The 139,524-nt window shown below is 44.9% G+C and overlaps 8 protein-coding genes and 2 non-coding genes across 17 annotated transcripts in view; 3 read left to right on the top strand and 7 right to left on the bottom strand.

Moving 5' to 3' along the window:
- Positions 1 to 26,099, top strand: part of LPCAT3 (lysophosphatidylcholine acyltransferase 3) — a 31,361-nt gene extending 5,262 nt beyond the window's left edge. Inside the window, exons 2-13 of the mRNA XM_036761248.1 lie at positions 20,163 to 20,270; positions 21,110 to 21,216; positions 21,666 to 21,759; positions 21,961 to 21,998; positions 22,413 to 22,591; positions 23,309 to 23,417; positions 24,150 to 24,236; positions 24,331 to 24,497; positions 25,000 to 25,147; positions 25,230 to 25,388; positions 25,515 to 25,643; positions 25,738 to 26,099. Of these exons, the coding sequence (XP_036617143.1) occupies positions 20,163 to 20,270; positions 21,110 to 21,216; positions 21,666 to 21,759; positions 21,961 to 21,998; positions 22,413 to 22,591; positions 23,309 to 23,417; positions 24,150 to 24,236; positions 24,331 to 24,497; positions 25,000 to 25,147; positions 25,230 to 25,388; positions 25,515 to 25,631 (1,313 nt within the window). The 3' untranslated portion in view covers positions 25,632 to 25,643; positions 25,738 to 26,099. The remainder of the gene's footprint in view (positions 1 to 20,162; positions 20,271 to 21,109; positions 21,217 to 21,665; positions 21,760 to 21,960; positions 21,999 to 22,412; positions 22,592 to 23,308; positions 23,418 to 24,149; positions 24,237 to 24,330; positions 24,498 to 24,999; positions 25,148 to 25,229; positions 25,389 to 25,514; positions 25,644 to 25,737) is intronic.
- Positions 26,100 to 26,276: 177 nt separating this feature from the next.
- Positions 26,277 to 32,515, bottom strand: EMG1 (EMG1 N1-specific pseudouridine methyltransferase). The gene is made up of 6 exons (XM_036761250.1): positions 32,163 to 32,515; positions 27,765 to 27,866; positions 27,539 to 27,680; positions 27,111 to 27,169; positions 26,867 to 27,016; positions 26,277 to 26,573 (listed from the first exon to the last, which is right to left on the bottom strand). The coding sequence occupies exons 1-6, from the start codon at positions 32,328 to 32,330 to the stop codon at positions 26,460 to 26,462; spliced, it is 735 nt and encodes a 244-aa protein (XP_036617145.1). The 5' UTR covers positions 32,331 to 32,515; the 3' UTR covers positions 26,277 to 26,459.
- A 68-nt stretch (positions 32,516 to 32,583) lies between these two features.
- PHB2 (prohibitin 2) lies at positions 32,584 to 38,780 on the top strand. Its single transcript, XM_036761249.1, has 10 exons — positions 32,584 to 32,899; positions 33,235 to 33,319; positions 33,756 to 33,835; positions 36,017 to 36,201; positions 36,662 to 36,791; positions 36,891 to 36,994; positions 37,442 to 37,519; positions 37,609 to 37,685; positions 38,170 to 38,175; positions 38,426 to 38,780. The coding sequence occupies exons 1-10, from the start codon at positions 32,773 to 32,775 to the stop codon at positions 38,451 to 38,453; spliced, it is 900 nt and encodes a 299-aa protein (XP_036617144.1). The 5' UTR covers positions 32,584 to 32,772; the 3' UTR covers positions 38,454 to 38,780.
- LOC118852504 lies at positions 37,070 to 37,361 on the top strand. Its single transcript, XR_005010576.1, has one exon. It is a non-coding gene; the product is annotated as a small nucleolar RNA U89 (small nucleolar RNA).
- A 13,979-nt stretch (positions 38,781 to 52,759) lies between the features above and the next one.
- Positions 52,760 to 79,192, bottom strand: PTPN6 (protein tyrosine phosphatase non-receptor type 6). 2 transcript variants are annotated; one of them, XM_036761358.1, is made up of 16 exons: positions 79,101 to 79,192; positions 70,367 to 70,489; positions 69,924 to 70,118; positions 67,224 to 67,413; positions 66,716 to 66,832; positions 66,462 to 66,575; positions 63,096 to 63,192; positions 62,705 to 62,784; positions 62,147 to 62,296; positions 60,566 to 60,697; positions 60,240 to 60,394; positions 55,018 to 55,085; positions 54,608 to 54,759; positions 54,416 to 54,510; positions 53,299 to 53,431; positions 52,760 to 53,015 (listed from the first exon to the last, which is right to left on the bottom strand). In XM_036761358.1, the coding sequence occupies exons 1-15, from the start codon at positions 79,112 to 79,114 to the stop codon at positions 53,317 to 53,319; spliced, it is 1,797 nt and encodes a 598-aa protein (XP_036617253.1). In that variant the 5' UTR covers positions 79,115 to 79,192; the 3' UTR covers positions 52,760 to 53,015; positions 53,299 to 53,316. The 2 variants fall into 2 exon arrangements, with proteins under 2 accessions (XP_036617253.1, XP_036617254.1); XM_036761359.1 differs by lacking the exon at positions 79,101 to 79,192 and adding an exon at positions 70,663 to 70,825.
- A 1,274-nt stretch (positions 79,193 to 80,466) lies between these two features.
- On the bottom strand, positions 80,467 to 82,702 carry C5H12orf57 (chromosome 5 C12orf57 homolog). The gene is made up of 3 exons (XM_036758712.1): positions 82,309 to 82,702; positions 81,807 to 81,983; positions 80,467 to 80,726 (listed from the first exon to the last, which is right to left on the bottom strand). The coding sequence occupies exons 1-3, from the start codon at positions 82,358 to 82,360 to the stop codon at positions 80,575 to 80,577; spliced, it is 381 nt and encodes a 126-aa protein (XP_036614607.1). The 5' UTR covers positions 82,361 to 82,702; the 3' UTR covers positions 80,467 to 80,574.
- On the bottom strand, positions 82,627 to 82,688 carry LOC118852472. Its single transcript, XR_005010549.1, has one exon. It is a non-coding gene; the product is annotated as a U7 small nuclear RNA (small nuclear RNA).
- A 925-nt stretch (positions 82,703 to 83,627) lies between the features above and the next one.
- ATN1 (atrophin 1) lies at positions 83,628 to 96,937 on the bottom strand. Of its 4 annotated transcripts, none has more exons than XM_036761730.1 (10): positions 96,834 to 96,937; positions 92,223 to 92,432; positions 91,944 to 92,081; positions 91,678 to 91,794; positions 88,163 to 90,174; positions 87,800 to 88,022; positions 86,360 to 87,056; positions 85,001 to 85,144; positions 84,646 to 84,826; positions 83,628 to 84,185 (listed from the first exon to the last, which is right to left on the bottom strand). In XM_036761730.1, exons 2-10 carry the CDS (start codon positions 92,247 to 92,249, stop codon positions 84,152 to 84,154), a joined length of 3,573 nt encoding a protein of 1,190 aa, XP_036617625.1. In that variant the 5' UTR covers positions 92,250 to 92,432; positions 96,834 to 96,937; the 3' UTR covers positions 83,628 to 84,151. The 4 variants fall into 4 exon arrangements, with proteins under 4 accessions (XP_036617625.1, XP_036617627.1, XP_036617626.1 ...); XM_036761732.1 differs by having other exon boundaries at positions 88,163 to 90,171; XM_036761731.1 differs by having other exon boundaries at positions 91,678 to 91,791.
- A 4,053-nt stretch (positions 96,938 to 100,990) lies between these two features.
- On the bottom strand, positions 100,991 to 111,924 carry ENO2 (enolase 2). Of its 2 annotated transcripts, none has more exons than XM_036758409.1 (12): positions 111,585 to 111,924; positions 110,188 to 110,287; positions 109,439 to 109,534; positions 109,161 to 109,219; positions 108,768 to 108,837; positions 106,194 to 106,327; positions 105,747 to 105,969; positions 104,753 to 104,950; positions 103,475 to 103,676; positions 103,068 to 103,176; positions 102,590 to 102,648; positions 100,991 to 102,040 (listed from the first exon to the last, which is right to left on the bottom strand). In XM_036758409.1, exons 2-12 carry the CDS (start codon positions 110,270 to 110,272, stop codon positions 101,971 to 101,973), a joined length of 1,305 nt encoding a protein of 434 aa, XP_036614304.1. In that variant the 5' UTR covers positions 110,273 to 110,287; positions 111,585 to 111,924; the 3' UTR covers positions 100,991 to 101,970. The 2 variants fall into 2 exon arrangements, with proteins under 2 accessions (XP_036614304.1, XP_036614302.1); XM_036758407.1 differs by having other exon boundaries at positions 110,188 to 110,284; positions 111,585 to 111,816.
- Positions 111,925 to 112,098: 174 nt separating this feature from the next.
- Positions 112,099 to 120,265, bottom strand: LRRC23 (leucine rich repeat containing 23). 3 transcript variants are annotated; one of them, XM_036761881.1, is made up of 8 exons: positions 120,126 to 120,265; positions 119,379 to 119,545; positions 119,178 to 119,287; positions 117,597 to 117,850; positions 117,091 to 117,221; positions 116,278 to 116,414; positions 114,018 to 114,288; positions 112,099 to 112,561 (listed from the first exon to the last, which is right to left on the bottom strand). In XM_036761881.1, exons 2-8 carry the CDS (start codon positions 119,496 to 119,498, stop codon positions 112,541 to 112,543), a joined length of 1,044 nt encoding a protein of 347 aa, XP_036617776.1. In that variant the 5' UTR covers positions 119,499 to 119,545; positions 120,126 to 120,265; the 3' UTR covers positions 112,099 to 112,540. The 3 variants fall into 3 exon arrangements, with proteins under 3 accessions (XP_036617776.1, XP_036617775.1, XP_036617777.1); XM_036761880.1 differs by having other exon boundaries at positions 112,104 to 112,561; positions 119,966 to 120,233; XM_036761882.1 differs by lacking the exon at positions 120,126 to 120,265 and having other exon boundaries at positions 112,110 to 112,561; positions 119,379 to 119,816.
- Positions 120,266 to 139,524: the final 19,259 nt, after the last annotated feature.

Here is a 139,524-nt window from a genome sequence, read left to right as displayed (position 1 = left end):
TAAATACTTTCTAGAATGTTCCCCCTTAATCTTCCTGTTATTTTGTTGTTATGGAATTAGCATGTGGACACCTCCCAGCTTCTGAATCAGAGCTCTGGCCAAAATGTAGCAGATGGTCACCTGGCTTAGCACAGTAGTCCTCCTCTGGCACTCTTCTCGGCCTGGAGCTGTGGTTTGGCACAGATAACATATCAGAGACTGCAGTCAGAGCTTCCTGAATTCACAACACACAAATTAGTGAACTTAAAGATCAAAGAAAGTCCTCTTGTGTCCAGCAACTACTTGTGATTTTCTTTGGACTGGGATCATGTCAGGCTCCTTAGGAATCATGATCCATACGGTACTTGGTTCACTCCACTCCCCAATTACTACTCTCTCTCTTTGTGGCCCCCAAAAATCCTAGCCTTCCAATTCTTCAACCTCTAAATCCCATGACCTATGTCTCCTTTCTACCTCTGCCAAATATAGAAGAGGAAATACCTTTAGGCCAACCTGGTCTGTTTCCAAGTTCTTGACTTCTCACTCTTTCCACAGAAATTTCAGTTTCTCAATTTTCCATACCTCATTAGTAATTCCCTCCTAAACCTTCATTTTTCACCACCTTCCTGCCCTAACTTCGCTTTCTTTCCTTCAAATTCTGGACCCTAGAGCTAATCAGTTTTATGCCATATTGGCCTCCACCCTTTATCTTTCTGCTATTCAAGCCCTGCTAATCTTCAACCGTAGGTGACACCCTAGGTTACCACCCTATCCTCCCAGCCTTCTCCAAACTACTTAATGCTACTAGGGAAGTATTTAATTCTTGAGGACTAGGTGCACTACAAATTAATGTTTTTAATATTTGCTTTCTCCACTGTATTTCAGGCTCTCTATCACCTTTAGTCTAGACACCTACAATAGCTGCCAGATGCCAGGCTCTCCCCTTTGGGAATTATACCCACCATAGTATCCTCCTTCATAACAAAAGCAACAGTTAAGCAAAAATGACCATGAGTGTGATTTGACATTCTACTCCTTCATCAGACATTCTACTTTAATGGCCTTTCACCTGTTTTCTGAAAGGAAGGTGAATGTTTCAACCTCAGTCATCTGATCAACAAATATTCATCATTGTATTTGACTTGAATTCTTTTTGGAGTGGGTTTTTTTTTTTTAGTGTTACCTTCACTTACTTTATTATAGTTATCATGTATTCTTTGGTTCTTTGGGTTCTGCTTTTTTTTATTGCTCATTGGTTAAATTTTTCATATTCTTCATTTCTGATGGTACAATAATCGATCTTGCTAATACACCATCATTTGTTCAGACATTCCTGGAATTCATGCTTCACACAGCTAACCAAAATAATCTTCCTAAAACTCAGCTGTGACCACATTACCTCCCTGCTTGCCCCAGACAAAACACTTAACTTCTTAATTTGTTATAAAAGGCCCAACAATCTGCCTCTAGTTTAAACTCGCAGCTTCATTTCACATTATTCCTCTTTATACATCCTGTGCTCCAGCCAAAACGGACAGTCTCCTTGCTACCCCAACCTTGGTAATGCTTGCAGGCCTTCCCCCACATCTTGAATGTATGCCGTCCCTCCTGACTTTCGAAGCACTTATCTTTATTCTGGGCTCACCACACATCCTTCACTCCCTTCTTGTGTATTTTTTAGCATACTTTTTCTGGATCTCCTTTACTACTTTCCATTACTTTATCTTGTTTTGTTATACTTAATCTATCTCTGGGGTCTCATGTACACAATCCCCACCTTCCAGAGGTCTTTTCAACTGCTTTTGCACAATTTTTTATTGACTTCTGCCACCTTAGCTGAGTTGCCAGGGACTGTGTGTCCCTCCCTGAAAGGTTTTTGTACTGCTCAGCCCTCACTAGGTCTCTGGACTGTCCCCTTGCTCATTACCCCAGTACCATTGAGTACTAAGAGTACTGGCCTTTACCTTCTAGGCCAGGGGTGGGGAACCTTCAGCCTCAAGGCTATGTGTGGCCCTCTAGGTCCTCAAGTGTGGCCCTTTGACTAAATCCAAACTAGGGCCACAGGTTCCCCACCCCTGGTCTAGGTAAATGCCATGAAATCCCAAAGACCCTGACCTTGACCCAGTGTTGCCTCTGGAGTATGTGTCTCCAGGTTCCTTTTCTGTTTTTTTCTGCCCTTTCTCCAAATGTTTCCTCAGCAGCTGCCCTTGTTGCTGCTTCATGAACTTGCATGAGCCTCCAGCTCCTCTGCCTGGAACCAGCAGGAACACTGGCTGCTCCACTGCCTGCTTTTTCTCCCTCAGTACTAATTCCATTGGAGGGGTTGATCAGTGGCCTCAAAAGTCTAGCCAGCCACCTTCCTGGCACATGAGACCTAGTAGATCCAAGGAAATACCACATGGGGCAGCATGATATAATGGAAGGAACATGAACTTGGAATCAGAAGAATCCATTTAGTGGCCATGGGATATGAGCCCCTTCCTCCAGATTCTTTACCTGTGTTTTCTTCGTGGTTCCCCACTTCCCCTAAAAAAAAAAAGCTTGCATCTATTTTGTGTATTGAACATTTCCCTCAAACGGAATGTAAACTCCTTGAGGGCTGGATCTGTTTTGATTTTACCAGTTTATCTCTAGCACTAGCAGTTCCTAGTACATAACTGGCACTTAATAAGTGCATATTGATTGATTATATTTTTTACTTATCTCTCTCCCCTGCTCCTCTCTTCACTATCACCACACCCTCCCAGCCCCCATCTTCCTCGTAAGTTCCATAAGAGCAAAGACTATAAATTTATTTTATCTTTGTATCCCAAACATCTTGCACATGGTCAGTGCTTAATAAATTAGGGGTTTGTTATATGGTACCCAAAGGTTTTTTAGAGCAATAAAAAAAAATTGGTAGGCCCCCTGACCGTAGTTAAACATTAAACAAATGGGATTTCTGGACTTGTTATATAGCAGGCATCTAAAGTGGGTTCTGTTGCTGGCCTGCTAACTTCTACATTTCTTAATCTTTCCTCAACATTCACAGCCACAAGTTTCTTCAGTCTCTGAAGCTTCCTGTTTAAGCATTGTTTTTCCAGCCACTCCTTTCTCTCTTTACCCTGCATGTTTATACTCTGCACAGTAACAGAACTTGAAAAATCTTAGTCATTTCATTGAACAGCCCTATACCAAAAAAAAAAAAAAAATCCCTTCAAAATAAATCAGAAAGTGGGTTGGAAAAATTGCTCATCTCCTTGACTGATAGAAAGTTTCCCTCTAATGCTTCTTTGTGACTTGGAGGGGAGTCCGATTTCTCAAAGGCTTTGTCACCATGGGATAAGCTCTAGCAGGTCCTACCTTATTGGAAAGACTATGATTATGGCGCTGTCTGCTTCCTGAGGCCAGCATGGCAAGTACAGAGAGGCTTATCAGTAGGTAATGATTTCTGTGACCGTAATGAAACAGTGAAAAATACAGAATGGCCCATGATCCTATGCTTCCTTTTGGTTTTGCAGTGATACCGGCAGAGTGGAAGAAAGGGGGTCAGAGAGTACCAAGAGACAAGGAGTTCTTAGACAATGTATAAAAATTAGCCTGGCTCTTAGTACTCTATATGTGAATTCCTTAAGCAGTGAACAGGTGGTTATACTACTGGAGCAACTGGGTCATATCAGTCTTGAAATTTTTGCTATAAATGAAACCACACCATAGGAAAAATTTAGCTAAGTGGAAGTCTAATATAGCTGTTTCTTTATAGAAGTAAATAAAACAATTAACAGAGTTGGTTTTATTGTGCCTCTAAATGTAATAGATTCCTATTTTGTCTGTGCATCCAGTCCCTTCCCCACTCCAGTTCATCCTCCACACATTTGTGAAATATTATTTTCCTCAATGGCAGCTCTGATCTCTCCTCCCCATCCCACACAACTCAGCATGTTCCAGGGGCTCTCAATTGCCTTAAGGATCCCATAGGAACGCCCGTTTGGCAATTTAAATCTCTTCACTACTGGTCCCTTCCAGATAGTGGAAGGTGGGGGTGTCAGTATCCTAATGGATAAAGCTCTAATTTTCATGTACACCATATATAGGGAAGTGGTACTAACAGTTTATGACCATTTTGGTTCCAGATTTCTTGCATAATCAACTGTCAACTCAGAAACCCCAGAGGCAGTATGGTGTATGGAGCTAGGGTAAGAGGACCCAGGCTCAAATCCCACCTCTGCCAATTACCTGCATGAGATTGGGCACATTGCTCAACCCCTCTAGTCCTTATATTCCTTATCTGTAAAATAAAGGGCTCAAACTAGAAGGCCTTGATTATCCTTTTCAGCTCTAAATTTATGCTCCTGTGACTTGGGCATAACACTGTTGTATTCACATCCTGTAAATGGAAGGCATAGCTGGGAGCACACTCTGTGGCACAAGATGCAGAAAAATCTGAAACAAGGGTGTTTGAATTCCGGGGTAAACAACAGATATTTTGGGGGCCCTGGACTAAAGAATGTTAGAATGTTTATTTTTATTAATACTGTTGTATTTTTGTCATATTCATTTCTTATTCTGTCTCTTCACTTCCACCCATCCAGTGATCTCATAATAAAGATTTTTAAAAAGAGATGGAAGGTATTGATCAGTTTTTAAAAAAAAAATTATTTTTCATTTTCAACATTCACTTCCACAAGATTTTGAGTTTTAAATTTTCTCCCCCACTGCCCACAAGACAATGTACAATCTGATATAGGCTGTACATATACATTCATATTAAACTAATTTTCATGTTGTAAAGAAGAATTAGAACCAATCGGAGGAACCATGAGAAAGAATATTGGCTATTTTTCAATTGTGAAGTGACTTGTATTCTTATAAATTTGAATCAGTTCTCGATATATTTTAGAAGTGAAGCCTTTATCAGAGACATTGGCTGTAAAAATTGTTTCCCAACTTTCTGCTTTCCCTTCTAATATTGGTTGCATTGGCTTTGTTAATGCAAAAACTTTTCAATTTAACGTCATCAAAATCATCCATTTTGCATTTCATAATGTTCTTTATCTCTTGTTTGGTCATAAATTCTTCCCTTCTCCATAAATCTGACAGGTGAACTATTCTTTGCTCTCCTAGTCAGCTTATAGTATCAGCCTTTATATCTAAATCGTGTACCCATTTGGAGTTTATCTTAGTATGTGGTGTAAGATGTCTAGTTTCTATGTCTGTGTCTATGTCTAGTTTCTGCCATACTCTTTTCCAGTTTTCCCAGCAGTTTTTATCAAGTATTGATCAGTTTTGCTGATTTTTTTTCTTTCTTCCTCCTTTTCTTCGTTCTTTAAAAAAAAATCTCTTGTATGGGATGGTTCTCTGAGGGGCAGAGGAAGAGATAGACGAGAAAATTTAGACAATGTAGATATAAAAGCTGTTAATAAATTTTTCTAAAAAAAAATGGGGTGGGGGGGGAAGCGCTTCAGCAGAACTAACCAACATATCACAAGTTTGATAATCCGTGCAGCGGTCTACTTCTGGTCTCTGCAATGAAAGGAAGGAGGATTGAGCCATCTTTTTTTTTTTTTTTTAATCTAGTCTAGACCATTGCGTCTCTGGAGATAAGAGAAGAATTTTCAGAGCTAACGTTTATCTGGTTCTTTCAGGTTTACAGTATCTCAGCCAGCGTTTTGTGTGTGTGTGTGTGTGTGTGTGTGTGTGTGTGTGTGTGTGTGTGTGTGTGTGAATTTAGCATAGGAACAGACTCGTGGAGTTTTTGACCCAGGAGGGAGTTTGGGGTTGGTTTGTGTTCGTTTGTTTGCTTTTTTTTTTTTAAACATGTCAGTACCAAGTCATCCCATTCTCCACAGTCTACATTTATATCGATCAACAATTACGTATTGAACTCATAGCACAAGGTTTTGTGCTTTGCTTTGATCTTGTGGAATATTGAAAAGCTTGCAGTCTACTTTCAAAGCTAAGATACACATTTGAAAAATAACAGTATTGTAATAAGTTAGCAAGTTAGACCAATTAGTGATTTAGGAGTTCAGTCAGTAAGCATTGATTGAGTGCTTGCTGTGTCCAGGCTACTGTTCTAGAATAGTACCTTGGTGATACAAACACAAAAATGACATCAGTTTTGGGTGGTATGGCCAATGGAGGCTTCCCAGAAGAATTGGAGGTAAGATTTGGATAAACAGATGTGAGGGCAAGACAGTGCAAGGGAAGAAACCAATTCTGCAAACTCTTAAGTGCCTACTAGACATCCATCCAGATGTCCTATTGGTATCTCCAGGTCAACATGTCTAAAATAGAACTTGTTTTCTTCCACCCTAAATTCGTCCCCCTCCCCTTCAAATATTCCCTATTTCTGTTGAGAATACCACCATCCTTCCAGTCAATCAGGTTCACAACTTAAGTTGTCCTAATGATTTCCTCTCCATCATAGCCCCTCCACTAATATCCAGTCAGTTGCCAAATCTTAGCAATTCTACCTCCACAATGTCTCTAATATACAGATATTAGCCCCCTTTCTCTCCACTCATAGCCACCACCCTAAATTACCTCCATCATTTCTCGGCTGGACTATTGCAGTAGTTTTTTCAGTCTCCTTGCTTCCAGTCTTTTTTGAACCCCACACAACTGCCAAATTAATATTCTTAAGAAATAGATCTGACCACGTCACTCCCTTGTTCAAAAACCTTGTGCTCCTCTACTCTGTCCACGATAGGGGTGTTTAGCCTAGGGTCCATGGATTTCAGGCAGATCTGTGAACATGGATTGGAATAAATTACCTCATTATTTCAATATAATTCATTTCTTTTGTAATCCTATGTGTTTTTATGCATTTAAAAACATTATTCTGGGGGCAGCTAGGTGGCGCAGTGAGTAGAGCCCTGATCCTGGAGTCAGGAGGACCTGAGTTCAAATATGACCTCAGACACTTGACACACTTACTAGCTTAGCTGTGTGACCTTGGGCAAGTCACTTAACCATAATTGCTCTGCCTTCCCCCCTCCAAAAAAAAAATACCAAACCCATTCTGAGAAGAGAGAAAACATTCTTCTTTTGTATCACTCCAAGTTGTTTTCAAGAACACAGCTCTCACCAGACTTTGTGCCCATGACACCAGAAAAAGGCAAGAGCCTAAGTTGTGAAATAAAATGCAAACTCAGCCTGGCATTTTAAAAAAATTAGTTTTGTTGATGCCTTTTGTTTTTTACATTGCGGTAATTTCTATACCACATATCAGGGTTGTCCAACCTTAGGTTCTCATTGAAACAATAGACAGTATAGTTTGATTTGCCATTTTAGTGAGAGCTCTGCGGTAGCTCAGCTTCATTTACTAAAGCATTTATGTAAATTTCTATGCTTGTAGGTGGGCCGCATTCTGGACAGCCCTGCCATATATATGTATCCGTGCTCTGAAAAGCAGAACCATAAACCAAAAACAAGCGATCCATTGAGTAGTCCTACCAGGGAAGGCCACATCCTGCCTTCGCAGCTCCCACCTCTCGGGCAACAGAAGAGTAGTAGCTCCCATCATTTATTCTGTTTTTCAGTGATTCAGAGTTTGGCTTTCTTGTAGTGTCCTTTTTATTTCCATCATTGTGATTACTGCATACATTCTTGTGGTTCTACTTATTAACTCTATATCAGTTCATATAAATCTCATGTTTTGCTGAACTCCTTGTACTTAATATTAGTAGATTATAATCTACTACCCTTATACGATCATAGATCAAGTGCTGGAAGTTATCTCAGAACCATCTAGTCCATCATTTTACAGATAAGGAGAATGAAGTCCAGCGTGGTTGAGATTTGTGTGAGGTCTCCCAGGCAGCACACATTAGAAATAGTATTCAAACCCAGATCTGTTGTCCTTTTCCCACTGGTAGCAGACTGCCTCCACTGCTCAATCATTCCCCACTAAATGGGCATCTACTTGTTTCCAGTTCTTTGCTACCTCAAAAAAAAAAAGTGCTACTACGAATATTTAGACATCTATGGGGCCTTTTTAGCTTTGACGTCCTCGAATTATCTGGATTAAATGGTATGAACAGTTCAGTCCCTTCTTGTACCATTCCAGATTGGTCTTCAGAATGGTCAGACCATTTCATAGCTTTGTGATAGTGGATTAGTGTTCCTGTCTTCTATCACTGTCACTCCAACATTGACTTTTTGGGTTTTTTCTCATCTCTGTCAGTTTCCTGGGCATGAGCCAAAACCCCAAAGTTGTTTTAATATGCCGTTCTTTTATTTATAGTGATCTGGCATATTTTCATACAGTAGTTGATAGTTTGCTATTCTTTAGAAAACCATTCATATCCCTTAATCTATATTTATATTAATTTTGTTTAGGCAAAGTTTTAAATTCATATATACATATATATACATTAACTTATTTGTATATATAAATTTACATAAAATGCCAGGCTGAGTTTTTTGATAATGAAACATTTTGCCATTTTGCCTGCTTTCTTTTACACAATGGCTTTGTTTATCATTTCCGTACATTCCAGTTTTAGTAAATATGCTCTGCAAGAAAGCCCTCAGCCTAGCATTTTAAATCCTCCAAGCTTTGACTCCTGCCTATATTTTCAGACTTATTTCCCATTGGGATGATAAGAGCTAACATTCATATCCCTTTCAGGTTTGTAACGTGCTCTCATCTTAGTTCTTAGCCTTACAGTAATACTGAGAGGTAGATACTAAAGATAGGTATTGTTATCTTCATTTTACAGATAAAAGAAATTGAGGCTCTTAGAGATTAAGTGATTTGCTTGTGATCATACTGCTAGTAGTTGTGTAGCAGGATTGGGGCTCAGGATTTCTGGACTCCACGTCTAGCCCTCTCCTGTGCTACACTGCCTCTCAAATCGTAGGATTTTTGAGTTAGAGTCTTGCAGATCATTTATACCAAGCCTCTCATTTTGCAGCTTCCTCCATGTCAACCAGATACTGTCATGAGTAACCACAGAAGCTTAAGACAGATTACATAGGGTCTCACTGAAGACATTTTGAGGAAAGTAATTAGAGAAGTTTGACTTAAGACAAGGTTTGTGTATTCACTCATTTGACGATGCTCCTACTGTGTGCATTTCAGAACACTGTGATACATAAGCACTGGGGAAGATACCAAGTTCAGAAGGACAGTCACTGTGTGAGTCTTAGTAGCATTCCCCCCTTTCCTTCCACTCTGTCCCTGTCAGTAGAGAAAAAGAAAGGCTCCATTGCATAGGACTAAGACCATTTTGTACTTTTTATTGTTTCGTGGGATACTGTAACCAAAAATTCATTACCTAGTGACAAGCTTACTAATGTTGAGCCTCTCCATGCTGAGTGAAGCTGGTCCTTGGAAATAAGACAGTGATTGAGACAGCACTTGGAAGCCTTTTCAACATGAAAAAACCTGTCCTAGCAGAAAGAAGGATGACCACTTGTTGAGTATGATGCAGCTGGAATTGTTCAATGAGTCTGGGTTGGACTAGATGGTCTCAAAGGTTCCTTCCAACCCTATGAGGTTAATAGGAAAGATTTAAGTAATAAACCATTGGGGTCAAGACTAGGTATGGAAGCTAGAGGGAGAGATGGGTTGAGGAAAAGGCCCAAGGAACCAAAAGTTAAAATAGAGATGAAGAGTAGCTTTAATGAGTGGGAGAGGTGGAAGGCTAGGGAGGTCAGAGTGTAAAATTTAAAAGTTTCAGCTCTTAGATGTGGGACCTCAGCACTCTTCTAGTTCAACACTTAGCTAAGAACTCCCCTTTACAACACACCAAACAAATGGTCAACCAGCCTTGGATTGAGGAGGAACCCACAACTTCCTAAGACAACCCATTCACTTGGGGATATTTTGACTGTTAGCAAGTTTTTTCTTTACAGCAAGCTTAAAATTTCTTCACACTGTTCTTAGTTCTGTTCTCAGAGGTCAAGCAGAATAACTCTAGTCCTTTTTTCAAAATGGTAGCCCTTCACATATTTAAAATACCTACTTTTTCTAAGGCTTCTCATCCCTAGGTCACACATCTCCATTTTCTTTTTTACTATTAACTCCAATATTGAGCCTACTCTCCACTTAATCCTCTAGAAGTTCTTCAGATGTTTGACAGTACTTAGCTCATCTTGGACTTGGGAAGCTGATTTTTTTTTCGTAACTTGTATGTAGGAATTTAAATTTATTACTGTTGAATTTAATCTTACTAAATTCAATCCAGTACTCCAGCTGAAAATCTTTTTTTTTTTGCATCCTCAATCTGACATCCAGTATTTTAGCCATCCTTTTAATTTTGTGTCATCAGCAAATATGATAAGTATGCTCTTTATCCAGATAATTTATAAAAATGTTGAATAGCAAAGTGCCAAGAACAGATGCCTATGGCACTCCACATTAAGGACCAGACTCTTTTGGTCCGGACTCCAGCTCTTCAACCAGTTCTAAATCTTATCTAATTGTACTGTCATCTAATCCGCATCTCTCTGTCTTTTGTACAAAGAGATTTTGTATCAAATGTATTGCTAAAATCTAGGGCACACATATACCACATTCTTATGACCTACCAGTTTAGAACACTGTCAGAAAAGGCAATAAGCTATCTTTCATAGATTTTTAGTCACTGTCCCTTTAAATAATATGTTTTAGAATTTTTTCAGGAATTGAAGTTGTCAGATTCATTAGCTTACAGCTTACAGACCCAGTCTTCGCTTTGTTTTGAAAATCTGATTAGGTCCTACCAGGTTAGGTAATGGAGGAGTGAGTGAGGCTTGTTCTGTAGGGGATGCACTATTAAGATAGCTGTGGTAATAGCATGCAGGTGAGATTGAAGGGGAAGTAAATAAGTTTTAATTCATGAAAGATATATGGGGGAAACAGTTCCCATAAGTCTTCATAAATGGCTTCTGAGCTGGCCCACCTGTGTCTTTTTGGGTTGATTATATTTTTTTCTGTGTGGGTTTTCCATTTATTTTTCTTTTAAGTAGTTTATACAGCTGACAGTGTCCTTGGGAAAGAAGAATGTCTAGAATGTTGAGGGAATCTTTTCTGTTTTCTTTTTTGCTGACTTAAGGGGGTTAGGGGGGTGGGGAGAATGGCAGAAACCCACTATACAGTTCTCTTTTATTTAAGTACTAAGAAATGCTAAAGGTGCTAGTATTCCTAATAATGTTGGCTAGAATCTTTTTAGAAAGGACCAGCTAGGTGATCAACAAACTTGTTGAATTGAGCCTATGTGCAAAGTCCTAAAAGAGATAAATTATTAAAGGGTATGAAAATGAATGAGAAGAGAAGAGCTTACCATCTGGACAGGGATATAAAATGAATGCCCAGTCAGAAATTGCAATACAGAGTTGAGTGTGACTGAATAAAAAAAGAAGGAAAAAAAGCACAGCATACACTAAAAATTCTAAGGAAGGAGGGACCACTTACTAGATAATTGGCTTCTTCCTCTGCTGAGCACAAAAGAATCCTGTCCACAGCATAGAGTTGTTGGATTTGGTAGTTCTCCAAAAATGAGATTTGTTTTCCTTCCACCTCTCCCCCCAAATGAATTTTTAAAAGAAAGAAAGAAAACCTTTGTAATAGATAAGTAAAACAAATTCTTGTGTTGCCCATGTCCAAAAAATATCTATCTCCATCTACAACCTACAGCTCTCTCTTAGGAGGTAGGGAATATGCCTCATCTTCAGCCTTGGAAGCATGGCTGGTCATTTCGCTAATCAGTTTCTAGGTCTTTTGGAGTTGTTTTTGTTGTGCTTACTTCATTCTACCTCATTTCATAGAGGTCTTCCTAGTTTTCTCTGAAACCACCCACTTCGCTATTCCAAATGGTGTACTATATTCCATTATGTTCATATAGGGGAAGAGAAGGGAATACCCATTTATTGGGGAATGGCTGAACAAGTTATGATGTGTGAAAGTGATGGAATGCTAGTGCTGTAAATCATTGAAGGGAATAGTTTCACAGGAACCTGGGAAGACTGACATGACCTGATGAAAAGTGAAGTGAACAGAATCAGGAGAACAGCTTATATAATAACGACTATAATGTAAAGGCAAACAACTTTAAAAGATTTAGAAACTTTGATCAGCATAATGAACCAACCCCAATTCCAGAGGATTCCTGATGAAACGTGGACCCAGTGCAAATTGAGGAATGTATGTTTTGGTTTGGTTTGGTTTGCCATGGTTAATGCAGGAATTTGTTTTGTTTAACTATATGCATCTGTAATGGATTTTTTAATTTCCTTTCTTGGTGGGGGAAGAAAGGGGAAGTGGAAGGGAGAAAATTCAGAACTAAAAACAAAATTGAATTTAAAATAATTATTTGGAGTAGTCTTTCATATGGTGTTAATAGTTTGCAGTTCTTTTGAGGAACTGCTTATTCATATCCATTTACCCTTTAGAACAATTAATATCCTATAATAATTTCATGTCTTCAGATCCTTAAGTGGATCCATTGGTCATTTTCTTTTGTCTGGAAGAGCAACATCCCTTTTCACACCACTTGGGTAATCTGGGAGTCATGAACTACAAGCCCTCCTTCCAGTAAAATTGAGTATCATCAGGTCTTATACAATGTAACATCATACAAGTCTTCTAGGCTTTACCATTTGCTCTGAAGCTTAAGGAAGCCCAAGGAAATTCAGGTTTTTTGTTTCTGCTGTTGGGGGGAGTTTTCTCATGGTATTTCTGCCTTTTCTTTTAAGCCTTTTTTTTATTATATTGCATTTCTACTTTTCATATTTGAAATGTGGCTTTTTCTAAAAATAATTTTCTTTTGAAGGTTTCTGATAGTTTTGCTTCTTTTTGGCTTTTTTGTTGCTGTTTTTGAGAGGTCTATTGAAAAGCGAGGCTTGCTGGCAGCCTCTTATTCCTCCATCTCTACAGAAGTCTCCTACTGCTGTTATCTACATTCATTGTGGTTTTATGCTTGTTTGTCTTGTGCAGTGAAATAGAGGTGCTCCAAAAAGAATGACAGATATGAAGAATTCTTGTGTGAGAAAAGTGAGAGGGCTTATATGAAGTGATAACAGCATGAAGAAAATCTATCCAAAAGAACAACAAACATAATTACTACAGCAGTTTAAGTAAAGAAATGTTAAGAGGCAACAAACTCATATCCAATACAGCAGGCAGTGTGAATAGCAGAGTATCACAGGAAAAGTGCCTATCCTTTTCCATTAATGATAGTGAACCTACAAAAATAAAAAGTGATAATTCTGCTGTTAGGTGGTTTTACTGTTTTGGGGCATTGTACTTTGTGGAGGAGTTTGGCTGTTGAGACGCCTCTGTCAAAATAGTGTGTCAATTTGGAAAAAAAGAAAACAGAGTGAAGAAGAATAGAGCTTAAGTGGTACACTATACCAGCTATTCAGCCAGAGGCCATGATAATGACTTTATTTTTTTTTAAATTAATGATAAATTTTGCTTAGACTACTCATAAAAATCCCCAGCATACTTAAAACTTAATCATTTTTCATAAGATTTGTATATGCCTTACAAGTTAGAAAAATTGGACAGTATTAGTAGTTGAATTTTATATCCATTTAAAGTTGCCTTTTATATATTTGTTCTGTTTAGTTCTCTCTGCATTACTTCATCAATCAGTAAAAAATGTTTATGTACTTACTATGTGCCAGGCATAAAAGTTTCCCTTCATTTCTTTGACTTGTTAATAACTTTATTCCTTATGTAGCAGTAATTAATTTATATACCATAATCCAAACCATTGCCCAGTATTTTGGCACACAGATTCCAATTTTTTGCTGTTACAATTGGGTGTGTCATTAATTCTCCCTGAGGAGGGTATAACCCAGTAATAGGATTGCTAGGTCAAGGGTTTGAATAGTTTCATAATTCTTACAGCAGAGTTCCTAATCATTTTCCAGAGTGTTTGGAGTAGTTCACAGATCCACCAGTAGTGAATATAGTAGTGTGCTGGTTTTCCTGAGTGATGAATTTTCCCATTTTTGACATTTTGATGGCTGAGGTGATACCTCAAAGTTGTTTTAACTTGTGTTTGTTTGTTAGCAAATTTGAGCACTTTTAAAGACAGTTGTTGATAGTATGTGTCATATTTACCCTTTGCTTTTTCATCACCCCTCCCATAGAGTAGTTGGCCTGGAAGAACAACATCCCTGAGAGTCATGAACTACAAGCCCTCCTTATGGAGTATCATCAGGTCTTACACTCTACCCTGTTACTAACATCTTAAAAGTCCTCTAGGTTTTACCCTTTGCTCTGAAGCTTTGCTTTCCAGAGCCCTGGGAATTCTATTATCGTATAATCTGCTGAGTACCATTATAGATTTTTGGACCCTTGCCTCTGCCTCATTTAGGACTTCCAAATCTTTCCATCGACTGTGCAACTGACCTTTTTTATATGGGTTGTCTCCCCCATTAGTTTGTGAGCTCCTTCAGATTCTCATTTTTTTCTATTTATATCCCCAGCACTTAATAGCATAGAGGTTGATGAGAACTTAATAAATGCTTTTTACTTCATTTACTAATTTTGAGAGTAATCTTTTGTTCATATCTTTTGACCTCTTGATGAGGAATGGCTCTTAATATTATAGATATGTATCAATTCATATCAGCTTTTAAATATCATATTTTTATTTTAGTTTCATGTACTATATATGGTTTCTAATTTTTGCTGCATTTTTTTTTGCATAAAAGCTTTTTCAAAACTATTTGATCCTTTATAATCTATATATTGTAGCTGGTTACAAACTCATCCCGTGTCAAAAACTATTTGATTTTTATAATCTCTGTGTTGTAGCTGGTTACAAACTCAACCCCTATCCGGAGATAACCTCTAACTTTTTTAACAGTAGAACATTTTTTTTATTTAGTGTAATTATTCATTTGGAATTTATTGTGGGACATGGTGTAAATTTCTGGTCTAGAACTATTTGCCACCAGACTGCTAGCCAATTTTTCTTCTTGAATCAAGTGTTCTTTCTCTAGTACTTTGTGTTCTTGAATTTATGAAAAACTAGATTATTACACTAGTTTTCCATTCCATTTCATTTCTGATTCTTGCTTACCAAAATCTATTCCAGTGATCAGCTTTTCTAATTTTTTTAACCATGTAGCTTTGGTAATTACTGTTTATGATATAATTTGCGATTTAAATATGTCAACTCCATTTCATTCCTACTTTTTCCACTTTTTTCCTAGAGATTCTTGACTTTTCCTCCATGGAAGTTTTTTGTTATTACTTTGTCACATCCTATAAAGTATAATGCAAAACCTCCCTTACATTCTTTACAGAAGTGTAGGAATATGAGTGTGGAACAAAGCATATACTTGCAGACTAGACTGATGTGTTGGTTAGTTTTGCTTTATATTTTATTTTTTGTTAGAAGGGATGATTTGCTGGATGTAGGAAGGGGAGGAACATGTTTGGAAGTGAAGGTGAGGTCTAAAAAAAGATAATGAAATTTTTGAGTATACTACTAAGTACTAATATTAATTTGAGTAGCATCATTTTTACTATATTAATGTGAAATCCTAGATTTAGTCTTAGTATGTTAACTCACTGATATTTCATGATTTTAAAATTATTCTTAATGGGTTTTTTTCTTGCTCATCTCCTAGTTGTTGTTAGTAATATAGCAAAATAGTAATTTTTAAAAAATTTCTTTTGTATCCTGCTCCTTTGGTGAAGCAGTTGTCTTGACTTTTCTTTTGTTTTTTGTCTCAGAATTTCTAAGTAAACCATCATATAATCTAGAAAGATAAGTTTATCTTCACTTTCCAAAAGAACATTGGCTTGGGAGTCCAAAGATATAGGTTTAAATTCTGCTTCAGATTACTATCTGTGTGACCTTGGGAAAGTCACCTAGCCCTTCTGGGCCTCAGTTTCCTCAACTATAAGATGAAGAAGTTGAACCAGATAAATCTCTCAGGTCTGTTCCAACTCTAGAATTATGATCCTATGATCCAATGTATATTTAACTTCCTTTCCTTTATTTCAGTAGTTGGCATGGGCAACCTTGTTTCATGCCCTTTTTTAAGCTTCTATTCTTCATTAAAAATAATATATGCTTTTGAGCATATTAATGAAAACAACCTCTACGCTGATTTGTCAGTAAATGGTATGAAACATTTAACAAAAGAGTTCCTATGCTACTAAACTTTACAAGAGTAGAGAAAGAAAGCACCCAGTGAGACACACTAGCTCTAATTCCCAAACTAGGAAAGGATAAAATGGAGAAAGCACACTATAAGCCCAAATCACTAATGAACATTGAGGCAAAAAAAAAAAAAATACCAGCAAAGAGATTGTGGCACTACATTTTTTAAAAGTTATTCACATAACCTTTTGTATTTAGGCCATATATCATCTATTTGGGGCTTATTGTTGGTGTACACCGTAAGATGTTGGTCTAAATATAATTTCTGCCCAACTACTGTCTTGTTCTCCGGGTAAGTTTTTGTCATTAGGAAGTCCTTAGCCCAGGAGTTGGTATCTTTGGGCTTATGAAGACTAGTTTGTTCATTTTCTTCTAGGTGACTAACGTAGTCTCTCTCAATTACCAACTTTTCTGCTTGGCAGTTAAGAGTTTCAGTTGGCTGTGTAATCAGATCTCAATTGACCTTATTTGGGAATTACCAATCTATTTTCCATTTTTAAAATGTTTTTATTATTTGGTTCAGCCTTTAACTTTATCGTTATTTAGAGTGTTGTTTTAGATTCTCATCTTTTGTTCATATTTCCTCTATTGACTACAATGTTTAATATATTGTGGTCTGTTTATGATTCTGTCTTTCTGGATTTGATAACTTTTATCTTTAATACATGATCAGTGTTTTATAAATCCCATTCAGCAGGTTTATCAAATCCAATTTTCCAATAATTTGTTTACTTTTTATCTTTCAAAATGAACAAACAAGTACTATTAATCATTCATCATGTCCCAAGTGTACTGTGGTAAGTACTGAGGATGCAAATACAAAAAAGGAGTCTTGCACTTAAGTTTACTTTCTAATGGGGTAGACAGCATACATAGGACAGTGGTTGCCAGGGAGGGGTATTTTAGTTTGGAAACTAGTTTAGTTTAAAACACTGGTGACTAGGTCCTTGTGGAAGCTGGTTGACATTCCTTTCCAGTAAAGCTAGTAGTACTGAATTTATTAACAGTCCAGGTCTAGAAAGTGAGGTGAGGGTAAGGGTACAGCAGACAGGGCAGATGACAAGGTCTAGTGGTCCAGAGAGAGCAGGGCAGGTGGCAGGAAAATGGCCAGAGTAGAAAACAAAACATGGCTGGGGCCAGCTAGATGTAACTGGCCATATGACACACTCACCCATTAGGATATTAAGGGACTGTTGAATTTGTCAAGGTGACCACTCTACAGTCATCTACAGTTAGCGTCTTGATGTCTGTCTTTTGTTTCAGTCAATTTTTTCTTTACTCCTCTATCAATAACCAGTCATTTCCTGTCTGACAAGGTATAGTCAGGGGTTTTTGTTGGTTTTGGGGGGGGTGGTTGTTAGTGTTCATTGTGATTCGGTGCAGAGCACCTTCCCACTCTTCTTCAGAAAAAATTATTTGCTATCTAGGTGTAAGATTTCTGCCGTATCTATAAGCCTCTTCCACATGCCTGTATTTGCATTTAAGTCACCCAGTATTACCGTATATTGACTTCCCTTCTTTGAGTAAGGAAGTGAATTTGAATTAGGGTTGTGTAATGTTGTCTACACTGTCAGATACAGTTGCTTTGCTGAGTGGTTTTGCTCTTAACTGTTACTCTTTGTAACAAGAGGATTCAATGTTGGGAAGGCGGTTTATATTGGGAAGTGAATGTGCTATAAAAAATCACCAATGAAACCCTAAACATTTAAGCATATGTTCATTTAACTTGAAAGATCTTAGTTCGTCATCCTCTGCAGCTGTGCATAAGCTTGTTATTTTTTCTAGTAGTCTCTTCACAAATGCTTCTCATGCATAACAGCTGTACAAGATGACCAGGTATCCAATGAAATGGTATTTCTTGTTGCCTTTGTACACATAATAAAGCTGACTGACTCCGAGGAAGATCATTCCATTTAGCTGCATCATCCTTCTGGTTGCTTTTGTAATGAGAGTCAGTACTGATATCAGTCAGTTTAGATGTATGTCCAGCACTTGGCCACTGAAGCAGAATCCCACTCTTAAAACATCTAAGTTAACATTTGTAGATCGTCCAAAAGCTAGGCAATTCTTAGCACCCTCAAACCCCTTTTCTCCAAGGGAACTGCCTAGGGCCACAGCCATCTCTCATTGTTTCATGGGTTGTCATACGACGGGAATTCATCACCTAATGATACGCTAAGCTACTGCACACCCAGTCAGGCAGGCCCTTAGAAAGTAGACACAGCCTGTTGCTGAGACCATATCTGAAAGCTTTCCAGCCTGGGTAGAACATGCCAGAGCATGCAATCTGTTTATATAACCTTTGAGAAGCTAGGGCACTCTTCTGCCACAATGAGTCATCAGACTTTGTAGGAAGCTAGAAGTCCTTAAGGAGCCTATGAAATTGCTGAAAGCAGCATTCTAATGACCATTAGAAGAGTCCTATTCTACCTTTTAATGATGTGGTATCCTGACATAAACCTCAGTTCTTATGATCTTCCTTGTGCTTACCTATTGAGTATGCCTGTGGTTTGACCCAGATAGATCTAACTTCATGTAAATCCACTTGGTTGCATCTTTACTAAATGGTGGAATGAGTCGAAACTCCCAAATGTGTACCATAAATGTTATTTTTAAATATTTTATTTATTTATATATGTGTGTATGTATACACACGTATATATACACATATTTACATATATAAATTTATCCTGCATTATCACACCCTGTGTTGTACCCATGGTATAAGCATACAGTCATTGTGCCTAAGCTAGTATGTACTGCTGCTACTACCTGAATTTTGTCCAAGTCTGCCTAATTGGTCACCAAAATGGTTCACCAAGTGGCTCTCCTAGGCATGGATGATCTGATGCTGGCTATATTGTAGAGCTGGCTGTCAATTATCTTGATATCTCTTTCCTACCCTATCACTAATTTACATTTATCTAGTCTCTTCTGATTTGCCATTTACGTAATTTGATGAAGACTGCTATATCATCTGGCTGCCTAGGCCTTGGTAAGATAATTGATACTTTCAGTGGCTTATCTAGAGCTTAGGACCAGGATCTTTGATAATTCTTTAAATACTCACCCTTAAAATAAACTCAGCTTCTACCTACTACCTACCAGAGGACAGTTGTGCCATGGCACAAAAATGAGTGTTGCCACTGAGCTGACATTGGCTCCATATGCCTTGGGCTTCATATTTTTATATACATGTAGATAACATCTCTACATGTTACTCATTTGGCCAGTAAACATTAAGCACTGACTGTTCTAGGCATTGTGCCAAGTGCTGGGGATATAAAGAAAGGCAAAAAACAGGCCCTGCCCTCGAGGAGCTTACAATTTAATGGGGGAGACAACACGTAAAAAGCCACAAAGTGGGAAGGGGAGGAAGGAATGGGGTACATAATGAAGCTAGGTAGGAAATGATTAGATGAATGCCCTGGGAGCCCTCCTTAAATGAAGGATTTGGGAAGATAAGCTTCAATATCCACTCTCTCCAGTGGTGGGGAATGGGAGAAGGGGTCTCGGGGGGCAGAGGGTATTAACAAATGTGATTTTCAGGGTTGATGTAATCTTGTAGGATGAGTTTCTGGAGACTGTGATGAAGTCCAGGATTGCAGCTGGGTGGGAAATGGTTTGTTCCTTAAAACAACAAAGAAAAAAATGTTTTGTTTCTATTATATGTATAATTATCAGTGCAAAGGTATGGGTTTTTGCACACACACATTTAACTAATATGAAACTTGGCTGAAGTAGGCTGTAATAATGTAGGACAAAGTTTATGGTACATATTTGGGAGTTATACCACTTAGGGAAAAAAAATTTAGTTAAAGAAGCAACCTTAAGATACTCAAGTGGATATACATGAAAGCTTTCTCAAGGCTCGAGTTGATAACACTTTAATTCTTCTCTGCTAAAACTTTTTATAGAAAAGAATTTGTTTCTGGGGTCTTGTTTCAGACCTTGTCATCAATACATATATAATATTAGAGTTTTTATTCTGTGCTAGATGTATCATGCCAGAGAAGCTTACCTAACAAAACATTGACACCATCCCCGGATAGCCGGAGTGGTAACCTTTTCATCTCTTCTCTCCAGGATACCCCTTTGCCTTGTTTTATCGACATTTCCTTTTCTACAAGGATTGCTACCTCATCCATCTCTTCCACATTGTCACAGGCCTCTCAGTTGCCTATTTTAACTTTGGTAAGTGACCTGTGAGAACGACAAGTGTCCTCATTTGTAAAATACTCCCTTCTAATAGAAATTTAGGAAATGAAAGGGATATAAACACCATCACCTTAAGGAGGCTCTGGTGGATAAGGAAGTATTCTCTTGAAAAGCAGAGGGTTTGTGTAGAAGGGAATCTTTTTGCCTCAAAATGGCTAACCATCCCATTTTTTCCCCTCTATTATGTTTCCCAAAGAAGAATGCTGAGTGGCTTTCCTCAGCTTTATCTCATCAACAGAAGTGGAAGTTTGATCCCACTTTGGCCCTAAAGAACCCTGTGACTGTGAGGCTCAAACAGACCCAGCTCTGAATCAGCATCACTCAGAGTTCTACTCCCATAGATTAACACAGCCAACTTTCAGTTTTTACTTAAAAACTGAGGCCAAAGATCATTCTGTCTGTGTGAGCAGAGACTAAAATTACCAGGTCCTCTGGTCCCTAAACTTTTTTTCAGTCAGCAAGTAAAGGGTCAGTAGAAGCAACCTTGGAGTAGTATAACTAACATCAGAAAGAAGCAATCTAAGCTTGGCCATGGGACCTTCCATTGTGCTCCACTTTGCTCGTACAGGATAGATCCTTAGCTGTGCTACATTCTCAGTGATTAATGACCTCACTGAGCTGCTGGTCTTTTACAGAAATAATGTTCTATCCACCCTAAATCCCTCATGGCCAAAGGGAAACCAAAAATAATGTTCTGGAACTGAATCCAGTATCAGAATGATTTTGTTCCCTGATAGCTTCTGATTCAGATTTTTGGGACAGGTATGAAACCTGCAGAATCATTCCAGAATTCATATTCTCTCACCTCCATTTAGGATACCAGTTCTGCCACTCCCTGACATGTGTGGTGCTACAGTTCCTCATTCTCCGGCTGATGGGCCGCACTGTTACTGCTGTTTTGACCACCTTCTTCTTCCAGATGGTAAGTAACTTTCCCTTTTCATTGCACAGCTCTCACGGGAAGGAAGGTGTGGTGGCATATTGTACTAGGAAAGAAAGACCGGGATTCCTCTTTCTGCCTACATTAGCTGTGTTACATGGGACAAGTCACTTCACCTCTGTGATACTCAGATGTAAAGGGAGTGGATAATAATGCATTTCCCTGAAGCCAGGAAGCTAGGCCTTGTTTCCTTGAGTCCCCTTGGAACTGTACATTCTAGAATTCTGTAACTGGATCAGTTAGATAAACCCTAGGAAAGAAACACATTCTTGCTCTTGCTCTGAGAGTAGGGGAGAATGGACAGCAGAAGCTAAAGATCTGAGCTTTGATTAAAATCCAGTCACTGACTTTCTAGGCTTCAGTTTTCCTATTTATTAAAGAACAGATAATTTAAGGCAGGAGTGATAATGAAGTGCTGGTCCCTCTGGCAGGTCTACCTTCTTGCTGGTTACTATTACACAGCCACTGACAACTATGACATCAAGTGGACAATGCCACACTGCGTCCTGACCTTGAAATTGATTGGTAAGTGATAACAGCTTCAGTTCTTTTTGTCCTTTCCCTACACCTGTATTAGGCTCCTCCCTTCTCAACCAACAGGATTCTCCTATTTTCTCCCTTGCCTTCTTAGGATTGTGCAGTTCCCACCCACATTCAGTCCCTGAGCTACACACTCAGTGCTTCCCCCTCCCCCTCCGCTTTACCCCACCTTCTCTCTCCGCCCAGGTCTGGCTGTTGACTACTATGATGGAGGGAGAGATTGGGTAAGTAAACATACATTCCACAGGGAGACTGAAGAAAACAACCAGCGGGAGGGGAAAAGGCTAATGTCACCAAGATGCGTACTCCAATCCCAGGAGCAGGATATCCTCCACAGCCTGGGTTATTACCCTGCTCCAGGTAGCACCTGAGCAAGCATCAGCAGATCTTACTTGCCAGGGTTCGAGCTCTTGACAGAAGTCCAGAGATCACTGACAACAGGGAACCTGGGAGAGAACAGAGAGCTCGCTATTGCTAAGCTCTCCCCAAACATGCTTACACACATACAAAGTGCCTTGCACTAGATCTCTCCCTGCTGAAGTGGATGCTTTGGAATCCTAGAGAAATGGGGCTCAGAATGTTATGTGGGGAGAGTCCCAAGGCTAGTCCTGAAACACCCATTCTTTCCTTTGGCACAGAATTCCTTGTCTGTTGAGCAGCAAAAATATGCCATTTTGAGAGTCCCTTCCCTGATGGAAATTGCTGGTTTCTCCTACTTTTATGGGGGCTTTTTGGTGGGACCCCAGTTCTCCATGAACAACTACATGAAGCTGGTGCAAGGACAGATGACTGATATACCAGGGAAGAAAGCCAACAGGTAATCACATCCCCAAAGATCTTGGTCACGTCTGTCTTACCCTTCTAGGATTGCAGCCACTTCTGTTATGGGGATCCTCCTAATGACTAGCCTGAAGAGCCCTGGAAAACATGGCCCTGTATCACCCAACCCCTGGACTGTTAAAATAGGTCATCAGTAAAGATGTGCCAACATGTTCCACTTGGCTTGTATAGCTTGTGATCCATCAAATCAAATGCAAATGTTTTTTCACATACCATGTACGAACTAAAGTTTGTCCTCCTCACAAAAGTCCACACCTCATGCCCCCGTACAATTTTTCTTTAAACAAGCATTCCTTGAACAAGCAGATTGAGAATTAGAAATGGCCTGTTGCTGACAACTTGGACAATTAAGCCAACATTTGCAGCTTTTCACTTATATGAGGAATGCTAAGGTTGATCAGTTAATATTTGAGTGTCTCCAGTGGGGTTCCTCTCCTGTTCAGTCTTTTAGATTGTACTTACTATGAACCAAGCGCTTTGCAAAGGCTCTGCCTCCTCTAATGCCTGTAGGTTCAACACCTCTTATGTCCTTACAAATCTTGGGTAGGGAAAACATCTTTCCTCCCAGCTGAGCACTTTGGGAAGCATCTTATACCCATTTCAACTGGGTGGCTAAGGCTCTAGATGAACCCTCTCCACATTTTAAATTAGAAGGGTGCAGATGTATACTCTTGACTTTATTTCTCTCCTTCAGTGTCCTACCTGCTCTCAAGCGTCTAAGTTTGGGCCTCTTCTACCTGGTGGGCTATACCCTGCTCAGTCCCTATATCACAGAAGAATATCTCCTCTCCCAGGACTACGAAGTGAGTAGTTATCCTAAGTACCACCACCTGTTAACACTTGGTCTCATTGTTATGTGACAGGGAAAAACTGTAAGAGTCCCTGGCATCTGATTAGCTAGCCAGGCCTTATTTTGTTTCTCAACCAACACCAAAGACCCAGCAGGTACAGAGCAGCTTTCATGAGTGCTATGTTGTCTAATGGTGCACCTTACCTCATTCTGGGTCAATTAGTAGATTGTATCAGGGCCAAGCTGTCCTTAACACTTTCTGTTCACATCCCAGTTCAAAGCTCAGCTGCTTCCCTCCAGGGAAGTCCTCTCAACATGCTCTTTCTGTGCTTTGACAGTGTTAATGTGGGGCTTCTATGCCTATAGAGGGCACAGGAGACTAGTTCCAGTTTCTGCCCTCCATCTAACCAGCCAGAAAACCTGAGCATGTTCTTTTTCCCCTTTTGACCAGTGCTTGGAAGCACACAGGGAACTAAGCACTTGACAAGTGACCGCTGAGGGGACAGGTTAGAAGCCAATGCTAATAATCCCCAGGGTTTGTAAGGAAGAAGTGGAAGATAAAAGTTGTAGTCTCCTCTCCACCTTCCTGTTAACAAGGGAGTTATGTTGAACTATCAACTAAGAAACCAGAAAAAAATCACCAAGTATGGGGCAGGTCAGTCAAGAGCACAAGCACTGGGGGTTTACCCAGAGGGTGGCCCAGATTCAGTGGCATCCTTAATGCGTGTTTTCTTTCTCCTCCAAGAACCGCCCCTTCTGGTTCCGCTGCCTATACATGCTAGTTTGGGGCAAGTTTGTGCTCTACAAATACGTCACCTGTTGGCTGGTCACGGTGAGTAGAAGAGAGGCAGGGGGAGGAGACCCTAGCTGGGAGTAAGAAACTATCTGTACCCGTAGTTGTCCCCCTGACTCAATCCTTCCTTCAGGAAGGAGTGTGCATTCTGACTGGACTGGGCTTCAATGGATTGGATGAGAAGGGATATCCACTGTGGGATGCTTGTGCCAACATGAAAGTATGGCTGTATGAGACCACACCCCGATTTACTGGCACCATTGCCTCCTTCAACATCAACACCAATGCCTGGGTGGCCCGGTAAGCACCTGGGAGTATTGGCGAGCGCGCGCACACACACACCTTTTCTCATTTACCCTGGAGATGGAGGCGGGAGTATATCACATGTCACCACTCAGTCTCCTTTTGGATGAACTCAAGAACCTTACTAGGCCTTGCCTGAAAACTGAGCCATATCTGCATTTGTGACCCTGGAGGGCGAGTTGTACCCTGGAGGGTACGACTTCCTACAATGGGTACCAGTCTAGAGGTCAGAGTTGGCTTCATCCTCAGCTCTGAAACAAACTAGCGAGGTGGCCTTGGGAAGTCATTTTACCATCTGCACCATGCTTCCTTACCCATCCCCCACCCCTGTTCTGTCTCTACCAACCTCCCTTACCAGCATCAATGGGGAACAGAAAGAAACTAGCAACCAGCTCAGATTTTCTTGGGAAACCGGGGATGACAGATCAGAGGGTCAGGGGCACCAAGTCCTGGTTTGCTCTGAACACGCAGACTCATCCATTTCCCCTCTTGTCTCCAGCTACGTCTTCAAGAGGCTCAAGTTTCTCGGGAGCAAAGTGGTGTCCCAGGGTCTATCCCTGTTTTTCTTGGCCTTGTGGCATGGGCTGCACTCCGGCTACCTGATCTGCTTCCAGATGGAGTTCCTTATCGTTATTGTGGAGAGACAGGTGGGGTACACACACTAGACTGGAAGAGCAAGTAGCGGTGAGGGCCAGGTGCTGACTATGCATCCTTGTCTGTCCCTTCCAGGCTGCCCGCTTAATTACAGAGAGCCCGGTCCTGAGCAAGCTGGCATCCATCACTGTCCTGAAGCCCATCTTCTACCTAGTGCAGCAAACCATCCACTGGCTCTTCATGGGTTATTCTATGACTGCCTTTTGCCTTTTCACATGGGACAAATGGTTCAAAGTAAGTTGTAAGATGGATTGAGGGTGACTGCCTATTGGGATTGAGAGAGAATAACTAAAAACCAGGACACACCACCTCAAGGCTTCTATTCTGTACTTAACCTCAGTGATCTGCATCTCCCCACAGGTCTACAAGTCTATCTATTTTCTTGGCCATGTCTTCTTCCTGAGCCTCCTATTCATATTGCCTTATGTTCACAAAATAATGGTGCCAAGGAAAGAAAAATTAAAGAAAGCAGAGTAATCTGCTTCCCTGGTAAGTGAGCCTGAGGCTCCATGTTGGCAAAGATTACTGGGAAGTAGGGATTGTAGGATGGTTCTAGTCAGCCCTCTTCTCTCTTCTCTTGCAGGTGGCCTAAAATGGGACTGGTACAGGAGCTACTGCCTCCCTTTCCATAGGACTCCTTTGCCCTGAGGACACATGGAAGATAGAAGCAGGGACTAGGAAGGCATGGCAGCTCCAGCAGATCTCCTTTGCCCTAGGGGAGTGTGGAGGGACCCATCTCACTCCTGGGCTCCCCCACACACATTGCCTTATCTCTCCCCTTCAGCTGGGAATCCTATTTCTTTTCTGCTGATTTACTATGATTATACATGTGCCGATACCACAGCCACCTCCCCATGGAAGGGAAGGGACACAGGTTCTACCTGCTTCATTTTTCTACCTTGGAATCGTACCAGATAAAACCACTTCTGTTTGTTCGGTTTTTCATCTAGTGCTCCTCGCTGCTTTTTTTCCCCCAGTCAAGAGCTTTCCCTCTCCCACCTACCATATTGTCCTTGGGGTGCTAGGATGAAGTACCCCATGGATTCATCCTCTCTCTGCAGCTTAAATAGGGGACAAAGGTTGGGATTGCCAAGTTAGCGTAGGAATTCTCCTTGAATAATCCTGTTTGTAAAAAAAAAAAAATTTATACATGGAGAAGCCTGTATGAAAAAGAACAGTCTAAATGTCCCTCAGTACAGTAGGATCCTGTAAACAGGATTGCCCAGCAGTCAGTTCCATGGCTTTCAAGACGTGATGTCTTGAAATGTAAGATGTCTCAATGTACGGGAGCAAGGTCTTCCACTGTTAAATGATACCCCAAGCTTCTTCAAAGGCTGTGGTAAGTTTGGCACAGGTAAGGGCAGCAGAAAGGGGATAGTTGCTAATGGATACCATCTTCTCTGTGTAATCCACATTGATCTAGGAGATGAAAAAAAAAATAAGTTGCTATACAAAAAAGAGAACTATCTCCCCCCAGGAAGGGAGTAACTGGAGTCAATGAGAGATAAACAGCACTCTAGCTTCTGTAACTGACTAGGAAAGGACAAGTAACTCTAACATTACTCGAAATATCTTGGGTTAAAGCAGCATCCAAGCTTGCTCTCCAATTCTGTAATTGCAAAACAAAAATCCTCCCTTCCATATTTTATACCAAACTACACTCCTACAAAAGAGCAGCTACTGTACCATTTAGTCCCAGAAGCATCTCTTACCGAGCCATGGGCAAAGGCCCCAACAACAAAGACGATAGGGTCACTACTGGGAGCCAGCTCTTTAACATCACTGACAACAGGGACAGAAAAGGAAGTGCCAATCTTCATACAGCCTGCAGGAAAATGGTCTGACACTGGATTCTTGATCACCTAAGGAGAAGAGACAATGAGTTCAGTCTAAGAAACAAGTCTGTGAATCCCCCAGACTTCCTTCTCTTCTCCCCTTAAACCATCAAGTCCTTACCTTCAACAGCTTCTGGGGACCGTCAGCTGCTCGAACACTGAGTTTGTGCAGGAGCTGAACTATTGAAAGAAGGGACAGTTCAAAACCAGAACAAGGGTTTGCTTCCTCCTCCTAGCAGTAGCAACCAGAACAGTAGCTAGGGAACTAGATGAGCCCACTATGCATCACTAAGCAAGAGTGCCAGACTTTCCAGCAAGTGCTAGTCAGACTCTGAAAGGCTCTGTTCCCATCTGTCTGAAACTCAATCAAGTCTGTAACTGAAATAAATAGAGCCTAGAAGGGAAAGCACTTTGTTTCTGTTCGCATGGAAAGGTGTGGTGATTACTATACCCACTATTAGCCATCCCAAACTGCCACTCCGCCTCTTCTCTTAACCCCTGCTAAGTTCCTCTTGAATTGTCTCTGAGGACAAATGACCTGACTCTCACCCATGAGGCCACAGAAGCGGTCAAAGGTCCTAGGAATGCGAGTCTGGGGGTTCACCTCAATCAGAACATTCTTTTGAGTATGGATGTAAACTTGGAGCATGCCAGCACGGTTCAAAGGACTGTCCATCAGCATCAACAAGCTCTAAGGAAAATAGGAATCAGGACCAGTGAGGAAAGAAAGAAACAGCAGCTTCACTCTCCCTGTAAAGTATGTTTCTGAAGCTACCTGGTGGGCTATGTCAGGTCTCACTTCTCCAGGGTCCCGTCCATTTTTCAAGAGTATAGATTTGTGTTTGTCACAGTTCAGCAGCTCATAGGTTTTCCCTACCTGGGAAGAGAAAGAAGTAGAAAGCAGCAAAGTCTGTCTAATTTTTCAAAATGGAGAGAGCACTTACTGTGTGTACAAAGACAGTTCTAAATTTAATTATTTAAATTTAATTATTTGGGGTCACTGGCTATCTAGAAATCTATAAAGTTCATGCATCCCAAGCTTTCTTCCCCAATTCAAAACACCTATAACTGAAAAACTCACTATGGCTAAAACAAATAGGGCTTCAAGAAATCTGACAAAAGTATTTTAAGTAACTACCTGTGAAGTGAAACACTACATGGAACACTCCTGGGGCAAAAGTCCCCAAAGTGGAAAGCATAATTGCTATTTTCACCATGAGGATATAGTTTTGAAACAGACGAGTAATGTAATATGTATACGAATAATTACAGCAGAAAGAAGTGAAGATGAACATGAATTCTTTTTAAAAGTCTGCTGAGTAAGTTAAGGGTAACAGGAGTGATGGGACATGGGAGTGGGAAAAGTGTGAATGAAAGCAACTGATGATGAAGGGCCTTATCATAAAATGCTGATAAGAGAACATAAAAGCTAGTTGGAGGGGCAGATGTATGACTTAACAGGAAAACGAGCAAGAAACGAGGTGGAAGTTTCTATAATCTTGGGAGGCAGTATGATACAATGGAAAATCCCAGTTCTGCCACTCTCCCACACATATGACCTAGGGCTTGTCGTTCTAAACCTCAGTTTCCTCATCTGTAAAATAAGGGGGTTGGACTACCCCTATGACAGGGGTAGATATCTTAAGGTAGTCAGGGAAATTAAAGGAAGGGATTAGTCAGCAACAAAAAAAAAAAGAATTCAGTAAAACAAAGTAACAAGTATGAGAAGCAGAGGGTCAGAAATTGCCAACCTGGACTACCAGAAGAATGACAGAGACACTGCTAATGGACAAGGTAACAGGCTTTTGGACTGAAGTAACTGAACATAACTGGGATTCAGAAGACTGAGAGAGTGACCCAGCCTCAGAGAAGCTCCTTTATTTACCCTTCTATAACTGCATGAATCTCTCAAAATCAGTGTTAGAAATGAAAGGGACCTATAGCAAATGTGGCATATTCACTTGAGTATTTTGTATATTCAGGAACGTTGTACAAAGATTATGAGCTAGACTCATTTGTGCATAGACGGTGGATGAAACCATGAAAAGGAAAACTTTCTGAGGACTAAGACACAGTGTAGTGTACCTTTGAGAAAGGTTTTTTTTAAAATGCTGTTAGAGGATCCATTAGCAGCACTGCAAGAAGGTAGTGTCAGATAATCACTTGTCAGGGATTCAGTGGAAGGATCTGGACTAAAGGCCCTGGTCTGCTTTCAACTGAGTCTGTGATTAAAACACCATCGAGGCACACACATCAGATCTATAGTATTAAATATACCAAAAGAGGAAGGAGCTGATTTTTAAAAACCAGTAATAATCGTTAACATGAAAGGTGATTTAAAACTTAGCCAATAGCTTTTCCCTCTCCCTGCTCACCCCACAAACTAATGCAATCTAAGAGTAGAGGGTGTCCATAATCCCTACATTAGAAAGACTAGTAACTGACAAAATATAGTGGCAGATAACTCTGATACACAGGAAACTCAGTGAATTTACACTTTTTTTAAAAAAGACAAAGATAGGTGAGAAGACAAAAAAAAAGGCTTAAGTCTTTGCATAGACAGGTTTGCAATGAATAATTCAATAATTAAGAAGAATCCGTATGTTCATCAGTATGGGTTCCCCATCCACTAATGCTGCACACAATGGTCTTATAGAGATACTATGGCTGATTCACCTGGTGCAGCTATCCTGGTCTTTAGGCCACAGAAACACCTAGGCATACTCAGAGGCTCTTTATCTGACATAATTTCCAATTTGCTAGAATAGCCTTAGCCCACTGTCCTTTCTATGCTACAATGAAAAGACCAGAATAAAACAGCAAAGGACTAGGTATGCTGAAACCAAAGACTTTTGGGTCAATCAGACATACAGAAGACCAACCTATTCAACCCCTATCAACAACCTGGATTAAGGCTTGGGTGGCAGCACACTAATCAGATGTGCAGACAAAAATCCTAGGAGTAGTTAATGTCAGATGACATACCAGAGCCATAAAATTTATTAGGGATAAGCATAAAGTCCTTTACTTGGGCTGAAATAATCATGTACAGGACAGAAAAGGTAATGAAGGTATTAGAAGGTAATGAATACCTTCGTTAAGGTCGTATCTGTGAGAATAGTGAGAAGGGATCAGATGGGATAAGTACTGTGAAGGTAGAAAGGGCAGGGATTTGGCACAAGATTTGTGAGGTGAGGTCCTGAGGAGTAGAGGGTAATACCAAGATTATGAAAATCTGAGACTGAAAAGAATGCTAAGGCCTTCAACAGAAATAGGGACATTTTGAAGAGAAAGTAGGTTTGGGAAGAAAGCTAATGAGCTCAGTTTTAGATATACTGAATTTCAGATGTCTTTACGACATCCAATTTAAATGCCCAGGCTTTGTTCAAAGGAAAGGAGAAAGGGCAGTATGTAACTAAACCACAGTTAATTCTGCCTTCTCTACGTCCAATCTACCCACAAATCACGGTCCTTTCTTGTTTTTGATCTTTTTGGTTCCAACATACTTTTTTTTTTTAAAGTCCTCTGCCATTTTATTTTGATGTTTCATTGTGGCATGGAGAAGACAATGGGCCTTTGAAGGCCATTCTAATAAATTGCAAGCTATGTCAGATAAGAGCCTCTAAGTACGTCCAGGTGAATGATTTTGTATCTGAAGACCATAGTTGTGGTCAATCTTGCAAACAAAGAGGACAATTAAATTCATGGAAGGTGGTTGAGGTCATGAAGAGAGAAAGTTAAGAGACAAGAGAAGGGAATCCAGAATTGTGCCTTAGGAAACAACCACAGCTAAGGGAGTTTGACATGGATTAACAAGCTAGTCAAGGAGACTGAGAAGCAGGGGGATGTAAAAAGAACCAGGACAGGGTAGCCCCCAAAACCCAAAGAGATAAGACTGAAGAGTGTTGCTCAATGAAAACTGAGAAGGCATCAGATTTGGTGATTTGGGTGAAAGTGAAACTCACCATAAGTTTTGCAGAGAATTCTGCCAGGATGAGACATTGGAATGGATAGCTAATTTTATAAGAATCTCACAAAAGTGGTACAAATGGTGAGTAAGCAAACAGCTAATGTGATTCAGTACAGCCTATACTTGTACAGTATAACCTTTTTGCAGTATTCAAAACTTTAATACGCATTATCTCATTTGATCCTCACAAAATTTCTAGTTTAAAGATAAAAGAAAACGAGACTTAATTTGCCCAAGATCATAAATTTGAGTTGGAATAATACTCATGTCCATTAGTACTGACCCCTGAAAGAAAATAACTTCCCTGATGCCACAGATAATAAAAAGCGAGCCAGAAATTGATCCCTGTCCTCCAAATCCAATTTTCCCATCAAACGCTAGGTAATGGAACTACCTGGTCCCAAGTTCTTTACGCTGAAACCATTTGTTCAAATTACGAAGTTGTTAAGGGGAAGGGAACGCACGGTATTCAAATTAACTTAACAAATGGAAGAAGACTAGCAAATGTTTACAATCAGAAGGCGGCAAGAGGTTAAGCGTCTAAGGGGAAAATATGCCCAGTTTACAGATAAAAAAGGAGGTAGGCCCTCTTCACCACCAGTCACCTCCATCAGAGTACAGACCTTAGATTGGAGGAATCAGACGGCTGGGGAGGAGTGGCCAGTTTTAGGAATATAAGTCTTTTTCTGAAGAATCCGCCATTCTAACTTTTTTAAGGAGGGGGGCTCCCTCTGCCAATACAAATCGGCCCCCCTTGGCCATCTTTCAATTTCCGAGGCTTGCCCGTGGCACTGAGCGTTCCAGCTACATTTCCCAGGGTCACGTAGCTGGTATGTTTCTGCAGCAGCATTTGAACCCAGGTCTTTCCAATTCCAAGGCTTTATGGGGTCTGGGGGGCAGCAGTTACCTTAATGCCCTAAATCCCAAAGAAGATTCACGGAAGAGTTCCAAGACGGCGCGAGCCAGTCACGCACGCAGGCTGGGGGCGAGGGGCACGAGCCTCCACAACTGCCCCTACCTCGAGAGGAGCGGGCCTGAGAAACAGCCCCCAGCGGAAGAGGGGAAAAGAGCCGCCACCCCCCACTGCACGGGTGTTTCCGTTGCCTCCCCCCATAAAGAGCAGCGAGTCCCTGCTCCACGGCAGGGTTCCCGGACTCTACCCCCGCCCCGGGTCCGCTCCTCTCCTCTCTTTTCCTACCATACCCTGACAGTCTCCAGGCTGGCGCCTTCCAGCACCACCACGAGCCGCCGGCCTCCGCTTTTGCTCCCCGCTCCGAGACGGGGTCTTTTGGGTTCCGCCGCTTCCCAGTCTCGCTCCGGCTCCCGAATGCGCCGTTCACGTGCCTGGAAACCATCACCGGGCGCCGCCATCTTGCAACCGGGCACAGCGTTGGAAATGGCACAAACCTTACCCAGGATGCCTCTCCACAAACGGGCGCGGGGACGCAACTACTTCCGCCCGGACTCCGTGACTTCCGGTTACCATCTTTGAAGAGGGCTCACGAGCCCAGGGGACGATGCCGTGGCTGAGGCGCCCTCTCCGGAGGACTGGGTCACGGGAAGGAGGGGAGGCAACTTCCGATCACGTGGAGGCGGTGCCCGAAGTTCGAGTCCTCTCCGGAAATAGGGGGAGAGTTTAGGAGGCAGCGCTCTTCCGGTGCCCTTTCTCCTGGGAGGAGCCGAGCAGGTAGCGGAGCCTCGTGTGAGAGGAGGCAGCACTGGCCAGTGCCAGGGCCCCGGACTGCGGAAGGGCAAGGGGAGAAGCGGTCGGCATTCCCGGCCTAGTACCCCGCCTCGGCGCCATAGAGTGGACATGGCCCAGAACCTGAAGGACTTCGCGGGGCGGCTGCCCGCTGGGCCCCGTGGCATGGGCACGGCGCTGAAGCTGCTGTTCGGGGCCGGGGCCGTGGCCTACGGAGTCCGAGAGTCCGTGTTCACTGGTGAGAGCGGCGGGAAGGGGCCCCCCACGTGGACGCTTGCCCCGCCCCGCCCCCCTCGGTGCCCTGACCCCGCCGCCCGAGAACTTTGACCTAACCTTGAGTCCCCTGCCCAGCCCGCCCTCCGCTTCCTCATCCCCAAGCCCCCCTCTCCTCTGTGGCCCGCTTCTACTTTGCATTCTGCCCACCCCCAGACACACCCACATATCCGCGGCTCCCCAGGATCCCCCTGTCCCCACGTCTCCCCACTCCCCAGGCATCCTTCCATCTCCACCGCCGGCTGGCCACCCAGGGCTTTCCCTTATTGACGTCCTTCAACTCTCTCCTTCCCCTTGTAGTGGAAGGTGGGCAAAGAGCCATTTTCTTTAACCGAATCGGGGGTGTGCAGCAGGACACCATCCTCTCGGAAGGACTACATTTCAGGTAAATCGTGGGAACGGGATGCCCAGTGTAGGATGCCTGGGTTTTGTTCTTAGCCCTGGGCAGAACCACCTGCATTCCGTGTTTTCCCTCTCCTTTCTTCCTCTACCCCACCCCCCCAAAAGGGTCACACAAGACATCAGTTACTGTAGCATCTGCATTATCTTACGGGCACTGCCAAGGGGTCCCCCAGGATTTCCCCGTTAGACCTTTTTCCTATTTAAGTGCTTGTTTAGAGGGCCCGAGGGGTTTGAAAACTTCTGTGAAAGGGTTCTGTAGGGATAATGGAGAGAAGGGGTATTCATCTTTTTAATCTCCTTTCTGTATCTTGAGGGGAAAAAAATGAATGGGATTCAGGTGGCTAGAATGGGTGAGGGAAGACAGGACCCTCCATGAGCCCCCCATGACCTAGCTTCTTGCCATCCCTCCTCACCCCCAGGATCCCCTGGTTCCAGTACCCCATCATCTATGACATTCGTGCCCGGCCCCGCAAGATCTCTTCTCCCACAGGCTCCAAAGGTGGGTCCAAAAGAGGTTAAAGTGTACAACCTGTACAGGAGAGACAGCAACACACATGGTTTCTACACTTTGGATATGAAGGTGGGAGACCTCTTGCATCACACGTAAACAATATTGCACCCACTTTAATGCTCTTCCATCTGTTGCCAAACCCCTAGCTGTCATCTCTGCCTCCTCATCTCTGCTCTTAGCCACACTTGTTGCCAATCACTCCTGCGAGCCTCAGGATCTTTCTGTTCTTTCAGGACGTCCATACCTCTCACCTGGATTGTACAGATTTAGAGGTAGACTGATAAACTAATCTTCCCTGTTTCCAATGTCCTTCCCTACTTTAGAAGACACTGATTACGTTGCTTCTCTTTTCAGAAACTTTCGTTGGCTCCTAGTTGTCCACAGGATGAGCTTTATATGCCCAACCCTAAGTTGGCGGGTATACCCACTCTGCTTTTCTGTTGTGGGTCCTGGACTAGTAAAACTATGGGACCTTAGAGACTATCTAGTACAGCCCCTCATTTTGCAGAAACTGAGTGAGACCCGGGTTATGTCATTTGAACTGGGGTCTTCTGACTGCCAGGCTAGTACTGTGGTATAGCATACTTGTATACTATAGAATATGGTGCTTCCTTTCATGTTCTCTGAGCTATAGACAAAGCTCAAACCACCTACAGGGCTCCTCTTCAAGTTAATTATTAAATTAAATTCCAGGAGATTTCTTGGCTTCTCTTCTATTCTCATTTCCTAGTATCTAGAGGTCTTCTAGTCTAGGCTTTCACACAAGCCTTCTGCCTGTACGTGTCTCCTCAAAGAGGGAAACTCTGGGCTGCTGTTAGAAAAACCTTCCATTGAGATAGATCTAGTCATGCCATTCCTTTCTTCAAAGATCATAGATGAGAAAGTAGCACGGCATTGTGGAAACCATATTGGGCCTAGACGGGTTTAGGTGGGAATACTTTCTGAGACCCTTAACTAGCTGAGTGACCCTGGGCCAGTTACTTACCCCTCTGAATTTCAATTTCCTCATCCATGAAATGAAGGTAATACTAGCCCCTGCCTCACAGGGTTCTTTTGAGGGTCAAACATTTGAAGTGTTTTTGCAAACCTTAAAGCACGATATAAACATGAGCTTTCATTGCCGAATAATAATAAATCCCATTTAGAGCCTGCCACGATCTGCACCCCGAAATCTGTCCAGGCCTTTTTCAGACCCATGTATTCTGGCATTTCCCACTTCCATAGGTTTGCCTGTACTAGACTCTTGAGTCAGCAGTGATTCCCCCTCTCCCTTTTCCATTGGAGTTCTAGTCATTCAGAGGCCAGCTCCTTCATCATCACTCACATTGTACAGTACTTTAAAGTTCGCAAACACGTATCAGGAAGCAGAGACTTAACCAAAGTCAGGCGGGTAGTAAGTTTCTACAGTGAGATTTGGGACCTGTGCTTGGGTTCAATTCTGTCTCCTCTTTCATGTGGCTTTTCACTCTTCCCTCTTGTCCTCGATTTTGAAATTCCCATCAGTTTTCTGTGCATAGTGGGTGCTTACTGACTTGAACTGCTTAAGCCATTGCCTCAACTGGTTTAGTTTAATCCAGCCAGCATCAGCCCTATAGGAAGTGGTCTTCAGCTCAGAGTGACCGCCCCCGTTTCTGCCTACCGAGATCCTTCACTGTGTGCACAGCGACAGTGGGATATGTTATAATTACCTGCGTTGATGTACACATCTTATTTCCTGCCCCTGTATTGAGAATGTGTAAAAGACCTTGCCTCAGGTGCTGAGTAATGTCTGTGGAATGAATAAGCACGTGCCTTCCCCCTTCACATCACCTTGTATACTTGCCCTCTTTCCAAACCTGGCTTAGAATTCATTGCCCCAAGAGTTGCACTGCCTAGATACTGAGGCAGTTGGTCGCTGGAGCTGAGTGTATCTGCACATGCTTTAACTCAAGTCTCAGGTCTCCTGTGTATACTTAGGGGAAGAAAGGATTCTGTCTCCTCTCTTGATCAAGTAGCTATTCAGTTTGGTTTAGCAAGTGCCAAACTAGATGCTGAGAGAATTCCGTGCTTCACGCCCCCAGCATTGTGAGGCACTGAAGAGAGTAAAGAGAATGCTGGGGGCAGCATGTTTGAATGAGGAGAGGGGAATCCCCTTGTCCTGACCGATGCTTTCTCTTGTTCCCTGCCAAGACCTTCAGATGGTGAACATTTCCCTTCGAGTGCTCTCCCGACCCAATGCCCTGGAGCTGCCCAGCATGTACCAGCGCCTAGGCTTGGACTACGAGGAGCGTGTGTTGCCCTCAATCGTGAATGAGGTGCTCAAGAGTGTTGTGGCCAAGTTTAACGCCTCACAGCTTATCACACAGCGGGCCCAGGTCTGACCCCTTGCATTTCTGCCTCCCTAAGGTCATCAGCATTAATGAATTTGAAGCCCCTACCTACCTAGGCTCGCATGCTAGGTAACAGTTGTAGCCAGGTTCTTGATTTTTATAGAGGCAGCTTGGAAACTTCTGAATCCTTTGGGCAAGTGGGAAGGAGCAGGAGGGAACTGGGGGGTGGAGGGGGGTAGTAATACTCAGGAGACAACATGAGACCCAAAAAGCTTACACAGCCACACATCAGAGGCTCCACATACAAGCTTACTCTGACTTAGCAGGTGCTAGAGGAGGCTAAAGACCCATCTGAACCAAGGCAGGAATCTTGAACGAGATGTGGAAAGTTGCAGTTGGCGGGTCTTCAGTCCCTCTCTGGAAATCTAGGTTTTAGGCTGTTACAGCAATGACTTCTCTTCTATGTTGTCCCTACTTCACTGCTCCTGGGCCTCCCCACCCCCAGGTGTCCTTGTTGATCCGGCGGGAGCTGACAGAACGGGCCAAGGACTTCAGCCTCATTCTGGACGATGTAGCCATCACAGAGCTGAGTTTCAGCAGAGAGTATACAGCCGCCGTGGAGGCCAAGCAAGTGGGTGAGTCACACGGGTAAGAGATGGGTGAATCGGGAGGTGCTGCCCAGCGTTGGGGAAGAAGGGCCAATGATACCTCTCTTCTGTGTCCCACCACCACAGCCCAGCAGGAGGCCCAGAGGGCTCAGTTTCTGGTGGAAAAGGCAAAACAGGAACAGCGACAGAAGATCGTACAAGCTGAGGGTGAAGCTGAGGCTGCCAAAATGATATCCGTCCCCGTATATGTGTTAGAAATCGGTCCCTAAAGGACCAGTGACAGTCGAATCCTCCTCCCTGGCTGGCTGGGTGATGACTCCAAGGCGAATGCGACCTCCGTGCCTTCTGACTCCTGGCTCCCAGGGAGGGTGGGGGGAAGGCTATGGGGATTACAGTGATGGGATCTGGAATCTTGGTAGGGGTGCCAGAGGCCTGGGCCCTTGCTGTAAAGCCAGATCAACAGAATTGCTCAGGCCCCTTGGTTCCCAGTGGCTGCCTCCAGGCCCTGGCAGCTACACCAAGCAGGGGCCCACAGGTGGGGTCAGGGTGAAAGCAGAGGCACTGGCTGCGTCTGAGCGCAAACCCCTAGATCTGACAGCCCCAGAGAGGAACATGAGGCAGGGTAAGGACAGCGGTGTCAGGTCCATCTGTTTCTGTGGCTCCTTAACTGCTTGTACCTTGGGGAAGCTCTGAGCAAGAACCCCGGCTACATCAAACTGCGGAAGATTCGAGCCGCCCAGAACATCTCCAAAACCGTGAGTGTGCAAAGCAGGGAGGAGGAGGAGGGCAGGGCAGGGAAGGCCGTGGCCTTGGCACGTGGCTCATGCCTTCCTCTTGTCTCCAGATCGCCACATCTCAGAACCGAATCTATCTCACTGCTGAGAACCTTGTACTGAACTTGCAGGATGAAAGCTTCACTCGGTGAGAGATGCCTGCACCCCACCACATCCATCTAGGAGCCCTGGAAAGCAGTGTTGGCATCTCCTCAGTTTTAGTCCTTAATGAGCTCTGTGCAAAATCACAACCTTGGTGCCTCACTTAGTGGGGAAGATTTGTGGTGCCAGCCTTGGGGTTTTTAGGATGGAATGAGAGAATCATGATGTGCTTTAAAGTGGTGGGGGGACAGCAGAGACAGTGACATTAGATCATCTTTCCCCCAGGCAAGATTTGGATCACTGCCTTTGGAGGAGGGGATGGTGGGAGAGGTGACAAGTTGAGAGGTTGGGTCCTAAAATTGATGGGTTTTAGTTTCAGGGTCCAAGTCCTATGTCTTATCAGCTGTCCTTAGTTTTGTTAGGGGAAAGCTGCTGGGTGTGGAGTGGAACATAGTATTGTTTGAACCTAAAAGATGTCAAATTATGTCTTTCTCTTTTTATGTTTGCCTCTTCTCTACATGTAACTACAGGGGAAGGTAAGAATTGTGGCTGTGAATGGGTATTGTGGGTGAAGGCTCTTCTTGGAGGTGGGGGTAGTGAGAATTGTCCTACAGCTAAAGCTTATGCATGGGGGTGTTCTAAGACCCCAGCATCTCCAACTTGGGTACATCTCATCCTGAGGTTAGCCTTACTTTGACTAGACTGCTTCTGCCTTTTTGTGGAAACTGAGTGAGGTCTCACTGGGTTCTTTAACCTGTGTCTCTGGCCACTCTCCCTTCTCTATAGTGACAGCCTCATCAAGGGCAAGAAATAGAGACCTCCTCCTGACCTCCAGAGAAAGCTGATCTCTTCCTCCCTGAGTTAGTCTTGGATGAGCCGGCAGACGGGTCCACCTCCCTCACTCCCATCATCATGTGACTTTCCTCCACCACCACCAACCACCCCTCCCCACTCGTTGGATAAATGAAGACTGACAGATGTTCCTTTCCCTAATCCCCCTCCCCATATTTTTCTGGGGGCTTGGGGTATAAGGACTGCGTGATTTCTCAGTGATTTCCTCTCTAGCTGGTTTCCCTCCAACACCGGGAGGAGATAGCAGCTATCCCAGGAATTCTCAATAAATTTTTATTACTTAAGTGGAGTCCAGCGCTGTTCAGGATCTTCTTAACTTCCACCCATGAATGCTGCTGGGACCAGGACTGATCAGATGCACATCTTCTGGTTCACCAGCAGGGGGTGCAAAGAGTTCTGACAAGGTGGGGACCCTTCTAAGGACAGCAGAAGTCAGCACCGAGAGTAAAAGGGGGCTGGGTGTAAGAGTATGGCCTGAGAGCACAGATGAGCATCAACCCAAATCCTGATTGTGGAGCTCTGACCACCAGCTACTCCACTCCTTTCTTGAGACATCAGCAGCTGCAGCTTTGCTGCCACATATCATTTGCCAGATATTGAACCTTTGCAGATATTAGGACAAAGAAGTCAAATACATACTTCTTATCTAAAACCTATACAGTTCATTGGGAGGAAGACCAGGCACACTGGTTATCTAAGGCTGGTCACAAAGTTGTAATTTCTCTGAACCTATTTCCTAATCCATGAGATTTGGAGATAAAATTTATTGGCTTCATTAGAATTATATAGATCAAAGGAAATACGTGTGATGAACAATAAAAGTCTGGACTGTGTAAAATGGTACCTATCCTAGGATGATTGCCCCTCTCATCTCTGCCAAGCCCACCTAAGGCACAATATTGTATAGTTTCTGCCTGCCTTAGCACCTTAGCACAAATAAAGATTGGCAGACATTTTCCTCACAATGGCCCCACAGAGTGTATAGGACAAATGTCCTCCCCATTTTGTAAGACATGGTAGATGTTCAATAAATATTTGATTTTTGAGAGGGGCAAAGTTGTTGATACAAAATTAAAATGGGACATTAATACTTAAGACCAGGTCATCTGCCTGAGCCTGGGGTTCTGCTCCACCGTGTGGTTGGTGTGCTTATTTCCTTAAAAGTGAGTGAAGAACTTTCAGGCCCAAGCATTTATTTTTCCAAGTACTTTGTTGAGTACTTGGCTCTGTTTAGAAGCTCCAGGGAAGAGCTTTGCTTGGTTACACGGCTTGGAGTTCTTTCCCCACAAATACAAGACTTCATATACGGAAGGGACATACATCATCCCTCCTCAAACATCATTCAAGCGTAGATCTGCCCTCAATTATTGTTTACCCTTAGTACAGTATTGGCATTCATTGTCCTGGTCTTCCACATACCCAGTCCAAGTCTCTGGGAAGTGTAATAACTCATATGTCAGTGTCTCAATTCACCTAGCTAACATGACCTGATCCCTGCCAGTTTGAGATTCTTGTGGCCTTCTGGGAAATGTCCTTCCCTACAGCCCCAATGTTGATGTCCAATGAATCTGGCTGAATCTCCACTTCAAGGACAAACACAGGCACCTGTATTTCTTGAGAGAAAATGCAAGAATGAAGCTAGAAATCCTAGAGAAATTAAAATGAGCAGTTAATTTCTTAATGCTAGGCATTTGCTACCCACATCCACATCCCTCTTTTGCCTTTTTTTTTTCCATTTAATTCTTTACCACAGCAAAGAACAGAGGGGGATCGTTTGATGAAAGAGGACATTGACCCAGGGAGGGCTGCGTAAATTCCAACTGAAGGTGGAGGCCCCACATTCTGGGCAGCAGTCTTGTCTCTTGGTCCAAACAGCCCCAAAGCTGAGATCCTGAACAGTACCCAACCCCTATCCACCCCGTAATGTCTAACTGAAGGATGAAAGGTCAGAGATTATGAATAGGGACCTCAGTGGATCCCATATCTCCCTGAAGATCACCTGGGTCAAAAGTCATCGAAGGGAGGACCAACCCGGAGGGCATCTTTACCAGACAGTGTTAGAAGCTTCATGATTACACGATCCAACACTGCGCTGGAAGATGGCCCCAGAGCTGGCCAGCTGGGCACATCCAGGGCCGGAGCTGACCAATCACAACAGGGATCTCTAGTCTCTCTCTCTCTGGTTAGTAGGGAGTCCCCAGGAAGAAGGAACTAAAGCAAATCACAAACACCAAGCCTACCCAGTTCCTGGTCAGTCACGGGTTGTAGAGTCACAGGTCTACCAATCAAAGACCTCAGAGGGAAAGCTGACCAATTGCAAGAGGTCAGTGGGAGAGTTGTTGTCCCACCATGTCCCCTCTATAACCAGCCAGGCTTCCCTTCAGATCAGAAACCGAAAGGAAAAACCTGTGCCCACGTTGGAATTGGGGGAAAGAGAGTGTTGACATCCTGTTCCTAGGCTTAGGGCCTGTGGCAATGGGTATTTGGAGGCGTCATTAGGACAGGACCTCCATCATTACCCGGCAGTATTAGAGACTCCCAACCAGCACCCAAACACTACTGGGTAAGATGGGGCACCAGTCCCAACCTGCCCGAGATGAGGGACGGTTACTATGAAGGTGAGGCCACCAATCCTAAGTAAGAGACAGCCACGGTTAAGTCTGGGCAGCGAGAAGCAGACCCGTGCTGGCATCCAGCAGCCCGCCTGCTACTGGAAAGAGGCCAAGGAAGCACCTTCCCTGAAAATTAACACTATTTCTGGCACTGGGAGGTACTCATTGGGCTCATTTAATTTCTAGTAGGATCTTCCCTCCCAACCCCAGCACCCTCCAAGATGTCGGAAAAAGCTGAACTGCTAGATACCCAAGCGGGAGTCAGAGGAATCACTTACCACCCTCTTGCGCCATCCACAAACCCCAGTCCTGTCCCACCATCTCTTCTCTTCTTTTTCCCCAAGGCCTGAGGCCTATTCCCGCTGTAATATGCTGCATTCTCCTCACCTACCATTTCACATCTCTGTTAGCCTGCCTTTCCTCTTCGGCCAGTCAGGCCTAACAGCCTTCGCTCTGTCCCTCCTTTACCTACCTGCCTCCGGACCCCTGACTGCTCTCACTTCAGGAGTCAGGACGGGATGATAGAGGAGGATCGGAGCCCATGTCCGTAGGCCTAACAACAAGGCCTCTACCTTGCCTCCTCCCTCTGCCGCCTAGCTCACCTGGGCCACGCCTGCAAAGGTTTACCACACAGGTGTGTCCTCCTGCCATAGGCTGGCTCTCCCCACCCCCACTCCACTCTTTTAACCCTTTCCCTCCCCAGTTTCCTTCTCTCCCTCCCCTTTCTTTTATCCTCCTCCCCAGCTCCTACTTCCCATTTCCCAAAGATTTTTAAAGGACAAGAGTCTGGTTTTCCTTTATTACCTGGCCTTGCCACCAGGACCAGGACTAAGTTATATATTCAGCCCAGTGTGATCAGTGGAAGAACTGTATTTCTGTTCCTGTCCCCACTGCCCTTTTCCTGATGATATTTGACTCATTTCACCCAGCCTTCTTATCCTTCCTCTCTGCTTCTTCTTGACTCTCTCCAGGGCTTGTCCTGATCTGAAGACCCTCAGAAGGGTCTGAAAACTCAATTATTCCCTCTAGAGAGATGATGCCCAAGTCCATATCCCTGATGTCTCTCCCTGAACTTCCAATTGCTTTCTGGACATGACCTGGATATACCCCCAGCACCTTGAACTCAACATGTCCAAAACTGAACTCATCATCTACCTAAGTTAACCCCCACCAACATTAGACTTGTAAATAGGAACTGTGTGCTGTCTTTCTTTGTACCCCAAATGCTTAGTTCAGTGTTTGGCATACAGTAGCATTTGTGAACCATCTTGGGCCCCCATCACCTGAGAAAGGCCTAAAACCTGGAAAAGCCAATCAGGAGAAAGACATTTTTGTCCCACTCTGAGCTTAACCTACCATAAGGCCTTGTGTGCTCTGGCATAACAGACATGCTTTGCTTTGGTCTCTGAGTGAACCCAAATGCCCTTTCCTATATCAGCAACTACAAGGCCAGATGAAGCTGACCAGGAGCATTTTTCTGTTTATGACTGCCAAGGCCAGGTGCCTTGAACCAGACACTATCTTAAATAATGGGACTTTTCTTATGTTTTCTTATGTCATATTATGTCATGCTAATGATAAAAATGATAAAAATCCAGACATCCTGGATCTATAATTTCAATTGACACCTTGACATTCTCTCATCTTATTTACAGCCTTGTATTTACAGCCTATCCTATTAAGAAATTCCTTTCTCATATTATGGTTAACACATACGGAGACTATAATTTTGGTTGACACAGTCATCCTGAGTTGGGATTCCTCTAAGTGTATGAAGGGTCTCCTTCAAGCTTGTTTACCTCTGAGTTTAGAATTATTTTCTGACTCCATCATGCATGATTCTCTGGCTTAACCAGAATAAATAAGTATATCATAGCACATGTACAGCCTGTTTGTTCCTTGTTCAAACCTTTGGTAAGGTAAGCCCCATTCTGTTTGTTCTTGAACAAATCTTTGGTAAGGGAGAACCCCATTCTGTCTGTTCTTTGGCAAATCTTCAATTAAGGGGGAAACTGATTCTATTTGTTTCCTTAGACCAAACCTTTGGTAAATGGTTGACACATCTAATAAATGCTTGTTGAGTGACCAACTCACCCTTTCTGTTCCCCATTTCTGTTAAATGCACCAACTTTAGTCTGACCCAAACTATTGAAATAGCCTCCTAACTGATCTCCCTGCCTCCCATTTCCCCTCCTCTAATCTGCACTACAACCACTGTCAGATTAATCTTCTTTTGATCATGCCCCTCTCCTCTTTTCAAAAATCTATTAAATAGCTCATTACTTTCTATCAAATAAAGTTTATACTTTCCAGCCTGACATTCAAGACCCTCTATGCTTTGAATTCAAACTATCTTTTTAGCTTTATCTCCCACTATACTATTTCATATACTCTATGTCAGCTAAACTAAATTCACCATTTACAGAACTCATCCTTATTTTTCTTGCCTTCTCTCTTTTATTCATACTTTGTAATAAATGTCTTATCTCCCTGTCTCTCCCTTTAAAATCCTAGTCATCCTTCAAAGCCCCAATACTACCCTCCCCCATGGAGCCTTCCCTGGTCCCCTACTTGCAACCAAATGGGTGTGGACCTTGTATGAACTTCAAATGATTTGTTTGTACCCCTGATATGAGATCAATCACATTATGCTTTGTACAATAGTTATATGTGGGTTCTCTATCCTCACTATCACTCCCCTCCCAGATTGTTTGTTCCTTGAAGGCAGGGATTGGATTTTAGTCATCTTGATTCTGTTCCCAAAACTTCTTTCATATGTGGCTCCTTCGCTCCACTCACCTGCCATCTTGGTACATGTCCTTGCCATCTCATACCTGGACTACTGCATTAGCCTTCTGGTCGGTCTCCCTGACTAGTCTCTCCCTACTCCCATCTGTCAGCCACCAAAAAGATCTTCCTAAAACAGAGGTCATGTCAACTCATATACCCTCAACTCATCAAATTCCAGTGGCTCCCTATTACCTCCAAGATCAAATATAAAATTTCAAAGTCCTTCACAACCCGTCTCCTTTCTACTTTCCAGTCTTAGACTTTGCTGCCCACCATGTACTAGTGATGAAGGGCTTACTTGTTCTTCACACAGGACACTCTGTCTCCTGACTCCATTATTTTCAGTGGCAGTCCCCTACACCTAGAATGCCCTCCTTCCTTGTCTCTTTCTCCTGGCTTCAACATTCAGCTCAAATACCACCTTCTTCAAGAGGTCTTTCCCAGTCTTCCTCTTCCCCACCATCGATCCTCTCCACACTTCACTGCTGCTAGCACCTCCCTCTAAGATTACCCTTAATTTCCCCTGTATAGATCTTGTAAGTACCTGTTTGTGTATTGTCTCCTCTATTAGAATACAAGCCCCTTTGTATCCTTGGCACAGTAAGAGCTTAACACATGTTTGTTGACTATTTTATACATAGTCTTCCTTCCAAAGTTGTTGAATGAATAAGTGGACTGGATGAGGTCAATGCTGTTGGCAACCATCAGGCCACACTGTCGGGTTTAAACCAGCCATTTGTAGATGCTCAGCCTTAGACTGGACACTTGGGACACAGATGATGACATTCCCTGCACTCTAATAGCTGTATTCCAATTGAGGTTCCATGGCCTGCCCAGAGGCTCTATGCTCACATGTAGATAGACATACGTGTTTCTGACTCAGGCTCTCTGGATGTGTCCATCTCCACAAGCCCTTCTTCCTCACATCCCTCAAATACATACTCAGTTTCAGTCATAGTTCTGAGCTGAAAACAAAAACCAAGCTGGTTCCCTCTTGTCATTGTGGGGAGAGGAGGAAAAGAAGGCAAATGAAGATGGAAGCTAGGAAAAATATTAACCAATTAATAAACATTTATTAAGTGCCAGGCCATGCTGAATATTGGGGATACAAAAAGAGACAAAAGACAGCCCTTGCCCTCAAGGAGCTTACAATCTAACCGGAGAGGAAATGTCCGTATGAATGTATGCAAAGCAACCTATATACAGGATAAATAGGAAGTAATTAACAGAGGGAAGGCACTAGAATTTTGAGGGGTTGGGGGACAGTAAAAATAAGGGATTTTAATTGGGACTGAAAGGAAGCCAGGGAGGCTAGTAGGTGGAGCATATAGTTACCGCATTTTTAAAGGTAGAAGTCTAGGGGAAACCCTTTTACAAGCACAATCACTCCTTTAATATGGACTTTTCTTGGTTGTGGGGACCCAGAGCCCCAGGAAGTTTCCATGGAGTATGACAGAACAGAACTTATGAAATGAAATATCCCACCCAAAGCAAGACTACCCCAATACAGTCTTTCTCCCTCTCCTGTCTCTCTCCCTCTCTCCCTTCCTGCTCTTCCTCTTCCTCTCTCTCTCTCTCTCTCTCTTTCTCTCTCTCTCTCTCTTTCTCTCTCTTTCTCTCTCTCTCCTCTCCCTCCCTCTCCTGCCTCTTCACTGCCCCCACCCAGAAAAAGGATTATAGAGACTGTCCTGCTCCAAGTGCCCACTGGGACAGAAAACAATACGATAAATGGAGCTGGAGAAGAACTGCACGCTGACATCCAAAGATGTCTTCTTTCCTTTCTTCAGTTGACCTTGGATTTGGACTTCCAAGCTTCCATAAGACGATGGTGGTCAAGACATTGGGCATGAATGACTACTCAGTAAGACCATCATTATGGAGGAAATTTTTTTTTTTGAGATGAGGTCTCTCACTTGGGCTGGAAGTGTAGACACTCATAAACCCAATCTCAGTGCAGATCAGCACAGAAGCTTTGATCTGCTCCATTTCTGGCCTAGGAAGTTTTGTCCCTCATTAAGCAGCCTGTGTGGCCCCCTGCTCCTGGGAACTCACTATATTTGTGCCAGATTTAGTGACAACACTCTCTTGGCTTTAGCTCTACTACAACTCAGAATTCCTGAGCCCAAGCATTAGCTCTCTATAGACCATATATATTATATATTAACATTATTCCTTATGTTTGTTCCAAGCCCAGTCAGATAAGGCTGAACCAAACAGCAACTGCATGATTGGCAATGGAAGTAGAAGTCTAGGCTTCTGAAGACTGAGTGATTTCAGTTGGACAATAAAGGATTCTGCAATCTTTTAGAAAGGACACCACAACAAGCCCAAGAAAAACTGATGAGGGCCCTGGGCAGATGGGCAGAAGTAGACCACCCCTTGATGAGCAACTTAATTATTCTAATCCCTCGCTGGATAATTAATACAGTGGCATGCTATTATCTATAGACAGATGTCACTTAGGGAAAGAGGAGAAAAGCTCTAAAGTGAGGGGTAAGCAATGTAACCTGGGGGAGGGAATTGAGGTTGTAGTTAAAGTCTATCCCAACCCCAGGGGATATGGGGGTAAAGGTGGACAAGAGTGCTTATGAGTTGAAGACAGGATAAAGGAGAATTCCTTGCTACTGCTACCATCAAAGAAAGATTCCAAGGAAGGAGACTATAAGGTCTCCAGGGCCTTCCCACCAACTGTTTTAGCAGTGCTAATATTATGACTTCCCCATCCTAAAAATTGCCTGGACTTACAACTGCTCCTTACACCACCCCATGAGAAAAACTAATTCACCAACTAATTCCTTAACACTAAGGCATGAATGATTGAAAATGGCAGAATTTGCCACCCTTCATGAGGTAAGTGAATTTTTACTGGGATTATTACCTTAACGCAAAGGAAGAATTCTAATACTGGTAGAATAGCATGTATCTGAGATGGGCAAGTACAGGAACTTTTTATAAAGAGGCAACATGGTATAATAGATAGCGCTGGACTCGCAGCCCTAGAAGAACTGGCTTTGAATCCCACCTCAGATACTTATTGTGTAACCCTAGGCAAATCACTCAACCTCCCTGAGGTTCAGTTACTTCATCTCTCAAATAGATATTAACACTTACCTCATACGGTTGTTGTGAAAATCAAATGAGATCATCCATGAAAACTACTTGCGAACTCGAGCGGTGTATCAGTGTAAGATATCATTATTATTGCTGGTCCCTTATTATACTAGCTTGTTATCCATAGGTCCACTCTTAAGGGAAGCTAGGGGGCACAGTGGATAGAGTGGTTTGGAGTTAGGAAGACTCATCCTCTTGAGTTAATCTGACCTCAGACACTCACTAGCTATGTGACCCTGGGCAAGTCACTTAACCCTGTTTGTCTCAGTTTCCTCATCTGTAAAATGAGCTGGAGAAGGAAAAAGCAAACCATCCAGTATCTTTGCCAAGAAAACCCCAAACGGGGTCACGAAGAGCGCAACCCAACTGAACAACACTCTTGTTTAACAAAGGAAGAATCAATCACAGATGAGGACTAGGTACCGTGGTTGGGTACATGACACAAATACCTCATATTTATATTTCACTTTAAAGTCAACATAAATTCTCATAACCATTGTTTCATTTGCTTTGTGAAGCATGAAGTCCTAGTATTGTTATGCTCCTGTGACAGATGGGGAAACTGAGGCCCGGGGAGCATAAAGTAGCTTTTTTCAGAGACAGGTAGGCAAATGAATACCACTCTGGGCAGGGAGTCAGGAAGACCTGAGTTCAAATATGACCTCAGACACTTGCTAGTTATATGACCTTGGGCAAGTCACTTAACTTCTGTTTATCTCAGTTTCCTAAACTGGGATGTTGGGAGGATTAAATGAGCTGATATTTGTAAACTGTAAACACAGTTCTTGGTATATAGTAGGTGCTTAATAAATACTTGTTTCCCAACATGTGTAGTAACTACGACAATGTAAATGGAAAGACCAACACACCAAAAAATCAAAAGGAAATGTCACAAAATCGCAAAGATCACAAAGGACTCAAATGAAGAGATATGAAAGAGATATCCCTGATCTTCCCCTTCAGGGAGGCAGCAGGTCCCCAGATGTTACATGTTTTTGTCCTTTGTCAATGTATTGATCAGTTGTGCTGACTTAAAAAATACTATGAGTCATATGGGATGACTCTCTGGGAGGGATATATGGGATACTATAGTGATGTAAGAAGCAGAAATTATCAATAAAAGCTCATTTAAAACATTTTTAAATGCTTGTTTCCTTCCTTCCTTCCAAGGTCACACAAATTAACAGAGGAATCAACATGCCTGACTCCTAGTCCAATGTTCTCTCCACCACTCCTCTCAAGTGCAGACCAAAGCTGAGTGACCAGAGGCCACATTAGTAGAAGGATGACATCCAGGACAAATGAGTTTACAGTCCCCTGCCCTCTACACTGCGTGGAACATACCTGTAGTATTGTGTTCAGTTCTGGGAACCCCAGAAGGACACACAGTGCCCTTATCTCACTCTCACGTCTAGCTATAATGCCCCAAAAGGGAAAGGCCATTTGGGGGGAGTTGGAAGGGATCCCAATGGCCATCTAGTCCAACTCATATCCCCAAAGGAATCCCCTCTCTAACATGTGACCAACGGTCACATCCACCTTCTGCTTGAAGCAAGGGGGAGTATCCGCCTCCTAACACAGACCATTTTATTGCAGAATGGTCCCTAATTATTAGGAAGTTTATCCTGACATCAATGTCTCCGCATTGCTTCTGGTTCTGGTTCTTCCCTCCAAGACCAAAAAGAATACATCTGTGTAAGTGATTCCCAAATGGAGCTCTCCAGTCCTCATCTCTCTCCTCAGCTTGTTTCATGGGAGCCACCTCTAGCCATCCTGATTTATATCTGGCCACTGGACCCAGATGGCTCCAGAGAAGAAAGTGAGGCTGGTGACTTTGCACAGCCCTTCCTCACTTAAATCCAATTACCTTGCAAGGCATGGCATCATCTTCCTCTTCAAGGAAAAAGCACAAACAAGCTTGCTTCATATCTACAACTGGCTGCTTGACATCTTGTGTGCCTCTTTGAGGCACCATCTCACTTTTGTATTTGTATCTCTGGTGCCTAATTTAATGCCTGGTATACAGTAGGAACTTGTATATACCATAAGCATTTTAAACTCAACATGTCCAAACCAGAACTCATCTTTCCTCTTAAACTCTTCCTCCTAACTTCCCTATTTCTGTCTAGGGCACTACCATTCTTCCAGTCATCCGGGTTCACAACCTAGGAGCCAACCTTGACTCTTGACTCTCACCCTCTATATACAATCTGTTTCCAACTATAACCATTCTAGTTTAGACCCTCACCACCTCCCTGCATCCAGTTTCTCCCTTTCCAATCCATCCTCTGCTTCACTGCCAAACTAAGACTCCTAAAGCAGAGATCTGACCCATAATGCCCTGCTAAGGTCACAATCACCACCCACTTTTGTGTTCTCCACATGGTGGGACTGTACCTTCTCCCTCATCCCCTCATGTCCTTAATTCCCAAATACATGCCTTTCATCTCGAAACCACTTCCACCTTCCCCTGCTCTCCCCTCAGCTGAAAGCAGCTTCAGTAGCTCCCCATGGTCCTTAGGAATGCTATGCAAGCTCGTCTGATTGGTCTTTAAAGCCCTTCACAGTCTAGCTCCAGCTTACTCCCTCAATACACTCTATACTTTAGACAACTGACCTGCTTGCTATTTCTTGTACACCTCCCATCTCCCACTTCCACACCTTTGCATAGGTTGTCTGCCATGCCTGGAATTCTCACCTTACCTCCACCTCTTGGAGACCCTAGATCCCTTCAAAGCTTAGCCCAAGTGCCATTTCCTTTAAAAGGACTTTCCTGATTCCCTATTTATTCATGACCCATCCCAATGATTTCTGTATTTGCTTACTTATATGCACATGTACACATATATTAATGTGTGTATGTTTTGTGTATATATATTTATGTGTGTGTATATATAACATATATACATATATATACACACACACACACACACACATTCTATATTTACTTATCTGAACATATTGTATCCCCCTAGGAGACTGAGAGCTCTTTGAGGCACCATCTCACTTTTGCATTTGTATCTCTGGTGCCTAATTTAATGCCTGGTATACAGTAGGAACTTAATAAATGCTTGTTGATTGACTGCTTCCTAATCTCTTTTCAAATGACTACCCTCCAAAGACTTGCAGATAACTCATATGTCACCCCAAGATCTTCTTTTCTCCAAGTTACCATCTTTAATTCTTTCAACTAATCTTCATATGACTTGATCTCAAGGTCTTTCACCATTGTGGTTGCCCTCCTTCCAGTATCAATGTTCTCAAACTGTAACACCCAGAAGTGAATATGTGGTCTTACCAAGGCAGAGTATAGGGATACTATTACCTCCTTGTTCCCAGCCTTTTTAAATGCAGCCCAAGATTACATTTAGTGTTTTTTGTGCTACATCACATTGCCGATAAGCCAACAAGTGGGCAATAAGCATTTATTAAGCATTTACTATATGTCAGGCACTGTGCAAAGTGCTAGGAATACAAAGAAAGGCAAAAACAGTCCTTGTCTTCAAGGAGTACACAGTCTAATTAGAGGGACAATATGCAAACAATTATGTGTATCCAAGATATATACAGGGGAAACTGAAGGTAGTTTTGAGGAAAGGCGCCAGGAGTGTATGTTGGGGGTGGGGAGTAGGAATGGGGAATGGGGATTGTGAAAGACTTCTTGAAGGAAATAAGATTTGAGTTGAATCTTAAAGGAAGCTAGGAGTCAGAGACAAAGGAGAGCATTTCAGGCTTTGCCTGAAAAAGAATGGAGATGGAGTGTAGCAATTGAAGAACAGCAAGAAGACCAGTATCATTGGATCCGTGGATACATTGAGGGGGGTAAAGTGTGAAAAGACTAGAAAGGTAGGAAGGGGACAGTTTGCAAAAGGCTTTAAAAACCAAAGAGAGGATTTTATATTTGAGTCTGGAGTTTTTAGGGACTCACTGATTCATATTTGAGTTTTTCATTCTACTAAAAACTCCAGATATTTTCTTTTTCAGAATTATCCCTCCCTCATCTTGTATAGGAAAGCTGACTTTTGGAACACAATTACCTTAATTCCCACGTCTAACACTTTTGTCTCAATCCTTACCCTTCTTGATCTCTATATTGCATTCTGACCACTCTTTCCTCCTGGATTCTCTTTTCCCTCACTCAGCTCTGTGGTTGTTTCCCCAGATTCTGACCTGACTCCCTCATATTATCATTTCTCTCTACATACTTCCCTCATCAGCTTCTATAATTATAATCTCTAAGCAAATGATTCCTACATCTATCTATCCTGCCCCAGCGTCTTTCCTGTGCTCCAGTCCACATCCCTAACTGCCTCTTAAGCATTTCAAACTCAAGGTTCCATAGGCATCTCAAACTCAGAGCTTTTAAAAGAGACTTCGCTATCTTTCCAACGAAACCTACTCCTCTTCCAAACTCCCCTATTTATGTTCAGGGTACCACCATCCTCATAGTCACCCTGAGTGCCAACTTCAACCCCTCTGTCTCCCTCATCCCACCTATCAAATCAGTTACCAAATCTTGTTGCCTCTACTTTCATGAGTTCTCCTAAACCCAACACCTTCTCTTCACTCATACAGCCATAACTCTAATTACCTCATACCTAGATTATGGCAGTAGCCCTGTGTTAGGTCTCTCTGCCTCAAACCACGAAACTGTTAGCCACCAAAGTGATTTGCCTAAAGTGCAGATTGGACCATGTCACCCCCTCACTCAATAAACTAAAGTGACTTATTACATCCAACATCAAATATTAACTTTGGCCTTTTTAAGCCATTTACAACCTGGCCCCTTTCTACCTTTCCAATCATTTGACACTCTACTCTCTCTTCTATTTGGAAGTAATAGCCTCCTGGCTGTCGCCCTCATACAAGGCTCCATTTTTGTCCCTCATGTCTGGATGCTCTCACTTCTCATCTCTACCTCCTGGCAACCCTAATTTCCTTTAAGCCTATGTCGAGTTGCCATCTGCCTGAAGCCTTTTCTGCTCTCCCTGCCTTCATCCCCAGGGCCTTCCTCTCTAATGTTACCTAGTATTTGGTTTCTATATGCTCTTGGTTTCTCTTTTAAAATATAAGCTCACTGAGGGCAAGAGCTATTTCAGGTTTGGGTTTTTTTGTCTTTGTATCCCCCTAACTTAAAGGCACAGTCCTAGGCACACAGTTGATACTTGATAAATTTTTGTGGATTAAGCCTTTACACTTATCTTATTAGATTCATCATCTTATTAGATTTAGCTGGGGGCAGCTAGGTAATGCAGCGGATAGAACACAGGTCATGGAGTCAGGAGGACCTGAGTTCAAATCCAGCCTCAGATGCTTAGTAGCTGTGTGATCCTGGGTGAGTCATGTAACCCCAACTGCCTCTTAAAAACCATTTTTAACCCAATGTTCCAGCCCGTCAGAACAGCTTGTTGACTATCACTCCCCAATTTTTGTCATTTGCAAAGTGGGTGGATGTCATCTATGTTTTTTGTAAGTTATTTATTGATAAAAATATTAAGCAGTACGGGGCAAGTGCAGATGTTGGGGAACTCTGCTAGAGGCATCTGACAAGCTGACCATGACCATTAAAGTCTACTAGTTGGGTCTAGCCGTCCCTGTTTTTAATCAGGCCTCCCTGTTGTTTCTGGTCTGAGTCTCTTTCTGTTTCTTGGTCTCAATTTCTATCACTGTCACCCTTTCTGGATGTCTAATTTCAAAGAGATTTTCTCCTCCCATCCCCACCCTTTCCACACACACTCCACAGGAACACACAGACTGAAGCACAGGGGACTTTATTTACAAGGATGGGGGATAGCTGGGGTCACCTTGGCTTCCATGGGCTATGTACAGTGGCCAGTGTAGGTAAGGCGAGGTGGGGCTGGGGGGTGGAGGTAAAGCTATTAAATTAGAAAAGGGCTGATTGAAAGGGCGTGGGGGGAGGCCAAGGAATAAATACCCGCATGGGTGGAGGGGGAGAAGAGGTTGTGTCATAAGTCACTGGAAGTAGACATCCTCTGGTGTTTGGGATCAGGCTGCAGAGAAAGAAGGGAAGGTGGGAGTGAGGGGGCCGCCACCAGGAGCCTGGAAAGAGGGAGGCTTGGAGACTGCCAGCCTCAGGGAAGTTGCTGGCAGGGGAAAGGCATGGGCAGGGGTAGAGGAAGTTGTGACCCTGGGGGGATTTATTTGGGAAAACAAGGGCAAGGGGATGGGGTAGGGGTGGGGGTGGGGGTGGGGGTAGAAGGGCAGTCCCACAGAATAAGAGCGCACAGGTGGCTGGTGGTGGTGACCACAGCGGGGCACCGTGGGAAGAATTACCATGGAATCCCTAGGCAGTCATTTCTTCTTCAGGGAGCCTTTGCTCTTCTCCTTTTCAGCTGACCGTTGCTTCTTCATCTTTTCCTCCCTCTTAGTCTTGCCCTGCAGGTTCTCGTACACATCCTCCCGGGGTCTGCAGCAGCAGAGGGGTGGGCAGGCAGTCATGGGGGCACGGGGGGAAGGCAGGGAGAGGAAGAAGAAAGAGGAAAGAGGGAGGGTGGAGGGCTGGCTGAGGACTGCAGAGACATACAAGACCCAGCCTGGCATCCTGGGAAGAGCGCTGCAAGTTCAGCGTCCCTGGAGGACTAGGGCTGACCCCCGGCCTCCCCTATCATTAACCACTCTGGACTTTAGCCCCCTCATTTCCAAGTGTTATCTTCCATTCAGTATGTGTTAGGGGGAAGGTAGGGGGAGGAGTATGGACCAGGAACAGAACTCAGGCAGGGGATCAGAAAAATTCAGAAGCCAAGACTCCCAAAGTGCTCACGTGCCAGCTCTGACACTTCCTAACCTTACTTCCTTACCTGAGCTCTCAGCACCCATTTCATAATCTATAAAAACGAGGGGGTTGGCCTTAGCAGTCTCCAGGGCCCCTTTCCAGTTTAAAAAAAAAATAGGTGACTGAATGACTGCAATAATATAAGTGGAAAAAGGTATTTTTAAAGGGTGGGGGTGGGGGGAATAAGACCGAAGGCTATGTAAAATGATACCAGCCAAGGTCGGTCCTGGACAAAAGTTGCCTCCCTTCTTTGCCGAGGTGAGGATGAGAGGTGGGCTATCTGTGGGTATGGGATACTGCATATGTGGGAATGCCGCCAGACATGATTGATGTATTGACTGGCTTTTCTCCATTGCTTCTCCCTCCTCCTCCCATCTCCTGCTCCTCAGCTCTTTCTTTTTTAATCTTTTACTTTTTTCTTAATAAGGGATAATGCTTTGTATGGGGAAGGGCAATATTTAGAAATAAAGATATCAATGACAATAAGATTTTTAAAAAGTTTATGCCTACCCTTCTTCCCTCGGACAATGTTTAACCTCAGTCCATGGAAAACAGAAAGCTGTGTTGGTGTCTAGAAGCCCTGAAAGGTCACAGTTGGAGGATAGGAAAGTCACTCACTTTGAGGAGGTCCGGGAGGCCTTGGCATGGGCATTCTTCATGGCTGGAGGGTACCCAATGTTCCCATACTCTGACTCCACCTGGCCTTTCTGGGACTAGGGGAAGGAACAGGGAGAATAGGTGTCATAGCCAGTCCAACCCCAAACTAGCCAGCTCCTGCCTTGGTCCATTGTCCTGCCTCCCAGTCCCTACCTGTAAGACATCTAGTTTCTTCTTAGTGGTCTCGATAAACTGTGCAATAGCCATGTAGATGAACTTGTACTGGGCCTCTGTCTGTACCATCCCTGAACGCTGGGCCCGAACCATCTGAATGGTTTTCTGGATGTCGATGTCACAGTCCAGACCTGGGAAGTGGGAGGATCATTGATCATTGATCAGGGCCCTGGACATCCTCCCTTCCTGTTAGTATAACCCAAGTCCACAGGATCTTGTCTTCTCATCACAGAAAGGAGCCATCTGGGCACTGGGGTACTTTAGATTCAACTAGGGTCAAGAAGGATGATGAAAAGGAGAAGCAAGTGATAAGAGAAGGATGCTATCCTTTCTTCTCCCTCATCCCAAGGTACTGGGGAAAGTATTTTCTCCTCCCTCCCACCCCTCACCTTTTGTGGAAATGGCCTCCATGATCATGTCGATAACAATGATGGTCCCAGTCCGTCCAATGCCAGCGCTGAGGAGAAGGGGAAAAGTGGGGGAAGTCATGTGATGGGGGGGTCGGCTAACAATGGGGGAGGGCAATGGCAGTCCTGGCTGCCTAGTGATGCTGAATAGAAAAAGAAGGAGGTTTGAGGGACAGAGACACGGTAGCCACTGTTAGGGGTTGAAAAGGTAGGGGCTGGGTTTGTGGCTATGCTTCTAAGAAAACCTCCTTCCCCAAATTCTCTGAAGGTGGTCCTCTGCCCTGAGACCATTTGGTCTCAGTCCCCCAGCCTTTTTGTAATTGCTTCTCTCTCTCCAGGCACAATCTAAGTCAGAGGTTCAGCATTGTCAGGGAAGAGGGTGGGCAGATTAATGGTCTAATTCTTAGATTTCTTCCTTCTTACTTCCTCCTGATTTCAGTTAAGCCTGATTTTAGTGAGGCCTGCAGTCTGATTTCATTAAAAAAAAAAAGATAGTGGGATTTGAAGAGACTTTAGAAGTCACCAAGTACTTTATTTTATTTTTTGCCCCAGACTTGTGATTTAATTTCACTGGTACAAGGGACTTTCTACTGAGGAAACTCCCTCTACCAATGCAGGTGAACACCTGCTTTGTAACTTAAAGTTGGTTTTGGGCAGGGGGGGGGGCAGGGCAGGGGTGAAGGGAAAATTGGGATACAGTGACTTACCCAGGGTCACATAGATAGTGTCTGAGGTCAAATTTGTAACCCTTCCTTCCTTTCTTTCTTTCTTTCTTTCCCTCTCTCTCTCTTTTGACTTGCCCAGAGATATACAGCTAGTATCAAGCATCTGAGGCTGAATTTGACCACTGTGCCACCTAGCTGCCCCTTGACTCAAAGTCTTAAAAAGCTTCCTGGGCGCGCTTGGTAAAGAGACTCATCCATAGACAGTATGGGACAAAAGAAGGATGTGAACCCGGGTCCCCCTGGCTATGAGTTCCCTCCTCTAGCCACTACATGATGCCGCGCCCCTATCACCAAGTCCTTTGTTCGTGCTCTTCCCTGGGCCTGGAATGTTCTTCCTCCTGGTGAACTATCGATCAATCGATAAACATTCATTAAGCACCGACTATGCCTGCTACATGCCAGGCACAGTGTTGGGGATACAAAAAAGAGGCAAAGACACTCCCTGCCCTCAAGAAGCTTACAGTCTAATGGGGGAGACAGCATGCAAACAAGTACATACAGACAAGTTATTACAGGATAAATCAGAAATAATTAACAGAGGGAAGGCACTGGAACTGAGAGGGGATGGGGGAGCCTTCCTGTAGGAGGTGGGATTTGAGTTGGCACTTAAAGGAAGCCAGGGTGGTCAACAATCATTGAAGGGGAGGGAGGGAGAGCATGGGGGACAGCCAGAGAAGATGCCCTGAGCCGAGGCACATAGTATCTTGTTTGTGGGACAGCCATGCGTGTTCATGTGCTCATGGTACAGCCAATGTAAATCCCTAATTCAAATGTTATGCCCCTTCAAGGCCTCACACACAACTTGGATTTCATAACTCAAAATTTTGTTTTATAATATTTATCACTTACTACTGTGTATTATGTAATCTATGCCTCTGTCTTATGCTGATGTTTTTCAGTCATGTCTGACCTTTCATGACCACATTTGGTGTTTTCTTGGCAAAGATACCAGAGTGGTTTGCCATTTCTCTCTCTAAATCACTTTACAGACGAAGAAACTGAGGCAAACAAGGCTAAGTGACTTCCCCAGGGTCACACAGCTAGTAAGTGTCTGAGACTGGATTTGAAGTCAGGCGCACCTGACTCCAGGCCTGACCCTCTATCCACTGGGCCACCTAGCTGCTCCCACTCATAAATTTACCTCACCTTTATACCTCCTCTAGCACTTGGCACGGTATGTGCTCAACACGGTTATTTCATTAGTAACAACGAGAACGTAGAGAATCACTCAAAGATTTGTGGACGCCTTGATGTATATTAGCCAACTAAAGTCTCACAAGAACCCTGGGAGGACAGGATCGCCGGGGTTCAGAGAAGTATTCAGTCACACAGCCTGTATCGGTTCTTCCTGACTCCAGTCCAGAAGTCTAGCCACTTACGCACACTGACTGTCTTTAAAGATGAACTCACTTGTTTTACCGGACAAAGAAACTGAGTCCACACCCCGTTCTCTCCTAGCTCCTTCATGCCTCCCTAGCCTCTCCTCTGCAGTCTGTGCAGAAGCCGCTCTGATCCTAGCCCTGGCATCCTTCTTCAGCTCCAACGTTTTCCCTCTTGGCATTCAGAACTCCCCTGGCCTCAGAGCTCCTGATTACTTTCTGTTTCCCAAAGTCTCCTCACCAGCCCCCCACCTTATCTTATTTCACCCCAGGCTTCCATGGCCCTTTCCTCTCTACAGAGTGGCCCTGCCGTCTTTCTGTTCTGCTTCTGGGAATTCCTTTTGGGATTTCTCCTTAGGAAAATGTCATTTTCCCTTCTATCCCCAAACCCTCACGAGAAGGCTGCTCTTTGCAGCAGTCTGGGACAATGGGAAAAAGACACCATTGGGCACCCAGAAATTGGGCCCTCTTTACTGAGGTCTGGGGAAGGGACAGAGAGTGAGGATGGGACATCCCAGTCAACACCATTCCTCCAGTCTAACTTTGGGGGAGATATCCCTCCCCAGGAACATAAGAAGCCAGGTGTTTAGGCTCTTGGTCCCTGCCCCCATAGTACTAGGTTTGTCAAGCTGGTGGCCTGAGTCACACTGTCTAATTTCAAACCTGTCTTGTCAAAAATAGCTTTACCCACTTCCTTCCTGTAATGTCTAAATAAAGGCCATGGGGATTTTGAGAAGTTTAGTCCAGGGAGCTGTCAGGAATGGTGGCTTCTGGGTAGGCTGCTTCTCCCCCTGCCCAGAGGATGCCCAAAGATCCTCTCAGTCATGAGGGCCGGGGCCAAGTCTGTGGTGTCCACATACAAGTTTCAGTCCTATGCCACCAGTTCTGCTGTTTCCCTCCCCCTTCTTCCTATGACCATCATCCCTCCATCCCCACCCCCACTTCTCACAGGAAGTGAAAGCAGAGAAATCATATAACCCTTATAGTCTGGGGCACAACATGGGGTTCAGCACTGACAAAGGAGCTTAGGCAAAATACATTCCGGTTCTTCCTCATCTGCCCAACTTTAGTTAGACCTCAAGCCTCATTTCTTGGTAACATCTTCCAAATTTCTAGTTTTACAGAGGCGAATACTGGGGCCCAATTCAATCCCCCAAACACTTGTTAAGCGCCTACCACATGCAAAGTACAGGGGATGCAAGAACAAAAATAGAAACAAAAATAAAATTCCCTGCCCTCAAAGGGTTTACACTCTACTGGCAGAGATGTACTATGATTGACTTAAGCTGGTAAGCGCTGGAGCTGGCACCACAACCTCAGTACTCCTGATTCTCAGTCCAAGGCTGATTTTTTTTTTGTTCCTACTAACGTCCCTCTTTCAGGCCCTAAGCCCAGCGATAGCTGGAGAACTCGACTATTACCCAATTCTGTTTAATCCAGAATGGCGTCTCTTCAAGAATGAGAACATAACCAGGAGGGCTCCTAGGAAAGTCAGTCGACTCATCTCTCACACTGAGCCACAGTAAAAAATATACTGGATATAGAGTGGGAGGACCCGGTTCTGCTACTTACTGACTGTGTGACCTTGGGCAAGTCACTTAACTTCTCTGAGACTCAGTTTCCTTGTCTGTTAAAAATGAATAAGAGGGGCTTGACCCAATAGCCTCTAAGCTCCCTCTGAGCTCTAAATCTAAACCTAGCGACATCTGAGGTCCCTTTCGGCCTTTAACCCAAAATTCCCAATAGTCAGTATCTACAATCAATGATGATTTAACTCTCATGGGGAACACTTCTCCCTTTTCCCTGCAAAGTCCAGATTGGGAAGACAAAGCAAGTCTCGAGGCTTTAACAGAAATTCAGGAAAGGCAGTAGTATGAACCTACAGCCCCCGCAGCTTCAGAAGAAAGGGTGAAGAGAGCTGGGGTCAGGCAGGAGCCCTCCCGCTCTTCAGAAAAATCCTCTCTCAGATAGGATTCAGGGTTTAATCAAGCGGGTCCCCAAGCTCTGGGTCATGATATTTAGTGCTACGATGACTCCTAGACACCTTCCAGTATGTCCTCATCATTTTACAGCTTTTACCTCTAAAAATCAAGTGTCGGCATTGGGTTATCCGTACAGAACTGGCCTCTGAACTTGGATTTGAGTCCTGGCTCTGATCCATATAGGTTATGTAACCCTGGGGAAGTCACTGACCTCCTTAGCTTTATATAGAATCTTTTTTTTTTTTTGGTTCTCATTTGTATATAGAAATGGTTGTATTTATTGATGCTCTTTAAGTTCACAAAGAAAATTTAAAAAAAAATTAAGCCATTCAGATCTCAGTGTTTTGGGCAACTCTCTAAGACTATGGATAGCAAGGCAGCTGCTGGCTTAAATTGATAGAGGGAGTTTCCTTATCGAGTTTGCTATGTACAGATGAAGGCCAAAAAAAAAAAACCCAAAAAAAACCCCAGGACTAGAGTTCTGAATTTGTGCTCCACAGGCTCCTAAGGGGTCTGTGGATAGATCCATGAACTTGGATGAGAAAAAAATTCCATCTTTGTTTTTCCTAAACTCTAACTGAAGCTTAGCATTTCTTTCAATTATGATTTTCCTCCCTCCAAATCTTATTCTGAGAAAGGGTCCACAGGCCTCAGCAGACTGCCAAAGGGGTCCATGACACAGGAAAGGGTAAGAACCTTAGCTCTGGGATCAAATACAAACTCCTCTATTTTTCATCGATGGCCCTTTGCAATGGGCTCCAAACGACCTTTCCTACTTTATAGGACATAACTCCTCTTCACAATTCCACCACTCCAGAACAACTGGTGTTCTTGCTGTTCTTCCATTTCCCAAAACTGTGGCAGTCCCCCACATCTGGAATACATTCCTTCTAAACCTCTGCCTTGTAGAATCCCTATTTCCCTCAAAGACCAGCTTAAGCACTTCCTCCTAATATCCTTTCCTGATTCCTCAAAATTCTTTTGCTTTTCCTCCCAGTCCACCCCCCCACCCCAATAACCTTGTACTTATTTTCTTTGTACCTATAGGTATGGGGGTAGGCGGAAAGAGGAAGGGGCACTCTTTGAGGAAGCATGGGCAGCGTCTCATCTCATCTCACCTGCAGTGTACTATGATAGGCCCTGCATGGGGCAGCGTCTCCTGTCGCTGGTTGATCTGGTCCAGGAAGCTGAGGACACCTCCAGGTTCACTGGGCACCCCATGGTCAGGCCAGCTCAGGTACTGGTAGTGCCAGATCTTCCTCACCAAGTCCCCCTGAGACAGGGCATTGGGAATATTGGCACCCACTCCACTTGCTCTCACCATCCACAAGGATGCCACAACCTTTTTCCTCCCCACTCCCTCTTAATGAGGACCCTAGTGGGTTGGGCTTGCCCCCCCTCCCCAACCGTGCAGACAGAGAGACCCTGTGCTAGAGTAACTTACATTGTCCAGTGGAGAGACCTCTAGGGTCCGGACCTTATACTCAGGAGTGTCATGTTCCTTGCAATTGAGGACAGAGTATAGGCCATATGACCGTTGGGTCCCAACTTCAGGCCAATAAGGGACACACTTGTTCTGGGAGGGGAGAGAGGAAAATATGGCGGTGAAATAAGACAGAGAAGAAATAAGAGATGGGAGAAGAGATGAATGGAGCAGGATTCAACAGGACTAACTAAACTTTTATCAAGTACCTACTATTACTACATGAAAGGCTATGGAGCAGCCTGGTACCATGCAAGGGGTGTTGATCCTGAAGTTAGAAGTTTAAGATGAAAGTTGAGATTAGACTATTTTCAAGGTCTCTTTTGGGTCTAAATATTTTATGATTCTAGGTGCCGTGGAAAATACAAAAATGATTAGCCCTTGTCCTCAAGAAGCTTATAGTCTACGGGTGTGAAACTTTCTTGCTGCTCATTAATCAGACCTGGGAAGTTGCTGTCTCACCCTTGCAAGATCACCCTGGTATGATCAACTACAGAGGAAGACATGTTGTGAGGAAGTAAGAAGGAATGAAAGGGAGTCAAGCCTCCACCCTAATTGGATCATAGGAATTGGGCTAGAGGTATTGGGTTGTTCTAAACACCTTGCTGTCTGTTATTGGACTAGCATTCAGACACAAGAGCCCCAACTTCTCATATTGACTCTTCTACTAATGAACTCGAGCGTTGATGGGCTTCGATGTCTTCATCTGTAGAATGAGACAGTTGGACTAGGTCAGTCTTTCCCAAATCACACCAAATCAAATTATATTGAGGATCTGTATGCTTCCTAAATTCTCCATCCTGACAGAGTAGGGGGAGAAGTACCAGGCAGAAGAGATACCCTGGAAAGGCCACTAACAGAGGTTCTATTACAATATAAAAGACATTATGAAGGAATAGATTCAGATAAAGCTAGCAAAATTATTCCTAAGGCTAGATTCTTATGCTTACTTTAACTCTTACTCCAAGTGGCATTTCTACATTTTATGTCTTCTAATTAAGAGTTATATAGTTATATTTTACTAATAAATGGTAATAAAATGCATAAGGGCCTTATCTCTCAAATAAATAAATGTGTGAATCCTCTGCCCTGAGCCAACCTGTTCTCCATAACGCTGCATTTCTCAGGAGCTTGGATATTAAATACAGGAAATGAGGGGTAGATTTTTAGACAAGCATGGTAGAGGAAGATGCAATGAGAAGGGAGGAAGAGAAGAGAAAAATATGAGCTCCATTTCTTTAAGTCAACAGGTTTTATGAAATCAGGATTTTGGGGTAGTAAAAATTTTACAGACCCATAAAAATTTACTTTGGGATAGCTGCCTAACTTCAGCTCGTGTGACTGCTTGGTTTTAGATAATTTCTATGATGCCTTCTAGCTCTGAGGCCTCTCATTTTAGACCCCAGTTAGGAAACAGTCAGACCTAAGTGAGGTTGAGAGGAGAGAAGGGGCAAGGAAGTGGGAGAAGAGAGCTGAGAAGGGAGGAGAGGGAGGGGGTAGAGGAGAAGAAATGGACCATTGTTACTGGGGAATGTGTCATACCCGACCCTTCTCCACCTCCCGCGTAGTCATGACAATAACTTGGGAGTTTTCCTGCCACACCATCTGCCAGAAGTCATTAACTGTGGCATCCAAACAGCCTTGGCTGGCAATGTAGATCTTGGCATTTTCATCTGCACTCACCAGCTGGTTCTGAGATCAAGGACAAGCAAACCAATTAGTTCCTTAGATTGTGAGCTCCTTGAGGTTAGGGATTACCTTTCGCTTCTCTTTGTATCCCCAGCACTTAGCACAGTGCCTTGCATCTAGTAGGCTTATGGATTGACAGATCTCCAGAGAGATAGAATCCTATCACTCTAACCTCACTCACCTAACACATGAACTTGACCTATCACTCTAACCTCACTCACCTAACACATGAACTTGACCACTACGGCCACAACTTCATCAGCCTTTCTGTTTGCTCCGGTCTCAAGTAGGCGTCGTGTCTGTATGTGCTACCTCCTCCATGAACACCCTAAAGATAAAGGCCCATACCTCCTCCTCCTCTTCCTCCCTCTATACCCCCAGACTTCAATTAGACCGGGAGCTACCACTGACCTTGACATAATTGGCATTGATGTAATCAGACCCTGGGATGCCGCTGTCTCGACCCTGCAGGATCACCCTGGTGTGATCAACTAGAGGAGAAGACGTATTGTGAGGAAGCGAGATGTGAAGAAGAGTTAAGCCCTTACCTTAGTTGGATCATAAGAACTGGACTGGAACTATTGGGTTGTCCTAAAACCCCTCTCTCCACCTCCCACTCAGATTTTATCTAGTCAGGGGCAGAATAAAGAAGCAAGGGCCCCATAGAGGAGACTTGGAGACCTCAGAGAGGTCTTGAGACCCAGTGGGAGATGAAAGAACTATAGTCCTGATGGGGGATGAATGGTAGGGCTGGAGGCTTTAAGGGTAAGAGTGAGGCTCCATGGGGGAGGTGGGTTCTCACAAGGAAGGATGTTCTTGTATCGGTTCTTGCACTTATTCTCAGGTCTCTGCCCCTCATGCCGATCATACAAATTCTTCACCTCCTGCTTCTGAAGACCCTAGAAGATGAGGAGAGAAAGGGCTTTAGCCAATGGGACAGAAGGAAGGGTGGGATGAGGAAAGACGGACACCCAAACTATAGAGAAATAAAGAGAGAAACAGCATGAGATAAAGGAAAAGAGAAAGACAAAAAACAGACTAGACTTGGGTTCTAAGCCAAGAGCCGGAAACAGCCAACACCTGCATGAACACACTAAATTTCACGGACTAGCTGCCAGGGACGTGGCATGAATGAATGAAAGAATACTTATTAAGTTTCTACTATATGCCAGAAAAGAAGCATGGTGATGCTTCTGGCCTTTGAGTCTGGATTCAAGTCCTACCTCAGATACATACCACCTGAGAGACCCAGAGAAGTCACTTAAATGCTGTGCTCAGGCTAAAGACTATAAATTTCAATGTTAGCTGATCAATATTTTTTGTTGCTGTTCAGTCATTTTCAGTTGTGTCCAACTTTTCATGACTTCATTTGGGGTTTTCTTGGCAAAGATACTGGAGTGGTTTTGCCATTTCCTTTTCCAGTTCGTTTTACAGATGAGGAAACTGAGACAGAGTTAAGTGACTTGCCCAGGGTCACACAGCTAGTAAATTTCTGAGCCTAAATATGAATTCCAGGCCTGGCACTCTATCCACTGCACTACCTAGATCAACATTAGTTGAAGGAATTTCTCACTGGAAGTTCCTTATACTGTAAAATCACAGGTAAAGTCAAAAAGCATATGGTAGGGACAGGAGCAGAGTGGGGAATGGGGGAGGGTGGTCTTCAATCTACACACATGTCAAAAACAATCTTCCTAAGGCACAGATCTAACTCAATCAAAAAACACTCAGTAGCTCCCCATTGCCTCTAGGCATTTGAGCTCTTCCCCGATCTGCTGCCTTTCCTACCTTATTTCATAGTGCATCCCTTCATGAGATCTAAGTTCCAGGGGAACTAGACAACTTGTCACTCCCCAAACACCTCCTCTCGGCCTCTTGGACTCTCTATCTTCCTTTCAGGCTGAGCTCAGATGCCACTGAATCCCTCCAATTTTAATGCTTCCTCTCACTTCAATTATGCTTTAGTAGAATGTAAGCTCCTTCAGGGGATCGTGTTGGATGTTTGGGCATTTTGTTTTGTTTTGTCTTTTAAAAGGGCCTAAGGATCAAGCAACCATAATGTGCCAATGTGGCAGGCGCTGTGTTAGGCCTAGGGATACAAAGACAAAAGTGAATCCATCCCTGCCCTAGAGGAGCTTACCATTGAGCTGGGGAGGAAAAGACAGAAATCGGTAGGTAGATTCATAGACAGACACAAGGGGAGGAAGATACGAATAGCTTGGGGTGGGGGACAGGAATCAGGAAAGGCTTCGTTTATGACTTTGGGTGACTTAATCTTCACTTGGTCTCCTGGTTTCCTCATCTATAAAGTGATGGGGATTGAACTAGTTGGCCTTGGAGGTCCCATCCAGGAAGCTATGTCCTTTGTAGAAGGCGATGCTCGATCTGAGCCTTGAAGAAAACTGAGATTCTAAGACAAGGGAGTGAAGAGGAAAAGCATCCCAGGTATAGGAGCCAGTAGAAAAGGGATGCAGACAGGTGATGGAGTATGGTGTGTGAAGGTCACCAAAGAAGCCAGTGTGGCTGGATTGTAATGTGAATGAAGGGGAGCTGAGGGGTGTTCTGATAAACATTTAACAACTGGCCCTCTGGGGAAAAAAATAACTTGTATACACTACACACTTTTAAGTCTAATCTGCAGTATTAACATTTTCTCTATTGCTTTTTTTAAAAGACTGAACAACCCACAAAGCAATAAGGCAAACCTTGATTTGTGGCAATGCTCATGCTCAAAATTTAACAATCAGCTCTCAGAACCAGTGGTAGGAGCCAGCTCCCAGACACCCCTGGGAGTAATATACAATGAAGATGAAGTGTGGGTTAAGGTCAGGCTGTGAAAGGCTTCAAATGTCAAACCAAGGAATTAATTTTGATCCTACAGATACAGGAATTTATGGAGCAGGGGAATGATGTGATCATACCTATACTTCAGGAAAACCACTTTGGCCGTTGTGTGGAGGATGGATTGGATTATTGAAATAGTCTAGGTGACGGGTAAGACCTGAACCAGGTGTCACAGTGACTAGATAGCTGGATTTGGAACCAGGAAGACCTAAGACAGTAGCTATGTGACTATCGACAAAGGTCAGACTCAGTTTCCTCATCTATATCTATCTATCTATCCATCTATCTAAAAGGGATTGTAATGGTACCTACCTCCCAGGGCTGTTTTTGAGGATCAAATGAGTTATTATACGTAAAGTTATTTGCAAACCTTAAAATGCTTTGTAAATGTTAGCTACTGTTATGAAGTACGGTGGTGGTTCTATGCATAGACAAAAGAAACAGATGCAAGAAATGTAGAGGTAGAAGCAATGGATTATATATGTGGAATAAAGCAGAGAGAAAGCCCTCTTTTCTCATCTTTCCAATTTTCTTACACCTTACACACCACCTTCCCTTCCCTAGATGCTCTACATCCTGGTTTCCCTGGTCAAATCCCAGTTGCCATCCCACCTGCTACAGAAAACCTTTCCTGATCCCCCTTAATTCTCATTCCTTTTCCCATTGTATTTGCAATTTATCCTGAATCTATAGCTTATTTGTACATATCTGTTATCATGTCATCTCCCCTATTAAATTGTGAGCTCCTTGGGGGCAGGGGTTGGTTTTTTGTCTTTCTTCTTCATAGGCTCAATGCTTAGCAGAATGCCTGGCACATAATTGGTGCTTAATAAATGTTTATTGACTATTGACCATCGGTGACATTGCAGTTACAAACTTCGGTGACTGGAAGGATGGAGGTACTTTCAAGAGTAATAGGAAAATTTGGAAGAGGGGAGGTTTTGGGGGAAAAGACAATGAGTTCTGTTTTGGACATATGTGTTTCCAATGTCACCGTGACATCTACTTTGAAATGTCTAACAGGCAGTTGGTAATGTATGACTGGAGCTAAAGCAAAAGTCTATGGCTAGTTATATAGATCTAGGAGTCATCAGCACACTCATATGAGTCAGTGAGGTCACTGAGAGAAAGTATAGAGAAAGAAAAGAAGAAGGCTCAAGACAGAACTTTGGGGAACTCCCAGAGTTAAAAGGCATGATATGCCTTGCAAACAATAGAATCTTGTGGGATTTTACAATCAAGACTCCACGTTCAATAAGTCACAAGACACAGAATCTTCCAGCCTCGTGCTATGCCGTTCATCCACCCTATCTGGAACACTCACCTCAAATTCCTCCCAGAATCCAGCCTTGGATGTCTCCTCTGCCTGCTGTTTCTTGTTCAGTTCCAAGACCCGGTTCTCTATGTCTGCTGCATTCACTCTTGTGGCATAATACGGCTGGGGTGATGTCAGGAGATAATTGGACGGGGGGGAGGAGAGTGAGTGTAAGTTAGGAGACTCAGATGAGAGAGCCAGAGCCGGGGAGTCATGAATGGGGTGGGGCGGGGAACAGACACAGGGGAGAGCCTTTTGCTCACCTGTCGCAGGTAGACAAAGGCACCTGAGGCCTCCTCAATTCCTGTCTTCCTGAAATGTTCCACCAAGTCTGTGAGGCTGTCGAAGGTCTCAGAGCCACCCACTGTGTAACGACCAGCCTGAGAGAGACCAAGGTCAAAGGTGTGATGACAGGAAATGAGAAAAGATGGAGAAGACCTCTCCAAGCTCAGCCTGCAAGGGCAACCCTGCTCCTTGATCTCCTCCTCCTCATCTCCTTGACCCCTATTACTAATCCTGAAATTCTAGCCCCCCCATTCCCCCTTTAACCAGGGTGACAACACCATGTGGGTAAGATGTAGCATTTTCCTGCTGGTTTTTTGAGACAGCATCACCCTCCATACTCTGTCTGGATGAGAGGTTGGGGATCTCTGACCAACCACCTGGCACCCTGGGGCAGGGCCCCTCATGCTGTGCGGTGGCTATCCCCAACATCCTCCATTTGCCCAGGTCCCATCCCTTGTCCCCTCCCTGCCACTGCATTCCTCTCACCTCACACATCACTTTGATGTGAGTGACCCTGAATGGGGAGCCTGGTCCAGCCTTGGGCTGGTCATTGAGTACAGATAGCACAAAATCACCAGGTTGGCTCAGGCTCTCACGAACCAGAAACGTCCAGGGCTCACCCTTGGCCTGAAGCAGCGTCTCAGCCTGGGCCCCAGACATATGGCCATGGTACCACCTGATGGGACAGAATAAGGGAGGCAGAGGAGAGTTGGGGGGAGCGATGGGATCAGAAAGAGGGAAACAGACCCAGAGAAAGGAAAAGAGACAAGAAGACAAAAAACCAGGGTGAGACTAAAAGAGACAAAGGAGAAACTCAGAGACAGACAGGAACACCAGATTAGGAAACAGAGATGAGGACACAGGCTGAGATGATGGGAAGCAGGGTAATCAGAGATGAAGAAAGAGAGAGCAGAGCAGCTATAGGCAGAAACAGTAGATTCAACAATTTAACAAATGTTTATTATTAAGCATTTCTGGTTTGCCAAGCTCATAGTAATCTCTGTCAAATAAAGAGATTAGGAAAGACAGGAAGTCACATGAGAAAGAAAGTCCTGGGAGATAGCCCCAGGGGAGTCTGGTGCCAAGAATGGAGGGGATAACACGGAGGACCCCAAAATCCCATCACGGTGGAGAGGAGAGATTGGGTGCTGCAGGGGTGAGAGGTCAGGACAGAAAGCAGAACTGGAACCTTTCCCCAACATCCCCCCAACTCCCCCCTCCCAACCTGTTCCCTAGAGGAAACAGTTAACCCCAGGGCTGCCCAGCCCCACAGGAAAACACGTGATGGAAAAAGCAAAAAGCTCCCTCTGGGGAGAGAGTGAGAAGTGAGGTTTCTTCAGCCTGAGGGTTGAGGGGGGGTAGAGATTTTCCAACCGCAGGGATGATGAGGTAGGAGGGGGAGGGTAGGACAGACAGTCTTAAGAAAAAGAAGTTAATTTTTTCAATGCTCGTATAGAGGACACCAAGGCTTCAGTGACCACTGACCTAAGGACCCAAAGGTTTCCTCTCCAGTACCCAGCACCCAACCCTCCTACTAAGCCAAGAGGACTCTACTCCAGAAGCAGGCCTGGTCCCCCAGACTGAAAAGGAAGGGGCTCCAAAGTCTGGTCCCCCACCTCCAACAACAGGATGAGGAAGTGTCCATGCAAATACTGACTTGCCCACAGGCTAGTAATCAAGTACAGAGGAACAGATGCAAATTCCCAAGGGAAAGCACTTCGAAGAGGAAGGGAAGAGAAGAGGAGGATAGCAAGAAGGTTATTGGGGTGAACTCCTTTTTTCTACCCAGAGTACTGAGCACTTTTTGGGACAATTCAGATAACCAGATTGGGGGGAGGGGAGGGGGTGATGAACCATTCACAGTCATCTCTTTGAAGGTCCCCCTCAGTCTGGTCTTTATTAAAATCCAGTGCCTTCACTATCCCCCAGGCCTTGGCTCTATCTTGGCTTCTCTTAATTCCTTTTCTTGCACCCCTTGACCCCAATTCTTCTTGACTCAAATTCTTCTTGGTAGTGTCCCTCCATAGCACCCACTGCTTCTGGCCTTCATGACGCCCTCAACCCCTGTGTCCTGTATAGATCCCACATTGGGATGGGAAGAAGGACTAAAGGGATCTGGTAGGTGAGGAGAGGGGGCACCATGGAATTACCAAAGGAGGAGAAAGATGAGTTTGGGTAGTAGGTCTGAAGCTTCCTAAAAAGTGGTAAATAATAGCGATACGCATTCTCTAGGACTTTTCTTAGCCCGAGCCTGATCAATATTTTAAATCAGTGATTTGGAATAATGGCATAGAAAGCCTGCTTAGCTAGTTGACAAGAATATATAATATTATATATAATTTAATGTAATATAATATAATAATAACTGACAAGAATAGCTGGTATGATAACAGAAACAGGATTCAATATGTGCTGACCAACTAGTTGCACAAGAAAAGGACAGTCCAACATGGCTTGGCAAAAGCTAATATGAAAAGACCTGGATATTTCAGTCAATTGCAAGCTTAATCTCAGAATAATGAAATTTTAGTCCTGGAAAGGACATGAAAGGTTTTCTAGTCCAACCAATACCCAACAAATGGTCATCTGGCCTTCCTCAAAGACTCCCAGTGACCAAGAACATTGTGATATAGCTGTTTTTTAAAAATCTAATGCAAAATTAATATAAGTACAGCATCCAGACTGAGAGAGAGGAGATAGTTCCTCTGGTCAGGCCAAATCTGGTATATGGCATTCAATTCTGGGCGCTACATTTTACAAGGGGCACTGATAAACATGGTCTGCAAACTATGTTAGATAAGGAAATATTACCATGACTGGGGATAGTTAGGCTGGAGAAGAGAGGAGTGAAGGAGAATATACTGTCATACGGAAAAAGAAATAAATGTGTTTCACGAGCAGCAATAGATGGAAATTAAGTGGATTTTGGCCCAAAAGAACTCTCTAGAAAGAACCTGAGCCATCCATCAATGGAATGCCTTGGTCTGGAGGTAATTACTCTATCGAACTGAAAAGCAGATGGCCATCTGCCGGGCATGCTGTAGAAAGGACTCTTGCATTGGGTGGAGGGGTAGGACAGGACAGTTTTCACCTCTCATTAGGTTCATCACCCTTACTAAGAGTCCAGGGTCAAGGCTCATCTCCCCTCTGAGTGGGGTTAGGGAGTTGGGGGGAGGGTTGCCTCACCTCTCACTGGTGGGGTCGGAGCAGTTGAGTGGGTATTTGAGGTGGATAATGGTACCATCACGGTCCTGTAGGACACCTTGCTGTTGAGTGTAATACTCCACCAATTCTGCCAACGTAGCAAACTTTTCTCCTCCATAGAGATCATAGAAATCCCCCGAATTCTGGATGCGGATGTGGGTCACTTGGTCTCCTACCCTGTGGGATACCAACCAGGAACAGTGAGAATGGGAGCAGAAATGGAAAGGGGAAAAGAAGGCACAGGGCCAGAACAAAACCAGAGGGTGCAGGCAGGGAGCAGGGGGCAGTGTGGAGGCCTGAGGGTTTCATTCATGGGAGCCCTAAGGGACATCACACGGGGCTGGGGAGGTAGTCTGGGGGAGATGAAGCCAAGGAATGAAGGGCACGGGCAAGTTGCCGGAGGAAAAAGGAAGAAGGGCACCAACCTGACAGAGAGGGAAAAGTCTCCCTGGTTCTTTCGGCTGGGCCGGGCCAAGAAACTCCCATGGACCCCGCGGCCCTTCAGCAGAGTCTCAGCATCCAGCCCACTGAGATCTCGGTGAAACCACCTGTGGAAGGGAATCCACAGCTGAGGACAAGGGCCACAAGAGGCCAGGACAGGTGCTGTTCAGAGCTCAGGACTCAGCCTCCCATTTCTAGACACAAGGGAGCACTTGCTCCCCTGAACAAGCATCTCGTGTGGTCCCTCCCACCCCCAGCATCCTGTGCCCTGGGTCCTTACCTCACCATCCTGGGAAGACTTCCTGCAGGCTAGGCTGATGGGTGAGGAGGGAGGACAGTATAAACGGGCCCAGGACAGGGCTCAGAGATCTCCCCTGATGCCACAGAGCCCAGTCCCTCCTTGCACTGGCCCCTAGCTCCCAGAAGCACCACCAGTACAGGGCAGCTGAGGAGGGGGGGAGGCGGGGACAGGAAGGGGCGAGGCCAGACCCCCAGAGGGAACTTGCTTCTACTTCTGCTTTTGTAGACAAGCTGAGAAAGCAGAGCCTTATGGTGGTGGAGGTGCTGGGACCCATCTCACAGAAGCGTGTGATTTCTTAACACACATAAAGCATGTTGTGCACACACGTACACATGTGTGTGATGGCAACAAAAACACACAGGCTCATGCGCATACCTGTTCACAAAGATCACACACATGACCTCACACGCAGGAGTGTGCTCATGTGCATAGAAGATGAACTCATCTGTGACTTATAACACTTCTCTCCTCCCCTCCTCCCAAGCCCTCTTCCATCTTGATTGCTTCTATGGGCTGACCAGGGTCCCTGCCCATGCTGGGACAGAGAAAGGGAGCCGGCTGGATAAAAGGTCACGCCTTGATAACCTAGGTTCCATCTCCCTAGGGAACAGAGACACGGGGACATGGATAGAGCAGGGGAGAGAAGAGGACATCCTGGAGCAGGGCCTGAGAAATAATGATCGACAAGGAGAAAAGCACCAAGGAATGGAAGTAGAAAAAGTGGACAGGATGATGTCTGGTAGCCTTCAGGGTAGTGCATGGTTGTGCTCCTCACTTATGGGGTGGGCTAGAAAGCTCCAACAGAAGGAAATCTTTGGTACAGAGGGCCAGGTAAGTCACAGAAACCTAGAACCCTGCCTTGCCTGTCCCCAGTCTCTGGGCCACCTGCCTCCAGTCTATTGGGGAGGGGCTCCTACCTCGCTTTCTAGCTTGGTATCCTCTCCCTAAAGGGCTCTCTGGGTTGCCAGAGAGAAGATGGCTAGAAGCCTAAGAGCCTCTGCAGCTGAAGAATAGAGTCTGGGGGCTCCCAACTGTTAACAGTCATTTTAATTACTTATTCTAATTCCTTCCAGTCATTCTTCCCAAAGCAACCCAGTGAAATGGCTAGTGCTCTAGCTTTGGAACCAAGAAACCTGGGTTCAAATTCCAGCTTTTACTGCCAACTACCTATCTACCTTCCTTCCTTCCTTCTTCCTTCCCTCCCTCTTTCCTTCCTTCTTTCCTTCATTTCTTCCCTCCCTCCTTCTTTCTTTCTTTCTTCCCTCCCTCCTTCTTTCTTTCCTCCTTCCTTTCTTTCTTTCCTTCTTCCCTTCATTCCTTCCTTCATTCTTTCCTTTCTTTCTTTGTAACTTTAGGCAAGGTTACTTGCTGTTACTTGCTGGGACTTGCCTCCCTGGGACTCACTCTCCTTACCTGCGAAATGAAGTAGTTGGATGAGTGATATATGATCCCCTCATCCAGCATAGGTTCTCTCTCCTCACCCTTGTCCCCTGTCCTGGAACTCTTATGGGAAGAATATGTCCAATCACCAAATAGTTAGGAAAATATAATCCCCTCTACCATCAAGGGGCTCCAGCCTGGTTGAGAAATTGACCCAGAGCATCCCAGGTTACAGGGAGCCAGGCAGGCCAAGGAGATTGGGACAGGATGCCAAAGGCTATACAGTCTCTGCTGCTTAAGGACAGAAACAGAAGGGAAGGGAAGTGTTGACTTTGAAGCACTAGGTGAGAAAAGAGGCAGGCTGGGAGCACACGGAATTCACATCCAAGTTCATGTTCACGCTACAATACTCAGATACCTAGACTATACACCAATATCCCCATACCAACTGCCAAACATTTGTTGAGCACCTGCTAATATATATAGACTTGAACTAGGCCCTGGTGATGATAACCTCTCAGGTAGTCAAGAAGCATGTATTAATTGCTTATTATGTGCCAGGCACAGTGCTAAGAGCTGAGGATACAAAGAAAGGCAAAATGACTCTCTTCATGGAGCTCACATTCTATTAATTAGTTTATTTTTAGTTTTCAACATTCACTTCCATAAAATTTTGAGTTCCAAAATCTCTCCCCATTTCTCCCCTCCCTCTACCCCAAGGTGGCATGCATTCCAATTACCCCTTCCTCCAATCTGCCCTCCCTTCTATTACAACCCCTCCTTCTCTTATCCCCTTCCCTCCTATTTTTCTGTAGGGCAACATAGATTTCTATACCCCATTGCCTGTATGTCTTATTTCCCAGTTGCATGTAAAAACAATTTTTAACATTGGTTTTTAAAATTTGAGTTCCAAATTCTCTCCCTTCCTCTCTCCCCACCCACCCCCATTGAGAAGGCAACCAATTCAATACAGGTTATACATGTGTAGTGATGCAAAACACTTCCATAACAGTTATGTTGTAAAAAACTAACTATATTTCCCTCCATCCTATCCCATCTCCCATTTATTCTATTCTCTCCTTTGATCCTGTCCCTCCTCAAAAGTGGTTGTTTCTGATTACCCCCTCCTCCCATTTGCCCTCCCTTCTATCATTCCCCCACCCCTTCTCCCTTTCCCTCCTGCTTTTCTGTAGGGTAAGATAGATTTTCATACCCAATTGGAGCTCACATTCTAGACAACATGGAAATCCACCGTGTATATACAAGGCAGATGTCAGGTAACCTCAGAGGAAAAGGGATTAATAGTAACTGGGGAGCCTGCAAAGGCCTTTGGTAAAAGGTGGGATATGAGCAGAGACCTAAAATAAGCCAGGGAAAATAAAAGGTGGAAGGGAAGCAGGAGAGCTTTCTAGGCAGTCTGACCACAAAGGCAAAGACACAAAAACAAAGGGAGTTCAAGGAAAAGCAAAGTATTCACAGAGTTGGTAAAAAGTGAGTTATGTGTTAAGAAAGCAGGAAGGTGACCAGTTGTGGATTTTAAAGGCTAAAATGGAGGATTTTATACTTCATCCTAGAGGTAATAGGGAGTCACTAGGGTTTATTGACTGAGGATAGGAGGTAGGGATGATATGGTAAGATGTGTACTTTAGGGAAATCATTTAGGGAGGATGGTTTGGAGTGGGACTTGAGGCAGGAAGACCTATTTGAATTCTAATGTAAATAGTCCAGGCAAACTCTGGAAAGCAATTTGGAGCTCTGCCCCAAAACTACTAACTTCTGCATACCCCTTGACCCAGAGAGAACACTATAAGGTTTATGCCCAAATGAGCAGGACCAAGAGAACATTGTATACAGTCACAGCAATATTGCTTTAAGAACGACTTTGAGCAAATAAGTCATTTTGACTATTATAAATATCCAAATGAACTATAAAGGATGAAGGAAGGCATTGTCCACTTCCAGAGAAAGAACTTATAAATAGAAGTATGTTGTTGTTTGCCCTTTGTTCTCAAAGAGGACCATGATATCAGGAAGGTGATGCTGTGACTTGCAAGTGAATTAGATTTAAGTAAGGGAGTGTATGCAAAGTCACCGGTTCAAAATACAGATTATACATGTGTATAATATACATTTTCTCCTCTGGAGCCATCTGGGTCCAATGGTAAGATATAGATAAGGACAATGGGAGATTACCTCCAGAAGCATGTATAGAACAATTAATATATGTGTGTGTGTATATATATATATATGTATGTATGTATGTACATACACATATATACATACATGTATGTATACACACTATATACACATATATACATACATATACATCCACACATGTATATGTATATACCTGTTTGTGTACAATGGTGGCCATCTCTGGGGGGAGGGGGAAGAAAAAAAGGGGGAAAAAAGAAATTTACACAATAACTTTGTTGTATATTTAAAAGGAATCGCAAGTAGTAGTAGATTTGCAGTTTCATGTGCAATCATCTTTTTTATTATACTATGTGATGGAAATATTGGTTTTATTCCATAAATTAAAAATAAAATAAAATTTAAAAAGAAATCAAAGAGATATAAAAACAAAATTATCTATACAATTTTAATTAAAGTTGATTATAGTCAAAGAAGAAGAAGAAGGGCCCATATGTACAAAAATATTTATAGCAGCTCTTTTTGTAACAGCAAAGAGCTGGAAATTAAAAAGTGGCCATCACTTGGGATATGGCTTAAACAAATTACAGTATATGAATGTAAGAATATATTTTGCCATAAAAAGTGATGAAAGGGATGGATTTATGGAAATCTGGAAAGACTTATATGAATTGATGCAGAGTGAAGTGAAGAAGAAGCAGGAGAAAAATATTATAAAAACAAAACAGTAAAGACAACTTGGAAGGACTTAAGAACACCAACTAACTCAAGGACTAACCATGAATCCAGGGGACCAAACATGCTTCTCACCTCCCAACACAGAGGTGATGGACTCGAAATGAAGAATGAAGCATTTTTTTTACATGACCAACATAGGAACTTGTTTTGCTTGACTATGCATATTCATAACAAGGGTTTTCTTTTTCTTCGCTCTGCTAATGGAAATTTGAGAGGGAGAGAAAATAAATGCTTATCAATTAAAAAAAATACCAACAGTCTAGGTGAGAGGTGATGAGAGCCAAAACTAGGTAGATAACTGTGTGAGTGATGAGAAGGGGATGTAGGTGAGAAATGTTGTAAAGGTAGAAATGACAAAATTAGGACATGTTGGATATTTGGGATGAATGTGAGTGAGAAGTTGAGAATGACATCAAGGTGTCAAGCCTGAGTGACTTAGGAAAATGGAGATACCTTTCACAGGAATAAGAAAGTTGGGAAGAAGGAAAAATAATTAAGTTCTGTTTCAGACATCTTTGATTTGAGTTGTTAGCTGGAGACCAGGACTGGAGGACTTCCCACAAGGCAGTTAGTTGGTGAATCAGGTCTAGAGCTCAGGAAAGAGATTAGGGCTAGATAAATTGATCTGGTAATCATCTCTATGGAGATGATAAGTGACGACAACACTGAGTGGGCCCAGGAAAGAAGATTGGGAAAATAGCTACAGTCAGTGAGCAGGACATTTATAAAAATTCAGCAAAGGAGACTGAGGACTGGTCAGAAAGGTGGGAAGGAGAGCCAGGAAAGGGAAGTGCACAAAAAAAAAAAAAAACTAGAGGGAATTGAGAATCCAGGATGGTGTTTGGCAGCATTAAAGGTTGTAGAGTGGTCAAGAAGGTTGAGGACTGAGAAAAGGCCATTAGATTGGGCAGTTAAGTGATCCTTGGTATTGTTGGAGAGATCAGTTTCACCTGAATGATGAGATCTATAGTCAGACTGGAGAGCTTAGAAATGAGTGACACAAGAAGTGGAGGCTTTGGTTAAGGGGAGGAGATAGAGGACTAAAGATACTGGGGATGGTCAGATCAAGTCAAGATTTTTTTAAGGATAGGGGAGACACAGGCATGTTTGAAGGCGGCAGTGAGCAGCCAATAAGTAGAAAGGGGAACAGTGAAGATTAGAAAGATACTGGGGATGATTGTGGGAACAATCTGCTAAACAAGACCGGAGGAGAAGGGTCATCCTTGACAAAGAGAAAAGCTACCTCTTCATGCTGGTGGTGAAAGAGGAGATAGTGGGGGGAAGATGCCTGAGTGATCTGAGATGAGGAGGGCATTAGCGAATGGTTGCAATTTTTTTGGTGAAAAATGAGGTAAGGTCTTCAGCTGAGGAGAGGGGAGGAGTGGGGTGAGAGACTTGAGGAGGGAAGAAAAGCTTTGGAATAGCCCAGGGAGTGACTTGGTTAGAGAAATCATAAAAGGATTGCCTTTCTGCAGGGAGGGCCCAATTGAGGTTATGTACCATCACATGTACCATGCACATCATGCAAGTAGGGGGCAAATTGTAGAAAATACAACCTGCTTTATTCTGAATCCTTATTTGGAGGAATTTGTTCTCCCAACTCTTTCCTTCACCCTACATATCCAATGAGTGGCTAAGTTCCTCCTTCTTTAATTCATCTCAGTATCTATCCCCCTCTCTCAATTCACACTGAAATCTTCATTACCTCTCACCTGGACTATTGAAATGGTCTCCTAATTAGCCCCCTTGCCTTATATTTCCTCTTCTTTTTTCCAATCTACCCTCAGCAAGCTGCCAAAGTGATAGCACCTAAGAGCAGGTGTGACCATGTTACTTTCCTGCTCAAGGAGCACCAATGACTGCCTACTGCCTCCACAATCAAATACAAATATGTGTGTGTGTGTGTGTATACATTATATATATATATATATATATGTATATGTATGTGTGTGTGTGTGTGTGTGTATATATCTCAAATATAAACCCGATTCTAGCCCACTTTTCCAAGCTCCTTACACGTGACTCCTCTTAACACTCTTACAATTCAGTCAAAGTGGGCTTCTAACTATTCTTTACACGTAACTCTCATTACATTTCATCCCCCATCTCTGTGTCTGGGTTACACTCACCTCCATCTCTTACAATTCACAGTTCCCTTCAGCTCAAATCAAAACTGAGGTCTTTCCTGATCCCCCTAGGTGCTAGAACTATCCTGAACTCCTGGGGGGAAGGAAGGGAAATTATGTTTAATTTGAATGTATTTTATATATGTATATCTCTCTATGCTGTTTCCTCCCATAGAACAAGATCTTTGAGCCAGGACTTCTTTCTCCTCTGTCTTTGCATCCCCAGCCTCTAGAGTCTTTTGGCTGTCTGGTGAAACCTGTGGGTACCTCGTCAGAATAACGTTTTTAAATATATAAAATTACAAAAAAAATAGTTATCAAAAATGATTTTTTTAAAGTTCATGGACCCTAGGTTAAAATCCCTAGCACTGGGAACTAAATAAGAGCTTATTGACTCATAATTCTGTAGAAAATATATAGCGTCAACAAAGATTTTTGAGGGGAGGAAGAGAATAGGCACAAAACAATTATTTCAGAAGGTTGACTAGGTAACAGTGTGTGTGTAGGATGCATGAGGGGAAGGGAATCAGTATTCATCCGGTGCCTACTACATGCTGGCCCTTTACAAATATCTCATTGGATCCTCACAACAGCATTGTGAGGTAGATGCCGTTATTATCTCAATCTTATAGAGGGTGTTCCTGAAGTCTGGACACACAGGCAATGTGGAGTTATTGCATCGAGTTCACATGAGTCTTGCAAAGCGCATCAACCTTTGCATCACAAATGATGGAACTCATATTGAAGATGTTATTTGTTAATATTCCAATTAAACAAAATGTTGTTGAAAATTTCATTCATTTCTTAAAAACATGCATTTTTGCCTGTGTGTCCAGACTTCAGGAACACCCTGTAGATGGTGAAACTAAGACAAACAGAGGTTAAGTGACTTGCCCAGGATCTCACAGCCAGTAATTGCCTGAGGTCCCATTTGAACTCAGGTTTTCCAGCCTCTAGTCCCGAAGCTCTGTCTCCCATGCCACCTAGCTGGCTCTCTAAAAGGAGAAATAAGACTGAATGTGGGGAAAGTGTTTCAATACAATCATGAGAAAACAAGACACTGAATTATAGTAGCGACCTATATGTATTGGGAGAGAGTGGAAATAGTGTAAAGAAATTATAGACTTAGTCTAGGTTCCTGTAGTACTTTCTGATAAAATTTTTACATTTTTACAGATTTCTTCCAGCAGTTATAACAGTTCTGTTTATGTACTCAATAGGTGCTTAATAAATGTTGATTTAAACAAAAAAGAACCTTGAAAGGAGTTAGTCACTTGTATTCCAGGCCCAGAGGAGATGTCTGGAATGACAGAAAGAGGAAGTTGAGTTTAGGGGACAGTTTCAGGTGGAGGTGCCCAGGAAACAGAGATGTTGAGAGGTCAGGGACTGGAAATATAGATTTGAGGGGCTTGCCAAAAAAAAAAGAGGCAAAAGTGACCCCGGTGAGAATGAGTGAATGGATCGATTACGGCTTCCAAGTAGAAATTGTAGAGAAATAAAATCAGGAACCTACGTGCTTGAGTCCTGAGAAACACTCACAGTTGGGGAAAGGAATAGGAAGTTGTACCGGCAAGAAGATGTCATAGACAGAAGATACCAGAGTCAGGATATGTTTCTCCCCCTCCTGCCCTAAGCTCAAGGTGAGCCAAGCTTGAAGTTCAGTGACCACTGTATTGTTATGGAGGGCTGGAGCCAGAGGTAAACCTGGGCAGCGCCAGAAGGGGTGTGTGGAGGATACAGACCTCTCAAAGCAAAAATCCAACTTCCCTTTCTCTCCCCCTCCCCCCCCACCCCAATAAAGTGTTCTAGTACAAAGCACACTAGCTAATTAATGTCCAGTCTGTGCTAGCCACCACTACCACCACCACGAAAATTAAGACCTGCTCCCTCTCTACCCCACCACCAACTGGATTCCTCTTCCTCTGGGTGACACCGCCACTCCTCCCTTGCTTCATCGATTCTAACAGTACTAAGATCCAAATGGTAGAAGCTGGAGGCAGTCAGGGCTGGGGGACTTACCCCGAGGACAGCATCTCCCCCAGCGGCTGGGTCTGAGTGCGTAAGCACAGACGGGGCTAGGTGAAGTCACTGAACCCACACAGGCCTGCCAGTTCAGGTAAGGGAGGAAAGTCCGGGAAACTGGAGATTTCCTTATCCATCCCAGGTGGGGGCAGTGACACCACAGAGACAACCCATTAAGTTAATGATCCAGAGAAGGAACCTGGGTCAGGGGGAGGGGCTGGCCCAAGGACCGCCCCTACCTGGGCAGCGTTCTCCAGAATCACCAACAAATCCTGGCTTGACTCCTTCCCCTTTCTTTTCCTTGTCCCTATCAAAGTCGATCCGCTGGGGATTGAGAGGAGAGAGACTGAGAGAGAAGAGACAGAACATTGAATTTGACCAGCACGTGGTTTGTGCATAACAGTCTTGGATTTTAGGGATACAAACACAAAATAAGCAGTCACTGCTCTCTGGGAGCTTAATTTATATAAGGGCAAGCAAGGTGTGATATGTACATAGATAACTGCTTGGTAATTTGAGGGGAGAGGGAGAGAGACAGACAGACAGAGACAGAGAGAGTGTTAGGAAACAAAAACCAAGGACCCATTTTATGATCATAGATAGGATTTAGAGCTGGAAGGAACTTTAGAAATCTTCTACCTCAATTTCCTCATAGTACAGCTGAGAACGCTGAGGCCCACGAGGCCCGTAGAAAAGATTGCCTAAGTCAGCACAGTTAAATAGCAGAGTTAGCAACCAAACATAGGTCCTCTGATTCCAGGTGTTGTCTTCCTAAGGGATTTAATATTAAATCAAGGTCCCAAGAAGAACTTCATAAATCCACCCCTCCTCTAAACTCTAATTCTACCTCTTAGTCTCCATCCTTACCTTACCTCCACTCTACCTGCAACCTGATGTTTATGCCCACAATGATCTCAATCTATTTTCTAGCACAGGGTATAATCAACACATACCCAGTGGAGTAATAAAGACTCTATTTGATGAGAATAAGGTCTTATTTTTCCAGGGGAATTCTGGTTTTTCTCTGTACCATGATTCACCGACACCAGTTCCAAAGTGGTAATTTTATTTAATATTTACCCTGTACTTTGTACATATTTGTTTGCATGTCGTCTCCTCCATTAGATTGTAAGGTCCTTGAGGGCAGGGGCTGGTTTTTTTTCCCCTCTTTTTGTATTCCCAGGGCTTAGCACAGCGCCTGGCTCATGGTAAGCATTGAATAAATGTTTCCTGAATTGAATTGGATATATGTATTGGGGATTTGGGGGACTGAGCAGGCAGAAAGCCTCATGAAGTTTTTTGTTTGAATGTAGAAATCATTCAAGCGGGCAAGCCCAAGAAATTGCCACCGGGGAGACGTGAAGCCAAGCGTCAGCAATATTTATTATCCTCCATGGACAGCAAGTGGTACAAGAGTTCCAGGATGATGGGCACATCTCCCTCCCGCGTGTCATGATGGGCCGGTACTCCCTCAGGAGGCTGCCACGCTACCCCCTAATCCAGGCCCATGGGGGGGCAGCGTCATGGGCGGCAGAAACAGGGCCTTCAACTTTCCAGACAAGCTGGCGATCTCAGGATCCTGAGCCTCATAGGACTTCACCAGTCTGGCAAACTTCAGGACGCCTGAGAATAAGGAGAGAAGTCAATCGCGCGATCCCTATCCCCACACTGGCTTCTATTATGGAAAAGCTAGGACACACAAGCAGCAGCAGCTGGCGGGGTTCTAGCCCACAACGCGTTACAAGTATTCATCGCCCCTTCCCCGCCTCCCGTGGGGTGGAGATTAGACCAAATCACTTCCGGTTCCATATCATGCGCAACCCAGAAGTGAAGGGATGTCTAAAATCTCGGGGGAAAGGGGAAGGTTACTGATTTTCCCTTAGAGGAAAAGAAAAACTGGATGGATGTGTGGGAACTGAATGAATGATGCGGAGTATGTTATACATGAACAGACACACACAAAACTATCCCACTTGTATATTTCAACCAAGTCATTGAATTACGCTCGCTTTCTCTTTGCACATCTCGTTCCCCGGTCTTTTGGGGCCGAGATCTGGATCGGCCGAACCCACCCCGCTGAATGACGACACTCTTGGACCGTCTATGCCCAAGTAGAGATCTAGAAGCCAACCCCTGAGGGAGGTGGAGGCAAAAGTAAAAATGTATGCCCAAATGCTGGCTGCCACCGCGCGTCCGAAGAGGGGACAACAGCTCCCAGCCCCCCAGCCCTGTTCCACCATTAACTGGGCTACTGCAGGGTGAAATACTCGAACCTGTATTCTGCATCTCCTTTTTAGAAGCTGTAGTTTAAATAAGGTGTACTTATTGTTTTTAAAATGGCCTCCGTTTAAGAGTTGGATGAATAACAATGATGCCCTTTATGATTGAGTTATCAAAATAAATAAATGAGAAGCAATCGTAGGGCTAGGCCTCGAAATCAGGAAGACCTGGGTTTCACGTCCTGCTTCAGGAACAACCCCGCGGGGTCCGCAGACCCCTGGGTGAGTCACGCCCCCAGACATCGAAGACGGAGCTGCATCCTCTACATCCTCGGAGCTCCCCCAACAGATACATTCACCAGTCTAGTAAAATTAATTAATTCAATTTCCCGGGGGCGGACGCGACCAGGCCCTCCCGCGCCCCCGCACCGCACCCCATTCCCACCCCTCCCCGGTGCGGGAAGGCCAGGCCTGGGAGCCCCACCTTCCCCATCGCAGCTGAAGCCGTAGGCTTTGAGGACCTCCTGCTGGATCTGCGTGGCCACAGGAAGCACGAACTGCAGCATCTTGCCCATGTCGTTGCAAGCATTGTCCCGAGCCTCTTCCATGCGCACCGCGTTCTCCGGGGCCGCGAATGCCTGGATGACCTCAGCAAGGACCACTGCCCAAGCCCAGGTGCATTGAGGTGCAAGCGCGCGAGGGGGTGGGGGGAGTGATGCGCAGGAAGAGAGAGGGACAGAGAGCAGCAAGGGCGGTGAGGAGGAGGTAGGAGGCAAACCCAACTAACCCACCCAGTCTTCCCCACCCACTTCTTCCATAACGGAGGACAAATCCAAAGAGCCTCGAGGAGCTCACACCCTCCCGGGTCCCTTTTCCCCGAGCTGGCAGTGCCTTCATCTGAATCACCTCTCTATCTATCTATCTACGTTTCCCCTCCCTTTCCCACTCCTCTTTAGCTAGCATCCGCAACACAGAACTCCGCTCACCCTTAGCCTGTTCAGCGCTCAAGGCCGCGGGTTGCGCGGGGCCCGACGCCATGGAATACTTAGCAAGGTAGCCGACTTATGTAGGGCTTCTGAGAGCCGCGCTCGTCACGCTCAGAGAAGGAAGCTGCTTCCTAATCCCGGAAGCTGCGCGTTAGCATCCAGGATCTGTTTTCTTCAAATTTGTTACCAGCTACCGGGCTTGCAGGGCGGAAGCAAAAATAAATAGAGCTTCTACCCCCGAGCCCGGCGGAGTAACAACAAACAAGTTTCCTCTCGCTTTCATTTAGTTGGAGTACTTTTTTTTCATAAACACAAAATAAGGGCTTCCCGGCAAAAACCGGAAAACCTACTAGACAAATTCTAAAAGAGCTGTAACACTACCCAAGAATTCTTGAGAGTGAGTTGAGGGTATCCGGGGACTGCACTTTCGGTGAGGGTGAGTAAAGGGGCCGTTGTTCGAATCACTCTTTTTTCTAAGTTACGTGGAATCAAAATACATCTGACAGCCAGGACCTGTAATTTGAGGTGCTATACCTACGTTTGCCTTCCAAAGTCATTAAAGTCTTGATAAAAGTCTATGCAAATACTCTTGGTGTTGATTGGATAAAAAGTCCAGGCACACCCCCTCGACTTAGGAGGAAAGCGCGTCACGGAAAGCTAGGGAAGCTGGCATCCTCGGGAAACTTTCGCTTTAGGTTTACTGCTCGCTGAGCCTGAGTGCGGGGTGCTGCGTGATCTTTCTCGGCTTGGAAACGTGTCCCCTTCCCTCTCCAGCCCCAGGAAAACGGATTGATAATTGACCGTTCTGCCAGTGGCGCTTTAGAAATCACTCCCCAACTCCTTTTACTCCAGTCCTAGGGATCCTTTGCCGTGCACTTTGGGGCTTCAGGGCCCTTCCCCCACTCCCATACCACAAGCCTGCCTTGGTATCTTTCTGAGGGAAAAGTCCGATACCCTTCACCCCCAGGGGTCCTGGATAGTGGGAATACAGGCACTGCCAAGGCGGGGCACATTTCCTGAACTGTAAACCAGAGGAACTTGCATTTACTCCATATTTTTGAGAAAAGCCAAAGTAAGGAACAGCTGATGGTCATCTGAAGCCCTCCAGCCAGCCCCGGGCCTCTGCTGACCTAATTATCCTCCCCAGTCCCTCAGCCCTCTCCTAGACAGGTAGAAAGAGCTCTCAAAGTAACTTTTGGCAATGCTGGCCCTTTCCCGCAGGTCCCCACCTTCAGCACCGTCGGACCGCCAGCCCCCTCCCACGTGACAGTCTGTCACCCCACCCCCGCACCCTCAAATAAACCAGCCTTAGTCATCCTGGGGGCTTGTGAGGATTTTTTTGTTGTTGTTTGGTTTTGGTTGGGGCCTTTTTTTTAAAGAGTGGCATATAGATATTTATATATATATAAATTATTAATGTGGGGGAGGAATTGTTGGGGGTATACAATAGGGGAGGCGCGCCGCACACAGGTTGGGGGAGGGGCGGGGGCAGCACACGACGCTACGCAAAACAGCCACATCTAACAGATGAAATAAATCACACCAAGGAAGGGGAGGAGGAGAGGAGGGGGCCACTGCTCCCCCCAGAAAGCTGGGAGGCGCAGGAGAAACAAGGAAGAGGGATCCTGGCCCGTACTGCTGTGCGCTTTTGCCTCTCACCACACTCATCTCCCCAGTACCCCTGGCTCATCCAGCGCCACCCTCCCCCCAACTTCTGTCTTCTCTTCTCTCTGGGCTGGGCCTCTTCATTTTCCTCAGGGGGGCTCTGGCACTGCCTGGCTCTGCCAGAGAAGGCTCTCCTCCCCTCCCGCTGGTCCCGTCACAAGGGTATACAGCTGGTGCTCTACAGAGGCTTGTCGTTTTCCTTCTTCAGATGACTGAAATGGGGTAGGGAAAGGAAGAGGAGAGGCAAGGAAGCAGGGAAACAGAAGACAATGTATCACCCTCAGGCTGGACCAAGAGATCCAGATGCCGGCTGGCCGGAAGCAATGGGAAAGCAGGTGCCCGGGACAGGCCAGCTGAGGCTCAAGACTGGCAGCTCTTGTGAGGACAGAACCGTTTCTGGGGGTTCATGCACACTAGAACCCTTGCTGGGATGGAGGTAATAAATTAGGGCTTAGGCGTCTGAGGTTAAGGACCGTTCTGGCCTCTCTATCCCAGTGCTTAGCACAGTTTCTGGAACACAGATAGGTGACTTTAGAGCCCTGTTCCTGGTCACCATCCTGCTCTCCAGGTTTGGGGATCCAGGGGTCCTTCACCTTGATCCCAAGCCAGGGAGCCCCAGTCCCAGCCACCCCAAGGCCCACTCCAGTTCAGGTCTGGCTTTACGCTGTGTACCTGTAGTAGTCCTCCTGGGCAGGCAGCGGCACACTGTGTAGGGGGTGGTGCGCGTGTAGCCACTGCTGCTGCTCCAGGGCCAGGCGCTGCAACTCGGCAGACTGGGCATGCATGGCCTGCAGCTGATGGGCTGCTGACATGGGAGCTGAGAGTGAGGCTGGCAGGTCCCGATAAGGAGTGGCTAGAAAGAAGAGATTGAGAGGGACAACCAGGGAACACCGATCAGCAGGCTTGCCCCAACGCTGCATCCCCCATCTCCTCCAAGCATTTCTTCTTCTCTCCCCATCAGCTGTAGCTCCTCTTTCCCCAGTCCCCCTTTGTGTTCCCCTCCCCCCTCCCCATTCACCATCCTTACCAAAGAGCTGGTGACGAAGAACCTCATTCTCATGCAGGGGGTGAGGCAAGAGGGGGTTAGGGAGGGTCCCAGCTGGGTAGGGGATCCGGGTAAGATGGGACCCTGAGGCCAGGGGGTCGATAAGAGGATGCACGGAGGCAGAGGCTGGAGGCACAGGGAAGAGAAGAAGGCAGGACAAAGAGACTGAGCCAAATGAGGTCGACAGATTCAAGAAGGGTCGGGTGGGGTGTAAAGCTAGACAGGAAGAATCAAGGCTTAGAAAAATAAAAGGTAACTAACTAGAGGAGGAGGCATGTGAATAATGAGGCCAGGAAAGCAAAACCAACAGGTGGATTTGAGGAATGAGAGAGAAAAAACTAGACAGAGAGGCTTTACCTCTGGGAGATGGGAATAGGGTGAAAGAACAGAAGTGGGGGGTGAAGGGGGACTTAGAAAAGGGACTTAGGAAGACAGGGTGCCAGGACAAAGTACAGAACAAAGTTTATAGGCAGTGGATAGGTTGGAGGGAATGAGGCAGGGTCATGGGCTGCATCCCAGGGCACAGGATGAAACAGCAGGAAGCAAGTGAAGGAAATGTATACATCTCACTCCTGTCTGTAACACTAACCACCAAAACACAAAGCACTGATAGTCTTGGGAACTGGGGTAGGAGAGAGAAGGGACCTTGGAGGGAAAGTCTTCTGATATGTTCATGTATTCCCAGGTATAGGAACTGTCTCACTTTGGTACCTGTGTCTCTAGTTGGTACATGGTGGGTGTTTGATCAAAGCTTGTTGGCTTATTAATAAAAAAGAGAATAGACTGGGAAGAAACTGTGGGGATTAACAGTAATTTCAGAGTAAGGCATGTTAGCCAGTAAGATGTGCCTCCAATCTCTCAGAAGACAGCTTGAATAAGGTATGTATTTTCAGTCATGGTCAATGCATTGATTTGTTTTGCTTTTATGGCAAGTATTTGTTATAGGGAGGGTTCTGTTCAGGGGGGAAATGGGTTATTGAGAAAAGTTATAAAAATAAAAATATATCAATAAAAGATATAAAAAGAAAAAATGAAAAAAAAAGTTGAATTCCCACCAGCAAGTGAGGATACGATGGGCTTATAAAAGTGGGTAGGTGAAACTCTTGTATGGGATTGCCCTTACAGGTGCATGTAGGAGAGATTAACAGGACAAATTATAGGGAAGTAAGGGATGGGGAATGAGGTCAGGAGGAGCAGGCTGGGAACTAGACAGGGTGGGAGAAAACAAGGAGAGAACTGTTATGGGAAAGGGTAGTAAAGGTTTAGTTTAGAGAGATGGTCACTGCTTGGGCAGGAGGGGAGGTAGGGGCAGAGGACAAATAGATGGAGTAAAGTCCTCACCTGCATGGATGGCATCCTGCTGGTGCAGATGCAGGTGGGAGTGGATGTGGGAGTGCTGGTGGTGATGGGGAGTCACATTGAGCATCTGCAGCCTGGCCAGGGGGTCATTGCCCAGGGCCGCTACCCTCTCGGCATGCTGCCTTTCAGCTGCTAGCCGCTCTGCATATGACATGTCCGGCCGAAGGGCTGGCCCAGCTGCCAGTGCCAGACGCTCACGCTCTAGAGGCCCTAGGCCTGGGTGGAAGGGGAAGGGGTGCAGGCCAGGTGGGGCAGGTTGCAAGGCCAGACCCCCATGTCGAGGAAAGGGATCCAAGCCTGGCCCAGGGACCCCATGCAGGGGCTCCAACTCGCCAGGTTTCACCTCAAAGCCAGGCTTGAGGCGGTCCCGAAGGTCACGTTCCCGGGCTTCACGCTCTCGTTCCCGAGCAGCTGGGTCACTGCTGTAGAGGGCTGGGACGTTATAGCCCAAGAGCCCTGGGTCCACGGCACCCAGGGGCACATAGAAGGGATGGTTACGATTACCGGGAGACATGACATGGGGCCGAGCATACTCGCTGAGTGTGCGGAGGGCGGGAGTGTCAGGCCCCAGGTAAGGGGGCACTGTGGCCACCGCACTGCCAGGCTCGAACGGTGGGCGGTGGGGCACAGGGCCCAGCGACGGGCATTCCACTGGGGCACGGCCCTCCTGAACCAGCTTCTGTAGGGGGAGATGATAAGGAAGTAAAGTGAGAGAGGGACACTGGGGCTCCCACACTTTCTGTCTGTTTCCCAAGCTCCCCCGTCTCAATCCTGGTAAGAGTATACCAAGTTAGCTTATGTCATCAAAAGCAGTTGGAGAAGAAGTGGCATTCTCTTCTGGCTCCCATAATTACTATCAGCACAGCCTGACTGCGTCAGATTTCTCATCTGTAATCTGGAGCTGACAGTAACATGGGTGCAGCCCACTTCACAGGGCTGTTGTGAGAAATATGCTCTACGTACAACTCATCAAGGGGAAGGGAAGCGGTACAGGGGGTGGAGTGCGGGCGTCGGGGCCAAGCCTGCATGGGTGTTCTGCCGGTTTTTGACATTTACTAGCTGTGTGATCATCTGTAAAATGATCACCTGTGAAAGCGGGAGAACACCCACCTCACCAGCTCGTGGAGGATCAGATGAGTTGAAATGTGTAAAGCTACACAAATACCAGCCATTATTATTGCTATTATCCTAGGAACGTCACTGCTACTGGGCACAGACTGGTCTCACCCACCCTCAACACAAGATTTCCCCCATCCACTGCTAGGTAGTACTGGATCCAATCTCCCAAGCTGCAATGGTTCCTCCTCTCCCGCAGATGGCAGCGTGACTCCGGCGCCCCGCTCCCGTTCACCCCACCCCCACCCGCCCCCACCCCGGGCAAGGAAGGGAGGGAGGAGCCCTCGCTGGGCGTGAGCCACTGACCACGCTGCGTTCGAGCTCGCGCTCCTTCTCGCGCTCGCGCTCCTTTTCGCGCTCCCGCTCCCGCTCGCGCTCCTTTTCCTCGCGCGCCCGCTGCTCGGCCTCGCGCCGCACCTTCTCCACCAGGTCCGCGCGCTTCTTGGCGAGCTTGGAGCCCTCGAGCGGCACGAAGTAGAGGTCGCTGCGCGCGCATGAGTTGAAGCCTCGATCCAGGTGTTTGTTGAACCTGTTCGGCGGCGGGGAAGCGCGCGCGCGCGCCACTCAGCCCCCAAGCACTTTCCAGGGCGTCCCGCCCCCCCGCCCCCCATCAGACATCCCATCTCCCCTAGCCCCGAGCCGGCCGCGGCCCCCGCCCCCGCCGCTCACCGGGCCGATTGGCTGGCGTGGCTGGGCACGTCCACCACCTTGGGTGCGGGCGAGGGGCTGCGGGCGGGAGGCGCGGGGCTCTCGGGGGCTTCGTACTCCTCAGCTGGCTCCTGCTTGATCTGGGCCGCGCTGAGCGGGGGCGCGGCGGCTGAGGCAGCGCCCGGGCCCGGGGGCAGCGCGGGTAGGCCCGGGGGTCCCACGGCCGGGGAGCCCGGCTTGAAGGCCCCAGGGCCGGCGGGAGGCGAAGCTCCGCGGTAGCCCGGCGGGGTGCCCGTGCGGAAAGCCGGGGGAGAGCCTGGCTTGTAGCCCGGCGGCGTGGCGGTCTTGTAGGCCCCAGGGGACGGGGCCCGCTTGGCATAGGCCGGCGGGCCGGGCGGCGAGGCGGTCTTGTAGCCGGCCGGGGAGGAGGCCACGGTGGCGATGACCGTGGAGAGCGTGGCCGAGGCCGAGGTGACCGGCGGGAAGGCGTACGGGGCGGCCCCGGCGGGGCCCTGGGAGGGCGATGCGTGAGAGCAAGGGTAGGGCCCCTGCGACGAGGATGAGGAGGAGGAAGACGAGGACGAGGCGGCGGTGACCACGGCGCCGCCGCCCGGGCCTGCCTGGCTACTGTAGGGGCCCGGGCCCTGGCCGTGGGGCGGGGGCAGGTGTGCTGGCCCGGGCGCGAAGGGCCGCAGAGGGCCCAGGGACGGGGACAGAGAGTAGGGGTGGCTGTGGTGGGCGCCGCCCTCGAGGCCGTGCGGGTAGGGCCCGGGGGCGGCTGGGGCTGCGGTGCCGCCGGGCGGGTGCTGCTGCTGCGGGGCCTGCTGCTGCTGGGGGGGCGGCGGAGGCGGCGGCGGGGCCGGCTGCTGCTGCTGGTGGTGATGGTGGGCCGGGGGTCCTGGGGGGTGACCGCCGGCCTGACCGGAGCCGGGCGCGGGGAAGGGGGCCGAGTGGGCGTTGCCGCTGTTGGCCAGGAGCCGGCCGTACGGAGGAGGAGGGGGGCCCTGGCTCCACACGGCCTGGGAGGCCAGGGAGGGCTGGGTGTACTTGGGAGGCTGGCTGGACACAGACAGGCTGGTGGGCGGCGGGAAGGAGTGCGGGTAACTGGGCAGCGCCTGGGAGGCCGGGTACGGGGGCCCAGAGGAGGAAGAGGAGGAACTGGAAGAAGAGGCAGCTGAGCTGCAGGAGGAGGCATAGGGGTACCTCAATGGGGGAGCTGGGGCGGAGGAAGAGACGGGAGGGATGGGGTGGGGCGAGGGGGCCAAGCTAGCCCCTTTATCCGGGCCTGGGGGCAGTCCGCCCATGCCTTGCCCCATAGCATGGGGGGAAGGAAGGTGTCCTGGCAGTGGCTGGACCCCAAGGCCAGGAGATGAGGCAGGGGCATTATTGAGGGGCCGAAGGGCAGGCGGAGGAGGAAGGTTGGGTGCCACGTGAGGAAAGGGGGCTGGAGGAGCAGGAGGTGGGTTACCCACCCCACCCGGGGTGGGAGGTGGCTTAGGAGGTGGTCCACCCGCTCCAGGGCCTGATAGGGAAATAGGAGTAGTGGGTGGAGGATGTTGCTTAGCTCCACTAGGAGGCCCCACTGGAGGGGCAGCCCCTCCCCCCTTGGGACCTAGTGGGGGCCCAGACAAGATGCCCCCCCCGGACCCCCCAGAATAGAGCTGTGAATGAGGTGGGGGTCCAGGTGGGGCCTGAAACATCCGAGGGCCTGGAGACTCCATGGTAGAGTGGTAGTCAGTGGCCGGCACTGAGGAATGAGGTTCAAAGCCAGGCTCTGGAGGGCGGGGGTTGCTATCTGGGGGTAGGGGAGAGGGTGGAAAGAGTGGGGGTGGATGATAAGGGTGGGCAGGACCCTGCGATAAGCCAGAAGATGAGTCAGAATCATTTTCCACACTTCCTGGGCTGTAGATGCTAGGGGATGTGCTTCGGTTGTCCTGGTCAATGTCCCTCGGGTCACTGCTGGCATCATCATTCAAACTTCGACCATCCAAGCTGTCTAGATCAGAGGGTGACTGTGGTCGTGGGAGCTCCTGCTAGGAAAGGAAGAGGTTACCTTATATCAACTGTCCTTCGGTTGGCCATTCTCAAATATCCCCCAGATGCTATATCCACTAAAGTCTTTTTATTAACCATATTCATTTTCTTCCATTCTTTACCCACTTCAGTCTTTCCCGATTCAGTCTATCCCAGGTCCCTGAAATAGTTTTCCTTTCGAAAGCATTCTTCCTTCACCTCACATTCAACTTTGTCACTCCCTTACTCAATACACTCCAGTGCCTTCCTATTTCCTCTAGGATTAGACATCTTTTTAGTTTTTAAAGCTCTTCACTGCCTGGCCCTGACCTGTCTCTCCAACCTCTTTGTACATTACTCCTACTCCTGCATTCTTAGATCTAATAACCCAGCTGGCCTCTCTTCCTTGTCTATGTCACTTCATCTCCTATCTCTGTGTCTTACCAAGAGAAGCGCTGGGTCTGGAATGGTGATGCAAAGTTCAAATCTGGCCCCAGACACTTACTAGTTATGTGACCCTGGGCAAGCCACTTAACTTCTACCTGCTACAGTTTCCTTAATTGTAAAATAGAGATAATAATGGTACCTACCTCCCAGTGTCGTTATAAGGATCAAAGGACATATTAAAAGTACTTATCCCAGTGCCTGGCACATAGTAGACTATATAAATGCTCATCCCCTTCTCTTTACACTGGCTCTTCTCTATGCACTGTTAAATGCTCCTAATTTCTACCTCATAGAATTGCTCTTCTAGAATCAAACCTACATGAAGCCTTTCCTGTGCTAGTGCCTACCCTGCAAAATTACGTTGCATCTAATTACCTAATATTTATCTAATATGTACTTGTAGAATGTAAGCCCCCTGAGAATAAGGATTGTTTCATTGTATTCTTCATACAGGGTATGACACATAGTAGGCACTTAATAAATATTTGTTAATTTATGATAACCTCTTCAGTTTGTCAGCCCAACACCATTCCCCTAGGTTTGAAAGAGCACCTTTTAAATATTCTCTTATTTCTCCTAGGAAGGCTTCCCAATCTAAAACCCTACCACTCCCACCACCCCTGCCTCCCAAGGAAAGAATTAGGACCTGAAGCACAAGCCAGGCACTGCTGGGTAAGAGTTGCCATTTGGGTTCCCCTTTGTCCCCTCTCTTCCACTCCTATACATTAAATCAGATTGTTCCCAGTACCTGGAATGTATTTGTTCTCCATTTCTCCCACCAAAAAGCTTTTCTCTACCTTGAGGCTTAATTCTGGTGCTACCCTCTGACACCACCAGTTTGTGCTTTTCCCCTCCAACCTTCATTATACTATACTTTATGTAAATGTGTTCCTCTCCCCATGGTGCCAAGAGGGCAGGAACTTTTTTATTTTGTATCTCAAGTACCTAGAAGGGTTTAATAAACATCTGGTGGATTAAATATCATTGACTGTTCCTCCTGAGAACCAGAAAGGACCTAGGAAAGAAGTCTGGCTAGGGTCAGATAATGGGAGAAACAATGGCAGGTGGACCCCTACCTCAGTTTTGGTCTTCTTAGGTGCACTGGTCTCCTCGCCTTCACTCTCTGAGATCTCCTCATTACGACCTTGCTTGTTGGTCTTTGGGGTGGAGCACTCCTCTGCTCGGGCCTTCTGCTGAGGAGAGAGACTTCTCAGATCCCATAATTCCCTTTCTATGTTACACCTTGCAAGTTCCATGCTCTGACTCCTCCCCTTTGCCAGAAAGGAACACCTCCCTGCCACCCCACCCCCCCAGCAACAAGAGGGCCCCAGGGACAGAATACCTTGGCAGTCTGCCTGGATTTCTCGGCTTTTCCATCACTGCTGGAGGTACTGACCCCACCAGGGGAGGCCCGGCCCCTCAATCTCAGCTCTTCCCTTGGCCCAGGGGCCTCTTTCTTCCGTCCACTCCTCATTGACATCTTAGGAAGAGGAGGGCCCAGGTTAAATTCCTTGCCTCTCCCCTTACCTTATTCCCATAGTCCCAAACCTTCCTTCCTGATCTCTAAACTCTCGTGCTTCCCTAGTTCCTTTACTTCACCCTTGGTTCAGCCATCACTCACTGAATCTTTGTTCTGTCGAGTCTTCATTCTTCAGGCTGTGGAGACCCCATTCTCCTCTGCCTGGGCGGCTGAATACATAAATGGCTGTTTACCCCCAACTTCCCCACAGTTTAGGCCTGAGCAGGAAGCAGGCCCTCCCGGGGTTCAAGTGTAGGCACCTAAGACTGAACCTTCAGAATGAGAATGCTTCTAGAATCTCTCCAACAAGGCCTGCCAGAGAGAAGAAAAAAAAAACAAAACAAAACCATCAAAACCACTGAAACAAGACCTGGAGGTTCTAAAAGGGAATCCAGCTGACCTAACTATGACAGAATCTCATTTGTCTGAAAAAGGATTGCTTGGGCTTCATACTAACGGCAACTGTTTTAGGGTAAAAGATGAACTGAGACAAGTATGCACACATGAGCAGCCTTGCACTTTATAAATTAGTTATGGGAAACTCTTGAAATTGCCTTCTGCTGAGGTATTGTGCCATACCATAGAGACCTACCCTTCATGGATAGACATGAAGCCACCCTGATCTGCTTTGAGACAGAAAGACCAACCACAGCATGCCTATATGTGAGAGAGACTTGTGATGGTATCAATTTTCTGATATCAAGGAAACTATTTTGAAGCAGGAAACCCCAGTCCATAGGACTGACCTGACTTCACTCTTTACTCCCCAAAGGAGTGTGAAGGATCCTGTAGTAAGTAGGGACGTGAAGGGATGATGCTGGCTACAAAAAAAAAATGGAGCCTGATGGGATCCCAAAAAGAGTCTCTAGAAATATTTCAGCTCTGGATTCTTAATATCCCCAAAGCCAGAGAAGAAGTACAAAACAAAAAACAGAATGAGCTGCTGGGGGTGTGTGGGGAGGGAGGGGATACATCATCGGTGAGCATACCTCTGCTAGAAATCTCCATCACAGGTCTCAGACCCTTATATTGCATTTTATCAGACCCTATGTTTAGTCATATTTGAGCTGAAATTAATCTATTCTCCATCTGCTGATGCCTCATGGCATCAGCCAGTAGTGCATATTTTTAATTGAGCAATTGAGGGGTCAGAATAAGTTTGCATACCCATAAAAATGTAGACCATACCTTTCTACCCACTTCAGACACTTACTAGCTGTGTAACCCTAGCAAATCATTTAACCCCTGTGTGCCTCAGTTTCCTCATCTGTAAAAAGAGGAAGTTGGTCTCAATGACCTCTGTGGTCTCTTCCAGCTCTAAATCTCATCTTGTAAACAATAAGAAAGCTTTCCAATATTCAAATATACAAAGTTGCACAAAAATTATTTTTAGTTTTTTACTTACTACTGTTTTCAGTTGTTTCCTCCCCTGAATGCATGTAGCCTATGTCCCCCATGACTCTTATAAAATCATACCATCTTTCCTAGGTGTCATCGGTTACTAGCTATGTGACCATGAGTACTTAACCTCTCCCAGCCTCATTTTCTTCATCTGTAAAATGGGCATCATAACATTTGCACCCTCTGCCTCAAAGACTTATGAAGAATGTGCTTTGAAATCTTAAGGTGTTGTATGAATGTCAACTATCCTCTTGTCATTCAAAGTACAGGATTTCAGAGTGGATACTCAATCTATGCCATTGACCTTCTGGCCCATTGCCTGAAGGAAATGAGAAGGAAGGAAGCCTTTCTGAATTTAATGAAATTAGATCTTTTCCTTTCTATCAGATTGCTGGCCCCTAGGAAACAGGACAAAGTGACATTACCAAACCCCACCAAGACTTTGTGGCAATGTGAATATCTTTAAACTCCTATAGCATCTTAGCCCAAAGGACTAGGTGCTAGACACAGCACCTACTTAACAGATGTTTTGTTCATTTTCACTCTATCCTTCTAAGACCAGGAGGAGTGGAGATGATTCATCTCATTTTACAAATGGGGAAAGAGGCCTAGGAAGGATACATGACTTGCCCAAGGTCACACAACACCATCACCTGGTACTTTGGCCACTAGATTATCCTTCCTCGCCTGTACTCTTGCTGATTAATTTTTAGATGTTTGATTTGATTTTCAAGATACTAGGTATCAACCTAGAAAATATAAATCAGATGCAACAAGGTAGGGGTAGGGAAATTTCATACCAAAAACACTACAGAGATGAATGTGTCCATTTTGTCTTTGCTAAATGTCAGCTCCACTCCCTAGATGGTCCCATCTCTATTGGTATTTTTTGTTCATGACCTACTATTACTCTCAGAGCTTCTTATTCCCTGAATCCTCAAATTACGTAGAGGTGTGTGTCCTCACCCCTGATATGTTCATACAAATCAAAGTAAAGTGAGTAAACACCAAGAGCAGCCTTAAAGAGGAAAATAAGTCACTAAAGAGAAGCGTAGCCTTTGGTTGGAGGATGTGGGAGGGAGTGTTCAATACATACGAGCCTCTTTTAAGCACCAAATAGTAGAGCCACCTGGGCAGAGAGAGGGGAGGGACATTCAGAGGGCAAAGGAGTAAGACCAAAGATGGGGCAGCACAGACAGAAATGAGCAAAGGCAAAGAAACTTTGAAAGGGGAACAGGAAATCAGGAACATAGAATCAAGCCAGGTACCAGCCCAGGAGAGCATGGTGTTTAAAGAGTTTAAAGACCCCTGGCCTAAAATCCACTGCTCGGCCAGGCCATATAGGAGTGATTATAAACCAACACTTGGAGCAACCTTCCAATGACAACGTGACCTCTATTCGAAGACCAAACATTGACCTGCAGATAACCCTACCGACTCACTTCCTGTTGCTCCTCCAAGGGATATTCTCACCTGGCAAAGGTGGAAAAAGAGTGAAGCCATCAGCGTGAAGTCAATGAGATGGCAGATAGGACTACTAAGGGAGAAAATTGTTGGAGAGTTGGCCTGGAAAGGTAGAGTAACATTTGGGCTAAGGGAGTTCGTATATGAGAAAATGGAGGGATAGCTGTGGAACCAGTTGAGGAAGTCTCTGAAGTGATAGGAAAAGGGTAGATGTGACTTTGGCAAAAGCATATCTGCTGTCAACCCGCTGGGCTTTAGAGAAGGAACATAGTGAATGTCCGTGCAGGGACCATCAGAAGACTAGAGAAAGCTGATTCACAAGGGGATGATGCCTCCTGTGGAGTCCTCACCCAAGATGGAGACACCCAACCCAACAGCCAGAACAAAACTGGGCTAGCCTTACTTGGTAGGTGTTTGTGGGAATAATAGGACTGTAAGGGATAAAGTCACCAATAGCTGTCCAACCAAGTCTCTCCCACAAACATGACCACCCCATTGGACCAAGTGAGAAACTCAGCTGGAGGAACCACTGCCATGGAAACTCAACACTGGAGTCCCACTGAGGGCAGGTCCCAGGGGTTCATCTAGCAGCCTAGCTGCCAATACTCCCAGAGTTGCCATAAACAAGAAGTCACTGGGCCCACCCCCAACTCCTGCCTTCCAGGGAAAGAGGTTTATAAGGTGTCTGGCCTTATTAGAAATGAGTCCCTTAAGGGTCTTTTAGAGCTAAAGGCTGTGGTATAGTAGAAGCTTTGCACCATGGCTGGAGGGTACAGGATGACACTGTGAGGAACTGGGGGCTGGGAAGAACAGGTTGAATACCTGAAGACCCAGTTTGCTGGAGCGACCCTACTAGGCTGATGAGTACTCCCACTACTTGCCTGCTTTCGTTTCTCTGTAAAGTCCCTTCTCCACACCCCGGACATTTCCCTCTTTGCTCCTGACTTTACTGATCAGTTTTAGGGGGACCCTGTCCCCACATCCTGATGCCTCTCTACTTAGGAGCAGATGTGTTTGGAATAGGGAAAATGGGGTACGGATGACTTTCAGCTTGAAAAAACGACTGAACATCAAAGCCATGCAGGGCCCCCCAAAAACACCTGACCTCAGAAAGAGACCCTTTCATCATCCCCCTTCCAATCTCTGATTTTCTCCAGCTTTTATAGGCTTCAAACACCTTTTCTTATTCTATCCTCTATTTAGTCTATCCTTAACCTCTCGTCTTCCCATCTACCACACCCCCTCCCCATTTCCTACCTATGATTACCTGCCCTGAAAAACCGTTTTGGGGGTCCTCGGTCCTTCCCGTGTGAACCTCACCATGCACCACTATTATCCCTTCTCCCCAACCCCCTCTGCCTTCACCCCTGCACTCCACGGAATCTTTTTTTTTCCTTCATCTTCCCTCTATTCCTCCTCCTTACATTCCCTGTTCTCCCTCGCACCCCACCCCCCTTCTGGACCCCGTCTCCCCGCCAGGATTCCCCACCTTTCCTGTAGCCCCGACATTTCCAAGCTCGCTTCACTTTCATCGCTCCTATTCTCCCCCTCATCCTTGTTGCCCCACCCCCGCTTTTTCGGGGACCCCACAACCTATCCCCTCCCTGCAACCTCTGCACCCCCCCCCAGGCTCGGGACAGGCAGTGCCTGCAATGGGCGGGGGGGGGGGGAGGGGGGGCGGTGGGAAGGAGAACCTTAATCGAAGAAAATAACAAATGGAGGAGACGCCGGCGGCAGCGACTGGGGGTTGGGTGTGCGGGGAGCAGGGGTGGGGTGGCGGGGGAGGGGGAGCAGCAGGCCCGGGACCGGGACCGGGAATCTAGGGACTCGGGCTACGGCGGCTCTTACCGGGTCCTGGCTCCGGACGGCAGGCTCCTCTGGGCTGGCACTCAAGGCTCCGGGGGGCGGCGGCGGCGGCTCCCCGGGCCCCCTCTTTCCCCGCCCCGGATTCAGTCGCGGCGGCGGCGGCGGCGGCGGCTCCGGGCCCCCGCGGGGGCGGCCCCCATCCCCCCTGGCCGATCGACCGCCCTCGGAAGCCCCCCGCCCTTGGCTCCCCACTTTGCCTCGCTCCCCCCGCCCCGCGGCCGCCTACCCCCGGCCCCGGCCCCCGCTGGCCCCAGCCTGCCCCTCCCGGGGCCCGCCGCCGCTGACACCGCTGCCTCCCCGGGCCCGGGGTCCCGGCCCCCTCCGAGCCCGAGCCCGAGCCCTTCTCCTCCTCCTCCTTCTCCTTCTCCTCCTCCTCCGCCCTCCGCTCTACCGCCCCTCTTCTGGGCCGATCGCTGCCCCCCTCCCGAGCCCTCGCTCCGATCCGATCCTGCTCCCCAACCCCCCCAAAATGTGTCCCGGAGAGAGGCCCCCGGGCCGGCGCGGGCTGCGGGCGGGCTCCGCCGCGCGTCCGGAGACTCGCACAGGAAAGCGGGAGGCGAAGGGACGAGGAGGGGAAGGGAGGGAGCAAGAGAGAGGGGGATGGGAGAAGGGAGGAAGAGAAGGAGAAGGAGGGAGAGAGGAGGGAAGGAGGAGAGAGAGGGGGCAAGGAGGAGGGAGGCAGGGGGACAGGGAGGGGGCGCGAGGGAGGCGAGAGCGGGGAGCAGGGAAGGAGCGAGGTGGGGAGAGAAAGAAAAGGGGGAGTCTGCGAGTTTAGGGGTGATGGAATGTGAGGGAGAAATGAGAGTATAGGGGAGACGTGGGAGGAGTTTGGGGGGCAGCGATGTAGTGGATGTGGGAGAAGTGGGGGGTTGTAGGAGAAATTTGGGGTGAGGTTTGCTGGGGGAGAACAGGAGAGTATAAGAGGAGTTCGGTGGGTGATGAGGTGTGTAAGAGTGAGATTGGGGGGAGTGTGGGAGGAGTTTGGAGGGTAAGGAGGTGGGGGCGGAATTGGGGGGTGGGAGGAGTTTGGGGGTGATGGGGGGTATGTGAGGAAGAGATGAGACTGACTTTGGACGCTGAGGAGGTGGGGGAGAAGTTTGGGGTGATACAGCAATGTGGGAGAAAGATGGGGCTGTGGGATAAATTTGGGGGTATTAGGGAAATGTGTGGGAGATAGAAGAGTAATGTAAGGAGAATGAAGGAGGAGTGTCAGAGAGGAAAGGAGGAAAAGATGGGGCCAGATGAGAATCCTAGGGAGAGGAAGAATAATAGAAATATGGTGGGGAGCCAAGGGGTCTATCAGGGGAGGTGGGACAGTATAGGTGAAGATGGAAATAGAAAAGTGACGGATAGTGGAGGCAGGACTAGGAGACGGAGGAGTTGGGGGAAAAGGAAAATAGGGTAAGGAAAGGGGGAAATGGGAGGTTACTGGGAGGGAGATGTGAAACTTGGGGGAGGCAGGGGGGCTAACTGGGTCACCCGAGGTCTGGCTGCCCTCTTTTATCCTCTCCCCTTTCTGTGGTCTGTCTTACCCCGTCCACAGCAAAGGTCATTCAGGCCACAAGGAAGGACAGAAGTGGTGTGGGGGTGGGGATAAGCAGCACTTTGAACCGAACTCCCAAACCTGTTTTCATGTCCCAGAAATGTCTCTAGCACCCTCCAGCCCCTGTTCTGGCCCTCCCTTCCCTTTACCAGTCCTGGAAATATTCCCCTTTCGTCGTGTCTTCCCCGCCCCCCCCCCCCCCCACACACACTCAATCCCTTGGACCCAACCTTTCCATCTCCCTTCTCCTGTTGCCAGTCTGTGTGCCTTAGTCTCCTAACCAGCCCATCAGCCCCCACCAGGACCACAACTCTCCTGTTTGATCCCCTCAGTCCGTCCCAACCATCCCCTCCAGGTTCTCCCCTCCCATCCCACACCCAGCTGTCCCATCTCCCAGTACAAAGGACCTAGAAACACTGGGTGATTTTTTGGCTGCAGAGACTGAGAAGGCCAGAGGGAAGTGGAGGGAAGGAGGAGGAGGAGGGAGCTGGGAAATAAGAAGAGCTGGACCTGGAGTTTCTGGATTCGGAGTCCCCTACTCCTCCCTGGATTAGGGGTGGGAAGTCAGGAGAAAAATATATGGGACCAGGCCCAGTGAGAGGTAAAAAAGCCAATTCCTGGCCCTCAGAGTCAGCTTCGCCTGCTAGGGTGGGGAGGACAGTGCACCCTGGGACCCCCCAGGCTGCTCACCTCTCCACTTTCCCCAGGCTTGTCTGGGGGGCAAGGATGACGGTGATAGTGCCACTAAAAAACGTCAGGGGGCATTCCAAACTGCTGGGATACTGGGATACAGACATAGCCCGGGAAATAGTCCCAAATCTACTAAGTCACCCTCACACATTTTCTCTCTCGATTTCTTCTTCCTCTCCTTCGGGATCTGATCATATTCCCCTTCAATCCTATGCCCTTGGACAGTACTTACTTCCTACCTTACATATCGAAGGGCTCCTCCCATTACATACACCCAACTTCCCTCAATCCCCACCATATTCTGCATTTTTCTGCCTCAAACTGGGCTTGACTTCAAGTCTCAGCTTCCAGCCTTCTCCCCAGTCTCCGATTTCTCTACTGACTGGGGGGGGGGGGGGAGGGCGGGGGGTGGATAGAATGATGGCTACTTCCAGGTTAAGAATGGGAAATTAAGGCATTTGAGTGGTGGGTGTGTTGGGAGGGGGTGGGCCATGATAGAGACCCATCGAAGGTTGTAGACATTGAAGAGAAATTAGGTTATTTCTTTCTTCCACCTTCAACCAGCCGCATAAGCCCCCCACCCCAATCCTTCACACCATTTCTCTCCACCCCCACCCCTACCCCCCCAGCCAGTGGTCACCAAGCAACCACACAAAAGGAAAGTGGAGAGAGGGGCCTGGGAGGCCCAGGCAGAGCAGAGTTAGTAACCCAATCCTCCCTTATACCTGGGAGAGAGAGGGAACAGAAAGACTTGTAGAGAAGGGACAGGGTTGGAGGGGCGAAGAGATGGAAAGAGGAGTGACTAAGAAATGGATGGGGAACAGGCTGAAATGTGAAGGGGGAATGAATGAGTCACAGGAAGGGGCAGCCATTTAAGACAAGGGTAGAGAAAAAAGTATGAAGCAAAAGACTCAGGAAGACTAAGAAACAGAAAATAAGACAGCAGAGTCCCTAACGTTGGGGTGTTGGGTGTGTGACCCCTGCCAGGGCAGGCTGAGGGTCCAGGAAGGGGTCCGGTGAGGAAAACAGATCCTGTCCACCAGGAGCTAGACCCCCTTTTTTGTAGGAAGGTGAGGGAACAGGCGATCTTAGGCTAGGAAAGGAGGGAATAATGGGGGAGAACTGTGTAGACTATACAATGGCTCAGAATTCCCTTGAGCACTCTAGGCCTTGGTCCCCAGAGCTCGTGTTTCATGAACCTTGTCTCCCTCTAGCGGTCACCAGACCAGGCCTTGGTTGGGAGGTGCCCTCTTAAAACAGAACTTCTTTATAGAGGCTCTAACCCGAAAAGGTCTCTTAGTCTGGGACCCCCTTGTCTGGGGTGCTCTAGAAGATGAGGAAGGAAAATTGGAAGTAGTCAATGGGTGTGTTCTGATCCTCCGACCTAGGAAATCCATCCCTCCTGTTTGTGAAGGGACTCAGACTTCACTCAACCTCCCCTATATTCCTATTTATGTACAGACACCGCAGTCCAACACCCCACTCCCCTCCCAGGACCCAGGGAGCATAAAGGGTATCCATTCTCCAAGGGACAGCTGACTCCGGGACTTGTATGATCCTCCATTTGGTCTTTACCCCAGGGTCAGCTGTAGTCCTGCTGGGATGGGAGCCCAGTGAGGGGGCAGTCCAGGCCAAAGTGTCTCTCTTCGAAGTTGGTATATTATTGAGTAGGAATAGACATTTCAAGATTCTAGCTCTTGACCTCATCTAGACCTCATCTTGGCCATAGTAATCTGGTCTTCTTCCCCTTATCCCACACCCCCTTCACACACATTCACATTGGCACACATGCTTGCCCCACCCTCCCTCATCAGGGATTCTCATCTTGGGGCACTGTTCCCTGTCTCCCAGTCCCCAGCCCACTCCCTTCATGTATGATAGTGGGATACAGACTTCTCAGACACACTGGGGCTGTGATTCAGACTTTAATGACAGTGGTAATTGTGGGGAGCATGGAGATGGTGGTGACTTGGGTAGGTGGTAATGGGGGGAGGGAGAAGCATGGCTCTGCTACAGCTGGGGGAAAGATGAGGGAGTCTAGGGAAGAACCTGGGGATTTAGGACTAGGGAGGGATCCTTAGCTGGGGGGAGGGGTCCCCACATACAAAGGAGGTAAAGCATAGTGCATTTCCTTTCACCTTTCCCACTCCTGCTATACCTCCTTACCCATGGTCACTGTGGCACAAAGCTGAATGAGACATGGAAAAATAGCCCCTTGTGACAAGACATGCTCAGTCCCTAGGATTCCAAGGAAATAATAAATAAACAAAATAAATAAATATCACATAAATAATCTCAAATTAGGCCCTGCCCCATATGCCAACATAAATAACATGCCAGGCACACGTAACACACATCCAACATACACAACGCATAGACTGCACACATAACATTTCAGTTCATGAAGCATGGGCAAAATGGATAAGCATATAGAACCAAAACATACCCACACAAGCAGAGAGCATGTGTAACTCCTATCCCAGCCCCTCTCCAAACATCTTGTATAATGTACCCTGCTCCCATCACTGACCCTGATACCCAAACTAAGCCCCTTCCAGAGGCTAACCCTCTTCTGCAATTCACATGCCCCTCTCCAACTCTGAGAAAGTAGAGAAAGTAAGAGGAAAAAGGGGCAGGGAGCTAAGAGCAGTATGACCCCAGGAAAGAGACCACTCAGGAGAATGGGGAGCAGGGAGTTGAAAGAGAAGGCCAAGCTAAGAGGAAACTGGGGCTGGAGAAGTTGGGGAAAGAGGGAAGAAGGGAGAGAAGACAGGGAGGATCAGGACACATTCCAAGGGGCTTGGGGCTCCAAGGTGCAGCTTGGGGAAGTGAGAGGTCACAGTTCACAGAGTCGAAAGGGGCTGCGAGGCACAGGAGAAAGGGTGGTCACAGCACGCTGGGGTTGCGGAAATTGTGCCCAGCAAATCGAGCTTCATCTCCCAGCTCTTCCTCGATCCTGTAAGAGATGGAGTAAGGAAGGGGCAGACCAGATCAGGAGGGGCAGGAGGAATACCTGCCACCCACCTTACCCACCAAGGATTCTCACTCTTCACAGCCCTTCCCAACTTTTTTTGGAAGAAGAAAAAAATCAAGACTGTGATGATATCATGAATGATATCAAGACTCAAAAAAGAAAATTCAGTAACTACTGTTTTATATTCCTACTTTCTCATTTTTATAAAATCTTTTATGAGCATTCTTAACTCATATATCAGAAGTTTTCTTTGTAAAAATAAAAAAGGGCATCTGCCCTTTCAAATGGCCTTTACAGCAGAATACATCTATAGTTGCCTTTTGACTGGAGTCCAGAAATTAAAAGAACTCACCTTATTAATTTTTAGAAAGCATTTGTCAACCCCACCCCACCCCCCCTCCCCGCCCAACTTATCCTCATGGTTTTGGCTCCAGGGAGAACGCCTCTGGGATGGTCATAATCCTCCCTACCCCAGAATTCCTCCATTCCTAGCACTCAGAGGACCACCCTTCTTCCTCAATTTTTCCTTACCTCATGAGCTGGTTGTACTTGGCCAGACGTTCAGAACGACATGGGGCGCCTGTCTTGATCTGAAAAAAAAAAATCCAATCCAGAGAAAGACTCTATCACTATCTTCAGATGCCATCACTATACAATCCACCCCCTTAACCTTCCCTGGTGTCTTTAAATTCCTAAAGAAGATATCTTGCTCAGGTTCTATCTCTTAGCACCTTCCCTGTTCCTTCATGCCAGTCTTCATCCAATGTGGCACTTCTAGGTCAGTCTCATGCTCACCCAACCCATAATTTTCTTTCCTACACTTCCCCCAAACCAGTTCCCTTTGGATCCTTTAAGGCCCAGCTCAAAGACCATCTCATCCAGGAAGCCTTCCTAGACCTCCACCCCCAATCAAAAAAAAAAAAAAGAATTCTTATTCTGTCTCCTCCAGTGACTAGCACAGTATTCTCACTGCCCCAACAGGCACTTAGGAAATGTTGAAGTTGTTCACCTGGCCTGTGCAAAGCCCCACGACCAGGTCAGCAATGAAGGTGTCTTCTGTCTCTCCAGATCGATGACTCACCATGACCCCCCAGCCGTTCTCCTGGGCTAGTTTACACCTGCCATATACACACACATCTGTCATTGACCCCTAGGATCAGTATCCCTTCCCCTCAACACACAGTGAGTACTGACTCCTTTTTCCTCAAAAGAGGCTCCTACCCTTCCCCCTTCAACTTTTCAAAGAGAATATCTAGAGATAGTTGGTCTGGAGGATCCAGGGACTTTATGGGACAGAAAAACTGAGAAGTAAAAGGAAGGGTTTCTCTCCCCTCACTCTGGAATGTGTGGGACTTCCTGACAGAAGAATAGGGCTTGAGGGCCATGGTCTGGAATGGGCTGGGGGGGCTCACTCACGCTTGGATGGCCTCCGTGACGGAGCCAATCTGATTGACCTTCAACAATAGGCAGTTGCAGGCTTTCTCTTCCACTGCCCGCTCAATTCGCTTTGGGTTTGTCACTGTCAGGTCATCGCCCACAATCTGGATGCCCACGTTAGCTGTAAACTTGGACCAAGCAGCCCAATCATCCTGATCAAATGGATCCTCGATGGACACGACTAAGAGATAAAGGAATCGGTGGCTCTCGTTAACCATTAGGCCCAGACAAGATCCCCACTCCCAGCTTCTGAATTGGAAGAGACCCCCAGAAATCATCTTAGTTATAATCCTTCTCACCTCCGGGTAGGACTACCTCTAATTCATTCCTTCCTAATTCTGAGGAAGACTCTGCAGCTTCCTTTGTCACCTATCCTAGCATCTTGTGCTCTGTCTCTAGAGCCTTCTTTGTATCTAACCTAAATCACCCCTCCCTATCAGTACATCAATCTAATTTCTCCTGTTCTGTTCTCAGGGACAATGGAGATCATAAACTCTTCCCATTCCTGGAATAAGAACTCTGGGTCTCTACTCCACCATTCCTAACCCTACATTCCCCTATGGCTATGGAGACCAAAAAGGTCCCCATGATTTGATTCAGGGTTTTAACCAAGATGAACAGAATGGAGACATGTTTAGTTAGCATTTACATACAAAACATCGTTTCTACATATTACATTCAGTTTCTCATACACGCCTACACACAGTATCTACCCAATACACATAGCTGCATACAATACCTATAGGTGGGTGCAGCATAGTAGAAAAAAAAAACACTGGACTCAGGAGTCAGAAGACTTGAGTTCAGATACTGGCTCTACCACTTACTGGTCTTGTGATATAGGCGAGTCACTTAACCTCTCTGAGCCTCAGTGCCGTTATCTGTGAAATGGGCGTCATAATATTTGCATTTTCTTTCTGGGCTACTTGGTAGAGTTGTGATGAAAGTCTTTTGTAAATGCTGAAATTCTATTTAAATGATTAATCTAACATTATAATATTCTACACATGGCTCCTACATACTCTGTCCAGCATTCTCACATTGTCCATGGCCCCCTCATGTTGACACGGCTTCTTCATGCTCTATATCATGCCTATACTCTATAAGCATTATGTTCACTGTACCCTGGCTTCTTCCAGTTATATACCATGTTTCTAGACATCACTGTTATGTCTATATAGAAAAACCTTTCTTTTTTTATAACTATAGCCATGCCCCTGTTTCCTTTGGTTCCCATCCTCTTCCCTGAGCAAGCACCTGGGTAGTCTCTGACGAAGCCTTGGTAGAGGGCACCCAGCTGGTCCCCAGAAATGTATCGAGAAGGATCAGGAGGGGACTTAAAGTCCAGGTCATATTTGCCATCACGGTAAAATTCAGAGGCAGCAACATCCATGCCAATGACGATCTTTTCTGTGTAGCCAGCTTTATCAATGGCTTCCTTCACCAGCTCCAGGGCTGAGGAGTGGGGGAGAGGAGGTGATAAAGATAGAATTAGAGATAGAGGATACCAGGTGGGGAGGGAGTTGTCAAAGGAGGGGAAGAGAGAGAGACACACACAATGCAATATGACATTCTCACACCTAAAGCTTCTGATGGAATTTCCTAAAGTCTCTGATGGGGTAGAACATAGATCAGGAATTTTGATTATTTGAAAAAAAAACCTAGGAGACCAGCAATGTTGGTGGCAATCTTATGGACCTGGGATGGTGAAAAAGGGATTATGGAGGCATAGAATTGGGAAAAGAGGTGGTGCTTCTGGGCCTGAAGATATCATATTCTTGTATGTGGCTTTTATAAAACTAAGCCACTAAAATTTGGCTAGTTTCATCAACCTAGTATATTCCATGAACCAGTGAATCCATTCAATGTTACTGGTAACCTCTCCTAACTCCTCAAATCCTATAGGATCTAGGAATCTTACAGATCCTGGATGATCTGTGTAAGTAGGTAAAAATTTGTTCTGCTATAACTGAGTATGCATTTAGAGAGCTTCCAAGAATCAGGTAAAAATTCAGTATTATCTCAAGGGAATGGAGGCAATGAATCTCATGGGACCAAAGGGAGGTGTTGTGCTTCCCTCAGGATCTGGTTGGGTAAGTGGCATATTTTGAAAGATGGTATAGGTGGGTCTCCTTAATGGGGATAATATAGGTGTATCTCCAGAGATTGCATGGGTTTCTATCTAGAAATCTGCAAGAGTGGAAGATCTTATGGGATCATGAGAATGACTCTCCACCACTACCAGCCTTACCCTCACTGTTCTCCAGGATATTGGGGGCAAAGCCACCTTCATCCCCAACATTGGTAGCATCTTTGCCATACTTGTCCTTGATGACGCCCTTGAGTGTATGGTAGACCTCAGCCCCAAGCCTCATGGCATCCCGAAAGCTCTCAGCTCCCACAGGAAGGATCATGAACTCCTGCATGGCTAGCTTATTTCCTGCATGGGAGCCACCATTGATCACATTGAAAGCCTGGGAAGTAAAGGGAAGAAAGGGGAGTCAAAGGACCCCACTCCTAGATTCCCTGATCCAGACATCCTCTTGTCTGAGCACCCCTCCCCCTCAGCCCACATTACCTGCTTGACTTCAGCCATTCCCTGAAGTACAACTGTTTCACTGCTGCCCTCCCCAGAGGAAGCTATGCTTTACCACCCTTCTTTACCTCCCCACCTTGACTCCTGGAAGGCACAACTCACAGGTACAGGTAGGATGAGATCCGAGTTCCCAGCCAGTTGGGCAATGTGGCGATAGAGAGGCAATTCTCGTTCTGCTGCCCCAGCTTTGCATATGGCCAGAGACACACCCAGGATGGCATTGGCCCCAAATTTGGCTGCAAGATTAAGGAGACGTGATACTCAGGACAAAGGCCCAGAAGTGTGTACCTTTCTCTTGCTCCCTGACTCCTCCCCCTTTTAAATAAATATGAAATATTTTATGAGAAACAACATTAAACATCAATGCAAACTTGCTTAGGAACAATTTGTGGTTGAGTTGTTTTTCAATTGCATCTGACTCTTCGTGACCCCATTTGGGGTTTTCTTAGCAAAGAAAGATACTGGAGTGGTTTGCCATTTCCTTTTTCGTCGAATTTTACAGATGAAAAAGCTGAGGCAAACAGGATGAAGTGACTTACCCAGGGTCACACAACTAGTCAGTGTCTGAGGCCAGATTTGAACTGAGGAAGGTGAGTCTTCCTGACTCCAGGCCTGTCATTCTATCCACTGTGCCACCTAGCTGCCCCTTAGTAACTATCTACATTAAAATTAATCATTTTCAAGAAAGAGATTATAACTTTTTTTCAATCCCTCCAAGACCCCTTCAGAAAATTTTATTCATTCATTCCCAATCACTTTTCCTTATATGATAAGAATTAGTGTGTTTCATTTTTCTGGTTCTTTTTTCACTCCCCTTAGGTAGACTGTGAAGATTTCCCAGCTCCTCAAGCAGAAATCAGCCCACTTCTGATTGAAAGAACTTCAGTCTTTGTGAATGTGACAGGATACCACTGTGCCATAATAAATATAAAAGGGATGTTTTCAAAGAACCCTTAGAAGATTTGTAGGAACTGATGCAGAGTGAAGTGAACAGAACCAAGAAAATAATTTATGCAATAACAGCATTGTAAAGACAAACAACCTTGAAAGATTGAAGAACTCTAATCAATGCAATGACCAACCACAATTCCAGGGGACTAATGATGAGGTTACATTACTTGACCCAGAGAGATGCCGAATGAGACATATTTTTGGACATGGCCGATATGAGAATTTGTTTTGCTTAACAATACATATTCGTTTAAAAAAGAGTTTGTCTTTGTTTTTTCTTTTTTTCAACGAGGAGGGGAAGAGGCGAAAGGGAAAAAATGAATGGTTGTTAATTTTTTTAATGCAAAAATAAGAAGGAAAAAATCTTAATCTAGTGAAAGAGGGATGTGGAGGAAGGGTTAGGATATATATTATATATAATATATACATATATATCTATAATTAAAAAGTAAAAGTTGACCTTATTTCTAGACATTTAGGAGACTCCACTTTCTCTCCTACTAATATTATTATTGTTAGCTGAATTTTTATAGTACTTGGGAGTTTACAAAGTATTTTGCAGCCATTACTTAACTATGCTCACGATTCTATGACATAGGTAATGTTGAAGCAGGTAAACCAAGCCAATTTGTTCTGTGTTTAGTGATCAGATACATTAGAAATAATATTTTATGAGGAAAAACAAAATTATAAAAAATCTTCAAAAAGGTGTTGCCCAACCCTTCTCTATCAACAAATGTCCCACCTTGATATAAGAAGTCTGGATTTTATATGCTCATAAAATTTCTCACGGAAAACTAGTAGTTTATAAATTTAGAGGCCTACTTAATTTAATTTAAGCTTTATGTATTACTTAATTTTAATATAGCTGTAAATTTGAAACCCTATGCCAGAATTATGTAGCGGACAGAGAACTGACCTTGGAGACAGGAACACTTAGCTAGGTTCAGTTCCTACACTGGACACATATTGGCTTGTGTGACTCAGCCAAGCCACTTACCTGTTAGTGTTCTGGGAAACTCTCTAAGATTAGACATTTCAGAGAAGGTGCTGAACTGCTTTGGCAGTTAGTTCCTCAGAGGGAACTCCCTAAAATCACTGGTTCAGACCCTATCCCTATCCCCATTTTATAGACAAGGAAACTGAGAGGCAACTTGGTGGCACAATGAATGCTGGGCTGGGTGGCAGAGACCTGAATGCCAAGTGTTAGCTGGGTGACCCTTGGCAAATTTTTCTCCACCTCAGTTTTGCTATCTGCAAAATAAGGAAGTTTAACTTGAAGGCTCGTCACGTTCCTTCCAGCTCTAAATTTATGGTCCTGTGACTCAGAGATGAGAACTTTTTCCAGGTTAACCAGCTGAGTGTTAAGACTGAAGACTCTCCTGACTCTAAAGCCACTACTTCTTTCCAGGACACTGCAGCTCCCTTGGTACCATGTTCAATCTTTCCATACTATGTCCCTTTCTCCTTGGACTGTTGGAAAATTCTTCCTTTTGTCTACCTCATCAATATAACTGATCACAGAGGATCATCAGATTAAAAGGCCACTAGGATTATGGGGCTAACACAAAAGGGGTGAAAGGGAAGGAAGCTACAGGGATGGAGTCAGTGAGGAGGGAAAGGGCTTTGGCCCACCTTCTACCTCCTTGGAATGAAGCTTTCACCTCTGCCCCAGCTTTGCTACTTTTGTACCTTCTACCTCCCTGCCCAGGACCCCCATCTTACATTTGTTCTCAGTTCCATCCAGCTCTAACATCAGATTGTCCAGCTTCTCCTGCTCCACCACAGAAATGCCCTGTGGAGAGAGTCATTATTAGGCCTGGGGCTAAGACAGGACAGGGAGGGAAAAAATAGGCTTTCTCCCTAGAACCATCTCCGTGTTCATTGCACCCTGATTACCCCACTCCGTTTGGTAACAATTTGTCATAGAGACTACTGGGAGCAAATTGGGCATCCTCTGGTGGGATTACCGAGTCCTAACCAAATTCTAGTAGGATCCTTCCCCAGGCCCCATATCCAAACAGAGTATCCAGGAGACAGAATGGTCCCTTTTCCTCTGAATCCAGTGAAAGTCTATGATATATCCCTCTTCCTCCCCAAGAAAGAGAAAAGCCTCACAGAACTGATCAGTGCGGGAGCGATGGTGTTATTGATGTGATCCACAGCTTTCTGCACACCTGGGAAGAGGGAAGGAAGCCAGGACTAGGATTAAAAAGTCAGGAGGAAGAAAGGGATTCCAGACAAAGGAAAGACCAAGGGTGTGGTGAGATGGACAGGTGTTCTGGGGGCCTGGGATGATATGGGAAATGGGGAGGAAAAGAGATGCTAGAAGGAGAAAGCCTGGAATGACAGAACTAGTGTGAAGATAAAGGAAGAAATAGGTAAGGGGGCCTTACCTTTACCCAAATAACGAAGTTTGTCCCCATCCCTCAGTTCTAGTGCCTCATAGATGCCAGTAGATGCCCCGCTGGGCACTGCTGCCCGGAAAAGACCTGAGAGCAGAAAGGAAGGGAGTGGCAGCATAGGGACTGGGAGCAGAGGGAGCATGCTACTTGGGTAGGGATCTCTTCATTTTTTCAGAGTCCCAACTCCCACCAGCATTTCTCCAATCATGCCTGGAATCTCTGACTACAAATAACATTTCCAAAACATGGAAACAGGGAAACACAGATACATAAGAAGAAAACATACAAACACAGCACTTGATTTGGACGACCAGGAACAAAACTCATATATATGTGTGTGTGTATATATACACACACACACACACACACATACTATACACACACATATATAACCTATATGTATGTGTGTATGTATGTATAACCTATATGTGTATGTATATATAACCTATGTGTGTATATATATAACCTACAGATGCATATGTGTATATATATATATAACCTATATATCATCCCTACATAACATCCCTATATAACCAGGAAAATACTATCCATGCATGGATACATCCCAGGACCCTATTCTCTCTGGGAATTCATCATCTCTAAGTGTCCACTCCACACAGCAACTGTGGATTCTAGATCAGTTCATTTAACTTGCCCCAACAGCCAGTTAACCCTAGCAAGGGTTATACTTATGATGGAGAGGGCCAGAGTTAGGATGGGACTCAATCATTATTCATTACCTTTGGCTATGTAGAGATCCACCTCCACTGTAGGGTTACCACGGGAATCCAGGATCTCCCGGGCATGGATGCGCTCAATTGACATGGTGGCTAGAATCTACTGGTGGAGAAAAAGGGGAGGAGAGAAGTTAGATGCTGAAGGGGTGGGGCTAGTGTGGGAGGGGAAGAGAAAGGAAGGGACTGGGAGGAGGTCACTGCAGTAAGGGAGGAAAAAGCTGGCTGCGGTGAGGAGAGGGGAGAAATGGAAATGCCCCCATCCTGGGGAATGGGAAGGAAAGAAGGAAGGTCCCTGCATCAGAAAATAAAAAGGGACATGACTATAGGGGAGAGGAGTCCTGCAGTGAGGGGGAGGAAGATCTTGCTGCAGTGAGGAGAGGGGAAAGGAAGAAGTACCCTCATAGTGGGGGTGGAAGGGAAGAAGGCCACTGCATAAAGAAAAAAGGGACATGGCTTTGGGAGTTGGGGCCCTGCAATAAGGAAAAGGGGCTTGGCGGAATATAGCCCCCTGTCCCCCTCAGTAGCACACTTACCGGCCAGCTGGGATTTCCCCAAGGTGTACCTAGATTGGGAGTGGCCACTAAGCCAGCCTCTTCTCTGGATGCTGAGAAGAATGATGAGTCTCCCAACCCCCGGGAGATGCTAAAAGCCCCTTACTTGAACATCTATGACTCACATCCTTAGATCATCAGCTCCCCCACCCTTTCCCCAGTAGCAAATCTCTCTTCAAGGCTCCTCCACACATATTTCTTCTACTCCCCAAAAGCTGAGTGTGAGGGGGGAGGGGCAGGAGAGACATGGGAGGTCTGGGGAATCAGATTCTAGTCTAGTGGGGGCTATGCTGTAGCTGTAGCTGAAAATGGGGGCAGAGTGCCAAGGCTGGGAAGACAGTACCCATCCACACCTCCCCAGAAGACTGACATTCTCTGCATAGTCAAAAAATGAGGGAAAAAATGGGGAGAGGAGAGTGGGGAGGAGGAAGTTGAATTAGGGAGCATGAGAATAGAAAGGGGCATCCCCAAAACGCAGAACCAAGGGATTGTCTCAAGATGGAAAGGAAAAAAATCGTAACTTCAATAAAAATGAGGGTGTTGATGAGAGTTAAATTAAAAAGAGGCAGACACGTAAGAGATTATGACACAGGTGATGAAGCAAGTATAGAGATTTTCGATCAGAGACAGCAATAGAAATACAGATGAGGTAAGCAAGCATATAGAAAATAGGGAGACATTTATAAAGGGTCAGAGAGACTATATTGGGTGGGTGGGAAAGGGCTGGGTTTTGGGAGGAAGATGATGGAGCAGGTGCGCGGAGCCATCGTGGAAAGACGATGCGGGGATGGATGGCAGAAGGGGGGCGAAGGACCAAGGAGAGATGGAGAAAGGGGGCTGGGGTCTCACCTTCCTGCGGCAGAGCGGGTGGCAGCGCGGAGGGAACGGGAGCCAGGAGCGGGGCGTGGGCCGCTGCAGATCCCGGGCGGGCAGGCAGGCGGCAGAGAGCGGACCCGATAGGGCCTGCAAGATGCATGTGACCCGAAGCCCCGATGAGTCAGAAGGCGCCCGCTGAGCCGCACGTAGGAGCGGAGCTCAGGTGGGGGAGTCGGGAGCCGGGCGGGAGGACCAGGCAGAAGCTGAGGCGCACGCACACACACACACACACACACACACACACACAGAGGACACTGTCAGTGCAGGGATTCAGAAAGGGTCGCACATCTTTACTGCCGCACACAGAGGACCTAGATTTTAACTGATACTGACACATCGACAAAGAGACTGGATAATACGGTGATAATACACTCTGACAGTGACATCCAGTCACATAGACTGTCATACAACCTGGCAGACATTGATACAGTCATACAGAAACTCAGTGTTCCATGCTCACACCGAAGTACAAAAGTCACAGGGATGCCAAGTGGCATGAATTTCTTTATTGGAAAAAGAAACAATTCAATCCACCCAGCTCCGGAGGGCACTCTCCTCCCCAACTTGTTTTACCTTGTCAAGATTCAGAGCAGCCTTTAAATTCCCCTAGGACTCTCCCTTCCCCTTTCAGGTTTGCCTGGACCCTGTTAAGCTATCCGACTGTTCTACACCTCCACACCCCCACCAGTTCTGCTGAGAAAAACTAAGAAGTAAAAAACAAAGAATTCCCTCTAGGTCTGCCTTCCTTCCTTTCTCTGCTTTCTTTATCACTTCTTTCTCAGATCCTGAGCTGTAGTTGCTTGCAACTCCTAGGATCCAGGGGAGGAGGAATGAATGGGTCCTCTTCTTCCAAGGATGGACTAAGGTTATGATCTTTCCAAGGGAAAGAAGAAAGTGATGGGGAGACCAGTATCACACACACCAGCACCTCAGAGGATGTCATCTGGGTCCTGTGGGGAGAGGGCAGAGATTAAGATTTTCCTTCCTAGGTCCAGCTATGTTCCTGTTTCCCTTCCTCCTGTCATTTCTTCTCATCCCTCTCTGTCTTGGTGTGTCTTTTCCCCCTGTGTTCCACCTCTCCTTCCTCTCATCCATCACCTCTGTTACTGACCCCTCTTCTTCTATCATTCTTTTCTTCTGCTCTCCTTCCCCCTCCCTTGCATGTCTTTTTCCCTCCCTCTTCTCTCATGATTATTTTCAGTTTCAGATTTTTAGTTCTAGTTCTTTATTTCCTGGCTGCCTTCTTCACTAGGTCCAGGTATGTTCCTTTCTATTCCGCCCCCTGCTCCCATCCTCTCCCTTATCTTCTCTTTTCTACTTACCCTTTGCCTACTAGTCTATATTTACATAGGAATCTCCCCCCCAAATTCCCTTCCCTGGTCTCCTTGGCTCCTCATCCCACTTTTACCCTAGCTCCCAAAGAATCAGAACAAGATCATAGAATTGGGGGTGAAGAGAACTTTAGGGATCATTTAGTCCAACTCTTCCATTTTATAAATCAAGAAACAGGCCTAGAAAGGTTAAAGAACATGCCCAAAGTCACAAGCAGCAGAGCCAAGAGCTCTGACTGCAGATACAATGTTTGTAGAAGTGGTTGAAGAGATAGGTGGCCCAGGGCATAGAAAGTTGGGCCTGGAGTCAACCTCGGATACTTCCTAGTTGTGTGACCGTGAGCAAGTCATTGAACCTCTGATTTGCCTCAGTTTCTTCAACTGTAAAATGGGGGATCAGATGAGATGCTATTTGTAAATTGCTTAGCTTTACAATTTTAGTGCTGGGTAGGTGCTATATTATAAATGCTTAATCCCATCCCCCTACCCCACCCCCAACCTGTTCCATTTTTCTTTTTCTTTTTTTTTTGGAGGAGGGAAGGCAGGGCAATCGGGGTTGAGTGACTTGCCCAAGGTCACAAAGCTAGTAAGTGTGTCAAGTATCTGGGGCTGGATTTGAACTCAGGTCCTCATGACTCCAGGACTGGTGCTCTTCTCACTGTACCACCTAGCTGCCCTGCCCCTCCACCCCCATCTGTTCTAATACCATGCAGCTTTTTAATTTTCTTCTGGCATCCTCCAACAAGTCTTCTCCTTTCTCAGGCTCTTATATCTCTCTACTACCATTTGTCCCTCACATAACCTCCAATGCTTCCTGCCCTCCTTCATTCCCCCATTCTGAGACCCTAGACTCAGCTCCCTCTAAGGATTTTCTTTGCCTAAACCCTCTTCTTTTCCTTTTTAAAGTTTTTATCTCCGCCCTGTTCTTCCCAAGGAACCACCCTCTTATAGCCCCATTTCCTTTCTTCCTCCCCCTCATTTGAAGATCTATTTCCCCTAGACTTCTCAGCGACCCTGGGGAGAGCCTCCGGCGCTCTGCCCCACCCCCATCCTTGCACCCATTTCCTCTCCTTACCTCTAACTCCTTGTCTCCAAAGTGGTCCGGGTCTTGTTCCATGTCCTGTTCTTGCTCTTCCTTCATCCTCTGTCTAATTTCATCCGCCTCTGCCCGCTCTTCTTCCTCATAGAATTCCTTGTCCAGCCGCTCCAGTTGGGGTATCTGGATCAGGGCTTCTTGCCTGTAGTCAGTCTCGTCTGTACATGGGTTCTCCAACAGGATCAGGGCACGAAGTCGGGGCAAATCTCTCAGCAGAACCAGTTCTCCTAGATTTGTCACTAAGTTCCCCCTGTAGAAGGGTTTAAAAGAAATTCCTCTGTCTTCGGTCATATGACTTCTACAGAGAGTAATTTTCCTATCATGTTATTCCCCTCCTTGATAAATAACAGTGGCAACCCTCTTCTCATAGGATCAAATACAAGTTTTTTTTACATATTTTCTTTTCTTCTATTTATATATTTGTACATTTGCTTTTATGTTTAAAGCCCTTCCCACCCAGTTCCAATCACTTTTTCTAACATTTTCACTCATCGCTCCCTTTCATCAACACTACACTTCAGCCAACTTGGCCTGTCTCTCATCTTATGATATAGTCTATAGTCTGCTATAGTCTCTGTTCCTTTATATACGCTTCCCTTGGGCCTAGAATGCATTTCCTCATCCATCTCACAGAAGTCATAATTCTGTTTAGCTCAAATGCCACATCCCACATGAAGCTTTTCCTAATTTTCCCACCACCACCACCACCACCTCTCCAGCTAGTGTTTTCCCCTAAAAATTACCTTATTTTTAGTGTTTACTTTGGATACACTTTTATACACATGTTATATGTATATAACATGTATATGTGTACGTGTATGTATATATGCATATGTTAAGGGAAAGGACTGACATGGAGCAGACATTTAACAAAGGCTTATTGATTGACTGTAGAGAGCAAAGAGCCATCTGTGGGCTGGCCAGATGGGAAAATGGCGAGTGGCGGAAGCTATACTTTGTGCACATCTCCAGGTGCTGAACAGTATGGCTTCTCCAGACACTGGTTATTGGCTAGACATCCTGAAGACTTGCTGAACCTGCTGTCCAGATGCAGTCTGATCCTCCTTCTACACTGGCTCCCACTTCTTTAGGACACTCTCTCCCATTTCCTTTAGCCTGACTACCGTTACCCTGGAAAGTTAAAGGGCTAGAAAGGAAAGCTCTTAGGGAAGCAGAGGTGAAATTCAGGGAAAATCAAGGGGGTAAGAAGGCAGGAGATGGCCAGAAAATTTGGAGTATAGGAGGCAGGGCAGCAGGGCGGATAAAGCCACTGTTATTGTTTGTCCCTCATTTCCGAAGAGGACCGATGACATCGTGGGGTGATGTTTTAACTTGCCCATGAATTGGTTTTAAGTGAGGCAGGGCTGAGCAAAGTCTCTTTTTCTTCCAAAGTCATCGAGTCCGGTGGCAAGACGAAAGTCATGTTTCGGCTGCCTTCATGGCCATTGGAACAAATTGTTCTCGTCTGCCCATTCCACTGGGGGGAGTCTTCACACACTTGGGGTAGACATCCCCCTAGCTCACCAATGGGTTTCAGGCCTATCGGTTAGCTTCAACCTAGTTTAGCCTATCTGCTGAGACAGTTTTATGAGGGTGTGGCTGCTGCATCAATATAAGGAAACAAGGAAGAGAGAGAAGGGAGGGAGGGAGGAAAGGAAAGACGAGAGGAAATAGGGAAAGAGGAAGGAAAGGAAGGAGGAAGGGAAGAAGGAAAGGAAGGAAGGAAAAGCAGGAAAAGAGGGAGGGAGGAAGGAAGGATTTATTAAATGCTTACTATGAGCTCGACACTATGCAGTGCACAACCCTATTTTGCAATTAGAGAAACTGAGGCAGATAGAGGTTAAGTTATTTGCCCAGAGTCACACATGTGTGTCTGAGGCCATATTTAAGCTCAGTCCTTCCTTACTTCTACCTAGTTGTTCACAGAAGGGATTTATCTCTGGGGAAGTGGAGGGGGAGGAGAGGGGGAATTAAGAGTTGGAGAAGGATTTTTGAAGTTGCAAGCTAGGGAGGTTTTAGGAATAAGATTACATTTGGAGGAAGGAAAGAGTAAGTATTCAAAAGGTTAGGATTAGGAAGGGGAGGAACACAGAAGTACCATCATATCAGATGATAATGAAAAGTAAAATGATAATCAGGAAATAGATTGAGTTTGGGTAAGAATCAAAGTGTAAAGTCAAAATGTGGGCCCAGGACCTGAGGATGGCAGAAGGTGGGGATGGGAGGATGGCAAACATACCGAAGATTGAGGTACTGCAGGGACTTCATTTTATGGGAGAAGCCAGTTAGAACACTGATCTGATTGTCCCGAAGATGCAACGTAGTGAGATGACTCAGTCCTTCAAGTCCTTCTACTTTCTTCAGCTGGTTCTGGGCCTACACAGAACAGGCTGGTTAAAGAGAGACAAATTGAAGGGAATTCATGGACAGAAATATATAAAGAAAGAAGAAAAACAACATAGAGAGACAGAGATAAAGGGGAGGAGGAACAAAGAGAGGAAAAGGAAGGACAAAGGAGAGGAAGCCAAGGTAAACTGTTATCCCCAGAGGAAGCCAGGACCCTTTGGAGTTGGGTCACTAGGAAGCTGCAGCTCTTCCCTCTACTGTCCTTCTCTTCCAAATTCTCTTACTTAGGGAGTCCTACGCCCAACAGTCCTGTGTTTCCGCCTGAGGGAGAGTCACCAGAATGTCTGTACTGTAGTCTATACTCATATCGTAGGAATAGAAAACTGCAGTCTGGATACCTGGGTTCCCTTCCCAATTCTGTAACCAAGGGCCACTGCTCTCAATGGATCAGGATCATCGATGTCCTGGAAGAATGTCTTCCAAGCCCTCTCTGGACCTATGGGAGGGCTATGCTGAGGGTGAGGCCAACACCAAATAGTCCTGATAGAGGTTCAGACTCCCCTCAACAAGAACAGAAGTCGTATAAGGAGACTCAGAGAGGATCTGTGATTTCCCCAAAGGAGCACAAAGAATCGATTGGCACTGTTGTACTATCACTTAGTCATGTTGCCTTCACTGTGCTTTCTACCCAAGCCTTGAAGATTACCAAGAAGAGATTCTTCAGCTTGGGGAGTTCGATTCCTAGTGTGGTCTCCAGCTGGTTCCCACGGAGCTCGAGCGTGTGCAGGTTCACCAGCTTTTGGGGGTCCAGGCCTGTTACTTCCTTGATGTTGTTCCCTGAGGAAGGCAAATGTCAAATGTCAGCGTGCATTTAAAATGGCCGTGTAATATACAACATCTAATTCAGAATGCCATTTGACACAGCGAAGGAAGGAGTCAAGCATACAACACAATGTGGTGGAGTGGAAAGAACCTTGGATTTTAAGTCAGAAGACCTGGGGTAAATCTCTGCTACCTCTCTAAGTCTTGGTTTCTCCATATGTAAAAGCAGGGGGTTAGCCTAAGATGGCCTCTGAGGTTCTTTCCAGATCTAAAGCTGTGATGCTATGACCTTGGACCTGAGTCTCACCCACAAAATGAAGGGTTTGGACTAGGTAATCTTCATAGTGCTATAAAATGGCAACATTACACCTCTGCCCACCCAGAGAACACCTTTGAGATCCAGGCTGCCCAATCTGGGATGGCTGATGCCTTCAGTGTCAGTGATTTGGTTGTAGGCAAAGCTGGCGATCTGCAAGTAGGGCAGCTCTGACATCTGGGCGCTCTGTAGCCGGTTGTGGTCCACCTTGAGCCAGAGCAGGTGAGTCAGATTGTTGAGTGGCGACAAGTCCGACAGCCGGTTCCCAGACAGATCCACATAACGCAGGTGGATGTAGGAGGACAGCAGAGAAATGTCAGTCAGTTCCCTGGACAGTGGTGAAGGGAGGGAGGCCAGGGCTGCTGTTAGAATTAGGGACCGGGCATGAGGGCTGTAGAGGGGAAGAGAGTAGCTGGAAGACTAGGGAACTGGTTTGCGGTGAGAAAAAGAAGGCCAGAGGGATTAAGTTGGGAAAAACAATTCAATTCTATGCAAAAAAAATAAAAACATATTATTGGGCAAGGCAAGAGGCAGTCTAGCTTAGTGGATAGAAAGCAAACCTGGTACCAGAAAGACCCGGGTTCAAGTTCTGCTTCTGACGTACACTGGCTATGTGACCCAGAGCAGGTTGCTTAATCTTTCAGGGGTCTAGGTCACTCTCTAAGAAGTTGCCAAGAAGATGTGAAATTACATTGGAGGAGAGAGTTCTCCAGGGGCTCCCTCCACCAATGAAATTACAAGTCCATTTCATATCCTGATGGCTGTATGCAAGGCACAGTGCTAAACCCAGTAATACAAATGAAAAGAAATAATCCCTTCCCTCAAGTAATTTACATTCTACTGGAGTGATATAACTCCTAGAAAAGTCAGCTCAAGGTATTTTGAGCATTTTCAACTGGGAGCAATCAGAGAAGGCTTCCCTGAGGAGGTGCTATTTAAGCTGAGCCTTGAAAGGAGATAAAGTGTATCTAAGCCAGAGTGAAGAGGGAGTTTATTTCAGTGTAAAGAAGCCTGTGATGTAATATTGAGTTTAGAGAACAACTAGTTTGGCTGGGGCAGAGGATGCATGAAGGGGAGTGATGTGAAACAAGGCTAGAAAGATAGATTGGTGAAGTCTATATTTTATCCTAAAGGCAACTGAGTTGATGTAATTATGAAAGATAAAATAGATTCAATAAGAGGGAGGGAATGCCTCAAAGGAGAGCAGAATGTGTTAGGGAGGGAGGAAACTACAGTGAGAAGGAGGTTGGGATGCAGTAGAGAGTGCAGAGCAGATAAATGATGGAAAGCAATAAATAAATAGACAACAGGTAAAATGAGGATGGGGATCAAGGAAAGACAAAGCCAGTGAGGTGGGAGAGGAGGGGATACAATGGGGGAGTAGGTAACAAGAGCCAGAATGAGGGGCAGGGGGTTAGGAAATCAGCACAGAAGGGGACAGCCCCTAAACCCAAGCTTTGCTTCCTTCCTTGCTTAGGAACAGCTCTCAGTGACCAGCTCCACTATCTTCTTCCCACCGGACTAGAACAAGAGTAGTATAGCCCAAAGCCAGAAACACTTGGGGCAGGAGGGTAACAGTGAAGATTTCGGCATTAACTCCAGCTCCTACATGGCACATCTGCTTCTCCCTTCCCCTTCAACACATGTACACTCACTTATCCTTGGCCTCCAGCTTCACATAAGCATGGGAGAGTCCATTGCCGGTCTTGCAGAGCAAAGAGAGACCTTCCTTCATTGTGTCCTCAGTGATGGGATTGGGGATAAACTGAAAGAGGACACAGAATCAAGTGTACCTTTTTTCCCACTCTCTAGGCAGTCCTGCTTATCACTCTCCTGCTACTTCTCCCTGCCCTTACCTCTTCAGCTTCTTCCCCTCCCTCCTTCTCTTCCCCTTCTCCTTCCTCTTTATTCTCCTTTTCCTCCGCTGGTTCATCCTGGTCTGGATCATATTCTTCCAAGTCCTCATCATCAGACATCTTCCTTTCTGGGGTTGAGAGTCCTTAAGGTGAAGGTTGGTCAAATCCTGGAAAAAAACACGGGTCCTGTGACTTTCCCACCTCCTCATTGTCTCCAAGCGGCCATCTCATCCAGCTTCAGTCCCAGGAGAACCTCCATCTTAGGGGAGAATGGTCTGTGTTTAGGTGAGGTCAGCCCCATTGTGCTGTTTACTGTTTACTCCCCTACAGTTTAAAGAGGAGTGGGGGGAAGTAAACGGTGCCTGGGGTGGAGAAGGCATGGTAGACCCCAACCCCTTGGTTTATTCCCACACATTTCGCTATCATCAGAACTCCCCCTCAATCCCTCTTTTCTGTGTTAGTGAATTCTCTGAAACTCCTTGGTACTTCACTCCAAAGACCCCTCTTATTACCCCTCTCCCTTTTAACTTTTTTAGTGGTTCTCTTAGATATCACATACACACACACACACACACACACACACACACCAGGTCTGACTCCCAGATCCCTTAAATACTCCTTTTTGACTCCGAAAATACGTAAGAAGAACTTCAGATTTGGGAGTAAGGGTCGGAAGGAAAGAGATGAAGGAGCAGTTGGGGGAGGGTCAGGCTGTTGCGAAAGTGGTGAGGATTTGTGTATTGCTACCATAGCAACAAGGACGGGCCGTTGCTGAGACTGTTGCTGGTGGCAACAGGCAAAAAAAAAAAAACCCGATGGGCAGCATCCAGAGAGAATTGCACCACAGCCCGGAGCAGGTGGATCCTCGGTTGCCTTGGTTATTGACTGTCCTCCCCCCCAATCCCTGGGATACGAGTAGGGGGCGGGAGGTAAATTAGGGCGCTAATTGGCCAAGGGAAAAAGGCTCCAGGAGATTCTGATAGGATGGAAAGGCAGAGGGAGGAGTTTCGAGACTAGCCATTACGTCACCCTAGTCCCTTAAAGGAGTAATCTTTCAAAATAAAGGCTACATAATTAATTTAGACATTAACCGGGACGGCGGAGGTGGCGGAATGGATCTTAATGTAAGGGGATTTTAAAGGTGACCCCTAAAACAGATTCCTTCTCATCAATCATATGTCACTTTCCAGATGAGGTTCGGTCCGCAGGCTGACTGGTGAAACATATTTGGTATGGTGAAAAGAGCACTGGGACTCCCAGCTCTGCGATTGGGAGGTTCTGGAGCAAGCTCTCTGTGGGCTTCAGATTCTTTACCTAAAAGAAGAAAATCGGATTAAATGATCTCCCAGTCTTCTTCTAGCTGTCACAATCTGTGTAGATTCTAGGGTACCCAGCTTCCCAGCTCCAACAGCCAACATTCTACAGATAGTCCCATTCTTGACCAACAAAACTGAGCCTGGGGTCATTTGGAGGTACCCTACCTGATGCCGATTATATCATTTTCAAATCTTTGAGAGTTTGAAGTAGAAATGGAAGATGCCAAGAGGCAACTTATTCTTCATGTTATCCTTCTAATAATAGTACCATTGAATTGCAAAATCGCACAGTTGGGACCTTAGTCCAGCCTTGACTTGAAGAACAGTTCTCTCTGCCATGTTCCAGTCAAGTGGTGGTTATTCAGCTTCTGCTTGCATGCCTCCAGAAGTGAAGAGCTCCAGGCCTCTTGGGCTAGTCCTTTGTGCTTTGTCAGGGTTCTAATTGTTACAAAGTGCTCCCTTAAATATAGCCCACAATTCCTAGCTCCACCTTCTCAGATCAAGTAAAGTAATCTAATCCCGCTTCTATTTCTCCCTAAAGTATGTACTTTTCAAAGCTAAAACATCCCCATTTCCTTCAACTAATTCTTGTATGGTAAGGTCTCCAAACTGTCATCTTCCTTGTTACCTTTTTATGGCCCTGTTCTGGGGCATAGAGTTGCATACAATAGGATGAAATCCTAACATGATCTGATGGGGCAGAGGACAACAGGACTATCATTTTCCTTGTTTATGACACAATGACTTTATTAATGTGACCTAAGATAGCACTACCTTATTGAGGTACTCCAACACAGTTATATGCCATATTATATATATGCTCTTGGAGGTCCACTAACACCCTTAGGTCTTTTTCAAATGAACCCCTAGCCTTTATTTATGTAATTTTTCTCTTTTAAAAAGTTTTATATTGATATCTTTTGTTTTTACATCATCTGTATTTCCTAATATGTCCCTCCAAGAAAGCCATCTCTTTTAACAAAGAATAACAAAAAGGAAAAAAAAATCCAGTTCAACAAAGCTAGTCAACAATCAACCAATATGTCAATCTGACATTATATGCGGAGTTCCACAGACCTAGTCCCCCACCTCTGCAAAGAAAGCTTTTCTTTGGGCCAAATTTGGTAATTATAATTTAATAGTATTTTTATATACCTATATGTATATTTATATATACCTATATATACACATATATACCTATACATACCTATATATTTATATATACTTATAAATTTATATATATCCGCATATATCTATACATTTATACATACCTATATATATTTATATATACCTATATATTTATATGTACCACATGTACCTATCGGAATATATAATTTAATAGTATTCAGTTTCTCTTGTTTGTTTCATTGACTTTGCACAACCTTCCCTCACTTAAATCTAATTCACTTGCATGTCACGGCATCACCTTCCTGATGTCATGGTCCTCTCTGAGAATGGACAAACAGCAGCAATCCAGTGACAATGTTACAGTAATTGTGGATAGTATTTTCCTGCTTTGCTCACCTCACTTTACATACATATGTCTTCCCATATTTTTCTGTATTCATCATATGATTTCTTATAGCCCAGTAACATTACATTCATGTACCACAATTTGTTTAACCATTCCATATTAATTTGTATCTGCTTTGTTTCCAGTTGTTCTACAAAGGTGTTGCTATGCATATTTTGGTGCATATGGGACCTTTCTTTTTATCAGTCTTTTTATCAGACTTTTTTCTAATAGCCTTGGGATCCATGCAGAGAAATGGGATGTCTGAGTCATAGGATATGGACATTTTAGTAATTTTCTTAGCATAATTTCCGTTTTCTTGCCAGAATGGTCAGGTGAACTCACAGATCCATCAATGGTGTATTACTGTGCTTATCTTAAAAAAAATTTTTATTTTTTTAAATTTTGGACTCAAGCACCAATAAGATATTTCTCTACATACAACACAACCCAAACAGAGAATTCTCTTTGAAACCCTGACTCTCCATTTCATTTCTTGTTTTTTTTTTAAATATATGACGTCAACGTATTATTTCCGTTTTTTTTTTTTGGAGGGGGGAGGCAAAGGCAATCGGGGTTAAGCGACTTGTCACACAGCTAGTAAGTGTCAAATGTCTGAGGTTAGATTTGAATTCAGGTCCTCGTGATGACAGGACTGGTGCTCTTTTCACTATACCACCTAGCTGCCCCCAGTGTATTATTTTCAAAACTGTTCTGCTTATCTGAACTTCATTGTGTATTTTAGAAAATATTTCAATGGCCCTCCTTTTCTGGCATCACCATTGCTAACTCTACTCCCCACTCCCCATTAGAAATAAAGAAATAAAAGAAGAAAAAAACCCTTGTGACTAATAAACACAGTCAAGCAAAATAAATCCATACAATGGCCATGTCCAAAGATGAGGTAGCTAGGTAGCATAGTAGGGGAGCTATGTGGCACAATGGATGGAGTGCTAGCCCTGAAGTCAGAAAGACTTGAGTTCAAATTCTGCCTGAGATAGTTACTCTCCATGTGACCCAGAGGAAGTCACTTAACCCTGTTTGCCTCAGTGTAATCTGTAAAATGAGCTGGAGAGGGAAATGGCAAACCACTCAAGTATCTTTGCCAAGAAAACCCCAAATGGAGTCACAAAGAGTTGGACATGACTAAAATAACTGAACAGTAACAAAGGTATCATTGTAGACAGAGTACAGGACTTGGAGTCAGGAGATCCTGATTTCAAATCCCACCTCAGACATCAGGGGTCGCTGTGTGACCCTGGACAAGTCACTTCATTTGTTTGCCTCACTTTCTTCGTCTGTAAAAATGAAGATATAATGGCACCTACATCACGGGGTTGTTGTGAGGGTCCAAAAAGACAACTTTAAAGTGCTGGATAACGCTAGCTATTGTTATTGTAAATGTAAGTCTCTTTCTCGACTTGTACCCATCGCCTCCCTCTCAGGAGCTGGATAAAATGCTTCATCATAAGTCCTCTGCGTACATAGCCTGTCATTCCATTGATGCAAGTTCTTAAGTACTTCAAAGCTGTTTTTCTTTACAATGTTGCTTTCGTATAAATTGTTCCCCTCACTTTGCTATGCATCTGTTCATATTATGCAGGATTCTCTAGAATCTTTCATGGTTTCTTTTGGTGTGATAATATTCCGTTCCATTAATACACTATAGTTTGTTCAGCCATTCCCCACAAATCTAAGCAATTTAAGAGACCTATTTAGATTCTAGTTCTCCCCCGCCACCACCACCTTTTGTTCTCTCCTTAAGGATCAGGAAGTTTGTTTTCCCTATGATTATTTCTTCCCTGGTATTATATGCTCCTCAATCCCTATCTCTTCTCTATACCCATTTTCCCTGTGTTGAGTTTGATGTATTTCTGCATGAGATTCTGTGTATGTGTTCAGCCTTCCTTTGTCCATTTCAAATACAAAGTTCATCTAATATTCATCCCTCCACCTCTTCTTCCATATCTGCATACTCTTCTTCTCATGAACCCCAATTATGAGAAAGAGCAAATCCACTTTCTTCTACATCTTTCCCCCTCCATCCTCTTTCCCTTTTTCATAACCAATCCAATCCCAGGACATCTGCTTTTCTCATTTTTATCATTACCTTTTGAAAACATTAAAGTTCTGAAGGGACACTAGTTTCTTCTCTCTCTATTAGAATGTTAGTACCTCATCCTCATATAGCTCCTTCCAATTGTTCAAATAAATTTACCCTTCCAGCTTTCTCTGGATTGGTGTTTATATTTCTTTTTTTTTTTATTTTTTTATTTTTTATTTTTTTGGTTTTTTTTTTTTGGTGTTTATATTTCAAAGTTCCTACTAAACTCTAGTCTTTTTATCAGAAATATTTTAAAGTCTTCTGCTCCATTAAAAATTCATTTCTTCCCCTGAAGGATTATTTTTTAAATTGTTTTATTTTCTCAATTTGCAAAAATCTATTTTCTCTCCTTCCTACTTCCCCTCCCCAGTGGGGAAAAAGAAAACAAAACCCTTGTAACAACTATACATAGTCAAATCAAATTCCTAAATTAATTGGTCAAATGTGAAAAAGATATGCCTTATTCTGCACCCTGAGTCTGTCACCTCTCTGTCAGGATTTGGGTAACATGGTTCATCATTAGGCCTCTGGAATCATGGTTGATCTAAGTCTTTCAAAATTATTGGTTTTTACATTCTTCTTGTTATATGTGACCTGAGCCCCAAAACCCATTGGAGAAGACTCTTCATCAATGCCCCAAGCTTTCATGAAGGGCCAAGAAGAACTGGTGAGAGCAAGAGAAAAGAGAAATTGAGTCTCTTGGGTTCTTTTAGTTTCCAGCTTCTAGAGAGAAGATAGATGTGCAATGCCAGCCTCTCTTCAGGTTACTGAAAAGAAAGAAAGACTCTCTGTGGGAAGAAGCTGACAAGAGGAACTGGCAGCCTCTATCACATTCTCCGTCCTCAGCTGGCTCTACTAGAGACTTTGGATGATTTTCCCTTTGGTGAGATCTGGGACTTTTTCTCGGTTAAGCTGAGATACCTTGCTAGCGATGGGAGAGCTCCTTCAATCAGTATTGTCTGTTATATATTCTCATATGTATACTTTCTCTGATTTGTGTTTTGCTATCACCTTGGATAAATGGTTTTGCTATTTGCTACTCATGTTCATTGTAGAACTGGTATATTTCGTGGGGAGTCAAACCTTGGATGAAAAGCCTGGAACCCCAGTTTCCCCGTGAATGGTAATCTCTTGATATAGCTTCAACCTGAAAATTACTTCCCCTAAGCTAACAGTATTTAAGGGCACATATAGAATTCTAGCCTGGTACCCCCTATCTCTGAGAAGAGCAGAGAAGCCAACCCCTGGCCCAAACCTCCTGCTTCCCTTCCTGGTAGGAATTAAAGTCTCCCTTGGAGAAGGGTGGGGGAAGGAGACACTAGAGATGTCTATTCTTTCTCACTTTCTCTCTGTCTCCCTGTCTCTGTCTCCCTCCCTCTCTCCCTCTCTCCCTCTCTCCCTCTCTCTCTCTCTCTCTCTCTCTCACACACACACACACACACACACACACACACACACACACACACACACACACACACCCCTCCTCTTATATGTACTGTTCTAGCTCTGTTCACTTTACTCTGCATTAATTTGTACAATTTGTACAAGTCTTCCTAGGTTTCTCTTAACCCTTAGCTTAGCTTTACATACTTACCTCTGCAGGATGAGTTATCCTTGGTTATAAGCCTGTCCTTTTTGCCTTTTGGAAGATTGTATTACAAGATTTCTCTCATATATAGTAGAAGCTGCCAGGTTCTATGTTCTGACTATGGTTTCTTGTTACATGAAATACTTTAGAGAGAGCTTTATATTTTGGCTATGACATTCCTAGTGTTTTCTTTTAGAATTTCTTTCAGGAAGTGATCTGTGGATTCTTTTTAATCTTCACTTTGCTCTCAGTGGATCTAGGAAGTTTTTTTAATCACGGTGGTCTCCAATGATTCTTTGTCTCTCTTTTATGTGTTTTCCAAGTGAGTTGGTTTTTTTCTTTTCTTTTTTAATCTTTTGACTTTGTGCTAATATTTCTGGTTAGCTAATGAAATCACTAATTTCTTTTTATCTAATCTGGTTTTCAGGACAGTTTGGGGGAAAAGATAAGTTCAATTTTAGACACGTTAAATTTAAGATACTTACGGAACATGCAGTTCAAGGTGTCTAATAGGTGATTGGAGATGTGAGACTGGAATTTAGAGTTGGATAAAAAGAATTGAGAATAGTCTGCATAGAGATGATAATTGAATTCATGAGAGCTGAAGAGACAACCTAAAGAAAGTGAAAAAGAGAAGACTTGAGGTTCAGGACAGATCCCTAGGATTCAACCACAAATAATATGAAATAAGATGAAATAAGAAGAAGAACATGAAAGATAATCCAACAAAGGAAGGAGAGGAGTAGTCAGACAGGAAGATAATGAAGATGTAAGGATTCACAGACACACTCAGACCGACAGATAGACAAACACACACACACACACACACACACACACACACACACACACACACACACACACCACACAAAAGGAATGCTACCCAGATAAAGAGGGTGGCCTGTTGGCAAATGCTGTGGTGTCAAATGCTGCATTAATATCAGATGCTGCAGAGAGGTCAAGAAAGATGAGGACTGAGCAGAGGGCATTGTATTTACCAGTTAAGAGATTGTTGGTAACCTTGGAGAGAGTTTTAGTGGAGTGTTAGGACTCCATGTGCCAGGAAAGAGAAGGAGAAGGCTAGGAATACTACTGTGCCTGAAGCCATGGTGACTTTATTGGTGGACATACATTTTGCTGCCTTAGATCAGTTCTCCATGCCTTGGATGACTAGTGAAAGGGGCCAAGAGATATAGGTATGACCCTTAGAAACTCTGACTTTTTTCTCCAGAGAGCACACAGCAATTAAGGGAATGGCAAAATTTGGAGCTACACAGTGGAGTACCATACCAGACTATAATTATTTGTACTGAAGGTACCAGAATGTAATTGTTGCTACCCAAAACTTTTTACTCTTTGGTTCCAAAAGCACATTACATTGGGATTTTCAATGAACCTCTCCTATCTTTGAGACTTACTGTGTATGACCATGGGCAAGTCATTTAACCTATCTGTGCCTCAGTTTGGTCATCTGTAAAATGAAAGAGATTAGACTCCATGGTACCCAAGATCCTTTCCAGCTCTAAATCTTTGATCCTATTATTCTGTAAAATTGTAGTAGGTACCATAAGAAATACAAGATTTGTACTCATAGTAATCAAAGGAAAGTGTCACCATCTCATCCTGCTTGTATGTAAAGTATAGATACAGCTTATATGTTTCCATGTATGGTAGAATATGAGCATGAGCAATCTCTTAGTGGTGATGAACCATTTCACATGACAGGTGCAGACATATCTAACCAGGGACCAGAGAGCTTCTACAGTTGTTAAGGTCTTGTGGGAAAAGTATTTCTCAGTGTATAGTTTCCCTGCAAGAAATAATTCTCATCAAGATAGTGTCTTTGAGAGCAAGCTACTCAGGGAAATAGTCAGCTTCGGCCTGAATCAAGAAATCTAGAATTATGCTGTGGTGGAAGCTATATCCTAAGGTCCCCACCTAGGAAGATTAAGTTAGTTTTCCCTTACAATATATTGATATGTTGTTGAGATTTAATTAACTGGGGGTATTAAGGCAATTGATATTGCTTCCTAGTCTCCTGAATCCAAAAATAGCCAGGATACGAGGTTCAGACCAACAACAGCTCAAGAAAAGTGAATTGACCTGAATCCTTAATGAATGTCTTTCCCCTGCTCTGCTTATCCTTCCTCTGGCCAGATAGATGAAGTAGATAGAGCACTGGTCTTGGAATAAAAAATACTCATCTTCATAAGTTCAAATCTGGCCTCAGATACTTACTAGCTATGTGACACTGGGCAAGTCACTTAACCTTGTTTGCCTCAGTTTCCTCATCTGTAAAATGATCTGGAGAAGGAAATGGCAAACCATTCCAGTATCTTTGCCAAGAAAATCCCAATGGGGTCCCGAAGAGTCAGACACAACTGAAATGACCACACAACAAACCTCATTTTGTTTACTGATAAACAAACTACAAATGTCTCATTTCATTCTATGATCAGCTCTGAGCCACCAGAGCAGCCTGGCCATCTCTGGACTATTAACATAGATGTCACCATCCTTGAAGAGATCCACATAGATGATTAAAGTTATATACTAATGAATATGATGGTGAACCTGAGACACGACTAGAAGTCTCAGTGGAATGAGCACATTTCATTTCTACCAGTGTATGTAATGCTCTGGGGAGTGATGCCACAGGCTTTGTCCCACACTTGCTCGTGTCTGGGCAAGAGAAACAGTTCCCTACTTTTAACTGGCATTGTGCCTCATTATTCTGGTCCCATTCGATGAGAAGGATCAGGTTCAGGAGACAGTCCCATTTTTACCCTGCCCATGATTCTCTTGTTTGAGAACAGCAAGTGGGGCGCTGGGCATTGTTAAGGAGAAGGAGCAGAGAACTGGAAACAAAGTGTGTTCCCATTGATTGGGAGACAATTAAACAATTGTGGTATGTGAATGTTACTTCACTAAAAGACACAGCAAGTACAAAGTTGAAGAGACAAGAACATACAAGCTGATGTACCACAGAGTGAGCAGAACAAGGAAAACAATATTCAAAATCGCTACAACAATGTAAACAGAAAGAATAAAAAAAAATCTGAATGCTGTGTAATGATGATTGTCTGACCCCAGAAAAAAGTTGAGAAAAGTGACCGAGTTGGGGGTGAGGCAGGGGAGACAATTGATCCAAACATTATATTTAACATCAGACACTCTTTGTTAGTTTTCCTGAACTTTTTAAAAAAAATGTTCCTTTTTAAATCTTAGTTGCAAGTACAATGGAGCCTTCCCAGAGCTGCCCTATTTTGTTTAAGGGTTGGCAGGCATGCTGGTTTGGTGCTGAAGGATTTAGACCCTATGTGTATATATAACATGTATGTATGTATACATAGTTGTTTTGGGGGGTACTTGGGGTGTTCTGGGAGGACCTAGCAACTTGGTGTGAGGGCTTGCTGAGCCCTTTTCAGAGCTGCTCATACACCTTTAGTGTCCACCTGCCACCCAAGAACTTATAACATGCACAGTGGCCACACCCCAGTAAAACTGTTTCAGTAAATGGACTAAACGGGTTGAAGGTAGTGGACAGGTCTCAAACCCTTTGGTAAGTGAGGGCTACCCCAAGCATGTGAAGACCTCCCCCAGTGAGATGGGCAGATAAGAACAATTTGTTACAATGGCCATGAATTTATTCCAATGGCTGAAGCAGGCACTGTGGAGCGCTTAGAGCTTGGTCAGACATCCAAGACACCAAGGTCATCCACTGCGTCCTGGACCGTCACCAGCCATCTTGACTTTTGCCCTGACACTGGACTTCGATGACTCTGGAAGAAAGAATGAGGCTGATGATTTTGTGCAACTCTGTCTCACTTAAATCCAATTCATGCATGAGTCAAGACATCACCCCAGGAAGTCATTGGTCCTCTTCAAAACAACAATAAACATGAACAACAATTACATATATATATATATACATATATATACACGCATATATGTATACACACACACACACACACACACACACACACACATATATATATATATATAGAGAGAGAGAGAGAGAGAGTTGTGTGTGTGTGTGTGTGTGTGTGTGTGTGTATTGGTTGTTGTCTTTCATTCTCAAAGAGAACCAAAATGATATCCCTATGTTGGGGTCAAAGTACCTTGTGCCCAACTGCAGCTGATCAGACCAATACTAGCTAGGGAGGCTCTACCATATAGGTTGGGCACAAATAGTTCATACAAACATTTGGAGTGGAGATGTCTCTAAGTTTGTGCAATTCACATTTCTTTTGAGGTACTGCAATTCTGCTTTACACCTTCCTTTGATGTCTCACAATAGATTCCAAAGTTCTTCAGAGAAAGATGTGTGTGTGCATACATATATATGGATGTATATATACACACACAGACACAGACACATCCATATACACAACATGCAAAATCTCAGAAGTTACTTACCAGCATTAAGGGGAACCAGGAAGGTTTCTCGCTGTAGGTGGGATTTTAGCTGAGCTATCAAGAAGGCCAAGAGGTAGAGCTAAGGAGGGAGAGTATTCCAGGCATGGAGGACTGCCACTGAAAAGGAACAGAGTTGCGAGATGGAGGGTCTTTGTGCCAAGAACAGCAAGGAAGTCAGTGTAGCCAGAATGGCCTTTGTTTTCTTTGAATGACTCAGCTTACCTCATTGAGCCTCTGGACACTGTGGCTTGCTCTTCCGGGGCAGGAAGCCCAAAGAGCATTCCAGGAAGCAGACAACTTCCTGTGTGATGAGTCATGGGGCTGGCTGAGGGGAGGTGTTAACGGCTATGCTAGGGGGAGGGGCCAAGTCAAGAACCAATCGGCCCTGGTCGTTCAGGCGGTGCTTGATGATGTAAAAAACTCTATAAGAGGGGAGAGGACAGCTTGAAGATCCTCTTTTCCTTTTCCGGTTGGAGCCAGAGACAGTTACAGCGACAGTTACAGCGACAGTTACAGCGACAGTTACAGCGACAGTTACAGCTACAGTTACAGCCACAGCTGAAGCTGAAGCAGGAGCTGCCAGTAGCAGAGCTGACCTACGGGAGAAAGCTGAACAAAGACTTCAGGCCAGTGGGAAATCTTATTACCATAGAGGGGGAAACATGATTTTGCTTTACGCAATCATGCTTCTCTGTAGCCTCCTGGTTACTCTTTCAAGGCGTACTTATTGGGCCTGGAAGCTTTTGATCAATATATCAAAATGAGGTTGCTGGTTCATGGGTTGGTTACTGTGGAGCCTAAATAAATGTTTTGATTCTTCTGCCTTCTACTTTGAGAGTTTCTTATATCCGGCGGTTCCGAACGTTTCAGACATGTTTATGATCCTCTTTGAGATTATAAACTCTGCCCTCCTAATACAGTCAGTGATGCTGGATCTCACAGTGTGTGGAGGGAAGTAAAATGTAAGAAGACTGGAAAGGTAGGGAGGGAAAAGGTAGGAAAAGCCAAACAGAGAATTTTATTTTTGACCCTGGAGATAATAGGGAGCCACTAGAATTTATTGACTTGGGGAGTGACGTGCTCAGACAACTTTAAGAAGCTCACTTTTGGTACCTGAGTGAGTATAGATAAATATAGATAGATAGATAAGTACACACATTTATATACATATATATATGTATATGTGTGTACATGTGCAAATATGTGTGTGCATTTATATGTGTATGTGTGTACACACAAAGCTGTTTGCGTATTGTCTCCCCATTAGAATTTGAGCTCCTTGAGTGCAGGTGTGTTTTTGCCATTCTTTGTATTGTCACCATTTCACACAGTGCCTGGCACACAGTAAGTGCTATATGCCAGACACTGTGCTAGGCACTGGAATTACAACCCCAAAGAATGAAGCATTCCTTGCCTTGAGCTTATATTCTAACCAAGAAGACAGCAAGAGTCCACCTAAGTACCAATAGGATAAATATAAGGAGAATAAACGCAAATGAATACATGCTTTACATTTCCCTGACCAGAAGTGACTGAACTGTCATTCTGGGACTGATGGTCCTAATCTTGGTGCCTTCCTTGTGGATTCACAAGGTTGGTAGCTCCTGGGGCCATGTTCTGTTTGCTCAGCAGGAGGTGATACCCCATACCAACTTCTTGTAAGAGAAAATGATGACTACCTGCAGGTAAGTAGGATACATGAAAGTGTAGCCCATTGGTATGGGACTCTCTCCTAATTGGTGGAGATGAATACCCTGCTCTGCAGGAGGGGCGGAATTGGAGAGAACAGAGCTCCAGCCTTCACCCAGTCCCCCAGGGTTACAAAATGATTAACCTGGCTCAAGACATGGCTGGGCTTGTCAGAAGATAAGGACCTGGGGTGAGTTTCTAAGTCAGTGCAGGTCAGAGGTCTGAAATCTCTATTCTATAGTGAAATAGCTACTCAACCATGTCACAATTTACATATCAATCCCCTCGAAGATACATATCAGGAATGCTGGAGAACAATTTGGAATCGAAGCAATTTAGAAAAGAAAAAAGTCATTAAACTGACCCAGCAATACTACTACTAGGCCTATAACACAAAGAGATCAAAAAAAGGACCCGTATGTATAAACAATATTTATAGCTATTCTATTTGTAGTAGTGAAAAATTAGAAACTAAAAGAGTGTCTACATATTGGAGAAAGCCTAAACAACTTGTGTTATATGAATGTAATAGAATAATACTGTGCCATAAGAAATGGACTGTTTCAGAGGATTGGGGAAAGATCTCTAGGAAATGATGCGGAGGAGAACAATTTATACCATCACAACAATAAACAGCTTAAAAAGACTTTAGAATGCTGATGACCAACCATGATTTCAGAAGACCAAAGATGAAACATGCTACCCACATCCTGCCATAGAGGTGATGGACTTAAGGTGCAGGATAAAATACATGTTTTGAGGATGTGGCTAATGTGGGAGTTTGTTTTGCTTGACTATGTATGTTGGTTATAAGGATTTTTTTTTGGAGGAGAAAACAAATATGCATTTGCAAAAAATAAATTGAATTTTTGAAAAAAAAGAGTGATGGATTACTGTTTCATTTTCTATGTATTTGTCAATGTGCACTTATAAGTCTTTTGTGCTTGAGACTTTTTTTTGTGGTAGAGGAAAAAAACTACCATCTATCCAATCTATCTTAGACACAAGCCATTCTGAAACTTTGTTTTAGAGAGTAGCAGTAGCTAGCATTTATAGAGCACTTTAAAGTTTGCAAAGTACCTTACAAATATTATCTCATTTTATCCTCATAACAATCCTGGAAAATAGGTGGTATAATTATTACCATTTTACAGATGAAAAAACTGAGACAGATAGAGGTTATTATCCCCATTTTATAAATAAGGACACTGAAGTGGATGGTTGCCCCAGGTCACACAACTAATAAGTATCTGAGGATGGTTTTGAAATCAGGTGTTCCTGACTCGGTGTCCAACACTATAACAACTAGCTGCCCAGAGTCTCCCCAGAGTGGGGCAGAGTGGGGTGGGGCGAGTAGGGGAGGATGGGGTGCATGAGAAGCTAGAGAGTATGAGAAAGGCCTGATCCTCTTCTTTGAGGTAAGGACCCCTAAGTCCAGTGCCCTTAGTAGGAGAAGGTGCTCCTCCCTCATCTTGGATATATGTCTTTGCATTATTAAAAACAGAGAGAGAGAGAGAGAGAGAGAAAATATGCTCCATGTGATTAATAAGAAAAATATAAATTTAAATGACTCCAGGGTGTTGGGTATACCAACCAAATGGGCAAATATGATAAAAGACAGAAATAGTCAATGCTGGCGGGGCTTTGGGAAGGTAGGCGCACTAATATACTGTTGGTAGGTAAGATATATGTACACTTAGTAGCTGTCTAAATACAAAGACGGCTTGACTCGAGGGTAGCATTGGTAGATAGCTGATCTGAGATCTGGTCCTCTCCTCTCCAATATAATTGTATAAAATTTACCCACTTCTATATAACTTACCATGTCCAAAGGAGACTAAGATTTCTGCCTTTGTGGGGAGCAGGAAAAGTGCCTCTGAATACTTGCTTCTTCCCTTCCCTGGCTCCAAGAGGGATATTAGGTTAGAATTATATCAATCCACCATGGCAAAAATATATTCCAGGGGTACAGCACCTCATGAAACTGAGGGTCAATAATACTTTTCCTTATCACTTGTAAGACAAAAGTGATGCTTAACTTAATATTCATCAGTTTAGCTCCCTTCTAACAAACCTTAAACAAAAGTCCATCTTGCATAGCTAGTAAACATCTTTATCACAGTAATCCGTAAACAGAAATTAGGTAAATTATACAAATTAGAATAGATAAAAGAATACATAAGAATTAAGCCAGATGCTTAGAGTAAGATAAAATCTCACTCTCTAAACAAGATAGAATGATCTCAAATCTCACCTGGGGAAGTAAACTTTCAGTAGTCAGGCTCTAGATTTGCCAGTGCTGAGAAGCAAGGGGCTAATTGGGGGCCAGCTCCCCAGGGGTCTGTGACTCTGAGGGCTGCAGGTAGGCATTCAAAGGTTCACTCATCTCAGGACTGCTTCTCTTGCAGCCCACCAATCATCTCAGCAAAGCCCTTCTCAAGCTATTTAAGCAGGTTTGCGATGTTGGACTCAGGCTTCCTCTGCAGCAGAGCTGTCCCCCAGGAAAGACACCCAGGATGGGGGGATTATAGGTCACGATTGTGGCTTGGGTGAAACATTTTAGAAAAAAATGGAATTATGCTAGAAAAATTATTAAACATCCACATTCTTTGAACACATGTTATATTACCAGGTATAAACCTTAATGAGGTCAATGACAGAAAAGAAGGTCCCCTATATACCAAAATATTTATAGAAGTTCTTTTTTTGTTTTAAGAGTATGCCTCTTTCAGATTGAGTTGTCTTATTTGAAAGGATTTAAGGAGCTAATAAAGAGATGCAAGGGTTTTCCCCTTTCAGACTTTGAGCAACCTATTTGCATATGAAAAGGATAGGAATTTATCTGGGTAGATAACAGAAACAATAACTTAGCTTTCCACATTTAGATTGCCTCTGTACCTTTCCCCCACCATTTACAAGATCTAAAGAGAGATCTGAAAACAGAGAAACCCCGACCCTGGAGATATTTGATCATTATTAGTCAAATAACCATTCTCTATTTCATAACCTAGCCTACTGAGATGAAAATTTGGTAAGTTTATTGGACAGTCATCATAAGTTAGCATGAGATCTCTGAATGAAGAGACCAAACCCAGTATCAGGAAGATTACTCAAAGGAAAAGATTAAGTCTAAGAGCATTAGTTTTCTAGGATGATTCTACTCTTTCTTATTTTTTTAATTCAATTTTATTTTATTTTTAGTTCTAGAGTTTCTCCCTCTCTCCACCTCCTACATCACCCATTGAGCAAACAAGAAATTGAAAACTCATTACAACTATGAAATCATGCAAAGCAAGTTTCTGCATTAGCTATATTCTGAAAGAAAGGAAAAAAAAAAAGAAAAAAGAGAGAGAGAAAAAAAATCTGCTCCAATCCGCATTCCAAGTCCACCAGTTCTCTATCAGGAGGTGGATGGTATTTTTCATCATGAGTCCTTTGGAACTGTAATGGATCATTGAGTTGATCAGAATTATTAAGTCTTTCAAAGTTGATTATCTTTACAATATTGCTGTTAGTGAGTAAATTGTCTCTCCTTCTGCTCACTTCACTTTGCATCAGCTTATACAAATCTTCCCAGGTCTTTCTGAAACCACCCCCTTTTTCATTTCTTATAGCAAAATAGTATTCCATCACCTTCATATACCACTACTCTTTCTTTGAAAGAACTTGGTTCCTGGAACTGAGAATCTGCTGCTCTGGTGATGAGAGACCTTTCTGAGAGAGTAAGACAGAGGAGGCTTCTGTTCATCCTAGGTTAAGGGTACCAACTTTCTCTAACCCGGCTGGTTAAAAAACAAAGCAGGATTTCAGCTGAGCCCAAGACTGGGGTCAGTGTAGACAATGGCTGAGCATTGTCTGGCAGTCTCCAGCAAAACATAGTCCAGAGTCTGTGAGACAAAAGTAAATGGGAGAAGCTCAAGGACATCAGTGACCCTCCCATTGCCCTGAACCATCAGACCCAGGAATAGCCCAACATCTGCCCCACCCCATGTATCCTGACCACAGATATTCCATAAAGGGTGTATGTATCTCTCTACTTTTGTACTCTCACTTTCCCCATGGATTTGTGGTTTATTTCTTGGAGAGTGAGCCCCAGGTTTATAAGATGTTTCAAAGCTACTTAAAAAAACAACAGAGTTTTTTTTAAAATGTAAGCTTGCTTCCATCATGTTCTTCCTTTTATCCTGTAAAGGATACCAACCTCATTCTAAGGATGTAGCAACAAGCCTATACAGTCCTCCTCAGAACAGTCTGCTGGATTTTCTCCTCTTAATTAAGCAGGTCTATGTGTCTTTGCCCATCTTTTTAAAAAATATTTTATTTTTTTTCCTCAATTACATGTTAAAACAATTTTTTAAGATCTTTGCTCATCTTAACAGTCCTTCAGGTACAAGGACAAAATACCCAAAGGATGAGTTTTCCTGTTCTGGAAAGGAGCGAGCAGATTGATACCAGAGGTCTCAATTAAGGGAATCATTCCCAAGTACTATATAGTGAAGACCAAAGGGAGGTCAGAATTTTGGAAGTCTGATCATTATTTCAATGGGAACAGACCAGTTGACGTATGTGCATTATCCTGTGGGCTTCGCTACTCAGACTGCTACCCAGATCTGAGTCCTGAGTCCTGAGTCCCTAAAGGCTGTTGACTTCATCCTACAGCTCTTTGCACAGGCTGAGCCAAAGGGAGGGGAAATAGAAGATATAGTTTCATGATGGTTAGGACATATTACAGACAATATGGGAGACTATCTCTGTTAGGCTACAAAGCACATCGGGGTGTCCATGGTGGCTAGAAACACAAGGAACGCTGGGCAGAGTCGGGGCAGGGTCCTTCAGCCTATAAATACGAGCCAGTTTGAGAGCAGGGTTGGGCTGTTTCAAATGCCAGCAAAGCCAATTTTGAGTTGAATTTTCAGTGTGAGCATTTACACCTTAGAAACGGGCAAACTCATTTTCTGGATTGTCTGGACTTAAAAAAAGATAAAGAAAATGGCAATCCTGCAGATTAAACAAAAAGTTCATTGTGCCTACATTTTCCCAGAGAACTAGTTGTTAAAGATTTACCAGCACACCCCTGGACAAGGCCGCTCGAGTACCACTTTGGGCTGGTCAGTTTATCTTCTACCTAGTTGATGAAGGTACAAATATTTCAAAGGTTAATCTCAGACATGACTGCCTGATAAAATGGACCGGGCAAGATCGACAGAAACCAATTTCCTCCCTGCTCAGAGAGGAGCCCATCTGTGGGCTATGCCCTACAGTCTCCATGACCTGACAGGACTCAGAAGAGAAACAAAGAGAAGTGAAAAAACTATGTCAAATAGGACACCTTCTGGCCAAATTTACCCAAATCCCTCTGAACTAGTTTGTTCAGAAACCTAGTCTGTTTACGACAATGTGAACTTTTCTTAAAGAAAGATCCTTAAGGTCTTTCCTTAATTTAAATAATTCAAAACAGTGAAGTTACCTGAGACGAATATTGATCTTAAAGTTCAGACCAATGATATTCCCTATGCTTGCCAGGCCTTTCTAGGCCACAGAAAACTTGTTTTTAAAGGTATCTCATGAACTTCTGGTTAATATGGCTACATTGAGAAGCCCAGCTCACCCACATAAATCCTGATGAGTATTTGGAAAGAACTCCAGAAAAAAATATAAAAGAAGGAAATTCAAAAAGAAACAGAAGTAAGCTCCAGGGGCCTCCTGAGGGAAGCCAGAGATAACAAGGGATGCTGGGAGCATCAGGGGAAGGCATCCCACCAGAGCAGCCCACAAGAAATCTGGGAAATGGGCCAGAAGAGAAAGAGGTAAAGACAGGAGCAGGGAGGTCAGCAGTTTTTAAGGCTTCAGATTGAAGCATTTTTTTCTCTCTTTTTCTTGTATTTTTTCTTTCAGAATATAACCAATGAAGAAATTTGTTTTTCATGACTTCATGTTTGTAATGTGTTTTGTTTTTCTTCCTTTCTCACTTTCTCAATGGGTGAAGTAGGGGGTGGTGTGACAGGGGAGAGACTCTAGAACTGAATATAAAATAAAATTGAATTTAGAAAGTACTAAGGAACCCTAATCAGGGTTACACAAGACTGTGCTACAGCTAGAGAGATGGGGGTGGGGGGGGCAGGAGAGAGAGAGAAAGCATCTATTAAATATTTTCTATGTGCCAGATATTGGACTGAGTGTTAGGTATACAAATATAAGCAAACAAGACACTCCCTATGATCAAGTAGATTGCATTCAAATGATAGAAGACAATACAATCAAGAGAAAATAGAATACGGGGGTTGAGGGGAAAGGGTACTCACAAGAGTAGGGGCAGGAGGTTGGTGAGAAAAAGGAAAAGTAGTCTGGAGGGTGAGTCAAGATGTGGATTAAATGAAGAGTGACGGGGACCACTCCTGAAATAGAGGCCCAGGAGAGAAAATCTTGGTCAATCTTGGTCAAAATCTTGATATTCCAAAAGGAATGGGGTATGGGGAGGGAAGAAGAGAAGGAATGAGTAGAAGGAATGGATTAATAAAAGAAAAAAATAAAATCCATGGGTTATAATCAAGGCTAGGTGCAGGATGGTGGACTGTTGGTCAAAGTTAATATCCAATGTTCACACCTATTAACCCTGGGTGTCCCGCAAGGCTTTGTTCTGGGCTTTCTCACCATCTTCTCTTTACTATTTCACTTGGTAATCTCATCAGCTCCCACAGATTCAATCATAATCTCTATGCTGAAGATTCTTATTCAGTCCTAACCTCTGCTGCTCCAACTGGAAGCCCAGTAGACATCTTAAACTCAACATTTCCAAAACAGAATTCATTATCTTTCCCTCCAAAATGTCCCCCTCTTCCAAGCTTTCTGATGACCGTGGAGGGCATCATTACCTTCCCAGTCCCCCAGGCTTGCAACCTCCATTCTTCATCATCTCTTACTTCCCCCCCTCCATCCCCATATCCAAGATCCGTCAATATCACCATGGTAATATCTCTGGAAAATGTCTCCTTCTTCTACCCTGGTACAAGCCCTCACCTCGTCATGCCTAGACTATTGCAATGGCCTGCTAATTGGTTTGCCTGCCTCTCTTGCTCCAGTCTCTCCTATCACCAAAGTGACTTTCCAGGTCCAACCGTGTCACTCCCCTATTCAGTTAACTCCAGTGACCACCTATCACCCCTAGGAAAAAATACAAAATCCTGTGTTTGGCATCAAAGCCCTTCATAACCTAGCCCCTCTCTATTTTCTCAGTCTTCTTACACCTTACACTACCCCCCAAGCACCCTTTGATTCAGTGACACTGTCCTCCTTGCTGTTCCTCAAACAAGACACTCCATCTCTTGGCTTTGGGCATTTTTTCCTGGCTGTCCTCCATGCTTGGAGTATTCTCCCTCCAAACCTCCACCTCCTGGCTTCCTTCAAATCCCAGCTAAAATCCCAACTTCGACGGGAAACCTTTCCCAGTCCCTCAATTCTAGTACCTTCATTCTGTTGATTATTTACTATTTAACCGATCTATAGCTTTTTGGGGTACATAT

The sequence above is a fragment of the Trichosurus vulpecula genome, chromosome 5 (genome assembly GCF_011100635.1).
Source record: "Trichosurus vulpecula isolate mTriVul1 chromosome 5, mTriVul1.pri, whole genome shotgun sequence".
NCBI classification, from domain to species: domain Eukaryota; kingdom Metazoa; phylum Chordata; class Mammalia; order Diprotodontia; family Phalangeridae; genus Trichosurus; species Trichosurus vulpecula.
The sequence above is the reverse complement of the archived record's forward strand: the minus strand, read 5'-3'. Positions and strand labels throughout refer to the sequence as shown.

Excerpts from the sequence above, each read along its gene's own strand:
- EMG1 (XM_036761250.1), bottom strand. The coding sequence starts at position 32,330 with ATGGCGGCGCCCGGTGATGGTTTCCAGGCACGTGAACGGCGCATTCGG. Across the intron at positions 27,867-32,162 it reads CCAGCCTGGAGACTGTCAGG|GTAGGGAAAACCTATGAGCT; the intron begins GTATGGTAGGAA and ends TTCTCTTCCCAG. Across the intron at positions 27,681-27,764 it reads GACCTGACATAGCCCACCAG|AGCTTGTTGATGCTGATGGA; the intron begins GTAGCTTCAGAA and ends TATTTTCCTTAG.
- PHB2 (XM_036761249.1), top strand. The coding sequence starts at position 32,773 with ATGGCCCAGAACCTGAAGGACTTCGCGGGGCGGCTGCCCGCTGGGCCC. Across the intron at positions 36,995-37,441 it reads AAGCTGAGGCTGCCAAAATG|CTTGGGGAAGCTCTGAGCAA; the intron begins ATATCCGTCCCC and ends AACTGCTTGTAC. Across the intron at positions 37,520-37,608 it reads CCCAGAACATCTCCAAAACC|ATCGCCACATCTCAGAACCG; the intron begins GTGAGTGTGCAA and ends TCTTGTCTCCAG.
- PTPN6 (XM_036761358.1), bottom strand. Across the intron at positions 60,395-60,565 it reads AGGTCTCTCCACTGGACAAT|GGGGACTTGGTGAGGAAGAT; the intron begins GTAAGTTACTCT and ends GCCCTGTCTCAG. Across the intron at positions 54,760-55,017 it reads GGAGGCCATTTCCACAAAAG|GTCTGGACTGTGACATCGAC; the intron begins GTGAGGGGTGGG and ends CCCACTTCCCAG.
- C5H12orf57 (XM_036758712.1), bottom strand. The coding sequence starts at position 82,360 with ATGGCGTCGGGCCCCGCGCAACCCGCGGCCTTGAGCGCTGAACAGGCT. Across the intron at positions 81,984-82,308 it reads GAGCGCTGAACAGGCTAAGG|TGGTCCTTGCTGAGGTCATC; the intron begins GTGAGCGGAGTT and ends GGGCTTGGGCAG. Across the intron at positions 80,727-81,806 it reads CTTCAGCTGCGATGGGGAAG|GCGTCCTGAAGTTTGCCAGA; the intron begins GTGGGGCTCCCA and ends CCTTATTCTCAG.
- ATN1 (XM_036761730.1), bottom strand. The coding sequence starts at position 92,249 with ATGAAGACTCGACAGAACAAAGATTCA. Across the intron at positions 91,795-91,943 it reads AATCCAGGCAGACTGCCAAG|CAGAAGGCCCGAGCAGAGGA; the intron begins GTATTCTGTCCC and ends CTCTCTCCTCAG. Across the intron at positions 90,175-91,677 it reads CTAAGAAGACCAAAACTGAG|CAGGAGCTCCCACGACCACA; the intron begins GTAGGGGTCCAC and ends TTCCTTTCCTAG.
- ENO2 (XM_036758409.1), bottom strand. The coding sequence starts at position 110,272 with ATGTCAATTGAGCGCATCCATGCCCGGGAGATCCTGGATTCCCGTGGT. Across the intron at positions 109,220-109,438 it reads ACTTCGTTATTTGGGTAAAG|GTGTGCAGAAAGCTGTGGAT; the intron begins GTAAGGCCCCCT and ends CCCTCTTCCCAG. Across the intron at positions 104,951-105,746 it reads TATCCTGGAGAACAGTGAGG|CCCTGGAGCTGGTGAAGGAA; the intron begins GTAAGGCTGGTA and ends CCCACTCCTCAG.
- LRRC23 (XM_036761881.1), bottom strand. The coding sequence starts at position 119,498 with ATGTCTGATGATGAGGACTTGGAAGAATATGATCCAGACCAGGATGAA. Across the intron at positions 119,288-119,378 it reads GAGGGGAAGAAGCTGAAGAG|TTTATCCCCAATCCCATCAC; the intron begins GTAAGGGCAGGG and ends GTCCTCTTTCAG. Across the intron at positions 117,222-117,596 it reads GGGCAGCCTGGATCTCAAAG|GGAACAACATCAAGGAAGTA; the intron begins GTGTTCTCTGGG and ends TGCCTTCCTCAG.